Consider the following 122,672-nt stretch of genomic DNA (forward strand, 5'->3'; position numbering starts at 1 on the left):
GGCCTAGAGAGGTGTCTCAGAAGCTAAAAGCGTCTACTGTTCTTGCAGAAGACCTGAGTTTGATACTGAGCACTGATCTGATATGCAACCATCCATAACTCCAGCTCCAGATGCCTCTGGCCTCTGTGGGTACCTGCACTCATGTGCACAAACCCTCTCCAACATACACATTAAAATCATAGAAATAAATCTTTAAAATTTATTTTCCTGCCGGGCGGTGGTGGCGCACGCCTTTAATCCCAGCACTTGGGAGGCAGAGGCAGGCAGATCTCTGTGAGTTCGAGACCAGCCTGGTCTACAAGAGCTAGCTCCAGGACAGGCTCTAAAGCTGCAGAGAAACCCTGTCTCGAAAAACAAACAAAACAAAACAAAACAAAACAAAACAAAAAAATTTATTTTCCTCTCATTTTTATAAGTGTTTTTACTGCATGTGTGTTTGTATACCATGTGCAGGCAAGTGCCAATGGAGGTCAGAAGAGGGTGGGAGCTCCCTAGGAATGGAGCTACAGATGGTGTGAACCACTGTGTAGGTGCTGGGAATTGAACCCAGGTCCTATAGAAGATCAGCCAGTGAGTGATCTTAACCACTGAGCAAACTTACTCTGTAGACCAGGCTGGCCTCAAACTCAGAGACCTCCCTGCCTCTGCCTCCCATCTGGTTAAAATAAATCTTACAAAGAGACCTACCCTATACATTAGGGAATGTTTTGTCAGCTGTTCAATCGTGTTTAAAGCAAATGCACATACAGAGAGATTTAGGAGTTTTATTTAGACCAGCTGGTGAATGAGACTGGACCCCTTTAAACTATTATTAAAATCAATTGAACTTATAAACAGAATAAAAAGTGTGATTTTTAAGATAGGAGCTCAAAACATGAACTCCTCCTGCCTCAGCTTCTGAGCACTTGTGTTTGTACTACCTCATCTGCATAAATTAGTCGCATGTACGCGCGTGTATGTGTGTGTGTGGCGTGTTCACACGCGTGTGGGAGGCTGTGTGTATTCTCACAGCGTCTACAAGAGAGGTTTGGTGTCCTCCTCTAGCACCTTAACTTATTCTTGTGCAAAGTCTCTCCCTGAACTTGGGGTTTGGGTTTTCTTTGGTGGACTGGATGTCGTCAAGCCCCATCAATCCTCCTGCCTCCACTCACCATAGCTGGGGTCACTGGCATGAAGGGGGACACCTAACTTATCACGTGGGTGCTAGGATCTGAACTTTTGTCCTCATGATTGTTCAGCAAGCGTTCCTAAATGCTCATCTACCTCTCTGAGCCTCTTTATAAATTGTGTTTTTGAGACAGGGCCTCCCTACACAGCCCTGGCTGTCCTGGAACTCACTATACCAGGCTGGCCTCCAACTCAGAGGTCTTCCTGTTTCTGCCTCCCAGTGCTGAGACTCACCACTCATGGCCCTTCATGAGTTTTTTTTTTTAATATTTATTTATTATGTATACAATATTCTGTCTGTGTGTATGTCTGCAGGCCAGAAAAGGGTACCAGAGCTCATTACAGATGGTTGTGAGCCACCATGTGGTTGCTGGGAATTGAACTCAGGACCTTTGGAAGAGCAGGCAATGCTCTTAACCACTGAGCCATCTCTCCAGCCCCCCTTTCATGAGTTTTTAAAATGGAACTTGAAATGCTTGAGGAAACACTACACGTAAAACTTGACTGTATCAGCCAGGCAGTGGTGGTGCACGCCTTTAATCCCAGCACTTGGGAAGTAGAGGCAGGCAACTCTCTGTGAGTTAGAGGTCCAGCCTGGGCTACAGAGTGAGGTTCTAGAATAGCCAGGGCTACAAAGAGGAGCCTTGTCTCAAGAAAACCAAAACTTTAATGTGTCATGTATATACATTTAAAAACCAAGTAGACACTTAACGTGCACAAAAGTCACTCCCGAATGTCCCACCACAGCTTGGCCATGCTGTTGGTATGGAGTGATGGAGAGGGGCTAAGCAGGGACGAGTGTGGCTCCGGGGTGGATCTGGGTAGTCTTCCCGTTCTGACTCCCCAGGGAGGGGAATGCTCATGGTACAGCCGTCTAAGATGGTGTTATTGGACTAGGGCTGTGATGTTGGGTTTACGGGGCTGTGAGCAGCAAGTTCTTGTTTGGTTGTTTGAGACAGGGTGTCTCTGTGTAGCCCAGGCTGTCCTGGAACTCTTTATAGACCAGGCTGGCCTCCAGCTCACAGAGCTCTGCTTGTCTCTGTCTCCCCAGTGCTGGGATTAAAGGCGTGCATCACCACAGCCCTGCTCAGGAGGTATTTTTTTTAATGGAGTAAAACTATAGTCGTTAGGCAGAATACACACTTAAAAACCTGCAGAGGGCCCACTGGTGTGGGAGTCTCACATTTGTGAGTGTGTATTGAATCACAGGATAAATGTGTATCTTGCTAAGTGTTGGAGTAAATAGTCAGAAACCACTGTCCTAGTTGGACGAGAGTACCTGTAAGACCACGCATCATGTACCTGTCGGGTCACAGTGCCCAGGAATACCAAGAACTGCTACTCCCCCCATCTTTGTTCCTTTCCACAAAGTCTTTCTGGAAAGAATTATGAGCCTTCTTTTAATGGTCACTGTCCTATTTTTAGAAAATGTCCTGTTTCTCTTCCTCCCTTCTAAGCCCTGCTTTCTGAATTTCTCGTGAGCAAAATACTGACCAGATAAGACAGTGAGTCAAACACAGACACCTCAACCTATGACCACTAGGTGGCGAGACCTGGCTGCGATCTCTGGAGTGTTTGGATTGTAGCTAACCCGGCTGAAGGGCACGCAGCAGCCAGGAGAGGGCGCTTCCCTGCGATTCTCTTTCAAAGAAGGCGTGTCCTTTATCACCCTATTCTGTGGGTAGCAGTAAAGAAGCCCTTCTGGGCTGGAGTGTGGGATCAGGGGATGAATTCCACCAGGGTAGTTCCTCCGGTAAATTTGATGTTGCATTTTTGTGACATGGGGTGCAAACTGGGGGACGCTGGCTCTGGGGCCCAGCACGTGTTAGTCTGGATAGCTGCATGATGGAATGGATTTCAGAAGCTTTGGTTGGTTTTGACCCCCAGCTATGCAACCCGTGGTGAGGCTTAGGAGGCGGCCTTTGCAAAAAGAACTGAACATTCTGGATGCTCTCCTCCCTACACCCACTGCAACTAGCGTGTGCTATTGTGATCCAACTTGGAGTGACCTGTGATTTGTGGCCCAAATGGAGACTACGGGGAAGGACACTACTTTCTTTTTTAGTTTTTTTTTTTTAATTATCTTCTGTGTTTTGCCTGCATGTATGTCTGTGTAGTTTATGCATGCTTGGTGCCCACAGAGGTCAGAGGAGGGCATCTGATTCCTGTTGGATGCCAAGAACCAAACCTGCAACCTCTGCAAGAGCAACAAGTGTTCTTAACTGTTGAGCCATTTCTCCAGCCCCCTATTGGTGTAGGAGGTCCTTCTGTTTGTGTGTTGCTTTCATTGGTTAATGAATAAGAAACTGCCTTGGCCTAGTTGATAGGGCGGAACTTAGGTAGGCAGAGAAAACAGAACTGAATGCTGGGAGGAAGAAGGGCAGAGTCAGAGAAGCCATGGATCTTCTGCCTGAGATGGACGCCGGTTAGAAGCTCTGGTAAGGCCCTGGCATATGGCGATACACAGATTAATGGAGATGAGTTAAACTAATATGTAAGAGTTAGCCAATAATAAGTTAGAGCTAACAGCCAAGCAGTGTTTTAATTAATACAGTTTCGGGTGTAAGCTAGCCAGGTGGCCGGGACAAACAAGGGGCCCTCTCCTTGTAACACCCTATGCCACTATAACTAATTACAGCAGGGTACCAGGCCTTGTTGTGACTGTCCAGGTAACCGGGTTGGGAGTCACAAGTCTGCCTCACCCCTGTCACTGAGATGACTACACTGAAAGTGAAACCCTATCTAAAAAAAAATACAAGTAAGTTTCAGCACAGGGTACATACCTCCAAGTTCTCCAGTTAGGCCCTTCTCCCGCCAGACTCATGTGTCTATAGAATTCAAACAGCACTGCTTTGAACCATCGAGGGGACCCTGGAGACCCCATCAAGCAACAGACTGCACAGGGAGTAGACCCCAGCATGTCAGAATGACCCCACTGGTTTAGGCGTTGCCCCCTTTCTATACTAACTATATTGACAAATGGTCCAACTTTGACAATGTACTAAAGTCAAGGAAACTGTGCACTTTAAGGCTTCTGTATCTGCATATATTCACATGAAAATGGAAAAAGCAGCAGCAGGAGGTTGAGATTGACAGGGGTTCTACTGATTTTGCAACTTCCTTTGTTGATGTTCATAAAAACAATGGATCAGTGGGGATGGAGAGATAGCTCACTGGTTAAGAGCACTTGCTGATCTTTCAGAGGACCAGAGGGTTCAGTTACCAGGACCCACATGGCAGCTCACAACCATCTATAATTGCAGTTCCAGAATATTTCATTTCCTTAGGCATCAGGCAGGCATATGATGCGCGCGCGCACACACACACATACACACACACACACACACACACACACACAGTGGCATTTCATTTGTACTTTAATAAAAAGCTTGCCTGAAGATCAGAAAAGTAAAACAGCCACAGTGTCCAGCCTTACAGATCAGGCAGCAAAGACACACCTATAATCCCAGTAGCCACACTAGTTTGTCATAGAAAGCAGAAGGTAGTGGTGCACATCCTTAATTCCAGAACTAGAGAGGATTATAAAATGGGAGGAGACAGCTCTCAGTCTCAGTCTCATTCTGATGTTTCCTGGAGGCAGGATCACCATTTTCGGACTGAGGTTGAGGTAAGAGCCAGTGGCTGGCTGCTTTGCTTTTCTAGTCTTCAGGTTGAATCCCAATATCTGTCATGCTTAATTTGGAAACCAAAGTTAGAAATTCACAGAAAAGCTGTTTGCCTGAGGCTTTTTAGCCACCAGCCCAGGCCAGAGCTGGGATTGGAATTCCAGCTGTAGGAACTGGAACTCAAACCTAGCTACTTGGGTTCGGGAGAAGCACTAGAGCTCCCAGCTCCCAGCTCCCCTCTGCCCTGGCTTAGCTTCCTCCCCTGCTGCATCTGTCCTTGCTACCACCCCACAGGTCCCCAAATGCATGCAGCTCCCACATGACAACCCTGACTCCTGAGACTCGTGTACACCTGTTGCACGACTGCCCTGAGAGGCGGCTCTTTAACAAAATTCCGTTCCATTTGGTTTTGAGTTCTGCTTAGAAAACTAACAGGTTTTTCTGGCCTACATCAATATTATACCTCAAAAGTTTCAACTAAACCAAGATTTTAACAGAGGTGTTATCTACTAACTATAATAATATTTTTTAAAGATTTATTTATTTGTTATATATACAGCATGTTTGCCTGCACACCCAGAAGAGGGCATCAGATCTCATTACAGATGGTTTGTGAGACACCATGTGGTCTCTGGGAATTGAACTCAGGACCTCCAGAAAAGCAGTCAATGCTCTTAATCTCTGAGCCATCTCTCCAGCTCCTATAATTATTATTTTTTTGCAATTTGTAAGCCACTCCTAAGATAATGGCAGATAATATCCCCATCCAGGAATTTAATAACCTTTTTGTTTCTATTATGGATGGAATTCTAAGAGATATATATGACCTACCTGGAATGCATACATTCTTAGCCATAGCTGCTATCAGTTTGATAATTATTATATCTTTAAAGAAATGGTTTACTAGCATTCATACCATTAAAAATGATAACCATAATTTGACAGACAAAACTCACTCCATGTCAATGGGTTATGAAACCTTATAGAATGGTACTGAGAGATTACCTGAAAGGATTCACATTGTTGAAATTGACAATCAAAATCTGTTAAAAAGTTATGACAAGCTAGCAGATAAAACATCAGTCCTGGAAGGCTATCTACATCATCCAAATAATCTCTGAGGATAAGAAGGTATCATTAATGGAAAAAATTAAAAACTTGGAATCATATGTACATGATGAGAACCAGAAAGTAATTGATTTGATGAAATCATTAGAAATAGTCACAGGTCAAGAAATTAAAACTCCACAAAAGACAGTGATAAAAAGATGTGAATACTGAAGAATTTGTCAGAACTGATAAGCAAGGAGATGAGGCACAGACAAAAGACAATAGTAAAGACTTAACATCGCCAGTACCTCTCAGAGTCACAGATGACTTAGCAAGAGTTTTAGCTACTTATCCTATTACTGCTTCAGAAAAGCCAGCACATATTACATACCCAAAGAATATACAGAATGTAAATGGGAACCTATATGTATAAAAGATCTAAAAGATATCAAGGAGGCAGAAGTATATTATGGCATATATTCACCACATGTGAGGTGGTTATGAAAAGCATGGGCTTCAAGAAACAAGATCACTTCACATGACTGGCTTCAATTAGTCCAGCTGTACCATGGTCCACACCTTCAGTGGAAGAGTTAGTGGAGAGAGGAAGCTAAGGCCCTTGAACATCAAGGATCAAGGTAGAGTCAGAGTTTTTTTTTTTTTTTTTTTTTTTTGGTTTTTCGAGACAGGGTTTCTCTGTAGCTTTGGAGCCTGTCCTGGAACTAGCTCTTGTAGACCAGGCTGGTCTCGAACTCACAGAGATCCGCCTGCCTCTGCCTCCCGAGTGCTGGGATTAAAGGCGTGCACCACCACTGCCCGGCAAGTCAGAGGTTTTGAGGCCTCCCAAGATCAAATTCTTGGTGAGGACCATTATGCTGATCTGAATAGTCAAGCTATATACAATGAACACATATTGTTCCTATACTGTATAACAGTCTTGAATGCTTGGGACAAAAGTGAGAGAATTTAACTTATAAAGAGAACTAATTGGATCCTCTCTTGCATTGTACAGGTCACACCAATAACTGCATCCCCTACAGTCTATACTTATGCAAATACATCAGGAAAGGCAGGTTACAAAGCAGAACACTTAAGTGGAACAAAGCCCTTAAGATTCTGTCCAAAATACAGAATTATATGTTATTCTCATTTAACTAAGGGATTTTAAAGAACCTCTCAACATTGTTACCAGTTCACAACACACAGAAAGAGTTGTTTTGCGTATTGAAACTAATTAATTTATACCAGATAGTACAGAATTGACTTTATTATAGGCATCATCCCATATACACAATGATCCCATACAGCTCTGCCAGGTCCTCTAGCACAAGGTAATGCAAAAATCAATTGATTATTGATTTGAAATATGAAAGACCTCAGAATTTTATAAAAAGTTAATAGCAAAGGTTTAAAAAAAGGACTTTTTCATTACATGGCAACAAGCCAAGGAGATTATAAAGAGATATCCTAATTGTTCGTTATACAACTAAACACCACTACCTATAGGAAGTAACCCAAAGGGTACTCAAAGGAATGAAATCTGGCAGATGCATGTATTCCATTTTGTAGAATTTGGAAAACTAAAATATGTATACCACATCATTGATACCTATTCAGGTTTTCAATGGGCAACTGCTTTGAGTTTGCAAAAAGCTGACTCAGTAATTACACATTTACTAGAAGTTATGGCCGTCATGGGTATATCTGCATAAATAAAGGCAGACAATGGTCCAGCATATGTCTCTGAGAAAATGAAATAATTTTTTGCTTATTATAATATAAAACATATTACAAGTATACCACACAATCCTACAGGTAAGACAGTTATAACTAGATCCAATCAAACTTGAAGAATATGTTAAAGAAACAGAAAGGGATGATAAAGACCCCCGGAAATAGATTACATATGCTTTATTAACTTTGAATTTTTATAAATGCTAATGAGAAAGGAACAATAGGTACAGAGAGACATTTGACAATAGAAAAAAACTTCTGAATTAAATTAGCCGTTGTACTTCAAGGATGTGTTGACCTCACAATGGAAGCCGGGAGATGTGCTATATTGGGGAAGGGGCTTTTCTCTTGTTTCCACAGGAGAAGAGAAGCTATGGATACCATCAAAATTAAACAAGATTTGGTTTGAAAAGGAGAAACCTTTTGAGAAAGAAAAGACAGCTCATCCACTAAGGTGACAATCCTACAAGCTATAAGGAAACCTCATAAAGGTTGGGGCAGGGTTCTGTTCTGTTCTTTGCAGTAAAATAGAAAATTCCCATCTTTAAGAAGTCAAAGACCTTGGGCATCTAGATGCCTAAAGAGGAAAAAGATAACTATCCATAAAGAATCACCAAGTAAAGAAAAATATGATTTATGATATCAATATCCTCTGCATGGTAAAATCTCACTACTTAAACATACATATCTCCTTACTTCTCAATATAATGGCATTCCTAACTGACTTAAAAATCAAAGCTGGCTTTGGAGTTGGACTGTGGCTCTATCCTTCTTTAAATCCAAGCATGTTGTTAAGAGCTCAGAGTTTCTGTCTCATATCGGGAGAGCCACCTGGTATGGGATAGAAGAAAAATAAAAATTTTAGGACTAAGATTATTAACAAAACTCTGTGTTCAAAAACTCTACTTCTTCCCATACCTGTTTCTATCTCTATAGTACCTTTCTTTGTATATGTGTCTATTGAAATCCAAACTTTTCATTTTGATATAAATAATATTTAAGGTTTCCACAGTGAATAATAAATTTTCTGTAGTAATCTTTGAAGTCTCCAAGAAGAAGATGGGGCCCCAGAACAATGATTTCACCTGGTTCATATGATGTCATTCAGCTGAAAGCATCACTTAAAGATAGGCTTTGGACTACAAACTTCTCAGAACATGAGGTAGCTAGCTGAGATGATCCAGCCTCATAGACTGCTCTAGCCAGGACTTGAGACAAGTCCTGTATTTTTCCATGATGCAGAGACTGAACAACAAAAGATACAGCTGCCTCTCCCAGGACTTGACAATTAATCCAAATTTTTCTTTCAGGGTCACCTAAAGATACCATTGCCCCCAGACAGCTTGAAATAAATTTAAGAATATGACGCCCACATTCCAAGAGGTGGGGTGGCTGATTTTTGGTTGTTCAATGGATTATGGATATTATAGATAAGATAAAAGGGTAGATTAATGAATATACTCTGAAAAGAAAAAGGGAGGATAAAATAAAAAGGTAGATTATTGAATCTACTTTTAAAAAGCAACTACTAGTTTTAAATGTTTTACAGTGGATTGGACTTTTGTATATTGTATAAAATTTTGTATATTGACACAAATTGAGATTAACTTTGTTGCCGGGCGGTGGTGGCGCACGCCTTTAATCCCAGCACTTGGGAGGCAGAGGCAGGTGGATCTCTGTGAGTTCGAGGCCAGCCTGGTCTACAAGAGCTAGCTCCAGGCCAGGCTCTAAAAAAAGCTGCAGAGAAACCCTGTCTCGAAAAACCAAAAAAAAAGAAAAAAGAGATTAACTTTGTTAAAATACACTGTACATACATTTCTAATCTTTTTCAAGGTATTGTACCTATAGAGCTCATTTAACAATGTAATGCAAATCTCTAATCCTTGAAAATTTTATTACCAACTGCTTAGGACAATAAGGAAATGCAAGTTAGTAATTAGTCACCAATTATAATAAAACTTGTAGTCACATTAGGTATGTTTTCAAGGTATATTTTAGTTTAGACAGATCATCTTCAAACACCTAGATATCTATAGAATATGGCATTTAAGATGTTTTAATAATATAGGCTCTTTTTTATGACAATGAGATATGTCTGCTCCTGGCAGAACCATCTACTTCAGAGAAGATAATGAGCACTGAAGGAACTCCACATGGAGTTTACTTTCTTTGTGGCAAAAGTAAGCCACTGGGCAATAAAATGTCCATTTTGATTGCTGACAGTGTTCTGTCCTAATTGGACAAGCAGGACACAAAAGAAAGTGACTGCCAAACATTGTCAAAACAAGGAGGGACAGCCCTTCAGAATATCCTGCTTCACAGAAAAGTCTATTGGATATTCTAGCTCTGTAGGCCAAAGATGGATGCCCCAACATTGCAGAGGAACTTTGGGTGACTGTCCAGGCAGCCAACTGTTACTGTCATTACATCTTTTGGAAGTCTGTTGCTTGTACATCCTGATTATTCAGTTAATATTGTTTCTACCTTGGGTCTCTGAGGGAATTGAAGACTAGATAGTTATAGTTTTCCTTGTTTACCTGACACAGAAAACAAGTTATGATAGAAAGTATATTAGGTACAAGACTTTGGACTCACCAAGATAGTATAGATAATGGAGTATTTTCTCTAAATTTGTCAAATAAAAATGGACTAGACATTGTTGATGTATTTATTGCCTGAATATATTGTATATAGTTATTGTACTTATTGCATATAGTTTTCTTATATTAGTTATAACCTTTTTTATTTTAGACAAAAGGGGGACATACAGTGGCATTTCATTTGTATTTTAATAAATAAAACTTGCCTGAAGATAAGAAAAGTAAAACAGCCACACTAGCCAGCCTTACAGACCAGGCAGCAATGACACACACCTTTAATCCCAGTAGCCACACTCGTTTGGCCACACTAGTTTGCCATAGAGACCAGACAGTAGTGGTGCACGCCCTTAATCCCAGAACTAGAGAGGATTATAAAACGGGAGGAGACAGCTCTCAGTCTCAGTCTCATTCTGAAGTTTCCTGGAGGCGGGATCACCATCTTCAAGACTGAGGCTGAGGTAAGCGCTGCTTTTCTGTTCTTCAGGTTGAACCCCAGTATCTGTCTTTGAGTTTTTATTAATCATGCTTCATGCACACACACACACACACACACACACACACACACACACAATTGTTAGGATTTTCTGGGCACCACACTAGCTCTAGATTTCTTGAGACCATCTGTCAAAGAAATAAGTGTGGTAGAACAGGACACCTTTGATTTCCATAGATGTGCACCACCCTACACATGAGTATATACACACATGTATTCACCACATATACATGTATATACGCATGAGTATATACACATATGTATATAAATACTCATGCCCCATTTTTTTTCTTTTTGGAGACAGGGTTTTTCTGTATAACAGCCCTAACTGCCCTGGAACTAGCTCTGTAGATCAGACTGGCCTCGGACTCACAGAGAGCCACCTGTCTCTGCCTCTTGAGTGCTGGGAATGAAGGCATGTACCACCACTGCCTAGCTCATACCCACATCTTTTTCTTTTCTTTCTTTTTTTTTTTTTTTTTGGTTTTTCGAGACAGGGTTTCTCTGTAACTTTGGAGCTTGTCCTGCCTGTCCTGGAGCTAGCTCTTGTAGACCAGGCTGGCCTCAAACTCACAGAGATCCACCTGCCTCTGCCTCCTGAGTGCTGGGATTAAAGGTGTGTTCTACCACCACCTGGCTGTGTGCCACCACCAACTGGCACACATCTTTTAAGAAAAAATTAGAAAGCACCCAATTTAAAACTCATACAAAATAAAATCAAAGTGTTAAAACACACACACACACACACACACATACACACACACACATACACACACACAAAACCAGGCCCCTGCACACCCCATGCCTCCCTCTTATCCCTAGGATTTTCCCAACCCTGGAGATCAGATGCCAGGACTTTGTCCTGGCCTCTGCATAGAACCATGATAAACCCACTGTTAGGAAAAATAATGGGAATGGACTGGGAAAAGGAGGGAGGCCACTTGATGTAGGCTCAGAGGTGCTGTGCATAAGGCTTCGGATGTCGCTAAGGTGGGGCATGTCCCAGGAGGATGCCTCTCCTCTTCCTAGTCCCTGTGGGACTTGAGGATCATCAAGGATAAATGACTCTTGTCCCTGGACCTTTGACATACTGCTGCAGTCTGGGTGTCCAAACAATGCAGGGTGGCCCTCCCAGGGCTGAGGGACAGTGTCCAGCTAGAGAGCCACTTACGCCTGGTGGTTGGTTGTTTGGTTGGGGGAGAGTAGACATCTCTCAAGAAATTGCTGCTGCAGGATTCCTTCTAGCAAGCGTGGCGAGGGCAGTTTCATCCTCCCACAGGAAATGTAAACACCAGTCTATTTATGCAAGGCCTCAAGATACCCAAGACTTCTTTAGCCTTTGGGAAACAAGCCTGTCATCTGACCTAATGTCGGTCTGATGGCTAGACTTTCTGGGGTGTATGTTTCATTTAACCTCCTTGCTTTGACACGGCAGACCCTGACTGCCTAGGCTTCTCAGTAAGCAGGGGATGCTGTCTCCATTGGAAGATTGGAAGAATTCTGAATCTCCCAGCCTGCTTAACTCCCCTCCTCTGAGACGGGGTCTCACTACATAGCTGAAGTTGACCTGGAGCTTACTATGTAGATCAGGCTGTCCTTGAACTCACAGAGATCCATCTGTTTCAGTTCCATCTTCAGGGACTGAAGGGGTGCACCACCATATCCCCTCTGGGTCTCTTAACACATTCCCTGACTACGCTGATTGACAGACACCTTTACCCTGACTGCAAAAGTTGTTAAAAATCCTTCTTTGGAATCTGTGCTCCTGGATTGTGTCAGTTGGGTTAAAAAGATATATATATATATATATATATATATATATATATATATATATATATTAAATATTTATTTATTTGTTTATTTATTATGTATACAATATTCTGTCTGTGTGTATGCCTGAAGGCCGGCACCAGACCCCATTACAGATGGTTGTGAGCCACCATGTAGTTGCTGGGAATTGAACTCAGGACCTTTGGAAGAGCAGGCAGTGCTCTTAACCTCTGAGCCATCTCTCCAGCCCAAAGATATATTTTTTAAAACCATGTGTGTGTATGCATGTGTACACACGCATGTGAGTGTGCATGTGCCATTTGGGTAAAAGGATAATTTGTGGCAGTCAGTTCTCACTTTCTGCCAGGTAGATTTCCAGATTGAAGTCTGTCAGGCTTGGTGGCGAGTGTCTTTACTCGCTGAGGCATCTTGTTGGCCCAGATTTTAAATTACTCTCTTTCCTGTGGAGAGCAGTAACATCAGGAGTCACTTCCATGGATCTGCTTAGCAGCTCTGTCCTTCCCCCATACCCCATCACACACTCTCCTATTCCTTCTCCTGGATATCACAGTTGGGTTCAGGATGGTGTTCAAGTGAGCTAGGCTATGCTATTGACTGGAGGGCAGTGTTTACTTGTTCTGCAGGTGATGCCCACAGCTGTCCACCCTGGCACGCCTGTTGTCAGACTCCTCGGTGGTGCCGCGGTATTTCCCATGTTCAGTAGAGTGGCCTGTGTGTGCATCCCAGAAGCACACATGGTTGGCCTCAGATGCCATTGAGGTGGCTGCTCATTCCCCAGGCACAGTGTTCCCTCTCTGTGTTTAGATGTGCTGAGGCCCCAGGTTCCTGCTGCAGGAAGAGGTCTGGAGAGCAGAGAGGTTCCTTGGTATTAGGCCAAAGTTTCCAGAAGGCGTCCAAGGCCTCCTAGCACAGCCACACCTAACGAACCAGGGAGTCAGGGAAAGGCACCCCTGGAATATGGTGGGATGTTTGTTGCTGGTATATGCATAAAGCACACAGACTTCCCTGAGTGTCAAGGAGGAGACTACATTACACTGGGCAGATAGTCAAAATATGGGATTTAGAAAGAGGGAGGCTCCTGGCACAGTCCACTCCACCACCCATGTCATCTGTGACAAAGACAGTACTTATGCTGTGTTCTTACCTTCCATTGCACATCTGTCTGTGTCTGGAATACATGAAGACACCAGTGTGGAGGCTCAAAAATGTGAGCCTAGTTCCACCTTGACTGAAGGTCAGAGAATTGGAACTTATTCTATTCCTTCAAGGCTATTGTCTGATTCGACCTCAAAGGTCCCACCTAGATTTATACCAGAGAATTCTGCTCTCTCAAGTTATTGTCTACAGGTGTGGCTAACATCCAGACCTTGTATTTCAGGAATAGAGAAGTAGATGTGTTTCTACTCCAAACAAAAGTCTAAGGATCCAACTAAGTTCTTCAAGGAGAAGGAGATAACAATAGACTCCACTCAGGGAGTGGTTTGCCTACAGAATGTTTTGGTCTAGGACGTGAGTGTGACTTGTCTTATTCTAGTAACAACGCTACTAGTAACAACTAAGAACGTAGCCTGGTAGCCTGCAATGTTTAGTCTGTCATTTCTTTGTATCATGTTAATGCAGTTTTTTTTTTTTAATTTTACTCCTACTATTAGGAAAAAATCCTAAGACGAACCACTCCGCTGACGGAAAGAAGCCCAATTAGGTCAAATCAGACCGAATTAAAATGACCATGTTTTATTAAATGCACCACTCTCAGGTGGTCAAGAGCATGGCAGGAGAGACAGAAAACAGGGGAGCACATGCAAAACCCGGGACCACGTGTTCATCCTCTGGGCCCCCACTCCCTGTGGAAGTGGTCCTAACCCCCTCCCCCCGAGGGTCATGCTGGGATTTAGAGTCCAGACCAATGCAACTCCCAGGCCAGGGTGGGCTGGTATAGATGCCAGGGACTGGGGTGATGCTCCCAACTTAACACCCACCTTTTGGGATCAGGGATATTTTAAGCAGTTGGAAATTAAATGCGGGTAATTTCAGTACTCACTGGAACTCCCTCCTGGTACCACCTCTGTTTATTGTTTTCCTATTTTCACTCGCGTCTTCACGCTATGCACTAACTTTTCTAATCCCAAGCTCCTACCCCGGTAAGTGGTGTTTTTGTCGAAGCTGGTCCCCGACACACCCGGGTCCTGCTTTATCACTCTCTACCCTGCTGCCTTGAAATACGGGCTCTCACTGAAGTTCTTCATTTAGGTTGGGCTGGGCGACTGGCTGTTCCAAGCAGTCAGCTGTCTCTGCCTCAGCACTGGGGTCCCAGACACACACAACCATGCTCAGTCCTTATAGATACTGGGGATTTGAGTTCAGGGCCTCACTCTTTTTGCATCTGTGGGTACAAAATGCACGTCTCATTGGTAGCAGCTGCCTAGCTGCAACCCCGTGTCATGTGTTGATGGCTTGCAGGCCCAGCCCAGTTCAGAAGCTGGCATTCCTGTGGCATGTTGCCTTCACTCGGAACTTCACTTGCCCGCCACCAACTGGCCTCACTTGGGCTCCCATCCAGATGGCCAACCTCTCCACACAGAAGGGCTCTGTGAGACAGTTTTCTGCATGTTGCAGGCAAGAACAAACTTAAACGGTTGAGAATTCATAAATATGCACCAGGCCTGGCATCACACACCTATCGGGGTCAATGCTGAAGATCAGAGAAGCAGAAGGCCAGACACCCGAGAGAGTTCTTACCTCTACCAATGCTCAGACCGAAGGGGCGGTCCTGTCCTCAGACTGCATCTCCCAACTGCGTCTGTCTCCACCAAACAGACTGCAGTGAGCTCCTGTCTCCTCCTGCCTTACATACCTCTCTCTACCCAGCCATGTCACTCCTGTCTCCACCTCCCAGTCCTGGGATTAAAGGCGTGTGACTCCCGAGTGCTGGGATCACCTTTGTGTGAGTTCTGTTTCTCCTTTCAGACGAGATCGGGCGCGTTCAGGGTGGTATGGCCGTAGACCAAACTGACAAATGAGATTGACCATGACAGCACTCATCACTGTCTACAGGTTTCCGCATGCCCCCAACGATGGGGTATTTTCAAACTATAAACACCGACTCTGCCATTCCACTTATGTACTGCATACACTCTTGGGTCCTTTAGGAGCCAGCCAGCTGTGCAGGTGTGGCTGGGTGCTTCAGCCCAGTTTCTCCACACCACTGTCCAGACATCCTGCAGGTCCTTTCATGAGTATAGACTGTACGTGGATGCTGTAGGTGAGTGTGCTCCTTTTTTGAGTGTATAGCGGACAATTTTAAGGTACATTTTACTCTAGCGCCCAACTCAGCATGCATGCTGGCACGAGATTCTCTGTGTGATCCCCTGACTTGTCCAGAGTCCCCATTCCTGGTCCCCAAGCCTGCTTCTAAACACCAATGACTTGCACCCAGCACAGGCTCCATGCTGTGGATTCAGGGAACCCAGATTAGAAGGGCCAGGCCCTCTAGAGAGCAGAAGGGCAGGGTTTCAGGAACAGCCTGCCATGTGCCTCTGCTGCGCTGTGAAGTCTACTTTGTTGGTGTTGAGGGAAGGCTATGAGGGTGAGCCTTGGTCTTCTATACAGGTGCAGTTGGCGTGCCAAGTGGATTAAGGCGGGTTTGCAGGGTGAAGCCTGTGTCTTTATGGTGGGGATTCCAGTTTCATCAATAAATGACCGCCGCAGCAATAGTAATAAGAGTGACCGAGGATGGTTGGCTTTTATCAGTAGTTTTTGAAGACCCACAAACAAGAAACCCTTAAGCCAGACACCTGCCAATTCAAGACATTCTATGGCCACATGCAAACCTTCCTGCTGCAGGAAGGGTCTTCCCTTCCTCCCACAGTATGCGGCAGCTACTGACGAAAATCAGCCCCGGTATCACCCATAACTTCAAGTGACGTGTTATCTCTTCAGTTCGCTCAGGTGACCACAAAACCCGTTAAAAAATGCTGCTCACACCATTCCCGACACCAAGCATGGGTGTTTCCACACCAACTCCTCACACACAGATGAGGCAAGAGCTGTTATTTAATTCTGACACTGGGCACTGAGATTGCTGAGCTCACAAACGGGACCCAGTCCCACACAGCATTGCCTCCAGTTCAGAACCAGCGGTCAACCGGAGCCTCCTACACATCCATAAATACACTCGCAAGGCTCATGTGACTCAGGGCTGCACTCCTCATGCAGTTACCTGCTTATCACAGAGGAGACAGATGAACAGATGGGGAGGTGCACAGGGTTACACCTGGGAGGGTCCTTAATGCAGGGGATTCAGTCCCATCTACCTTCCTACATCAGCCCAAAAGCTCTCCAAACCCCTTTGGATAAGATGTTTATGGATGTCCTATTACACAGCCTTAATTAATAAGTCAGTGGCCACTGACATGGCTCAGCCCCCAGCCCTCTGACCACCCTGAGCTGCAACATGGGGCTGGGATGCCCAACCTTCTGTTCATAGATTGTCCTTGAGCAACCAGCCCCTCTCCACTCAGGCAAGGCGGGAAGGCAAGCCGAAGTGTGGATGAAGGGGAGTGACGCTTTGAACACAGCCTTCTGGACCCTGCACTTAGCAGCTTCAAGGGCTTTGCCTCTCTTGGGAACCAGGAGAAGCTCAGCTATAAGTTCCTTTCACTTGTCTGTTTATGCACTTCAGCTACAGTTGGGTTTCAGGAACTCTGCCGTCTACCCCTTCCTTACAGGGCACTAACAACAAACTAAAGGATTCAAAGTTCAGCTTGGGGAACCAATGAGTTCCTTTGGTCCATTTACAGAGCCTAGGTGAGGGGCTACTTAGAGTGTGGGTGACCCTAAAGCCACCCCAGCATGGATGGCAGTTTCCCCATAGATGTGTACATGGAGTCCCCCTGCTTTCTGTTAACCTTCACACTATAGACTCAAGCACCTCCTAAGCCCACAGGTCATGAGCAGTTATACACATTCGGCTGAGTGGTGCGGGAGAGGGTGGCTGGAACCAGCAGGCTAGATCCTGGGACCTTGGTCAGTGGTCCCTGGGGCAGCTGAAGATGGTGGCTCTGATGCTCAGGGGTGGAAACTGGGGAACCTGTCTAGGAGCCCTTTTGGATGCTCCTTTGGTCATGGTGGTGAGCCCACAAATGTCGGTTCCTTGGAAAATGTGCTCAGTGCCTCCTAAACTCCAGCTTCCAGACCCCTCCGAGGCAAAGAGCCCCAGATAAGTATTCTTCTATCACGATATTATTCTTGTTAGCTTACATACTAAAACAAAACTTGGCTTTCACTCTATAGTGTTCCTGGTAGACTATTCCTCAAATTAGACTCCTGTAAATTCTTGTTACATTTTTTTATTTCTTAAGACAAAAACTGTCATTTTGTGCCGGATAATGCCAACATCACAGATTTGGGGTGATTGTGCCATCTGGGGTTTCTTTGCCTGTTTTGTGACATTTGAGGCTGTAAATTGCTCTGCGTTCCTTCAGAAGTTATCTGCAGGAAGCTAACGAACCTGGATGGAGCGCGAATGTCTCAGGGAATGTTTAGTTACTTATTTTTCGTGTTAGTTTCTACTTTTCCTATTTGCTGCCCCAGAATGCCTTGTAAGACCTCTCTTTTTTGGAAATCTCTGTATGTGGAGGATGTTCCCGCTCAGCGTATCGAAAAGCACGTTCCTCTGGCGGACCACTTCAATTTCCCCAGAGTGCAAGGCAGCCAAGGCAGCTGTGTTGCAGGAGGCAGAAGGGAGTTGAGTTCACTCAGGGAAACAATGCCAGAGCTGGGGCCCAGCCCTGTTCCTCAGCAGCCAGTGAGTGGCCAGAAGTGCAAGGGGTCTCAGAAGGTGAAGATAGGTTCTGCCTGGGGCTACCCAGGTTCTGCTTGCTGTTGGTGAATTCTCATTTCCCCAGAGTGACACACTTGTATGGATGCAAGTTACCGGGTCCCATCAGTCTTAGGGCTAGGCGAGGAGTCTCTACCAGGGGCTCAGTGGGCGAGGCTGTATGGTTTACAGTGTGCAGAGTTCAGGCAGAAGAGACCACGGTGAGCGATCACAACGCCCAAGAGGGAATTGAGAACCTCTCTGACAGGCTTCTCCTTCATCTGCCCTTGAGCACGGGGTCCTCCCAGGCTGGGGGGCCAGCGGTTGGGAGCGGCGTGACCTTGAGTGGGCACGTCTGCGTCTGGAATGCTGCGGAAATCCGTGTCTTTCTTGGGTTGGCCAGGAAGAGATCAGGTTACCTTCTGGTCTGTCAACGGAGGGGCTCCCCGTCGGGATAGCCAGCCTAGGGCTGACTGAGGGGCCCCAGCTGGTCTTCGGGCGGGGAGTGGGAGGGAAGCCGAGCAGGGCTGGGAAGCTCCGGGGGATCCACGGGAGAGAGGAGGCCCGGAGGAGGGGCTGGTGGGCCAGGCTGTAGCCGGGACAGCGAGCGGTGGTGGAGAGCGGAGCCGCGAGGCTGGGGCTGAGGCGAAGAGACACGCGGGACCGAGACCCGTGACACTCGGCTGCGGCGGGGCGGCGGGTGAGTCTCTCCTCTAGGGCGCCACGGGGACGTGCGCGCGCCCTCGGCCTCGCGCCCCGCCCTCTCGTCCTCCCCGCGCCGCCTCCCAGCGCCATTCTCGGAGTCCCCTCGTCCGGCCATGGAGGGTCTGGTGCTGCACCCGGCCAAGTGCTACCGGGTGGTGCTGCTCGGTAGCGTGGCGGTGGGCAAGACGGCGCTGGCCACGCAGTTCGCGTGCGGCCGCTTCCCTGAGCGCTGCGAGCCGTCGGTGGAGGAGCTGTTCAGCAAGGTGATCGAGGTGAACCGTGTTCCCGCGCTGCTGGAGATCGTGGACACGGTGGGTGCCGAGCACCTGGTCACCCTCAAGGACCTGTACATTAGGAACAGCGACGGCTTCGTGGTGCTCTACAGCGTGTGCAGCGAGGCCTCGTTCCAGGCTGTGCGGCCGCTGCGCGAGCGCATGGGCCGGCTGCGGGGCTCGCGCGCCGTCCCGCTGGTGCTGGTGGGCACCAAGGCCGACCTGGACGCCGAGCGCCAGGTGCTGACGGCGCAGGGCCGCGCGCTGGCCCGAGAGTGGCGATGTCCCTTCCTGGAGGTCACGGCCAAGAGCAAGATGATGGTGGACCGCGTGTTCACGCAGGTGGTACGCGAGATGGAGGCCCTGGCCCCGCCGGTGCAGGAGGCTCCCCGCATCCCTAACGTCCTGGAGATCTGGCCGGCGGAGAGGTTCATTGGCTAGCGCGTTGTGATCGGCCGGTTCAGAGCCTTTTCCAAGAAAGTTTCCGAAACCATAAACAAGTGGCTGCTTCTATATTTCATCCCAAAAGGTGCTTCAATCTGCCTACGTGTCTTTCTTCAATGTTTGGCAAAAAACTTTGCAACCCCCCTCCGTTGACCTCCGACTGTGCTATAAGAAGAAACCAAAAATTGCATTTTTCTGTAAAGAGAATTTAGAGCTCTGTTCTTCAATCAGCTTGTTTCTGAACTCCCCCTCCACCCCAGTCTAATTTTTGTAAATATCAACTTGTGAGCTTTGGATTGGCTGGGAGTCTGCACTAAAGACAGGTTTTCTTCAGTTGCAGGAGGGGTTTCACTCTCCTTTTTACAGCCTTGAATCCAACAGTAAGGTTTTCCTCAACATGAATTCCTAAATATAGTTATGACTTATGCCGGGTTGGCTTGAAAGGGGACACTGTATGGGGGACAACTGTGCCCACACACAAAGATCGCTCAGCCCTGCCTTGTAATTGACATTTAGTTGGTTTCCACATCCCTGCATTGGAAATAAAATTAGAAGTTGGTAATTTTTAACATGTGTCTTTCTAGCTTCTGTGTAAACCTATAATACAAAAAGCTGTAATTTTTAGCGTTTTATTTTTATTGTATGTGTGTGATGCTGGTACATATGTGTGTGGGCACATGTGTGGAAGGGGACAACCAGGTTTTGGTCCTCACGTTGCCCCTTGTTTGAAACAGGGTGTCTGTTTTTTGTTCTCTGTCTCCTGGGCACATCTTGTGAAAGGAGTACCGAGATTACAGTACAGGCTGGGATTTGAACTCAGGTCCTCAGGCTTGGACAACAAGTGATTTCCCTATTGAGCCATCGCCCCAGTCTTTAATTCCTAAAATGTTCACATACCTTGTCTTTGAGTTATTGTCCAGGAAACAAAAGTTTGCAAGGAGGAGGGAGCAGCGACCCTTCTGGTGTATTTCTGCGGAAGTGCTGCCAGGAGCCAAGGGCTTGTTTATGTGGGTTTTTTTTCTTGTTTTCTAGATTCATACTTTTTTGACTGCATACCTGAATAGCTGGACGTGGGTGGCCATGGGAGGGTCTTCCGGTGTCATTTTCCTGTGACAGGAGCTCTTTAACACATCAGTTTAGTAGTGTGGAGCAGTCAAAATCTGCCCTCTGGAATGTGTGTCTGCACAGGTGAAGGAGTTCCCCCTACTTGCAGCCTAGGTTCAGCTCTAGGGGCCCCACCCATTTGAATATGCTTCTAAAACAAACCAACAAGCTTTAGCCTTCCTGTGACCTGAAAGACTTAACCCTGTGGAAGAAAATAGGTGGACGAGTGATGTGACAGGATCGGTTCACTTCTGTTTATATGATATGTGATACTTAATAGAAGGTTAGAGTTCTTCCCTTTAATGTAAAGAGCATGTTTGGGAACCCAGCTACAGATTCGCCTAGAGAGAGCCAGCTGGCTAGGCTGTCCTGCCTTCTCTCTTCCTCCCCGTCCCAGACAGGTTGACTCAGGAGCCTCACTTTGCAACCCATCACACACACACACACACACACACACACACACACACACACACACAGACACACACAGACACACACCCTTGCTGGCCCTCCTGCCGTTTCAGGGATGAGGCGGAGTATGGAGGAACAATGGGGAGTGCTTTCCTGGCCTCAGCACAGGTCAAAGCCAGCCTCCTCCTGGAGCAGAAGGCATCTAAGATTCTCCATGCACTGAACAGGGGCTCTGCAGAGAACACAGTCCCCAGTCTGGGGGACTGGCCATAGGACTAGAAGCTGGGTGGCCCCTTCCAGCTCTCCATCAGCTTTTGCTGAGGCCTTCAAAATCGCCTGTATATCCCTGCATCCCAGTCTTTATAAATATCAGGCCTTGAGCCAATAAAACGTTCCCAGCCAGCCTTTTCTGCTGTTGGACTTCGGGGATGACCTCAGATACCCCCAGTCAGATCCAAGTTTCCAGTTGAGAGTCCAGGGCTCTTCCTGGCTGGCCGGTGGACCAAATGAAGGAGCAGGGTGTGAGGCCAACTCCTCCGCCCTCAGGAGTGTGTTCAGGAGTGCGGAGGAAGCAACTTTCTAGGACACACACACACACACACACACACACTTAAAGGCATATATACAAGATTATACACACACAGTTAAAGATACACACAGGATTTTACTTCATATATTTCTAACATCTGTATGTCAGGCATAAGTGGCCTCTGTCTCTTCAGTGGCAGGCAGCTAACTGACTAACCGACTCCAAAGTGAATTTGCAAGGGGTCATCAGGGTGCTTAGCTCTTGCAGGTGCAGTTCTCAGGCCAGGCATCTTGGGCTGGGATGAAATGACCTTCCCAGGGCTTGATCCTGTTGCTCTGCCATGTGCAACTAAAGAGTATGTCCCCTAAGTGGCAAGGCATCAATTGGAGGAGGAGTGGAAAGTGGGAAAGAGGAAGGCACTGAGTGCTGCTTCCCCTCTGGGATCAGGCGGAGCTGCTTCTGGCCAGCACACTGCAGCTTCTCTGTGTGCGATTAGGGCTGCTGTGGTGTAGGGAATTCATTTGGGGGTTTAAAATGACATTACTCTCCCCCTTTCCAGTGTGACAGTGCATATATAGTTGGCCTGGTAGCCACCTCATGGTAGCACTATGTCATCTTGCAGCGGCAGTCTGAGATACCCCAGTGACACCCTCTTCCTAGTATTTTTTTCCTGTGGTGACCTCGGTCTCAAGGCTGGGCTGCCCTGTTAGAGCTCTTTATTTCAGAAACAGAGAATGACCCGAGTGATGGGATGCCACTTTCAAAACCACATCACAAAAGGGTCAACCTGTGCCCTGCTTGCCCCCTTGAAAACACACACGTGCTATGACAGGCTCTGTGGACACAGCAAGGAGCTGATGTCTCAGGCCAGCAGCAACCTCCCAGACTGGACTGAAAATGGGCCCTTCCCAGTCACCATGAAGATGATGGTGTCCTGATGACACCCCCAGAGGCACAATCACATAAGACCCAGCTCAGTACTCCAGGCTTCCAATTCCCAGAACACTGAGAATCCACACTTAACTGTTCCCAACCCTGAGATCGAGACAGTTTTGTTTTGATGTTTGTATCAGTAGTTACCCCTGCATCAGTAGGTACGCAATATAGCTATGAGGCTAGATGGGGTTGTAACTGAAGGTTTCCCTCCTTTCCGCCAGTCCCTGAATAACCACTCTGAGGCTTAATATTAATTACAAACTGTTTGGCATATTATCTCAGGCTTATTATTAACTAGCTCTTACAACTTAACCCATTTCTATTATTCTATATATTTGCCACGAGGCTTGTGATTGTTACCGCACATCTTGCTTCCCCTGTGGCTACTGGCATCTTCCCGACTCTGCCCTTTTTTTCCCTGTATCTCTGTTTGGAGTTCCCATCTGTCTCTGCTCTGCCTGGCCATTGGTCAGATCAACTTCTTTATTAACCAATGATAATGAAACATATTCACAGCATGCAGAAAGAGCCATCAGGGGTTGCTGGTAGCAAACCTCTGAAAATGTAGACACTGTGCACTCTGAGGAGTGTGGTAGCCAAAGGTGAAAGCTCTCCAGACAGAGGCACTTTGAGAATGCCAGGTGTGGGAGAGGGCTCAGAAGGAAGTGAACGATTTGTTATTGAGAATTGCAGAATAACGTATAGTTTAGCTCTGTTGTGCCCAGTGGGAAGCTGAAAGGGGCCCACTGCAGCCCATGGCCTGGCGAGGTTTCCCAGCGGAAAGCTGAAGGTGTTGCTTGCTTTATTTATTTTGCTGTGAAGAAAGAGAGAAACAAGAAGACAGCTACACAAAGGGACAGGCTCTCCAAGGTGTCCTGCTGACCTCCCCATGGATAGCTCATGCACTTCTGTATGACCTCAGCAGCCCGAAGGCTCACTCAACGTGTCTCCTTCCTTTAGTCCACGCTGGTTACGTCCATGCTGATGATTCTTCAAGAACCTTCGCGGACCTCTGTGATTTGGGGTCAACCCATTAGAGAAAAGACACCCTTTAAAGTCTTTGAGAATAGCCCTTCTCTACTTTGGTATGTCAGGGACCAATGCCCCCGGTTTCCTACAGGTCCTATTGGTTGGGTATGCCAACTTCCTTAAGGACCTTTACATTTTAAAAAATATTCATTAAAATATTTTTAAGATTATTTTATTTTATGAGTACAGATGTTTTGCCTGCTTGTATGTCTGTTCTCTAAATAAGTGCATTACTCTTGGAGGCCAGAATGATGCATCCATTACCTAGGACTGTGAGCCACCATGTGGAGGCTGGGAATCAAACTTGGGTCCTCTGCAAGAGCAGCCAGCACTATTAACTCTGCCACACCTCTCCCCCCATTTTTAACATTTATTTGTTTTTTTTCGAGACAAGTTTCTCTGTAGCTTTGGAGCCTGTCATAACACTTGCTCTGTAGACCAGGCTGGCCTCAAACTCACAGAGATCTGCCTATCTTCTGCCTCCGAGCACTGGGATTAAAGGCGTGCGCCACCACCGCCAGGCCTAAACATTTATTCGTATATGTATCTGACATAGTACGCATGTGGAGGTTGGAGGACAGTTTACAGGAGTTGGTCCTCTCTTTCCACCATAAGAGCACCAGGGACTGAACTCAGGCTTGGCGGCAGACATAACCTTCTGTGTGACCGAGAACTGCTGAGGCCGGAGCTCCAGTCTGGCCACTGTGTGGAGCTGGATGTGGGGAGAACCAGGTAAGCTATCTCCGAGTTTCATGGAGCTGCAGACCACAGGATACTGCACGGGAGATCCTGCGTGCTTGGGGAACCATACTTCCGGTGTGCCTCTTGCCAATATTTCATATAATTACGTGGGCTAAAGCTTGGGGTTTTGTTTTCAGACCACAACTCATTCAGCTAGCACTGTCTTGGTTTATGGAATGATGAATATGGTCCAGAATTGATACCATAGCTCAGGAATGGCTGCAGAGAGAACCTAGCTTCTCTCTCTGCCATAGAAGAGAACAAGAACAAGAATAAGTTCAACTGAAGAAAAACTGGTTTCTCTGTGGAAGCAGCACACTCATTCAGTTATGTGAAGAAGCGGATTTACAGATGCTCAGTGCAAGGGTGGATGGTGCTTGCTCAATCCTCCACCGCACAGCTGCTCCTGGGGGTTGGATTAAAGGTAGAACCGCTGGATCCCATGGGCATGAAGATGGACTTCACTTCCTTTACCATGAAATCAACTTCCTGACCAGAGATGGAGAAGCCTGAGGTTAAACACACCTTCTCCAAAGCACTTCCCCAAGCCAGGAGGCTAAGTGAGCTTTTGATGAGAGTGAAATTCAGGTTTTTCGAGGAAGCAGGGTGGGCAGGCTGCAAAACGACAAAGAGCCAGCTGCATGGAGTCTTTGTCTATTGAGGCAGACATGAAAAATGCATTTTGTCCAGGGTAATGTGAGCTCTGGCATGAAAACCAAGCCCTGCTACCTCAGGCCAGCTGAAGAAGGCCTGGCCTTTCATCATTTTTTTGAAATACTATGTAGATCAGGCCTCCCATGTTCTGGGATTAAAGGTATGCACCACCATGCCCTGCCTCCAGTGTGCCACCATGCCCTGCCTCCAGTGTGCCACCATGCCCTGCCTCCAGTGTGCCACCATGCCCTGCCTCCAGTGTGCCACCATGCCCTGCCTCCAGTGTGCCACCATGCCCTGCCTCCAGTGTGCCACCTTGCCCAGTCTCCAGTATATCATCATGCCCAGCCTCCAGTGTGCCACCTTGCCCAGCCTCCACTGTACCACAGTGTCCAGTCTCCATCTTCTTCATTGAGTAAAGTGCTCACAATTAACTTTTCATATATGGCCTTTGTTATGTCAAAGTAGCTTTCTTATAGCCCCCATTTGTTGAATGTTGAATGTTTATTATGAGGTGGTGTTCAATTTTGTCTAGTGGTTCCTAATTTTCTTAAGATTTATGTGTGTGTGTGTACACACATATGTGTGTGCATGTGTGCATGCATGCACATGCAGGTGGTCTGTCATGTGTGTGCAGGTTCTGATGGAGATCAGTAGAGGGCATTAGATTTACTGGAGCTGGAGCTACAGTCACAACAATGTAGGTGCTTGGAACTAAATGTCCGTGCTCTAAGGAGCAGCAAGGACTCTTAACTGTTGAGTTATCTTTCAAGCCCTGTTTCTTCGGTATTTTTGTTTGTGTTTTTGTGATGTGGTTTCTCTATGTAGCCCTGGCTCTCATATGTGCACCAGGCTAGCCTCAGACTTACAGAGATCCACCTGCCTCTGCTTGCCAAGTCCTGAGGTAAAAGGCGTGTGATGCCATGCCCGGCCTTCAGCACCTGCTTCTGTTTCGGTTGAGATGAGTGTTCTTGTCCCCTTCATCCTGCCTTTTATTACCGTGCTTCAATTCAGCAGTCTGGTAAAGGCTGCCCTGTGTGGTCCCAGCTCAGGATGGATGTTTGAGATAGGATGGCAGCTAAATGAACATACGATGTCACGTCTAGCTTTTGTTAGCGTTGACCCAGGCACAGCTGACTATATTGACTGCCATCAGTTTACCCTTGAGCTCTGGGAGCAGTGTGGGGCCCAAGCTGCTCTTTTGGCTCACTTAATTACACAGCAACATGCACATGAGGTTGCTTGGCCAAAGCTGAGTGCGCTTAGAGAGTTCTCAGCTCTCTGCAATAGTTCATTGGGATTGTAAAAGAAACGTCTCGGACATTAGTGAAGCAGACATTTGGGAATGTCCACGAGAGGACTGACTGAGGGGAGAAGCCCCACTCTAAAGTGAGTGGTATCATTTCATGGGGCTGGAGCAGGCAGAATGAAACAGGGCCAACGAGTGCAAGAATCTACCTGTTTTCTAATCCGTGTGGATATGAGCATCCTCGGACTCCTGCGGTCATGCCTTCCCCGCCATGAAGAGCTCCCCTCCCTGTCTGTTAGTCCAAAGCTTCCCTCCTTCAAGTTGCTTTCTGTCAGGGGTTTTGCCACGGATGAGGAAACAATCTAATACACAGCATCTTTGAGAATTTGCCTTCCTTTCACTTCCCTAATGGCTTATGTTTTGGAACAGCACCATGAAGGCTCCTGAGGTAGGGATGAGTCTGTGGATGCTGACAATGGCAGAAGCATCACAGGCAGGGAAGACAAATCTGTACACAGAATAAACACCACCCCACCCATGGGAACAATTAATGTTCTTGCCGTGACAAGAGGCAAAAGGGCCAGCTTCTCACCAAGGAGCTAGCTGGCTGTTACTTGAACCGTATAGGGGCTCAGCATTACTGACTGCTTTTGGCAGTAAACACTCAACAGTGCAGACAAACAGCCAGGCTTGGTGAGTCTAGGCTAAGCCCACTGCCTGTCTGACTGGCTCCTACACACAGGCCCTTGATGGCTGGGCACAGACAGATTGTACAGGAAGGACTGTCCTCTCCCACCCTGTTATTGACATCCTCCTTCTGCAGTAGATGCCCCTGGGATGGTCTTGTGACCAATGATGGTACTGGCTAAACAGTAACAAAGAATTTCAACCTCCAACTCACTTCTCTGGGATACCTCATCAATCTTCCAGTTTTGTTTCCAAGTCTTAGCAACTATTCACGAGCCTATAAAGTCCATTTTGAAGCTACTTTCGGCGTAGATAAAGTGTCTGATGTCCAGCTTTGGGTTATGGACTCATCCATCCCTTAGAGCTAACCTTCTAATCAAGACTGGTGGGCTTTTGGTCTCTATTTCTAGACTGTTTAGCATTGGCCTCAATGGCAGCTGGGCACAGAGGCCTCCCGTGAGGTCACAGGTTAGATTATGGGGGGGAGAGGTCACAGCAAGAGTGGGTGAGATAATCGTCAACTGGTTGTACCTGCTGCAACACCACCCCTAGGACAGCAGCCTTTCCAAGCCTTTGGACACAGTAGAATCACAATGCTCCCTAGTCTGAACACAGCCTGTCTGCCTGGACAGGAGCTGTTTGACATCCTGAGCTAGCCCGGCTTCCTCAGCAAGACTCTGGTGCTCTCCTGGTAAACACAGATGATATAGTTCACCACTCTAACCCACAGAGGAGGACAAGAGCCGGGTCCCACTGCAATATTTGTCTGCACAGAGATGAGCAGGAATAACCATTGCCCAGTCCCACAGAGGACCCACACCCAGTGGCGGCGGCAGCCTCCTCTCACCACCATCCCTGCCCCGCTCTTCTAGTGATGATTCATAATAACCATTGTCATTATCCTCCCTCAGCATCCTATCAAGTCCTGAAGGCACAGGGGACCCCCAGGATCTGAGAGCACCTTGGGGAGGGCCAGTTGGGCATAGAGGAAAGCACAGAGAAGGTCAGGGCTTCTGCTTCTGTCTCTCCCTAACCCCCACCAGAGTGACCATGGTGCCTACAGGCTCAAAGGATGCACCAGGGTCAGGTGGTGTGTTTTCTCAAATCAGGGTTACATGTTCTGAGAGGCTGGGGTCTTGGAACCTAGGGTGATATTATCCAGCTTTTATACGAAGTTCCCTGGTCAGCCCAAGGCCTCCAAGAGAACATTAGGGGTGGGGACAGCTCTGGAAAGAATTCTTATGTTAAAGGGGCAGGTGTGTCTCTCCCCAGGTCTGCTGATGACCAGCAGAGTCCTGTGTGCCCTGTGTGTCATATGTGCCCCGTGTGTCCTGTGTCTCCTGTGTGCCCCATGTGTCCTGTGTGCCCTGTGTACCATGTGTCCTGTGTGCCCTGTGTGACCTGTGTGCCTGTGTACCATGTGTCCTGTGTGCCATGTGTGTCCTGTGTGCCCTGTGTACCGTGTGTCCTGTGTGCCCTGTGTACCATGTGTCCTGTGTGCCCTGTGTGTCCTGTGTGTCCCGTGTGTCCTGTGTGCCCTGCGTATCCTGTGTGCCCTGTGTACCATGTTTCCTGTGTGCCCCGTGTGTCCCGTGTGCCCTGTGTGCCCTGTGTGCCCTGTGTGCCCTGTGTGTCCTGTGTGCCTTGTGTACCATGTGTCCTGTGTGTCCTGTGTGCCCCTTGTGCCCTGTGTGTCCCGTGTGTCCTGTGTGCCCTGCGTGTCCTGTGTGCCCTATGTACTATGTGTCCTGTGTGCCCCTTGTACCCTGTATGCCCCTTGTGTCCCGCGTGTCCTGTGTGCCCTGTGTGCCCTGTGTGTCCTGTGTGCCTTGTGTACCATGTGTCCTGTGTGTCCTGTGTGCCCCTTGTGCCCTGTGTGTCCCGTGTGTCCTGTGTGCCCTGCGTGTCCTGTGTGCCCTATGTACTATGTGTCCTGTGTGCCCCTTGTACCCTGTATGCCCCTTGTGTCCCGCGTGTCCTGTGTGCCCTGTGTGTCCTATGTGTCCCGCGTGCCCTGTGTGCCTTGTGAGCCCTGTGTATCCTGTGTGCTCCATGAGCCTCATGTGTCCTGTGTACCCTGTGTGTCCTGTGTGTCCCTTGTGCCCAGAGTGTCCCATGTGCCCTGTGTGCCCTGTGAGCTCTGTGTGCCCTGGGTGCAAAGGCCCTTAGGGACAGTAGAGTGGAGCAACACCACCTTCACTGTCCCTTCTGGTTGTTAGCTGGAAGTCCTTACACAAGGTATAGGGGCCCCGACCAGGGGGTGAAGGGAGTGGGAGGTGGGTGCTGGGCCTCCATTCCTGCCTGGTGCCAAGGATTCAGATCTTTGCTTTTGTTTGAGGAGTGGGGCGGCTGGCGCCATCCCCCTCTTGTCACCACGAGTTCATGTGTGCGCGTGTTTTCCCTGCATGTGTCTGAGCACCACACTGTGTCCCAGTGTCTGGGGAGGCTTAAGGGGTGTCCGATCCCCTGGAACTGGAGTTTCGGAAGGATGTTAGCCATCATGGGGGTCCTCTAGAGGAGCAGCTGGTGCTCTTGACTGCTGATCTGTCTCTCTCTAGAGATTGGGTGTGTCAGAATAGGATGGTGAGCTCGGGTGGGTGCTCCTCTATCCTGGGCCAAGTCCAGATGATTAAAGCTAGGTCTGGCTGAGGGGAAGACCAACACAAAGGAGCCTGTTTGATGTTTTGTTTTTTGAGACAGTCTCACTATGTAGCTCTGGCTGTCCTGGAACTCACTATGTAGACCAGGCCAGCCTAGAGTTAGCATAGATCTGCCTGTCTCTGCCTCCTCCTGAGTGCTGGGATTGAGGACATGTGCCACCACAACTGGCTGGGAAATCTTTTTGAAATGAGCCAAATATAACTGCTTTCCCAAGCTTACAGAAAGGGAGGTTTTCAGGAAAGGGTTCCCATAGACCCCAGGAAAAGACTGTAAAGGGTACTGTGTGTTGAACATTCTTTTTCTGACTAGATTCTGATCACTTTTCAAATATTCAAAAATTCAGACAAAATAGTTTGTGGATGAATGCTAAGCAATGACAAGAAGCTCTTAACTGCATTTGTAAGAATCAGGGTAGCCGGGCGGTGGTGGCGCACGCCTTTAATCCCAGCACTCGGGAGGCAGAGGCAGGCGGATCTCTGTGAGTTCGAGGCCAGCCTGGTCTACAAGAGCTAGTTCCAGGACAGGCTCTAAAAAAGCTGCAGAGAAACCCTGTCTCGAAAAACTAGAAAAAGAAAAAAGAAAAAAAAAAAAAAAAAGAATCAGGGTGTGATGCCTCAAGCCTGTAAATTAGCAAGCTCTCGGGAGGCTGAGGTAGGATTGCCTCAAGTTTGAGGCCAGCCTGGATAAGAGCCTATCTTAAAAAAAATACCAGTAGCAATAAAATACTATTTTAAAATACCAATAGCAATAAAATACTATGTAAAATAAAATACTACTTAAAAATACCAATAGCAAGGCCGGGCGGTGGTGGCGCACGCCTTTAATTCCAGCACTTGGGAGGCAGAGGCAGGCGGATCTCTGAGTTCGAGGCCAGCTTGGTCTACTAGAGCTAGTTCCAGGACAGGCTCTAGAAACTACAGGGAAACCCTGTCTTGAAAAACCAAAAAAAAAAAATACCAATAGCAATAAAATACTATTTTAAAATACCAATAGCAATAAAATACTATTTTAAAATATCAATACCAATCAAAATAAAATGCATTTGCAGGACTGAGTGCATTTTCCCCCTTTCTTTGTGGAGTTAGCCCCTATCCTGAACTGACTTGCTTTTTTTTGAGATCGGGTTTTTCTGTGTCACCCTGGAACTCCCTCTGTAGACCAGGTTAACCTCACACTCAGAGATTCTCTTGTTTCTGCCTCCCAAGTTTAAAGGCATGGGCCACCATTGCCTGGCTTGAACTGACTTTCTTTTTAACATTTTTTGGGGTTTATTTATTTTGTGCATGAGTGTTTTGCCTGTGTCTGTCTATGTGTATGCACCATCTGTGTACCTGGTGTCCCAGAAGTCAAAAGGGAGCTTCAGTCTGGTCCCTTGCAACCGCAGTTGCAGATGGTTGGAACTATCGTGTAGATGCTAGAAGTTAAACCCGAGGTCCTCTGGAAGAGCAGTCAGTGCTCGTAACCTGCTGAGCAGTCTCTCCAGCCCTGAACTGACTTCCAACGCCTGGGTTGTAGCTCAGTTGGTAGAGGGCTTGCCTAGCATGCTCAAAGCCCTAGGTTTGAGCCACAGCTCTGAACAACCTGGGCAGGGCAGTGCATGCTGCAAGCCTAACACTTGGGAGCTGGAAGCAGAAAGCTCAAAAGCTCAAGGTTATCCTTGGGTACACAGTAAGTTTGTGAGCTTGAAGCTAGCTTGGGATCCCAAGAAAGAAAAGCTGAAGAGTAGTTGCTGCGGCCTGAAATGACTCTAGCTAACACGCTTTATAACAGTGTGTGCGACAGTTGTAAAGTCACTTTGCGTGTGCTGGATTTTCTGATGCTGACATCTGTGGAAACTGAAAGCAGAAGACCAGCAGTACAGTTCCTGGATCAGGGCGGCAGGACTGGGGCCCCTTCTCCAGCATTCCCGGGCTGACCAGAACTATATTTAGAACTTTGTAGCACGCTGGCTGCAGCAGCTCAGGGTTGCAAGGAGGCTTTGCTGTGTGGGAAGCCTTGTAGAATTGCCTTGCAAGTTGGTTCTTCAGTGACGGTCCAGTGATAACCCTAAATGTTGCCCCCAGAACAAGCGCAGAGTCGTGTGAGTGTACACCAGCCAGGAGGCCAAATCCTTCCAGGATGATAGACCGCCCAAGGGGAAAGAATTTCTCTAAGTGTGAACACACCATAAAGTCTGCAAAGAAGTCACCGTGGGTGGAGGCTCAACGATTTTGCTTTCATATGGACACATTAAATAGGCAATTCTTAATACCTGAGCAATTATTTTATTGTTGTAAGTATAAAGCATGGTTAATAAAACCAGGAAAGCATCAAACATAACTTTTTAGTCCTGGTTGTCCTGGAATTTGCTATGTAGACCAGGCAGGCCTTGAACTCACAGAGATCCACCTGCCTCTGTCTCAAGGGCTGGTATTAAAGGCATGGCCCATCATACTTTCTAGTTTCTTAATGACTATAAGAAAAAGGTAGTTTCAAACACGTGGCCTCCTCATTTTAGGACGGTTATAACTTGAAAAATGAAACCTTACTTTATTCAGGTTTGCACTGATATCTGGTCACAGACATACTATGAAATGATTACAGTCACGCTAACAATCATAATCCTGTCACTGGGGAGCACAGAATCCTTTTACATGGTCCCTTTTATAGATTTTCAGTTCTTCTCCCAGATGAAAGAATTTAAGAACATACTCAGAAGAAAAGTCTAGGACGGATGCACGAGTTTGAGAGGAAAAGAAAGGAGGGGGACAAGCTGGAGATCTTGGGAGCTGCCAGGAGGAGGGAGATGGGTAGGAGAAAACCATGCTTCTCCAGTTAGAGGTCCGGAGAGCAGGCAGGACTCAGTAATGGAAGTCTGAGAGGTAAAGGGACAGACCAAAGATTGCCCGTGAGGTTGGGGACATAGCCTCTTCTGCTTCTGCTGTTTACCGCGCTCTAATCTCAAAGATTTTGAGGTTGGGCCTCCATCTTTTCCAGAGCAAAGGCTCCAGGAGGCCTTGGAACCTCCTGCTCCACCACCGCCCCAAAACTCCAGATTTGCTGAGTTCCAGGAGGTGATTGGGCAGGAGTGACTTTGCCTGAAGGGAGGCCTTTATGCTCCCCCCAGAGGTCTCCACTGTGGGAGGCTGGTTCCTCTAGGGGCCCACGGGGAATCCTTATTTCTGGTTTAAAAGTTACTACAGGCACAGGGCATGGAGACTCAGGGCAGCCTTGTGTGTCCTGGAAACTGGGGTATTATCTGGAGCTTGTGTGGTTTCACCAGGGAGGACAGCTGTCATTTATATGCCTGTGAAGCCAAGAGTAGAAGAAGAGAGTTTGGGGGGAGCAGTGAGATTAGCATATGAAAGAAACCAGTGACAAGAAAAAGACTGAGCAACACTGCCACCACAAGGGCTACTGCCACCAGACAGGCAGCTCCCAGAAAAAAGTGTGTGATATGCAAATGACTCATAAAAGGGTCACCCATTTTTAAGCTTGAGGTTACTGAGCTTCTGTACTGTAATCAGAGGTTTCCCTCCTACCCACCAGTTCTCGATTAACCTCTCCGAGGCTTATATTAAGTATAAATGGTTGGCCAATGGCTCAGGCTTATTATTAACTAGCTCATATTTAAATTAACTCATTTCTTTTAATCTATGTATCCCCACATGGCCCATGGCTTACCAGTGGTGCTCTGGTATGTTGCTCCTTGGGCAGCTGCTGGCTTTTCTCAGACTCCACCTTTCTGTATTGCTGCTTGGATTTCCTGCCTGGCTCTATTCTGCCTGACTATTGGCCAAATCAGCTTCTTTGTAAACCAATGGTAATAAAACATATTCACAGCATACAGAGGGACATCCCACATCACTGCCTTTCTCCCCAGTTCTGGTCCACCCCCCTCTTGGAGGTGCTCTTTCCCTTATTAATTATGCATGCCTTTACCACTGTCCTACATGTCCTTACCAATTCTTTTGCTCCAGGACACAGAACCTTTTTTTCCATGTTTAAGCCTCAGTTATCAGCTAACTTCTGCTGTCTAGGAACAGGCAGATACTTGAAGAACTGCCTATCTCTGTCCCAACCACTCAGCTCCATTCTTAGGGCGTGAGAGCTACTACGCACATAATACACATAGATGAACAGGCTGTGTTAGGAAACGCTTTGTTTATATAGCAGATAAGGGCTACGCTTGGCCCCAGGCTGTAGCTGCCTTAGTCCTGGCCTGGGCGTGAACATTATTACATGAAAACTTTAGAGAGCGTCTATTTAGACTCTTCTCGGTGCTTTTGTATATCTGTGCACACACATGGAGTAGTGATGAGTGCACATGCGTGTTGTTGAAAAAGAGCAATTTCAATTTCAGTATCAAAGGAACATGTGAACATGAAAGCAATCTAGCTGGACAATTTCCTTTTTATAAAAAAGAGTGCATGTGCCAGTCTAGCAGTATGCATGTGCCAGGATGGTCTCTGTCCCTTTATCCCAACATTGGTGAGAACGGTGTCATCATCCCATTGGTGGGAGCTCAACTTCGCAATCAGTTGGGTAATCAGTGGGGTAGGGTTTGGAGGGCAGTTCAGGGAATGTGGGCCCTTGTTGAGCTTAGATACCCTTAATAGAAAAAAATCATTCTCACATATGTGCTGATGCCGGTAAGAAGGCCAGAAAGACAGCATCAAAGTCACCGGAGCATGTGGGTCACCCGAACTGACTCTGGAGGAACAGCAAGTGCTGCTAACAACAGAGGCATCTCTCGAGCCCCTCCGCCTTACTTATGAGGCAGGACCTCTTCACTGAACCTAGTGCTCACCCTGTTAGCTAGCTTCTCCCAGCACTGCTTTTACTTTTCTTGGGTAAATACCTTAACGCTTCAATTGTACAGGCCAAGAATAAGTTCCTGGCAGGCCTCCCAAGTGCAGAGTTTACAGACATGAACCGCCGTACCAGACTGCAATATACTCCACCCCCAGCTAGGAGTCTTTAGTCATTCCTGTTACCAATTACTTCTACAAAGCCAAAGTACTTCAGCAAAATTATCTGCTGTGCACACACATTCTCAGACTGGCTCCAGCAAGGTGGCTTCCCTTAGCCTGTTCTGTGAACCCATGAGCCCGACTGTTCCCACGAATCAGACAGGAGCTGCCATTGGTCTTTGTCCCTCAGTTACCCAGGTGACATCTAGCTTCCATTTCTATTTCTTCTTTGAGTCTTTGTCCCTTTACAAAAGTGGGCGAGTTAATACGCTCTCACGGGAACGGGACTTAGCGAGAGCAGGAATGACGGGAGTTGAGCATGCTTTCTGTAACTTATACCAAGGAACAATGGGGAGTTGATTGCCAGGGCCCTCTCTCTCTCTCTCTCTCTCTCTCTCTCTCTCTCTCTCTCTCTCTCTCTCTCTCTCTCTCTCTCTGTGTGTGTGTGTGTGGTGTGTGTGTGTGTGTGTATGTGAAGCTGGAGGCCACTCCCACTAAGGGAATTCAGGGCTTGTGGGCAGCTTCTAGAAGAAGTCCAGGGGCTACTGCCATGAACATCACCAAGCATAGGACCCTTTCTGCTTGTAGGGCTCTCTTATCCTGGGCTCTGCTGTAGGAAACTGGAGTTCAGGCCACTGTTGAACCTGCTGCTGGCTCTCCTGACCTTAGACTCAGGAAGCATAGTTTTCTCTCTGTCCTTGCCTGCATCCCAGGACAGCCTGTGAGCAGAGATATTCCTGAAAATGGCCCAGCTTTTAACAGATGCTTCGCGCACAAGCAGAAATCCCTGTGTTTGACAGGAGACCTGGACAGACCGGGATGGGTCAAGTGGTTAGCTGTGCATCCTCAGATGAGACACCAGCTGGATCCGAGAACTTCTGTCTGCCCCAGTGGGCTGTGAGACTTCCCAGTGTTCTTGGAGCTCTACTGCATGTTCCCTCTTTCTGTCTAGATTTCAGAAGCTGTTAACTAAGCAAGCTGGTTCTGACTCCCTGTAACTGGCTTCTCCAGCTTACTGTCCCAGTGACCAGATGAGCAGAAGCCCAGGGCCCATTCTCCATGCTCTCCAAGGATCTCCAACAGTGTTGGAGTAGGATAGGAAGGCTAGGAACTCAAGAAGGAATTCACAGCAAAAGGCCCCCAGCCTATGGGGTCTAGTTTACCTTCTCTGCTAACAAGAATCAAGAAACTTCAAGGCATGGCTAGCAAGAGAGTAAAGTGGTCTGGCATCCATTTCCTCTGATTCATGTGAGACAGCTACTGTGTAGTGTGGACATGCAGTCCCCGCGGGAGGTGATGGGAGGCTGCTGCTGTGGAGTGTTGGCATGCAATCCCTGCAGGAGGTGATGGGGACTGCTGCTGTGGAGTGTGGGTATGCAGTCCCTGTGGGAGGTGATGGGAGGCTGCTGTGGGAGTGTGGACATGCAGTCCCCACGGGAGGTGATGAGAGGCTGCTGTGGGAATGTGAACATGCATGCAGTCCCCGCGGGAGGTGATGGGAGACCCGAGACACAGGAAGATCCTGGGGCTTGTGGGCAAGCCAGTCTGGCCTAATTGGTGAGCAACAGGCTAATGATAAACCTTGTCTTTAAAAGGAGGTAGACAGGGGTTGGAGAGGTTGCTCAGTGGTTAAGAGTGTATAATTCACTTGTAGAGCATCTTGGTTTGATTCTCGGCATCCACATCAGACAGCTCACAATTGCCTGGAACTCTAGCAACAGGGATCTGGTGTGTTCTTACGGTTTTGGCCACTGCACTCACACACAGTTTAAAAATTTTAAAAGAGGGTCTGGAGAGATGGCTCTTCCAAAGGTCCTGAATTCAATTCCCAGCAACCACATGGTGGCTCACAACCATCTGTAATGGGGTCTGGTGCCCTCTTCTGGCCTGCAGGCATCAACACAGACAGAATATTGTATACATAATAAATATTTTTTAAAAAATTTAAAAAGAAAAAAATTTAAGGAGGTAGATAACATTCCTGAGGATGACACCTGTCTTAGTTAGGAGTTGCTAATGCTGTGCTGAAACACCATGAACTAAAATCAGCTTGGGGAGGAAAGGGTTTGTTGGCTTATACTTTATCACTGTTCATCATCAAAGAAAGGCAAGAAAGGAACTCACACAGGGCAGGAACCTGGAGGCAAGCACCAGTGCAGAGGCCGTGAAGGGATGCAGCTTACTGATTTGCTCAGTCTGCTTTCTTTTTTTTTAATTGATTCTTATCGAGCTCTACATTTTTCTCTGCTCCCCTCCCTGCCTCTCCTCCCCCCTCTTCCACTCTCCCCCAAGGTCCTCATGATCCCAACTTACTCAGGGAATCTTGTCTTTTTCTACTTTCTACTTCCCATGTAGATTAAATCTATGTAAGTCTCTCTTAGTGTCCTCATTGTTGTCTAAGTTCTCTGGGATTGTGGTTTGTAGGCTGGCTTTCTTTGCTTTATGTTTAAAAACCACCTATGAGTGAGTACATGTGATAATTGTCTCTCTGTGTCTAGGTTACCTCACTCAAAATAATGTTTTCTAGCTCCATCCATTTTTCTGCAAAATTCAAGATGTCATTATTTTTTTTCTGCTGTGTAGTACCCCATTGTGTAAATGTACCACATTTTCCTTATCCATTCTTTGATCGAGGGGCATTTAGGTTGTTTCCAGGATCTGGCTATGACAAACAAAGCTGCTATGAACATAGTTGAGCACATGTCCTTGTGGCACGATTGAACATCCTTTGGATATATACCCAAAAGTGGTATTACTGGGTCTTGAGGAAGGTTGTTTCCTAATTTTCTGAGAATCGCCACACTGACATCCAAAGGGATTGTACCAGCTTGCATTCAGCAATGCAGAAGTGTTCCCTTTTCCCCATAACCTCTCCAGCATAAGTTGTCATCAGTGTTTTTGATCTTGGCCATTCTTACAGGTGTAAGATGGAATCTCAGAGTTGTTTTGCTTTGCATTTCTCTGATGACTAAGGATGTTGAACATTTCCTTAAGTGTCTTTCAGCCATTTTAGATTCCTCTGTTGAGAGTTCTTTGTTTAGGTCTGTACTCCATTTTTTTATTGGATTATATGATCTTTTTGTGTTCAATTTTTTTGAGTTCTTTGTATATTTTGGAGATCAGACCTCTGTCTGATATGGGATTAATAAAGATGTTTTCCATTCTGTAGGCTGTCGTTTTGTCTTGTTGACCGTGTCCTTTGTTTTACAGAAGCTTTTCAGTTTCAGGAGGTCCCATTTATTAATTGTTTCTCTCAGTGTCTGTGCTGCTAGGGTTATATTTAGGAAGTGGTTTCCTGTGCCAATGCGTTCAAGTGTACTTCCCACTTTTTCTTCTATGAGGTTCAGTGTGGCTGGCTTTATGTTGAGGTCTTTGATCCATTTGGACTTGAGTTTTATACATGGTGATAGATATGGGTCTATATTCATTTTTCTACATGTTGATATCCAGTTATGCCAACCACTTGTTAAATATACTTTCTTTTTTCTGCTTGATATTTTTTGCTTCTTTATCAAAGATCAGGTGTTCGAAGATGTGTGGATTGATGTTTGGGTCTTCTATTTAGTTCCATTGGTCCTCCTGTCTGTTCTTATGCCAGTGCCAGGCTGTTTTCAGTACTGTAGCTCTGTAGTAAAGTTTAAAGTCAGGGATTGTGATGCCTCCAGAAGTTCCTTTATTGTACAGGATGTTTCGGCTATCCTGAGTTTTTTGCTTTTCCATACGAAGTTGAGTACCGTTCTTTCAAGGTCTTTGAAGAATTTTGCTGGGATTCATTCTGCTTTCTTATAGAAGTTAGAACTGCCACTCGAGGGATGGCAACACCCACAATATTGGGTCATCCCCCATCAATCACTAATTAAGAAAACGCCCTACAGACTTGCAATCATTTTCTTAGTTGAGGTTCTCTCTCCTATAGCTTAAGCTTGTGTCAAGTGGTCATAAAGCTATCCAGCACAAGACTCTAGGTTGTCTTCTAGACTAGCCATACACACACACACACACACACACACACACTCAGAGAGAGAGAGAGAGAGAGAGAGAGAGAGAGAGAGAGAGAGAGAGAGAGAGAGAGAGAGAGAGAGAGAGAGAGAGAGAGAATAGACAGACAGAAACACATATAGAGAAAAACACACATACATACACACACAGTGGGGGAGTACACACACACAGAAACACAGAGAGAAGTGCACTTGTATGCATGTGTACACACACAGAGAGTGGGAAGGGAGGGAAAGAGAAACACACACAAAGAAAAACACACACAGAGAAAAGCACACAAAGAGAAAAGTACACACAGAAATGTACACACAGTGAAACACACACACACACACATAAAGAATAAAAGAAAAAGTTGGGACATGCAGAAAGCCAGCATTGCCCACAGCAACAACGCATGATCTTAAGACATCTCCAGCAAGGATATGAGAAACAAAGTGTGCTTCCTTAGGTCACGACAATAAGAACTTTGACTTTCACTGCCGATACCAGCACCCCACCCTCCCCTCAATCTAATAGTGCATCTTCAGACCAGGGTTTGACTCCCAGCATCCACACCAGGCAGCTTACCAGTCTGTAGCCCTGCTCCAGGGGGATCTGGGCTACAGAACCCACTTGAGACAGAAGGAGAGTAGTGATCTGACCTCCCCAGGAACAACAGGTCACACATGAGCCCACACTCACACACACACTGCAAAGCCAGCAGGAAAATTCCTTAAGAAAATAAGTAAACCAGTTCCTATATTTTTACTTAACTTTAAAACTTAAATGCAATTTAGTTTTTCTTAATCTTTATTGTTGTTTGTTTTGAGACAGACTGGCCTCGAATTTACTAGGTGTGGAGGTGACTTTGGACCTTTTATCCTCTTGCCTCTGTTTCTGCATGTTAAATTTATAGGCATGTGCCACTAAGCCACATCTTTAGCCTTGTAAATGATACCTTAGAGAGACACATTTTAGAGAGGATCGTAGTTGTAGTCAGTGTGAAGACGTCAGAGCTCAGGAGACACCCACAGGCTCTCTCACTATGTCGGGATTGTGCACTGCCTTTTCCTACAAACTGCCTGTCTAAAGATTTCATGAATTTGTTAATTTTGCTTCACCCTAGTGCATTCTAAAAGTCTTTTTCTGTGGTGTAGTTAAGGATAAAGCTTTAAGTATAGGTCCCCATGGATTATGGGAAATCCTCAGCTAGTGGCTACACTGGGCTGTGTTTCCCTGGCAACACTAACACTGTCAACCTGCACTAGTTGTCTTGCAACGTGGACATTGTATTAGTTGCTGTGATGAAGCACCACGACTAAAGGCAACACAAGGAAGAAAGAGTTTATTTTGGCATATGGTTCCAGAATGGAAAGAGCCCATTATGGTGGGACAGGCATGCTCTAGCCAGGGCAGGAGGAGTGGCGCGGAGGTGGAGTATGGCTATAACCTCCCAAAGCTCCATCCCCCATGACATACTTTCTCCAGTAATTCTATACCCCTAGAGGTTCCATAACCTCCCCAAAGAGCACAACCAACTGGGGACCACCTATTCAAACACACGAGCTACAAGGGACAGTTCTCATCCAGCCACAACAGATACAGATTCTGGTGTCCCAAGAGTAAGCAGAAGCTATTGCCAAGCCTAAGTAGATTACACCTAAGCCCTCTCTGCAGCCCTTTGCCTCCTGCTCTTTATCCCTTTCTCCTCTGGAAATGAGCCTTTTGAAGTTTACATGCAGTTGGTTTCCATTCAGCCCCCACCCCCGTTGGACTGACTTCCTCTCTATGCCCAGTGACTTTCTGCAAGGCGTGTTGATGTAGATGTGGAACTCCCTAACTGAAAAGTCATTTTTGAAGGACCCAGTGACCCAGGAAACCAATCAGTCCCACTTTCCTCTGAGCCAGAGTGGCACAGGGCAGGCTGTCACCAGAAATGGACATCCAGAGAGATGACTCTGTCCCTCAGCTCTGTCCCACAGAACCCTCAGAGCCAGCCTCCTCAGTGGCCTGTGCATTCACAAATCCCACAGTTTCATAACTTGAGTTGATCTCTTTCCAGGGCCTTGGAGCCTCCTTGCTTGTCATCCGTACAGCGGACTCGTTCCACTGCAATGGACAGACCTCTCTGGATCGCCGAATCCTACTGGATCTCTCCACCGACAGGTAGCAGACAGTCTCTGAGGTTTGGCAGTGAAAGACAGGCCCAGAGAAATGATCTTGCATGTATACCATTCTTCCTGTGGCGTGGGGCACGTGTGTGTGTGTGTGGGGGGGGGGGGGGGGGGGGGGGTTCTGGGCTCCATTAGCCTGTCAATCTGATACAAATGTGGCCCAACCAGAATTTTCCACAATTGCCTATTTAGCCTGGCCCTCACCTACAAGGCAGGGCTCTCTCATCTCTGGGAAATGAGAGGTCAGCATGTCACTGCTTTGAAGTTTCGGTCTGAAGCTCTCAGTGATGTGGGAGTCTCTGATCCTTGACCCCCCTCTCGCAGGGCCTGCCTTGCATGCCGATGGCTAGGGAGAACCTTCCCTGGTTCTCAGCACATCTCTCCCTCTGCATTCGTTCACACACGCCAAGAGGGGCGCAGCTGTAACGGGCACGTCTATTTAATCTGGTACAATGTCACTTTGACCCTTAAACATTTTCCTCTGGCTTGGGGGGGTGTAGTTTCAGGCTTGGGGCACCAGTGGAGTTAGTAAATACAAAGTCAGGCTCTGCTTTTGACAACGTGCTGGAGGGTTTCACTCCCCAGGAAGACTGAGCTGCCCTGCTCTAAAGCATCGTTCTAACTCAATCTTCTGATTTTCAAAAGCGCGTGTTTAAGCGGTTTCCTTTTTTCCTTCCGTGTCTGTCTTACCCTTTCGCAGTGTCCCAGAGACCACAAGCATTCTTGTTATGCGTGGTTTCTCTTGGCTCCAGGCCTTTGTCAGCCGTGATGTGCTCTGCATGCAAATTGCCAGACTGGCTCCATTATCCCACATCGGTGCCCAGTAACTCCCTGTGCTCTTGATTCCACGGGAGCTTTGATCATCCTGCTTGCTCAGACAGAGCTCTCAGGATGGCAGGCCAGGCCAGGCCCTCCGCGTGTCAGTTACCTGAACACAAACAGCTGCCTTCATCCATACTCACTCCGTCTTCAGACTGAGCCACTCACTGCCAGCTTCCAAAAGTAAGACAGGAAAACCCCAGAAACAAAGAGCCCCCATGTTTCAAGCTGCTCCAGCGTTCTGAACGTTGTGATGAAATCTCCCACTCTCTGGCTCCATCCCACCTGAAACGTGACAGGGCCCCTCTAGCTACACTGCGAGGGCCCCAGGTCCACTGAAGGAGAAAGGCAAGAATAAAGACAGTCCCAGGGGTGTAGGACATGCATAGCTCTATGAGACGTATGGTGGCTGACTTCGGTCATCCCAGCATGCAGTAGATTGAGGCAGGAGAGTTGCCAGGAGTGCAAATTTGACCTGGAAGAGTTTCAGCCTAGCCTGGGCTACAGAATGAGACCCTATCTCAAAAATCCAAAGGCTATAATCCCAGCATGTGGGAGATGAGTTTTTAAAGCCAGTATAGTCTACATGAGACCCTTTCTCAGAACACTAAGAAACAAAAGGCAACAAAAAGGCCAATGCTTCCAATAGTTTAGAAATTACGTTCTTTGCAGTGACTTAAACTTACACTTAGAATGCGTATATTCTCATTAAAAATTGGGGGTAGAGCTAGATAGATGTGGCTTCTCACTCTTATAATCCAAGTACTCAGGCGAGGCCCTTAGCAAAAAGTGCGTGAGGTCCAGGCTTCGCACAAGCCCCATATCCTAGTCTCTCCTTGAGCTGGGTCCCTGATGGGTACCCAGAGCCTGGGAGAGGACCGGAGTTTGCCACTAGGGGGCGAAACCAGCCCAGTGAATGAAAAGCTGAGCCTGCCTGTGGTTTTCTACTCAGGTGGCTGGGAGCCTTGGCTTCCTCTTCCTCAAAGGTTCCAGGAATCCTGGAGACTCTAGAGTTACTGCAGGTTCAGGGCCATTCCCGAGGCACCAAGGGTCCCCCACAGTAGTGCAGTCCCCTGGGCTTACAGAGGCTCTTGGATCCGAGAAACCTATCCCAGGTCCAGCAATCTGAGGCACAGTCTCTTAACAGAAGGAGCCTAGATACACGTTGTGAGGATAGCATCCAGAAGGGGCCCCACAGTCATAAGCAGGGGCTTGCGGGACCTGCCATTGGCCATCAAGGACTCTGCTGGGTCATCCTACTTCTGAAGCAGGCTTACAGATTTTCCTCTAACAGCGAAGGAAACAGGGATTGTACCGCCGTGGTGACTCCCCGGTGACTCAGCTTCTGCTCTGCGCTGTCCTGGGCGCAGTCCCTTCCTGCCAGAGCAGAATGGGAGTGGATGGTCCCCGACCCGCCACCTCGCTGCTCGCTGATATCCTGGGGCAGATGTGGCCCCAGGGTGTCAACCCCTCTTGCCATTAGGTTTTTCCTTTTGACTGATGCCCCATTTCTTCTGGAACCCAAGCGTTGGTTTAAAAACCAGCAACAACAAAAGAAGTTTGTAACTGGACGTTTCTCTCCTGCTCGCCTGTTTCCAAATACCTGGCAGCTGCTTCCCAAAATTACCACACAGAGGCTTATATTAATTATAAATGTATATTTATTTAGGTGTGTGTGTGTGTGTGTGTGTGTGTGTGTGTGTATGTGTGTGCATTCACACACTGTGAAGGGTAGAGGACAGCTTGCCAGACTTGAATCTCTCTCCTCCCACCATGTAGGTTCCTAGGATCAAACTCAGATTGTCAGTTTGGGCAACAAAGTGATTTTACACACTGAGCCTTTTAATTTTTTTAAAGTCAATCTAGAAATCCACAGGGCTGCACAGCCCTTACTAAAGGACTCTGGAACACTTCTTGGGTCACTCTGATGGTCCCTTAGATCCTGTTCTTCCAGGTGGGATGGCCTGAATGGAGTTTACAGTCTTTCCAGCAGACTTAGGGCCACAGGAAGCTGTTCAGTGGCCCTTTCCTCTCCAGTCCTCTAGGTTAGTGAGGAGGCAGAACCCTTGGCCCCTAAAACCTAGACTTGTGAAGACCCTGAGGGATCCCACATACCTTGGGGCTCTGGAGCACAGTTGGGCAGGGAGTGGAGCTGGAGTCACAGACACCAGAGGGCAGGGAGGACACACAAGCCAGTTCCGAGACCTTTCCCTCAAAGTCCTGGACACTGACTAAGGCTGTGAATTGGCTGCCCTCGGGCCTAGGAGCCTGTCTGCCGACCATCCCGTCCTTGGAGTCCTCCCTTCAGGCTGCTCTGCCCCGACCTCAGGCAAACTGCTGGGTCCCCAGAGTGTGACAGTGGAATTTTCCTGGTGGGTGGAGGCATGGGAAAGCAGAGTCAGATCAAGAGGACCTGAGGCAAGGGTGCCAGGTCTGACCAGAGGGGCCCTTGGGTGAGCTCTACCTCAGTCCCTTCGGCTTTCTGGGGTGCGGATTTGTTGTGAATGACCCATTGTATTCTGTGGTCTCATTGTTGGTCCTTCCCCTTTACTGGGTGTTTTGGGAGTTCCCAGTTTTCCCTACAATGGACATCTTTATGTGTGTGATGACACAGATGTTCTATTCTTCCTGCTAACACACATTTCCTGTAAGAAAAGCCTGTTCAAGGTGAGACCTTGTGATAGAAGATGTTTCACCGAGAGGAAGGCCATCTTGTCTGAGAAGCTCCTATCTTCATTCAGCTGCCTAGAATCTCAAAAGCCCTGGCAACAGCAGTCCCGTCAGGAAAGGCAGCCTGGCAGATCTCTCAGTCTGGTTGTTTTGGGAGCCATAGTAATGGATTCTTGAGTCTATTGAGTTAGCAGCTTTATTGCCAAGAAATTAGCAAATCCAGAGCGGCTATGGATTTCACGTGACTGAGTTTTCTTAGGGAGACAAGACTCATGATCTTGTAACGCCATGATGGGACAGCTCACCCAATCAGATGCTTCCACTGAGGTTTGGAACTCAGAATGATATCACTCTCAGATTAGTTCAGGGGGAAAAAAGGTACGTTAATGTTAAAGCCCTAGATTGCTTCTCTTCTCTTTTGAAACAGGGTCTCTCTGTGTAGCCGTGGCTGACCAGGAACTCACTGTGTAGACCAGACTGGTCTTGAATTCACAGAGATCCACCTGCATCTGCCTCCTGAAGGCTGAGATGAAAGTCACGCACTATAATTTTTAAGGCCAGACTCTGGAAAATCATAAGTTGACTTTTGAAGCAAAATAAAGCACCTGTGGACCTCGATTTTGCTGAGACAGAAAAGAGAAATCATGTTTTAACAACAGCTTAGTGGGCTGGAGAGATGGCTCAGTGGTTAAGAGCTTTGCCTGCTCTTTCAGAGGTCCTGAGTTCAAGTCCCAGCAACCACATGTGCTCACAACCATCTGTAATGAGATTTGGTGCCCTCTTCTGGCCTGCAGAAATACATGCAGACAGAACACTGAATGCATAATAAATTAAAAAAAAAGCGAACAACAGCTCAGTAAGGAATGTTTATAATTCTATAATTTTTATCCCATGAAGGATCAAAAAACTTTAAAAATTTCTCATTCTTTGTGTGTGTGTACGGATGCATGCATGCACATGTGTGCAGATGTGTGGAGGCTGACTACTTGTGGTGAAAGAGTAAATTAGCACAGACCTTTTGAAACAGAAATGTAGATGGAACGGCGGGGCTGTGTCCCACCACCCGGCTAGCTTTACCCAAAATAATTACACGGAAACTGTATTCATTTAAATACTGCCTGGCCCATTAATTTCAGCCTCTTACTCACATCTTGATTAACCCATATTTAGTAATCCGTGTAGCACCACGAGGTGGATCGCTTACCAGGAGAGATCTTAACCTGCGTCCATCTCGGAGAGGAGAAGCATGGCAACTGCCTATGGCGACTGCCTGAAGCATCTGCCCTTCTCTTTCCCAGAATTCTGTTCTGTTTACTCCGCCTACCTAATTTTCTGTTTCTTAAAGGGCCAAGGCAGTTTCTTTATTAATAATGAAAGTAACACATAGACACTCCTCCATCACAGAAATTTACATTATACATATGCATTTACTTGTGTGTGTGAGGATGCCTGTACCATGGTGGTCACGTGGAGACCACATCGACATCTCCAGGAGTCAGTTCTACCTTCCACTTTTGGAACAGGGATCTATTGCGTCTTCACACTTGTATGGGGAGAGATTTCACCAGTAAGTCTTCTTGCTGGCCAAAGAGTAGATTTTAAAATAATTTAAAAATGTATTTATTTAGCTAGACAATAGTGGCGCACACCTTTAATCCCAGCACTTGGGAGCCAGAGGCAGGAGGATTTCTGTGAGTTTGAGGCCAGCCTGGACTACAGAGTGAGTTTCAGGACAGATTCCAAAGCTACAGAGAAACCCTGTCTCGAAAAATCAAAAAACTAATGTAATTCATGTAATTTATATGGGTGTTATGCCTGCTTATGCCTCTGTTCACCAGAAGAGGGCATCATATCCCATTGTATTACAGCTATAGATGGTTGTCAGTTGCCATGTGCTGGGAATTGAACTCAGGACTTCTGGAAGAGCAGCCTGTGCTCTTAACCTCTGAGCCATCTCTCCAGGCTCTAAAAAGGACTTTTAAAAGACTTACTTTAGTTGTAATTATGTCTGTGGACGGGTGCGTGCAGGTGCTAGACACGGAAGAAGGCGTTGGACCCTCCGGAGCTGGTCCTAGCAGCTGTGAGCTGTCCGACATGGGTGCTGGGAACCAAACGCAGCCCCCCACCTTTGAGTCAGAGTCTTTCTATGTAATCCAGGCTGGCCTCAGACTCAGAGATCCACCTGCATCTGTCTTGATAGCACTGCGATTAAAGGTGTGTGCTCTCATGCCTGACCAGTCTGCACTCTTAACTGCTAAACCATCTTAAATCATCTCTCCAGCCCCTGAATGAATGTAATTATAAAAATTAGCTTCAAAATGTCTATGGCAATCACTCTTCTGTCATAGACACTTGGTTTCCTTACAACTTAGCCAGAACAGAAGCAATTAGATTTATTTTTTTCTGTGTTTCTTTAAATCACATTCATTCATTTATTCACTTTGTATGTATGTTTGAGGTGGAGGCCGCATGCTCATGCCACTGCACACATATGCATGTGTGTCTGAGATGGGGGCCATGTGCTCATGCCACTGCACACATATGTATGTGTGTTTGAGGTGGAGTCTTTGTATTTTACAGTGGGGAAACTGTCAGGCATAGGCTCCCTGTCTCGGTGCTTAGAGGATATCATTTTTTTATTACTATTTAATTGAAATGTTACATACCAATCCCAGTTCCCACTTCCTCTGACCTCCCGTTCCCTTCACCTTCTCCCCACCCCACTCCCATCCACTCCTCAGAGAGGGTAAGGCTTCCCATGGGGAGTCAACAGAGTCTAGCACATTGCTTTGAGGCAGGACCAAGGCCCTCCGCACTCTATCTAGGCTGAGCAAGGCTATCATTTTTTACAGCTCCCGAGGGCAGGGGTTTAGCTGGGAGCCACCAGCTATGTCTTTCTAAGACTTACTTCATCTGATCCATGCTCGAGTAATTAGGCAAATAACCCAGGCACCAGATCAGTCAGTTTCACTGTTGCAGCAAAACTCAGGAAATTCCCAAAGTGCCCTCCGTGGGCAGCAGGGGACTAGTCAGAGTGTGCCCAACAACAGAGGCTTATGAAGTTGTGAGGACAGGATGGATGATCCATTTTCCTAGGCAGGAACAATGCAAGAACTTTGACCTTATCCTTCATCTTCCATGGTGCCACAGCCTGCCCAGCAGGAGAGGCTTCCTTGATTGGCCATCAGTGAGGATGCTGAGCCCTTTTCTCTACTCTTTTAGTAAGAGTGTTCTAATGGTCCCCTTCTTCTGTTGCCAGGGCAGGCACCAGTGCAGATATGCAGGCAGGCATGACTATCCGGTGGGGGCCCAATGCCTGCCACGGAGGCAGTGTTCTTCACACTGTCTTCCTCAGTCATGATGGTCACGTTTTCATCCTTGCTGTCTGCACTTCGCCGGGTGTGTCTGTCTAGGTGGGCCATCTGCACCTCCCAACAAAGAGTGTGCTTCTACATTGACAGTTTCTGCACGTTTTATACGTGCTTTCTATTAGGTGTGTGTGTCACAGTGAATGTAGATTTGCTAAGGGAAAGTGAGAAAAAAAAGTCCAGGTCGGAGAGTCTTCCATGGAGGACACAGAGTGTTTTACACATGTTACATGATGCACATATGAATCCACCACTCACCTCCACGTGATAAGAGGGTTCACACAGAAAATCAGAGGGCAAACTAAACCGTTCTTGAAATAAGTAATCCAGTCTGATAATATCACCAGGTATAAGGCAAATGGACTAGATTTACTGCATTTAGCCCACAGCAGAAGGCCTGCTGAGGTGGTGGCGGGTGGAGGAGGATTTGGCACGGGGATGTGGGGGCCGAGAAGGACTTGGGCATACTTCTGAGGGCACTGTGCTGTGATCCAGTCAAAGGGGTGGTGTCATTCTACCAACACCACTTGCAGGCACTTGGTGTCAGTGGACTAGAAGTTGATGCGTACATCTGGCTCGTGAACCTTCATCCATCCGGGGAAGTGCTGGTGCCTTCACCTCTGCTCTTTGGCCCCAGGAAGCCATGAGCTCTCTGACAGGGATTAGCATTGGTCTTGTGCCTGGGAAGTCCCTCTCCCTTAGCCAGGATCTTCCACGCTCACCCATCTCTTCTGCTTCCAGAATAGGGACTTAGAGGCTACTCTTAGACCTGAAGATGCCCAGTGGGCGTAATGAAAGCTTGGCATCTCTGCCTTCATTTCGCCTCTGTCTCTTTTTCTGCTTTATGACAACTGAGGTCCAACTCCTGTTCAGCTCAGCTCTGCCTCATAGCTGTGGTCAGGCACCTGTTCAGCTTAGTTTGTGGCAAATCCATCTTTTAATGAAGGCTCATTTTAAACTGGCCATCTTTCCCTTCAGGGATGAACACACAAAGAAAAGAATAACTCAGCCATTTGCAAGGCTTGTCGGGACATCATAACCCACAGACAGTCAGCTGCCAGGTTTTAGAGTGCCAGACCTCCGTAGTGTGCCTGGAGTCCTCCAGTCACTGCCTGTACCTGCTAGGAGTAGCAGTCTCTCTGCCTACGAGCCCGCAGCCAGCCAGCACAGCCTGGGAGTGAGGGACCTGAGTGAAGAATGAGGTCCCTAGGTGACAATGCAGGTGTGAGCTCAGGTAGTCTTGGGAGAGCCTGTCTGAGCTTTGTGCCCTGGTGTCTCATTTTTCCATCCTTCCTCTGACCACATTCCTGGATCGTTAGGAGTCGATTTTCCCACAGCAAACAATACTGGAACCGAGAAGGGGCCGAGGATGTAGATAAGTATGGGGACACTTGTTTGGCTCATGCAAGACTGAGTTCAATGCCTGGCATTGGGGCAGGAATGGGGATGCCAGTCATTTCCAAGCAGCAGACTCGCCAGCTCAGTCTGCAGGAGTTGGACGTGAAAACCCCTGCAGCTGCCGTCTGGGGTAGCACATTTCCTTGACCTCGGCCCTCCTTTTGCAGCCGTGGCCTAAACTATTCACCATTTTTCTGTATTTGTTTCAAGGTTCTGTTTGCTTTTACCTGGCAGGGACAACAGTGCACTGCCCCATGCTGCCTCTGGACAATGTCTATCCCCCTACTCTCTGCTACAATATACAGAAATCTTCTCTTCCCTTTCTACTTTAATAACTTCATTGTTTATAGCTTAGGTTCCTTTTTTTTCAAAGGTGATATAAATTTCAGACATGAGCCATCCGGGAATTAAGTAAAGGCCCTGGTCCTGAGGTGTAACATCAGCCAATACCTGTGTATGTGTCAGTTGATGCACTGTGCTTCTAGAAGTCAAGACTCTGCTACACTGTTTTCCCAAAGTGGCCAAATAAAAATACAATTTGTTTTTGTTGTTGCTTTGAGATAGAGTTGCACTTTGTAGTTGTCAGGCTTTTTTTAAAAACCAGTTCTTTGTTATTCTTTTTCAAAATTATCTCTTATTTATGTTTTAAATTTATTTTTGGGTGTATTTGTGTCTGTGCGCCATGTGTGTGCCCGGTACGCACAGAGTCCAGAAAAGGGTGTTGCGTTCACCTGGGACTGCAGTTACAGGCAGTTGTGAGCAACCTAATGTGGAGACTGGGAAGCAAGCCCTGGTCTTCTAAAAGAAGCCACCTCTCCAGCTCCCAGTCAGCTCTTTCCTTGGAGAAATCCCCTTGCTTCCCACATGCTATGGGTGCATGTCTGACTAATTGTGCCAGGCACAGGAGATTTATTCTAATCTGTAATTTTGTTGCCAACCCAAAGTAGCAGTAGGGAGAGCAGCTGACTTGGGAATGGGCAGAGGATTGCAACCTGGGTGTGTATACTATGACAGATCATCAGAGTATCTGGGTGGGTTGAGGCAAGGGAGATGTTTAGAAGTATATGAAAATTATTTTGAAAGAGCTCATCAGTCACAGTGGTTTGTCACAGGCAGTGATGTGTGCTTGCTGCTGTTATATCTTCAGTACCCAAAACTGAATGCAAGGCAGTGGGCTCAAAGGCCCTTGCAAACTTGCGGTAGGTTGGGCTGCCTAGCACTGTCCTTGTAGAAGGGGCCTTTGCTATGAGATTGTGATTTCAGCAGTCTTATAAGACATTCTTGGTGTCAGGCATGAAGGTAACTTTGCAGCTATCTTGAAGGTTCTCCACTCATTACCTCTGCTCTACTTTATCAGGGTCAGATGCGTCTCCCATTTTGATTCAGGCAATTTAAAAATATTTTTCTTCTTTTTTAAAATATAATATTTTAGTGCTTTTTGAGAATTCCATGTATGCACGAGTGTATTTTTAAGATATTCATTCCCTCTTTCCCCTAACTCTTTCCAAATCCACCCCTTCCAGCCTCCTCCTTTTTTGTCTTCTTGGTTTGAGTCTAGTCTTTAATGGCTGAGCCACATCTCCAGCCATCCCCTCCTTTTTTAAATTTGAGACAAGGTCTCATTTTACAGCCAAAGATGACCTTGAAGTCCCAACAATCCTCCTGCCTCAGTTTCATGGAACAATGGGATTACAGATATGAAAGTTCATACCAACTTTTTTCTGTCTTTCCTTTCTTTTTGAGACAGTTTCACATGTAGCTCTGCCTAGCCCAGAATGCACTATGTAGACTAGACTGGCTTCAAACTCAGCAGAGATCATCTACCTCTGCCTCTTGAGAGATGGGATTAAAGGTGAACAACACCACACCTAGATCTTTCTCTCCTCCCCGCCCCCATTTTTAAGACAGGGTTTCTCCATATAGTCCTGGCTGTCCTGGCACTCACTCTGTAGACCAGGCTGGCCTCAAACTTCTTAGAGATCCACCTGCCTCTGCCTCCCCAGTTTCGGGATTAAAGATCAGCAACATTACCACTGGGTTTCGTTTTTGATTTTAATTTACAATAAAACACACATACAGCTTCCCATTTTTACCCTTTTTCAGTGTGTCTATTTGTTTGTTTTTGTTTGTTTGTGTGTGTGTGTGTGTGTGTGTGTGTGTGTGTGTGAGTGAGTGCTTTGTGTGCATGTATATCTGTGAACCACATGCATGCCTGGTGCCAGTGAAAGCCAGAAGAAGTATATTCCCTGAGACTAGAGTAACAGATGATTGTGAGCTGATATGTGGGTGCTGGGAACCAAGGTGGTATCCTCTGCGAAAGCAGTGTGTGTTCTCAACCACTGAACCATCACTCCAGCCCACCCTGGCCCTGTTCGTTATGTGCACAGTGCAGGGGAGTTCAGTCCATTTGCAGTGCTTTAGAAACCAAAGTCACCATCTGCTTCCAGAACCTTTATCCTCTGATTCCAAATTCTGTATCCCTTAACTTGCGAGTTGGTATTAATCCAAATTCTATATCCAATAACCTGCTAGTAGGGATTAATCCACTCTTCACCCACTTCTTTCTTTTGCTTGTGCCTCTAAGAACTGACCTTATCTGAGCATTCCAAGGACACCACAGGAGCTCGCCACATTGATGCCGCTTCCTGATTGGATCTGATTAGCCGGAAGTGTTGTGACAGCCTGTTGCCATCTGTGGCTCCATCTTGCTTTGTGCCTGTTCCTTTTTCCCTTCCAGGATATGGCTTTGGTCCGCATTCCTGAGTCTCTTACTGTCAAGATAAGACTAGGAGGTCACTAGGCAAGCATCACTTCCGGCCAGTGTCAAAACACCAGACATTCCCGTTCAAACTCCAGGGAAAACCACCTTCTGCACTCAGCCCCAACCTGATCCTCTCAGGTCATTAGTGATTCCTCAGTCAGTATTGGGAGCAGTGGGTGTGGGCATTAGTCTACCTCCTTTCTAGATGACTGGCATCCTTAATAAAATCTGTCCTTCTCCTCTGGTTTCTGGAACATTGATTTTTACAGATGACAACACTCTTATCCATCGATCTAAAGGACAAAGTTCCATGGGGCTCAGTGCAAAAGGCCTGGGCTTGCTGTAACAGAGCACCACGAATGTGCGGCTTCAGTGACAGGGTTTATCGTCTCATAGTTCTGGAGGCTAGAAGCCTAGGATAATGCATGCATGCATGCACATGAACACACATGTGCGTGCACACACATGTCTGACATTGTGAAGGAGATACATTCCACACTCCTCTTGGCTTTGGGTGGGTTACCAATAGTCTTTGAACTTCGTGGGACTGTAGAGACCTCCTCCTGTCTGCCGCCAGCTTCCTGTGCTGTTGTCTTTCTGTCCACACCTCTCCTTTTTCTCAGGGCACTGGTCACTGAAAGAGGGCTCACCCTACTGAGCTCATCCTAGGCAACTGCTATGTCCAAATAAGGTCACATTCTGAAGGGCCAAGAGTCAGACCATCAAAGTGAATGTGGAAACACAATTCCCCAGATAGTCCAGTGTTTCCGCAGAACCACGTTTGCTTTGGTGATCTGATGAAACCTATGCCTTGGCTCAGTGCCGTGGGATGAGTATCCCAGACTGATCTGGTTTGGCAGGAACTAGTACATGGCCCCTGATGGCACCATTTCCATAAGGCAGCTAGTTACATATGTCAGACCACGCCCATTGGAAGAGCAACCATATCCTCTCCTTGAGCAGACACATGTTGGGAATGGATTGGCCTTCCCTGCGCATAATGCTTTTGCTGACCCCTGGGTTTGCAGATTCACCAAATAGCAAGTTACTCTCTTGCTGTTCCATGGACCATTGCTTTTGACTAAGGAATTCATTCCACTGTGAAGCAGGTACAGCAGGGGCTGCTGACCTGCGGTTCACTGTCTCACTACCTGCCCCTCACCCAGGAGCACATGGACTCACTGGAAGGTTGAGTGACTCTGAGGATGGGGCCACTCAGGCAGCACACCCAGGAAGGGTGGGGCCCCACTTTATAGGATTTCACACATGCCTTGGAGCAGCGATCATTGCAGTTGAATTTCCACACCCAAAAATGCAGTAGGCAAGGGATAGGGGTGAGGTGGGACCACAACCCCCACACCAAACCCTCATGCCTCCCTGCCCTCACTGTTCCTACACCCTCAATATCCCCATACCCGCCACCGCCCCCACACCCCCACCGCCCCATACTCCCTACCGCCCCCACACCCTCACCATCCCCACACCCCCTACCGCCCTCACACCTTCACCATCCCCACACCCCCTACTGCCCCCACACCCTCACCATCCCCACACCCCCTACTGCCCCCACACCTTCACAGCGCCAACACCCCCACCGCCCCCACACCCCTCGTCCCACCCCCTGCCCTCATACCCCCCATCTCCTTGTGCCCCCCCACATCCCCATGCCCCCCATACCTGTGGGCAGGATGTTGACTTCTTGTCAGAGAGCCTTGAATTTTGCCACTTTGAAGGGGTACACTTCAACTATGAGCACAAGTCAGCCCCATTCAGTTGAGGGATGACATTACCACACGGCTGTTGAGGGCTCATGATGCCACTGAACCAAGAATCTAGAATGAGATGGCCCTACTGGCTTGAAATGTTTCTGCGAAAACTGCCAGTCAAGATGAATTTGCTATCAACCCTAACAAAATCCAAGAGGTGACAAGGGAAGGGTTCCCACAGGCATTTGCCGGGGTAAGATCCTAAAAGTCTCAAACGAAGGTCACCAAATCCTGAGACAAGGACACTTCTGCAAGAACATCTGCCCAGTGACCCCGGCTGATGTCACTTTCATGCTAATCCTTGTGCTAAAGATAATTATTTCAAAATATCTTGTTTTGCCTTCTTTTAACACTTCGTGTTGGAGCCGGCAAGATGATTTAGTAGGTTAAGGGGCTTGCACCAAGCCTCATGACCTTCCTGAGTTTGAACTCTGGAACCTACATGTCAGATGTAGAGAAAAGTCATGCTTAGTGGCCCACCCTGAGAGAGAGAGAGGGAGAGGGGGGGAGAGGGGAAGAGAGAGAGAGAGAGAGAGAGAGAGAGAGAGAGAGAGGGAGGGAGGGAGGGAGGAAGGGAGGGGGGGAGGGAGGGAGGGAGGGAGGGAGGAAGAGAGGGAGGGAGGAGACTAACCCTAGTTTGTCCTGGACCTCCATACATGCACATGCCATGCTACACACACACACGTGCATGTGCACGCACACACACACACACACACACACACACACACACACACACAGAAATAAAGCATTTTTTTAAATACTCCACAGTTCTTGACTGCCCCAAACAGTTCCTTTGCCTCAGGCTTCTGAAAATGCCTGTAGTTTACTAGGATTCATGAAATTGTGGTGTTGCCACTAAATAAGACTTGATTGTTTCCATTTTACTTCCTTGCGTCTTACTCCACGAACCAGTTTTGGGGAGCCAGGCACGAGACATCACTAAGGAAAAGTGAGGTGCCTCTTCCTAATCTGGCTACATTTGGAGGAAGGATGTACAGCTTGTGTCGCGATACTAAGACAGGTCACAGCTGGGTTGCAAGGGTGCTCGCCCCTGAGCTGATCCCCAGCACCACACAAACGGGGAGTGGCGGTCACACCTGTGATCCCAGCACTTAGGAGGCTGACAGGAAGATAGGGAGTTCAAGGTCATCCTGGGCTACACAGAGGGCTTGGTGCCATCTGGGGCATTAGAAGATACGATAATAAAAAACGAAATGTTGGCTGAGAGCGAAAGGACGCAGAGGGAGCCCGCTGCCTCTCAGCTCTGCTCCCTCAAGGTTCTGGGACTCGGCCCTTGCTAATTGGTGGTATTCAGCTGCAGTAGAGGGCGCTGGAAGGACTATGAAGAAGAAAGAGGGTTTTTGTTGTTTTTTTGTTGTTTTGTTGTAACTGGGATGCGGACTATTCAGGGCATGGCTTACCTCTGCTTCTGTCAGGACTTTGCAACAAGCTTCTGAGCCCAGCCACCGCCTGTGCGGGACTCAAGCAGGAGCCGGAGGAGTGCAACAGGCTTGACGGAGTTGAAGGACTAACTTCTTCCCTGGGGCTGCAGCTCAGCCTCCCTGTGGTTGGTGGTCATTGCCTAACTCTGCTATTCCTGGGGTTTATTTATTTATTTTGGTAGCTCTCTCTTAAATTTAATTAATTTATATATTTATTTTTGAGACAGAGTCTCATCACATAGCCCTGGCTGACCTGGAAATCACTATGTATACCAGAATTGCCTTGAACTCACAGAGCTCTGCCTGTCCCTGACTCTCGAGTGTAAGCACTAAAGGTGTGTGCCACAGTACCCACATATTTAGAGATACCTTTATTCTTCAGTAGCCAACGCCTTGTTTCTAACCCGTGTCAGAACCTTATGTTAGATGTCCCCTGTCAGACCACTGTCCTCTCTGTGAGTTCGAGGCCAACCTGGTCTACAAAGGGAGTTCCAGGACAGTCAGTACTGTTACATAGAGAAACCCTGCCTCCAAAAAACCAAAAATCCAAAGAGGGGGATGCAGAAGAGTATCTTGAGTTCCAGGCCAGCCAGGGCAGGCAGTGAATCTCGGTGTTAAAATACTGTCTTCAAAAGGGTGTAGGAGCATAGCTCAGTGATATAACGGGTGTAGGTGTGTCTTTAAAAGGGGTGATAGTGGCACAGAGGACTGAGGCCCTGCTCTCCAACCCAGCAACGAGCAGATGGAAGGGCTACCTCACTAATGGAGCCGTACTGAGACTCAGCACTCAGTCCCAAGGAGAACACAGGGTTGTTGATGGCAGCCGTGATCCCTACTGCAGGGAACTTTGGGGAACTAGGCAGGGGGAGACATTTTGTTCCTGAAAGGAATGTGCACAGCTGTAGTCAAGATGGACTGTGATAAGCCAGCAGAGGGACATCTGTGAGCACTCCGACGCCTCCCCTCAGATACCAGTCCATTTCTCCAGCTCCTGCGTATGGGCTTGACGTCAACTAATGTGGCTCAGGCAGGAAGTAGAAGCGTGCAATAAGCTTGCTCTTTCTTGCCGTGAATAAAACTGGCCTGCTGTCACGTGACCAGGCTAGGCCAGAACATATGGTCAGCTCTAGGACCCTCGGAGGCACCCGACGACAGGAGGCTGTGAGCCCAGCCTCTGGTCCTCTAGTGGGGGTCCTGACTGCCAAGGCCCCTCCTCCTCCTGAGACTAGACTCTACAGTCACAGCTGCTGGCATCTAGAACTATGGCCCCGACTCATCTAGTCTTTGGCACAGGTTTAGTGTCTGCACCCCATCCCAAGCTCAGACTCAGGGAACCGGGACCTCCGATATTCATCATTCTCAGGGGAGACTCCAGAGTAGACCAAGACTAGTCTTGCTGATAAACTGAGAACTAGCCCCTTGCCTCAGGTCAGAGAAGGCCTTCTTGAGGTCCGCGCCCACCCACTCACTCTGTGATGTCGCTCTGAATTTGGGCTGCTGTCATCCATTCCTGTCTCTCTGGGCCTCAACCTGGGTTCTCCAAGGGCAGCATCTGATGCCCCCATCAGCACCCATGTGATGCTGACCAGTTCCTTGAGTTCTCAGCTCCCAGTGACGTCAGCCACACTGCTGGGTGACACCCCAGCCCTGTCCTCGTCTGTACCTATAACAGTTCCAGCCTCCACCACGAGGGCCCTCTGTGACACAGGAGTCCCATCTCTGCCCCTCCTTACTCCCATGACCGACTCCTCCACCTTCTGGGACTCTTTCCTTCCACAGGGCAGTGTGTCAGAGCTCCTTACCCCTTCATGTATGCCCCATTCCCCCTGCCAGCTGAGAACCTGCGGTTTCTCGGCGAGATCTTCTACCCAACAAGCCCCTCGTGCCTCCCCTGCATTCGCTCTCTGCTAGGAGCCCAAATGTCACTCCTGGTCTGCACTTGAGTGCTGAGGAACTATGAGGAACTCACACTGTGCTGTGCCTGCTCCCACCAGAAGCTGCATCTAGACCATCCTACACTGGGAAGGTCGCGGCTCCTTTCCATTCCTGAGTCTCCAGCAATACCTGCCTTCTGTCCCTCAGCTGAGTGTGTAAGTATAAAACACTAATATCTACACGTGGCTCCGTCATGAAATCACCACAGCTACGCTCAGAAGCAGATTCAAATGTTCATTCACGTTCCATTTGCATTTATTTAAAGGGAGGATATGATGCGTTGTATATACTGTGCTCTCCTGTAACATTATATGATCTGAATTTTCTAGTCAGCACAGAGAGACCTTTCTGTCTTTCTTTACAGCCTCACAGGCATCCATTGTTGGGTGTGCTGAGATTATTCCCAGCTGCCCACTGATGGGCACTTTGGGAGTTTCCAGTATTTTGCTGGGACAATGGAAGTGACTGGCTCAATATCCCCATCACTTTGCATAATTGCTGAATTACAGATCAGATAAAGTACCGGAAAGGGCATAACTGGCTCCCAGTTATGAGATCTGCTAGTCTCACAGCCGCCTCCCCAGGGCTGTGCACAGATGTCCTCAGAATGGGTGCCTGACCACCTTACCCAGGATGCTGTCATTTCTCTACAGACCTTTCAAACTGAGCTTAGCTCAGTTCCTCCCCAAGTCCCCCAGACTCCCAGCCCTCCAGTTCCACCACGCCTTCCTCACCTCTGGGAGTAGTGTATCTGACCACAGGATGATGAATTGCTTTTTAGCACAGAGCTAACCCATCCCTGTCTACTGTCAGTGCCCTCCCTACCCCACTTCTCTCCCCTGGGAAACTCAATGGGTCTTCTCTGTCTCCCATTCTCAAAACAGCAGCCTTTGAAACTCTCTACCAGCTGGAATGAACTCGGCCTGGCCTGTCTCTCATTGCTTTCTGGCCTCTTCTGACCTCCTCCTGGGCCTGCTTTTACCCCCCACCTTCTCCCTACAGCCCGACTCGCCCCAGCTCCCGTCTGCCGGCTTTTGTCCAAGTGTGCTTAGTCTAGGTCTGTGCTGGGGCGCCTCAAATCTGGGACCTCAGCCAGCTGTCTTCTCTTTTAGCCAGTTCCCCATAAAACCACAGCTAGAGTGGCCCCCTTGGTCCCTCCTGCGTCACCTCCACGGCACCCTGCTGCATTTAGCTCTCATCTACTTTCATACCTGGTGTTTGTGGGGCCTCTGAAAACAGTGGGCATCAAGGAAATGAGCCCTCCGGTGCAAACCCTGGTGGATGAGTAACTCTGCTTGCAGTGGCAGAGATGACATCAGGTAGTGACCTCTCCCCTGTGTCAGAGTTCTGGAGCCTGTTGGCCTACTGGCCTGCTGTACAGAGCTTCTGCCCCCAAGCCCAGTGACTCACTTCCCCTCTCTGGGACAAATCCTGCTTTTTGTGAGATTTTCCTGGAGCAGTGACTGGGGTAGGACTCAGGTGGCAGTTAGGTTGGTAACAAGGTAGGTCTTATCCTCACCAAGCGCCAGGGACCACTGTGGTCATGCAGGCGCTGTTATCCTCCACTCGGCACCCTGGCACTTCAGGGCTTAGTGTCCTCTGTGGGACCCTCTGACCCAGTTAATGTCCCCTTATCTTCGTCCTAGCGGAGAAGTCCCAGGTAAGATAGCAATGTCCTGAACCCAATTCCCTGGGCTCTGTGAAGGAGACTCAAACCAGCACAAGATGGCAGCCAGTGGCAAGCAGTGAGGGGTCCTGCCCCAGCTTTCCTGTCCTTTGGGTCTCCTGCCAGCCTGTGTGCCCACTTTATGGTGGGATTCATCCCATCCTCATCCCATGAAATTCTGCAGCAACACATGTGCATGCATGCACGCACGCACGCACGCACGCACGCACGCACGCCCCTCTAAGGGGGGCACCAACTCATCACTACCCTCTAAATAGTTCCTGAACTTTGTGGAGTGGATTTGTTATGCCCTCTTTTTTTCCCCCTAGAGACTCAGCTCTGCCCCAAATCCTAGATCAGAACTGGGGTGCAGAGGAGGGGGACATCATGCCCTTCCGGCTGTGCACAAACCAGGACCTTCTTGTTCACTCGGATCCAAGCATGGAGCTAACAGGATGGCAGCTCACACCTCACCTTCCCAATGACCCTCCATACCTCCCATCCTCAAGGTGACCAGTTCCAACTTATCGGCGAAGAGACAGGGAGTGGTGAAGGGCTAGGCCTGGCTTCATGCAAGGGTGCAGGCATTCTCCAGGTTGGACACGAGAGCTGGGAAGCCAGGATTGTAACTATGAACCAGAACTAGAGAAGAGAGGGTTTGCAGCTAACAGGAGGGTGAAGAAGCTACTAGAGCCACCCCAACCCCTCCCCCAACTTTGCAATTCTCCAAATAAACCACTCTACAGTCACTTTTGAAAACAGTTTTATATCAAGCTATATAAAAAACAACCACCCTAAATTCTGTCCTGAGTACATGCATACAAAACCAATACTATAAATATAATATTAAAAATAGTAATGTCATCAAACAAGCTAACATCTACAAAAATATGAAGGCCTTTGTGCATTGCTTATACCAGCCAGTTTCTGGCCAGTTTCATAAGGCAAGTACCTGGGAAAGGGGACTTCAAATCCTAGCCTTAAACCATGAGGGATAATCAAGGCTGGCTCAGTGCTGAGAAGGGCTTTCATGGCCAGAGAGGAGAAGGGTCTATGGAGTAACAGGTGCTTGATGGGAAACGGAGTTTCTGGTTTCCAGGAGTCAACCCTGTAGGACCCACAGGTCCCCAAAGCCAATGACTATTGGATGAAATGGCAAACAGGAATTAAATTTGCAGCTGGACCCAAGGCTGCTATAAGTCTCCAGGCAGATTCAGTGCAATCACGGGGTCCTAAAAACAGCAGGATTGGAAGCAGGAGACACCACAGTGGCATGAAGGACATAGTAACTGCTCCTGGCTCTGAGGGTACAGGGTCTCAGATAAGAGATGTGGGTAGCCTCTAAAACCTGGGAAAGCCCAGGAAATGATTCTTCTCTGGATCCTCTAGAAGCAATGGGCCCTTACCACACTTAGATTACAATCCGGTGTCACACCTCATTGTTTGCAGAATTGGTTCAAACCCACTCTATGTGTGAAAATGTGGCACAGCATCAACAGGAAGCTAATCAAGCACTTGTAGACCCCGTGTTCCTGTCCAGACTTTAGAGGGCGGGCCTACAGAGGTACTTGTTACTACGTGGGGGACGGCACAACCTGAGAGAACTCCGGAGGTCCTGGGCTCTACCAAGACCATCTGGGTCACTCCCCAAACATATACACACACACAAGGGCAGCCTATGCGGAGTGAAGAAGGGGGTCCTCCCGGCTGAGTGGCACCAGGAACTACTTGCAGGGTCAGGGGCCACTATGGAAGTGGTTCTGATGCTGGCTCTGCCATGGCATTTCACGCGTCTCCTTCCAGGCCCCCGATGCAGAGATTATCTTTTCCTTTTTCCTGTGTTTTCAGCTCTATATCATTGCAGCCCACGGGCTGAAGGAAGCAGGATGAGGCTTTATCACTGGTCCTAGGGAGCTGGAGGGGGCTACTCGAAGCCACCCGAGGGGGAGCATTAGGAGACAGACTGTAATATAGAAGGCAAGGGGCACTCTGCCCAAGATGAACCATCATTTACGAGAAATTTCTTGTGTGCTCACAGGTCAATTTCCCACAGCGGGTTCTGGGCCCCACTGGACAGGGGTCTGCTCAATCCTGGCTGCCAGGTCTTGTTCCAGAGTCAGGGATAGGCAGGAGCAGCAGAAGAACATGGGAGGTCAGTGGTGGGTCACAGTGCCGGTGCCGTGGATCATCCCCAACTGGGGTGGTGCCAGATGTTCGCTGTGTGCTCGTTAGCACATCAGACATTTGGGAAAACTAACCAACTTTTATAAGTGAAAACAGGGGCCTAGAAGGCTCCTGCACCTCTGTGTTGATATCCAGTATATTCCGGATGCTCTTGACTTCGCTGCTTAGTAGATTTCCTTTGATGGCCAGGATGGCATTCAGGTGGCCTTTGCTGGCAAAGAGAGTACCCTGTCAGCCCCACAGGTCATAACCGACCCTGCTCACAGTCCATGCTGGCCCTCCAACTCCAGGCCCTGAGACAGAACCTGCAGTCAGTCACTCTGCCCAGTAGGTGATCTGTCCTCTCTATCTCCTCCACTCTCCAGCCCATCAGACCTTTGTATCTCTCCGCACACCCTTCAGGTGGCTGACTTCTTCCCATCTAAAGTTTCAACTAAACGTTACCTCTCTAGATGGCTTTGTCCTCTCTGATCAGCACCCCCCTGTAATTCAAGACAATTCAACTCTACAACCTGGAATTTTCTCTTCTTGCCTCATTACCATACCATGGTTAACCCTCGCCAGACTGTAAGCTATAGGAAGAGGACTGAGACCCAGCTCGCCTTGTGCTTCGCTGTGTTCCAGAGCAAGGCACAACATAGAGTCCAGTGTCTGGAATAGTGATAAATGACTGTAGTTGGGATCCCGGGAGAGAAAGATGGGTGATGGGGTCAGTGCACAGCTGGGTTGGTGAGGAAGTAGAAGGATGAAGGTTGGATGTATGACAGGTGGATGGGTCGGTGAACAAACAGACAGATGGGTCAACAAAAGAGTGGAGAGGCAGGTTAGCATAAGCACAGAAAATGACTACACGGGGAAGGTGGGTAGACAGATGAATAGATATGTGACGGACAGAAGAGTGAGTAAATACAAAGAGTAGGTGGGTCAGTAGAGGTGGATGGGGTTCATATGTATATAGGTCAAAATATGTAGATAGATGATTGAATAGGTGGAGTGGATCAGCCACAGACTAGACTAGGCTAAGCTACGTCAACCCCAGTCAAGACCAATTCAAACTTTCCCCTTAGAGGACACAGCCTAGGAAGGAACACTGTCCACGGTTGACTGCGTTCTCAGATAAGTCCTTAACAGGAACAAGAGGGTGCAAGACACAAGCTCATGCTCCTAAGTCATCCCCAGACCGAGCGTCAGACATTACGATCCCACCTTGGTGGAACCTTAGCAGTTGAGGGGGTCATGAGGGGGACCCTCATCCCAGCATGCTCAGAGCATAGTGGGACCTGGCAGGGACAAACCAGCTACTCAGTTCCCGAAGCCTAGGGCTCACCTGAAGTCAGGGTACAAGGTGGCATACGTGGCCACCTCAATCTTAATGGCGTTGGGATCTTGCAGGTGAATAATCTCAGCGATCTTAGGGAGGGCCTGGTGCAGCCAGGTTGCGGTGGAGCCCTGGAGGCAGAGGAATGGGTGGAGGATGATAGCTGTCCCTTTCCCCCAGGGCTACTAAGAAAGCAGTAGCTGGCCAGGCTTGGGGAGGCTGCGGGGCCATTCGGGGACCTCAGGGTGGGGGTGAGATGTGCTCACATTCTGAGTGCAGAAATGCTGGATGGCGTCAGCGTTGGCCAGGATGTGCCTTGCCAGCTGCTGCTGCTGCTCCTCAGTCTTGAGGACCAGGCGCCGTTTGCTGAGCCGGATGATGTACTCCTTCACCAGGTGCAGGTGCACGGCCTCCATGAGCTCCTGCGCAGGCAGAAGCCAGGGGAGATGAGCCGTCCCCTGGCACCCACCCATAGGGCCAAAGCTTCCAAGGCAAAACCACCCAGGAATGCATAGAGACAAAAGTGTGAGCATGGGTGCCTGCCTTTCCCATGTGCATGTGTAAACACAAGTGTGTGTGGGGTGTAAACACTGCTAGTTGGTGTGGTGTCCAGACCTGCACCAATCCCCAGGTCCATTCCTGAGGATTTCCTCACCTCCCGGAAACAGTCCTTCAGTTCTGAGAACTCAGGCAGCCTGACGCCCACAGCAGTGATGATTTCCTCCAGGGTCTCAACCGGCGTTGCCCAGCGGGTCTGTGTGAACTTCTTGAACAGTGGCTGGGGCAGGCAAGGGGCAGGATGTCTGGTCACGCACAGAAAGGAAGGGCGGCCAGGCACAGACACCCTCACATAGACACTCATGACCACAGGGTCCCAAGGGCTTTCCAGGAGCTGGCTAACTTTGAGGTTCCTGCTCCAGATCGGAAGTAGAGGTAGTCTGTGTGTACCTTCCTTCCAAGGTCATGCAGCTGTGACTAGGGAGAGCCAGGACAGCCTGTCTGCAGCCCTGCGCTCTTTTCCACTGCCTCTCTCTTAAACAAATTCCTGCATAAACAAGGCTTTGTGCTTCGCAGAGCTGACCTCTGTGCCAGGTCATCCAGGGTCACCACATGGACTTTCCATACCCACTGGCTGCCCTTTATACCTTCAGTCCTGAAGTTGAGCAGGGAACCTCTCCCCTGCTTTCTGAGGGGCACCCAGGGCATGGAGTTTAGTTATCAAGGGTCCTGAGCCCCAGGAACTGGGAGCCAGGAATGGTGGGGGTGGGAGTAGAAGATGAATCTTCTCTAGATGTTCTTAGCTCTGTGGCCCTTCCAGGCCAAGGCAAAGCCAGGATGCGTGGTGGGCCAGCTGGAGAGCATGTTAGGGCCCCACCACTTGGACATCTCCAGAAACACTGAACATACCCATCTGTACCGCCCACAGGGCTGAGGTGGGGTCTTCTACTACCTCTTCCCTGATTTCCCTCCTGTCCCGGGCTTCAGGATGTGCCCCAGATTGAACCTCCTGATACCTTCAGGTCTAAAAACAGGCTCTGGAGCAGGGTGTCGAAGCCATGAGCCTTAAGATCTTTCAAGGGCTCCATCAGGTACCTCAGGGAATCTTGAGGTATCTGCCACGTCTGCTCCATAGATGTCCTGGAGAGTGAACGGAAGGGGGTCATGACAGCCTGCCCAGCCTCCAATACCGTGATCCTTGGCCTCGTTTTCCCGAATTAGGTCCTTGCTCTAGAGCCCTCAGTAGCTCTCCACTCCCTGTGGGATCTAGCTCAAGCTTTCCCATGTGTGCCTCATGCCCCAGGCACATCACTTCCACCTTTGGCAAGTCTCTAGCTCTCCAGCCTTAGTCTGTCCTCTGCTGCATCCTGCTGACTCCACCCCTCAGCTGTGGCTGTTCCAGGCCCTGTCATTTCCTCACAGCCTTGTGACCCTTAATTCCCCTTCTGGGCTCCACCTCCCATCTGCCCTCTTTCCATCAGGCATATCTGCCCAATACTCTCACCAGAAGGACGGGCAGTTGTTGATGTTGGCGATGATGTTGGCCCTATAATTTCTCAATAGTTTGCTTTTCTCTAAAAATTCATCAAAGGTGCGCTGGTAGCTGACAAAACCAGAAGGGGTACATTTAGGACCAGTTCAAACACTGGGACAATAGAAGCCACTCCTCTCAGTCTGTGGGTTGCTGATATCCCCAGGATCAAGGGAGGGACCATAAGCTCCTAAACATCATATTATAAGCTGTAAAAACTGAGGCTAGAGGGGCAGAGCCCCATTTGGGCTCCAGAGAAAATGCTGCCTGTCTCTGGGGTCCCCATTCTTTCCCCAGATCCCTCCTCTTTCCCAGCTCCCTCTGTAATTGGGACACCTAAGGGTGGGGAAGAAATGAAGTTAATTCAGAGGATGTCATGGGAAGGAGCAGCAGGCTCTCCATGCCTCATGGCGTATCTTCTTCTAAGCCACAAACTGCTCTGTTAGGGAGCTCTGTTGATGACAAAGTCAGGGAGCCCACCCGAGGTTCTCGGTGCTCTGGATAGGGGCAGGGCAGAAGACCTGGGCTATAGCTGACATCCTAAGCACACAGAGAGCCGTGGCTTCCAGCAGTGCTGGGGTCCTGTGTGCTGCACACACACACACACACACACACACACACACACACACACACACGCACGCACACACACACATGTACCTCCTCAGCAGGGCAGCCAGCTCCACCAGTAGCAACTGCTTTATCTGTAGACCCACATCGGAGGTGATGTTCTCAGCCTTGACCTGGCTTTGTGAGATGATCTGCAGGGAGCAGCGGGTAGGTAGGTATAGAGGTGCCCTCTGGACTGGGATGGGGGCAGAGCACGGGAGGGGCCCATCAGAGGTGAGCTGTGGCTGTTCAGTGGGTCTGAGGGGCAGTTAGGGGTACCTGGATGATGTCAATTGCCAGCTCACTGTGGTAGTGGCCATCCAGGCTCTGGGGAGCCACATCCCGGGCCCAGCGATGAGACTCTAGCTCTAGAGCTCGGGTCATCAGTAACTTCACATTGGTCTAGGAGAAAAGACGCAGGTCACAGTGGCACTAAAACTGCCACTAAGCTGCCCTCTCAGGCCCCGCCTCCAGCATTTGAACTCACCACCTCATTGGACAGGAACATAGCCTCCAACAACCTGATCTGCTTAGGGGGCAGGAGGCTCCCAAGCCTGATATCTTGTAGCTCCTTTGCCAACTTAGGGCTGTTCAGAATATCACTGTAGGCAGAGAGACACCGGCATGAGGAGTGGGACAGTGGCAGCCTCGCAGCTTAGTCCACCGACTCTGCAGCCACAGACATTGTTGCATCTTCTGCCCCTCCCCCTCCCCATGTCAGACCACACTCACTTGAGTTCAGGCTGGAGTCATCCTGCCTCTCCTTACCACCCCCAGCCACTCCTCCTGCCCCAAACCAGTTCCCCAGTCCTCCTGCCCTGAACCCCGCCTCCTCTCTTGCCCAGCTCACTGAAGATCTTCCTTTCCCCTGCTTCTGCCCTGGTCACCAAAAGTGTCTTCACCCCCAGAGCCAGCTCTCAAGTCTGGTGTGTCTCCCTGGCTTCCCCGCTTGCACAGATTCCACACAGCTTCTGGCCCCCTTGCCTGTCAAGCCAGCCCAGCACTCCCATCAGGTCAGCCTTGTGGCTGAACAGGAAGGGCTGCCCTGGAACTACTCTATAGAACTCTCTTGATGCCTCAAGTGGCTGCAGAGTTTCCAGGGGACCTGCTCAGCCCTGGCATCGCCTAAGGCCCTTTGCTTGCCTGGAACATTAAGAATGACCCTCTGTGTGCTTCACCTAGTTTGCATGCACGTGAGTCGCACTTTGGTTAGGGTTAGGCCTCAACATGCCTCCCTTGGGCTCCATGTTCAGGCTAGCCTTAGCTTCCTGCCTTGTGGCTAGCTGTGCCCAAGTCAGGAGACCCCAAAGTATCACAGGGCAGGAAGGTGACCAGGCAGGGGGTGTGAGGGCCTGGCATTTCCTGGTGAGTCAGGACAAACCAGCAGGAACTAGATCAGGGCCCAGCTGTCTGTGGAAGTCTCTGCCTGTTTTCCCCATATCCTGCTGGCTCTTCACCTACCACCCTGCTGTGCCCTTTCTCTGGCCCTCCCACAGGAGGCTGGCTCAGCACCTGGCAAGCTGTTCACACAATGCTCACACTGTCAGAACCCCCAGTCTACCCTCTGGTAGACTTTACACTCAGGTCTGAGGAGACAGTACAAATCCCTGGTCTCTAGTTCTACGGACATTTCCACCCTATAACACAAGTCTCTGCCGTAGCTGGTGTGATTGACAGGCACATTCCGGGCCAATGAAAGGATGCTGAGGCTGGCCCAGCTGAGTACCAATTGCCTGCCTTGGCACAGTCAGCCTCTCATCTGAGGTGCTCCAGATCTCAATGGCCTCCCATTGAGATCTCTCTTTATCTGACAGAGAGTCCCCAAGAGGGACACCTAGTGCCACTCCACTGAAGCTAGCTCTCTTGCTTGGGGTTGTTAAGACACAACAGCTCGGTTCCCAGAATGTCACTTCTCTTGCCTGGAAAACCACCCTCCCTACCACTTCTTCTTTGTATGTTCTGTCCCCACCCTGCCTGACAGTACATCCATTAAAGTGTGAACTGACTCAATACATAAGACTCCTCGACTCCCCCAGGTCTGGTCTCCTCTCAAGCCTTGTGCTCTGGCCTCCTTCGTGTCCAGCTGCATCTGCCACAGCCCCTCCCTGTTTCATTCCTGTTCAGATCGGGAACCTCCTTGAGAACGAATGGCCAAGTCCCCTTTTCTGTGCTTCCCTTTCCCTGATTGCAGAAGTGGCAAAGGTCCAGGAAACTGAAGTGCAAAGCCGCTGGGTACAAGTCCCAACTCTCTCCCTTCACTCCAACACTGGCTTTCCCATCAACAGTGTCTTTCTCTGGTGTCTCAGCACCCCTTCCACAGAGGAGACCCATCCCATCCACTGGCAAAGCTCACTTGGGGTATAAGTTCTGCACCCAGAGCAGCAGCAAGTAGGTGTCCCTGTCACACAGCTCGAATTGCGCCAAGGTGCACAGGTGGGCCGCGAAATGCTCGTGGTAGCTCTTGGCATAGGTGTGCACAACGTTGAACTCAGCGGGGAACAGCGGTTTCAGACGCTCCACCACCACCTCTAGGTCCTCCTTCATGGTGCGGCCCATGTGCAGGAACCTATTCTCGGCCTCCGAGCGGCCCTCGGGCACCACGGCTGGCTGCGCGTCCAAACGCTCCGCCGCTACCTCCGCCACGCCACCCCTCCACAGTTGCAGCCAGCGCCGTGGGCGCGTAGCCGCCAGCACCGCCACCGCGGGTGCCGTGGCCGCCCGAAGGTCCTCCAGCTCCTGCTGTGATACCACCTCCAGTGCCTGGTGCAGCCGCTCGGGTGGCGCCTCCAGTGGCCGCCGCAGCACCCCGAGCACCTGGTCACGCAACAGCAAGTACAGCGCCTCCACCTTGCTCTGCTGGCGCACCAGCTCCTCGTCGCTTGTGCCACCGGCAGTTGCCTCAGCCTCCAGCTCCCGCTCCAATGCCAGCACCCGCCACGCGGTCTCCAGCCGCCCACTCTCCAGGGCCTCCTTGACCTCCTCCACTGCAGTGTAAAAACCCGCGTTTAGGACGACAAACCCACCGGAGACAAGAGGAGGCTGAGATCCCAGGGAGGAGGTCAAGGTACCCCACAAAACCGGGTCAGAGAACCCAAACTCCTAGACTGGTGACTCACTGGCCGAGTGGCTTATGACCCCCTCCCCTCCCAAATCTGCACCAGCTCTTTCGTGCTACTGCAGCCCCAGCTACCCCCACAGCCTACCTGTCGGCGGTGGACCATCTAGCTCGGGCCTGGACTTGGGCTGGACTTCAGGATCCGATAATCTGGGCTGGCTCTTTTTCTTCTTCTTCCCTTTGGTGAAGACACTGAACATGTTGGCCAGCCCTTTGGACTTCTTCTCCTTCTTTGCAGACTCTTCTTCCTCCCCATCCGGAGCCATCCCAGTATTCTGGGATGGCATCAGGTCCTCAGAGGAAGCTTCTGACATGGAGGCCTCTGATTCTGCCTCAGATGTGGAGCGTGACTTTTGGGGGCTTCCAGGGAAGTCCAGGGTCCCAGGCACAGACTTTTGGCCAGGAAGCCCTTGGAAGAAAGTCACCATCTTCAGCATTGCCCTGGCTCAGGCCTGCAGATTGGAAAACAAAGCCTTCAGTGACGACGGTGAATGATCCCCGGGCCCGAATGCACGGCCAGTTCACAGCCTGGACAATGCTCCATCCATTTCACCTGTACAGCCACCAGGAGTCCTGCTTCCTCCTTGGCTGTGGTGCTATAGTGCCCACAGCTTGTCTCCCCAGGCAAGGAGAATGCTAGAGGCCCCAGACCTCCCAGACTGAGGGGGCAGTCTCTGTACTGGGGAAAATCCTTCCTTGACAGTGCTGCTGCTTGGAGGGAAAGGGGACATGAGAAGTGAGTACCTTTCTGACTCCACCAGACTCTGGTGAGGAGCCAGGGCACAGGTTGCTATTCCTTGGGACAGCAAGAATGGGTCTAAAAATTTCACAGCCACACCGCGGGCACCCTTCCTACTGAGACCAGCCTCCACCTCCTCCCTGTGTCTCCTTGCACAGTTCTTATCTAGCTTTGGGGTCACAGATACATACCGCAAGCAAAATCACAGCTGTTGTACTGGGACCACAAGAATAGAGCCTGTCCCCTATCCTTGCTTAGGATTGGAGACTTCAGACCCTAGGCAGCCTTTTACATGTCAGTAAGGCACAGGGATGCCAGGGGAGGGGAATGTCACAGCAACTTGAGTTTGGGACCCACACAGCCGGTTTCCACCTTACATTGCTTGTTTCTAAGTGTGTTGACACAGTCTTCACAAAGGCTTGTTTCTATGCCCGCCCTTCCTGGGTGCCCATCCTGTCTCTTCTCTCCTCAGCAAGGGTGTAATTTAGCTTAGAATAACCTTGTGGTCGATAGCTTGAGCTTGCAAGCCGCAGCATCTGGCTCAATGACCGGCTTTTCCCAGGTCTCCACATCCCCTACTGTATCTGGGTTGTCGGAGCAAGGAAGACCACCAGAAGAAGCATGGCTAGCTCAGAGAGAGAAGCAGACAGGAGCAGGGCCTCTGTGGTAATGGTGTGGCCCATTACCAGAGGTGGCCTGCCTGCCCCATCCCCAAGAATACACAACCCAAGCTGTAGCTTCAATTCACCAAAATGACCTGGAGTGGCCCTGAAACAGCCACAAACAGCAAATGGGAAGATCCACCATCACAAAGAAGCGGCAGAAGTTGTCAATAGGAGGTGCTTGCCCCAAGCACCGCCAGGTCTACAGGCTCAGATAAGGCCACTTTCCCAGTCTCTCTGCCTCCACCAGCTCAACTGCCCGGCCCATTTCCTGAGGGGCTTGTCCCATAACTGGGGCATGGGTAGAAGCACCCTGATTAGACAGGAAGCCTGGGCTCCTCCACCCCAGATCTTGCCATCCTTCACTAGGTGGCCTAAACAGAGAGACCCCACTTTTTTAAACCTCATAAGGCCTGACAGTTCCACTTAGGACCACGCAGTGTTTAAGGCCTGTGCCACCCTATTTGCCTATCTGCATGGCAAACACCCCCCCACAAAAAAAAGCTGGTTTAGGTGGTGGAGCTACCCAGCAGCAACCTAAGTATCTGGATGCACTTGCCCTTCAGTGCAGGGTTAGTCTGTGGGTACAGGAAGAAGGACCAGCTGTGGGCTCAGCCATACCGTATCTCGCCAGTGTTAGGGCTGAACAACCCCCTTCCTCAGTCGGCCTCGGCGTTGCCATTTGTGAAATGGGGATGAGCCCGGCTACTCACAGTACTGCTCAGAAGATGTGGCAAAATCTCAGGCCAGGAATTTGGCACCAGATGGACCTCATAGAGTGAGAGTGCCCTGTGTCCCTGTGACCTCAGGCTCCCCAGGGAGCAGGAGGAGTAATGAGGTGATGGCTCCAGCTAGACCCACTGAGACAGGAAGGGGCCTGCTCAGAGGAACGTGGAATGGCTGCAGCTGGTCTCACCTACCTTCATTCTAGATGCCCTGATCCACAGAGAGCCTCACATGCAACCTACTGTCTCTTTCACCGGGTGACAGGAGAGCGTGCCCATGTCTCACTAGAGACTACCCAGGCAGAGAATCCCGCGGGTGCTGGAATCTTCTCATTATGAACCTGAGACTCCCTAGCTTTTGTCCCCGTCCCTGCACCCTGCCTCTCTCTGGAGAGAGTCCTGTGCTGCATGCTGGGGAACCCGGTCCCTGGCTCAAGAGGTTCAGAGTAAAAACTTCTAAGGCCCTACCAGTGAGTATGCTGGAGGTCACGGGACCTCGGAATATCCCGCGTCTTCTTGGCCACTCAAGGCCATTCCCTCGGGGGAGTCCTGCCGGAGATTCTGGGTCAGAACCCGAGAGGAAGCTACACAGAGCAGTAGGGACAGGGGCACGCCGGTGGAGGTCACTTACTGTGTCCGGGACAGGACGCCTTAGTCCTGGCCCTTGCCAGAGCACAGCCTGAAATAATCTCAGACTCCGCCCGGGCTCCGCCTGCCCTATGAACCGCAACCGCGGAAAATCCGCGGGCGGAGGCCAAGGACCCCAGCAAGTCCAGAGCTGGGGGCGGGGCCAGGACGGCAGAGAGAGGGGCGGGGTCGCTTCGTTGTTCCCAACAGCCTTGAAAAGCGTGGCAGAGCTGGCTGAGCGTTGCCCGAGTGTGTGCGCGCAGGGAAGGGCATCAGGGGGACCCCAAGTTCCGTCAAGCGCGGGGCCATTGTCCCACGACGGTCTCTGATTGGCTGCCGAGCAGAGGCGCACGCCCAGAGTCGCTGTTCCGCGTCACACAGTCAGCACCTACTTAGGTCTGGGGAGCGCCCTGTATCACTCAACACCTCGGCCACGTGCTGTTACCCCTATGAGCATCACTGAGTCCATGGAAGCCTGGAAGACAAGCTTCCTGAAGGAGGCGTCCTAAAGCAGCGGGGCACACCGATCGTACTGGGACCTCTCAAGACATCTCCTTACCAAACCTTGAGTATTAGGGGAGGCTTCATCTTTACCAAGAGGTCACACAGGCAGAGATGACAGACACCCCTCACTGAGCCTCCTGCGGGGCTCCCACTGGCAAGCTTTCTCAGGCTGGGTTTGGGCCAGATCCTTAGAATTCCCTCCTGCAGGCTTTTTCTCAGGATCTGCCTGGGGAGGGTGGGGTTGTAGGCCAGTGTAGGAAGGGGGGGTGCTTCACCCCTTAGGAATTTCTGCCCCCTGGAAGATGGGCTCACTCAGGAATTTCCCCCTGCTAGACACCAGTTTCTTTTTTTGCCTCTACTTAAGAGTTCGGCTCCTCCCCGACTTTTGTTTGGGCCCTCTCTTCCCCCCCCCCCACCCCGACAGCCTAAGCTGGACTTTGAAGGGAGAAGAAGGGCAGCTGAGTAGGGGTTATGTTTAGGGGTTGTCCCTGGACACTCAGAACTTCCTCTTCCTCCTAGGAGCAGTGGCCAAGTGCCAGGTTTAAGTCTCTCATCCATCCTATCCCTGTGCAGATTGTAGAAGGCAAGTAGAGAAAGTTGCTGGGCATGGTGGTGCACACCTTTAATCACGGCCCTAGGGAGGCAGAGCAAACAGACTATGAGTTTGAGGTCAGCCAGGTCTACATAGCAAGTTCCAGGTAGGCAAGACTACACAGTGAGACCCTGTCTCAAAAAACAAACATAAGGGGCTGGAGAGATCCCTCAGTGGTTGAGAGCATTGGCTGTTCTTCCAGAGGTCCTGAGTTCAACTCCCAGCACCCACATGGTGGCTCACAGCCATCTGTAATGAGATCTTGTACCCTCTTCTGGTCTGTAGCTATATATGCAGACAGAACACTGTATACATAATAAATAAATAAATCTTTTTTAAAAAAAATATAAAAGTCAGGTGCCACCTCTTCTCCCAAGGTCCTAATGGGTGACATTTTCAAATTAGCTCACAGAGCTCAAACTGGGGTTTATTGCCTCTGCTCCACAGGGCACCCAAAGGAGACCAAGAACTTGGGGTTTCACCACACTTATCCAAAGACAAAAGAGGACAGAAAACCAGGTGTCCTAGGTGCAACCTCACGAGAGTCTCCCCAGCCTCTGCTGTATCCATCCAATTCCTAATTTCAAACAGGTTAGGGAATGGCTGGGAAACTCCACAGGTAGGGTTGAGAGAGGGAAGCCAGGCCTTCAAACACCGGCATCTGCTCGGAGCCTCTGGGCTCTGTGGGATGGATGTTGGACTGACAGTTTTGTCCCAAGATTGCCTGCAGTAACTTCCTCAGAGCACAGCCAAGGTTGGCAGGAGACAGTGCCACCCATCTTGTGTGGGCACACTTCGCGCTTCTCTGTCTGAGTTCAGGGTGAGGGCCAAAGGTCCTATGTGGAATTTTCAACAGAAAAGAAATGTGGAAATTGGGCTATGTGGGTAGCCAAGGGCCACAAATCATGTGGTCCTCAGGGACCTAGATAGTTTAACATCTCTCCATAGTCCACCAAAGGTCAGCCGAGATGGATCCCACAGGAGAGAAGCAGCTGGAACAATTTGCTTGAAAATCTGCTGTCCCAGCTCCAATTCCTGGCAGCTTGAGAGTCAGAGCAACGAAGTCTCCTAGTCCTGCACAGAAGTCCTGCAGGCCAGTGCCTGGCTGGGAGCTGTGGCAAACTACCTGCACACAGCCTAGGTTTCCTTCTCATTGTTTGCTTGTTTATTTGAGGCAAGAGCTTTATAGCCCAGGCTGGCCTGGAGCTCAGAATCTCTCTATTCTATATCCTAGGCACTGGGATAACAGGCTAGCACCATCATGGACTCTCCCTTTTATGTGTTTAATTATAATATATATATATAACACAAAATGTACCATTTTAACAGTGCTGGGCATTCTATCTATCAGCATTCATTCAGTGCAGTGTGTGTGCGTTTCTAACTCAGCATTGAGTGCAGTGTGTGTGCTTTTCTAACTATCAGCATTCAGTGCAGTGTGTGTGTGTTTCTGTGAGTAAGTACACGTGTGAGTGCAGATGCTCAGTGGTACAGAGAGGGCATCAGGTCCCCGGAGCTGGAGTTACAGGCAGTTGTGCGGCTGCTTACTATGGGTGCTGGGAACTAAACCTGGGTGCTCCTCAAGAGCAGCAGGTGCTCTTAACAACTGAACCATGGTCCCCATTATACAACAACTGCCCATTCCCTTCTATCCCCTCAGGTCCTGGCAACTCCATTCTATGGCTGTGTGTGCCGCATGGATCCCATGAGTGGATGAATACGGCCCTTGTCCTTTTGAGATTGTGTGGTGAACTGCATGAAGGGAAAAAGACTAACTCTTGCCTTTACCCAAGAGTGGACCTGATGTATCCAGGAGTCTGGGTATCTCCTATTCTAGGAGTCCAATCTAGAACAGGTCCAGTCTAAAAGAAGTCCAAATTACAAGTCCTAATCTAAAAAGAGAGTCCTGAATCGATGTTGTTCTTGCTATATACTGAACAACACAGCAAATGTAACAAACAGGAATGAGCAAGCTTGGTCCTAATCTTTTGCAGGAATATTATAAAGGAGAAAAGAAATTTTTCCTGGCCCTACCTACTCAGACTAGCATACAAAACCACAACGAGGTATTATTAAACTGTAACCACAAGTTGCTTCCAACATATTTTGTAGGGGGTGGGTAGGCTTGGTGGAGGGGTAGGGCATTGTTTACAATGCCTTGCTGCTTCTGGCACGTGATCCTAGACCTGGTCACCATAACCGGTGCACACACGTCTTGAGTCAAGGGCATGCATGGATTTGTTGTGCAGCAGTTTCCTCAATATTAAAAACTTCAGCTGTGGAGTGAAGCCCCAAGGACAGCCATACTGCGTTTCCAGGGAGGTAAACAACAAGGTGGTCTACGAGGAGATGAAACACCCCACTTAGCAGCAAAGTTGATTAAGATGGGAAGTAAAATAGCTCAGAATAGTTTCAGGAAGTCCCAGAAACTGACCAGATTCACTAGGTCTCTCTTTTTTGTTTGTTGTTTGTTTTTTGAGACAAGGTTTCTCCATGTAACAGCCCTGACTGTCCTGGATCTAGCTCTTGTAGACCAGAATGACCTCAAACCCACAGAGATCCACCTGCCTCTGCCTCCCAAGTGCTGAGATTAAAGGCGTGCGCCGACACCACCACCCGGCTGGCTTCTCCTTCTTTAAGCATGTATATTAGCTGTGAGAACTGCTAATTGAGGCTCTCAGATAAGGTGAGCAACCTAGAAGATGCCTACAGCTGGGCCTCTTGGGGAAATCAGACCAGTCAAACGGCCTGGAAGAAACACATCAGCCAGACCTGCTTCAAAGCGTCTCAGACCACCCGAGCTCTCTGTAAATGACCCTCTCCAGCCTTTAGTGACCTGCCTGTAAGATGCTCAGTAAGAGCTCCAGGTTCCACTGTTATGAACCATCAGCCATGCTGGTGATGGCTTCTGGTGATAAGGGCTACCTGAGTCATTTTTCCTCCTCCAAGTAACCCTTCACCCATACACCTGTATGTAACCCCAATAAAACTCATTGGTTCACCAAGTTGGACTTAACGTGTACTTTGGTCTGTTCACTGGTAGAGCGGGTGGACATCTGTCCCCAGGAATCGTGTCCTGCAGCAGTCACAAAGGAGAAGTAGGATAGGAAAGATAGTACAGCTAAAGCTGCACATTCAGCTGAGCTTGCAAGACTTAGTTACATTGGCAGTCCAAAGTATAGTAAGATAGACTGTAGGATTTTTCCTAGAGGCCTGTGAATCCTGAGCAGGTTGGATGTGCAGTGTGGAAGCAGGAAGGGTACAATGTAGCAACGGTCTCCAAGCACAGCGTAACTTGGTTACGGGTTGGGTGAGACTCTGACCTGTAAAGGCGAACTCCAAACTGCATTTCTCCAAGAAGCCGCTCACAGAATTGTATTAGTAAACATGATGTACTAGAGGCCTAGCAACGTGCTGAGAGGGTTGGGATTTCCTGCCTGTTCAGGTCCTAATTACATTCGGTCCTATGGATGGACCATATTTTGTTGTCCTCAATGGCACATTGGCCGCTGTGTATAGTGATGCAGGGACGCTGAACTCAAAGGCTCCATCTGGGTCCCAGCTTCTGGTTCATGTGGCTGAACGGTTGACTTTCTGACCTCTAGAGCTGCTAGGCCAGGCTCTGAGTGTTTTGTGGTCGATAAATTTCATCACAACCATACGAATTAGGTGCTGTCTAACATTCCTTTGCACGGGGAAACTGAGGCACAGATGTGTGCCCTGCCATCTGTCAGGATGGAGCGGCCCTCTGCTGTCCTGCTCCTCCAGGGCTACTCCGTATTTGAAATACAGCACAGGAAAGCCAAGAGTTTCCATGGGGAAACAGGAGGCACTGCCGTTCATTCTGTCACGGGGTGGGGGGGACACCCCTCAATTCCCTTATTCAGTCAACTGATTAAACTATCATGGGTGGCACAAGGGGCCAGGCCAGCTCTGGACAGAGGATAATAAAGGTGGTACATTGTTGACTTTCTCTCTATTCATTCCCTGGTTGGCTGAGAAAGTAGCTGGAGGAAGCTCTCAAAAGGAGAAGCTAAAAGCAGAAGGGCCAGTATTGTGGGGCAGAGTTCAGCAGGTACAAATGCCAGGTAGGGGGGTCAGGTAGGTGTAGAAAACCTGGCCAAGGGGAGAGGCTGCACCAGCTGGTGTGGCTGGCCACCTTGATCACAAGGGCCGTGCTGGTGTGGAGTGCACTCTCTGGGAGGAAGACTAAGGCATTCCAGGGTGTCTTCCTGTCCTCCCCTGTCACTGGACCCACTTCCTCCTCCGTGATGACTTGCATTTCCCACTGGCCTGACCTTGGCTGTCAGGACAATGGTTTCTCCTTTCACTAGCCAGGCCTTCAACCGACCTAGGACCTTGGTTGTACTCTCTTGTTTCCTAGAGATACCCCGTGCATTCATGACACTGACCACCACATTTCTTGTGGACAGATGAGGAAAGTTAAGTCTCAGAGAAGAGCACCAAGATGGGGGTCACTATTGCCACCTCTCTTCTCCTGGCCTTCTCAGGAGAGGAAGTGACTTGCTCAGGACATCAGCTGCAAGGGACTGGGGTCTGCTGACATCCTCGGGATTATAGGGTGACCAGAACAGGCCATTCAAGAAGCCACCATAATGACATGCCCAATCACCAAAGGCCACTCATCAGCTGGCAGCGCCCCACCCTAATTCTGCTAGAAATCGCTCACAGTTGCTGCGTCCCCCTCCCCTTCCCAAGACATGATGGTGGTGGTGGTCTTGTGAGAAAGCAGGGCTTATGGCTAGGAGGTCTCCAGAGCAGTGCGGAGCCACCTCCTGGAAGCACTAGCCCTGCCTGTAGGCAAGGATGCTCCCTTCCCAAGCCCAGCTGTTGCATTGAAGACTGGCCAGCCTTTCTCAACAGCTCTCAGGCAGTGATGTAAGCAAAGTTTCCATCCCTTCGAGTCCTCCCTGCCATGGGCCTTCTCTGAAGCGGCATGACTTACAGGAATTAGCTAGGGGTGTGCTCCACTCAAGTTTCTCTCAGAAGCACAGGCGGGCCACATGGCAGGAGCTCTCCTGGCAATCCCAGGCTTTACAAAGATGGCTAGGATGCTGAAGTCTGTGAATAATCTGGGCCCTAGGGAGCTCCATCACCCACATCTGTGGCTTATTAGTGACCTTTAGTGGTCCTGGGAATGGAGCTACTCTGCTCAGAAAACTGGCAGTGTGGATTGAAGGAGACATTGTAGAGAAATGACTGCTGCTGCCCGGAAACTGTTTCCAATGGGCCACGCCCTCCTCAGCAGCACTCTCCCTGCGCTTTCTTTGTGAAGCTCTCAGTTTTACAGGCAAAGACTGAACCCAGAGTCACACCGATAGGCAGGTCTTCCCCATGCTATCTGCATCCCGAGTCAGATTTAACCACGAAGTGATTCCATGGGGAGCAACCAGGCCATATCACGGCACAAGTGAGCACCCCCAAAACAACACCCACTTGCTCTTTTCTCTTCCCAGAATTCCAGCTTTGTTTTCTGGTGACTTCCATCCCTCAGAAAGCCTGGGTCTTCAAGGCTTGATGTTTGGATCATCTTAGCCTCCAACTCAGTCGCCCTAAGCAGAATCAGGGTTCTCAGCGATGACGGATATGTCACCTCTCATAAGCATCACTTTTGTGAGCCTCCAGGGATTGTGAGTTGTTGTTTCAGGCAGGATGTCATATTCCAGGCTAGCCAGGAACTCTCTCCCAAGGATGACCTACCTGATTTTCTCTTGATCCTCTTCCTTGAGTACTCAGATTACAGGCATGTGCCACCACATCTGATTTATGGGGTGTTGAGGACTGCATCCAGGGCTTTATGGATGTTAGCCAAGTGCTCTCCCAGTGAGCTACATTCCCAGCCCTGATATTAGACTTCTAAATCTTGTGTCTTTTACCTACATTTTCAATTTGGGCCTAGGGGAATATGTTGCTACCCGTAACGTTGCTAAAACTAAAAATGAAAACCCCTGTGGGCATGGTGACACACACCTTTATTCCCAGCACTTGGAAAGTAGAGGTAGGCAGATCTCTGTGAGATTAAGGTCAGCCTTCAGCCTGTCCTACATACAGTTCCAGGTCATCTGGGGCTATATAGTGAGAGCCTGTCTCAAAAAAAAAAAAAAAGCAAAAGCAAACTAGACACGATAAGTGTTTTTTGTTTGTTTTTTTAATTTTTCGAGACAGGGTTTCTCTCTATAACAATTCTGACTGTCATGGAACTTGCTTTGTATTGGCTGGCTTTGAACTCACAGAGATCCTCCTTCCTCTGCCTCCCAAGTGCTGGGATTAAAGGTGGGCGCCACCACCGCACGGCAATGATAAATGTTTTGAGCGGTGGGTAGATGGTGAGTTTATCTGCATACAGACAAAAGGATCTTGCCCGGTCCAGGCTTCACAGGTCCAGGAGTGATGTAGGATACGTAGACTGGGATGGGAGTGGTGTGTGCATTTCAGTTCTCATCACGAGTTGGGACACAGAAGTCTGGGCTAAGCCTCTGGCCATTCTTACACAGGGGTGCTTGCCTCCCACCCAGACACTTTAGCCACTACAAAGACAGGCTACCCTTGGAGCACTGTGGAATCTGCTATCAGCACCTGCAGTCCCTTTGCTTTATCTCAGTGGCCAGGCTCCTGCTCAGATTGACAATGTCACAAGGCAGGCCAGCCTTGCCCCTCCCTGTGACTAATGATGGATGGTGGGAGACTCTGGTGGCCTGCTGCAGTTCCCAAGGGTTTTTTGTTTTTGTGGTTTTTCTTTTCTTCTCTGTGTGTGTATGTGTGTGTGCGGTAGCAAAGGAAGGAAATGAGAATGGGAATAGAGTATAGTGCTGCCTCCTGCCCCCACCCCCTGCAGCCTGGTTAGTGATGAGAAGCTCTGCAGGAAACACCTCAAAGTCGCTGAGGGTGTTCCCCCATGAATGTGGCTTGCTGAGGTCTGGGGAGAGGAAGGAAGGAGCCAGGACTAGCAGGCAAGGAAGGAAGAGGGGGAGGCTGGGAAAGCACGAAGGTGACAGGCTGATTACCACCTACAGTACCCACAAACCAGGACCTCTGTGGACAGCTTGACTTGTCCCTATGACTCCCTATGAGCCACTCCATTCTATGGGACTAAGCCTCAGAAAGGAAAGGAACCGCCGGGCGGTGGTGGCGCACGCCTTTAATCCTAGCACTCGGGAGGCAGAGGCAGGCGGATCTCTGTGAGTTCGAGGCCAGCCTGGTCTACAAGAGCTAGTTCCAGGACAGGCACCAAAAGCCACAGAGAAACCCTGTCTCGAAAAACCAAAAAAAAAAAAAAAAAAAAAAAAAAAAAAAAAAAAAAAAGAAAGGAAAGGAACCGGAGGTTGCTAGCTGCAGAGGAAAGGTTTGTGTCAACTGGTCCGTGTCCCCAGTCTTGTGGTTCTTTCAGCCTGGCACACTGAGCACGTGTCCCAGAGGACAAGCAGAGGGATCATCACAGAAGGCCTTGTGAGAAATCAGCTGAGTTCTAAGGAGAGAAGAGAGGGCTAGGTAGCGGCTGGGGACCAAAGGATAGCTGACAGGAGGAGGTTGAGGGGTAATGAGGTGGTTCCAGGCTCCCCTGCATGTGAGAAGAGCAAAGAGGCTGGGGACAGGCTCCATCCTGTGGGACAGGTTGGCTGTGCTGACAGGGGCTAACAGATCCCATAAACACACACACACACACACACACACACACACACAAACACACACACACACACACACACACAAAACTTACCAGCCAGACAATCAGTGAGTCCCAAGATAGCTTTGAGAGAGAGTTCATGTACCCTCAAGCTTGGCCTGGATAGCAGGATGACCAAGAAGATGCTCTAAGGAGTCTCTCTGGGTAGTAGAGGTAGGAGGTTCCCAAATCACACCACTCTTAGGACTGAAGAGCCACCAGCCAGAACCAGCAGAGTCTCTCATTGTTCCCCTTGTCCTCAGTCTCCCTGACTCTACCCTTTGGTCTCTGGCCACCCATGACTGAGACTTAGGAAGGTGGCTTCAGGCCCTAGTCACTGCCAGGCTCATAGGAAAACAGGACGAAGTTCCTTGCACAAGGTACACTTCCAGTCAGGAAACCCAGATTCCCTGTTTCCAGGTCTAGGGACCCTCAGGAAGACAGGCGTTAAGAAGACTTTAAGGCTCTAAGAATAAGGCTCTAAGAAGGACTAGGCCCAAGTTTTTCCCTGTGCCATGGGAAGCTGCTCAGCCTTGGGCACACCCTCCGAATCTGTCTCTCCTAACCAGACATGCCCACCAACCTCTTGCTCTATTAAACAAACACTCAAGGTTCCATCCTGCTTCCACCTGGCCCCTCAGGATCATCTTCCAACATTGTCTCGCAGATTATAGCCTAGCTGGGTCATGGAGTCATAGGGAGGCCAGGGGCCTGGCTTTATGGTTATCTTCTGTTTCACCCTCCTCAGCTAGCTCCGTGTTAGCTCCCCTGACTGGAAGGTACTGACAGCATGCCTGTTTCACGGCTGGAAATCTTGAGGCACAAACATGTACAGAGACTTGCCTATGGTCAGGTGGGTTAGGACAACCAGGATGGGCCCCTGCTGGACCTGGAGAGGAAGGGGCCTGGGACTCACAAGTAGGGTGTGGGGAGGTCGAGGGCTCTCTGGGGAGAGCTCATCTAAGATCAGGTTTTTTTTAAAGATTTATTTATTTATTATATATACAACATTCTGCCTCCATTTATGCCCGCACTACCAGAGGGCACCAGATCTCATTACAGATGGTTGTGAGCCACCATGTGGTTGCTGGGAATTGAACTCAGGACCTCAGGAAGAGCACTCTGTGTTCTTAACCACTGAGTCATCTCTCCAGCCCCTAAGATCAGGTTTTCTATTACCCCAGAACCCTGTCTGCACTGCCAGCAGGACTCTGATGGTCACCGAGGGGTATGTGTAGCAGCAAGCAGGGTCTCCTGGCCAGTGAATCACTCATTTCCCCTCTGTGACAGAGGTGCCTCTCACACCCTGAACTTTAGGTTGTGAGGTTTCAAGGCCACTTATTCTCCACTGGCCTCAGTTTCCCTACTAGTAGGAAGGACGGCTTATCAAGTGTCAACAGTTCCAGGCCTTCACCTCAGGCTTTGGAGCCTGGGAACCTCAGCAACTTCACTTCCTCATTCCTGCCCTGCCTACCCTTCTCCACAGAGGTCTGGATCTCCCCCGCTGGGCTGACCTGCCCCTGGCTTCCAGCCCTGATACACGTGTGGTGGTGGTGGGGGGTCATAATGCCCCACACCTGCTCCAGGAAGGAGCTAAGAATTCTGGATCTCCACCCCAGGACTCCCAGCAGACTCAGATGTGCTCTGTGCTTAAATCCCAGCACAGGGAAGGGCCAGATTGTCCTGGGCATTAAGTACCCTCTGGCTGTTTACAGCACAGGGAGAGGGGTCTGGGAGAACAGGGAAGATGTGTTGCCCGCCCACCTCATTCTGCAGTGTTTTAGGGCCCTGGTCTTACACTTGAGGAAGGAAACCACTAGGTTTTGGGGACCCCAGGCCATCGGCAGGTACCTGACCCCACACAAGGCCCAGAGCTGCGGGGGGGGGGGGGGGGAGGGAAGCCTGCCGGGAACAGAAGGGTTAAGAAAACCATCCCAGCCTATGCTATCAAGTCCCTGTCGATCCCTGGAAATTGGAGCCATCAATGCAAATAGGTCCCAGCCTTGCCCCTCAGACTACAAATTTCAGCAGTTATCTAGATAGAGCGCACCTGCAGTGTCTCCCGGAATTGTACCCACGGCTGAATCTGAATGGTTACCTTCCCACCCATTCACCACCACCACCACCCATGCGTGCACAGTAATCTGGCAACTTTTATCACTGGAAAGTCCCTCCTATGTGAAACCAGAATTCCTCAAGCCACAGAACCGGTGGTCACAAGGGCTCAGGTTGCCTAGAATGGGGCAGAGTACTGACCACCCCTTCTGGGCAAGACCAGCTTGGTATCTGAGGTTATTGGACCCAGGGTCCTGGTGAAGGTCTGGCTTTGTTAATTTATTTGTTTTTAGTTTATATACAGGTGTTTTACCCACATGTATGTCTGTGCACCACACACGCGAATGCTCGCGAGGCCAGAAGAATGCACTGGATCCTCTGGAATTGGAGCAAATGATTGCTTACTATCATGTGGGTGCTGGGGACCTAACCAGGGTCCTCCAGAGAGGGAACTGAGCCATCTCTCCAGCCCCTACAAGCCTGTATCCGCAGCTACAGGCAGGGGCTTTTCTAGCTCAGGACTTGCCTTGGTCATCCAGTTCATTCAGTGGTCAGCAAAGGGCTGACCTACCAGCTAGTCACCACAGTCTGCCAGCACCAACCAGATAGTCACCACAGTCTGCAGTCTGCCAGCACCATGCCTCCCAATCAGCTAGTCACCACAGTCTGCCAGCACCACGCCTACCGACCAGCTTAGTTTACCCAGCTGTAGGTACTATTTTAATTCACATTTATTTTTAGAATACTCAGCTACTTACTATAGTGGGGATACACCGGGCAGTTAGAAAAGGAAACCCTCCTGGCCTGAAGTCCTGGAAGGATCCTCAGCCACCCCAAAAGACTCCTCCACAAATGCTTGGAATGCCTCCACTCTTGACTCCCCCTAACTGAGACCAAAAATTCCATGGCTTCAGGCTTCAGAGCTGCGGGTAGGGCCAGAGTGACTCACTGGGCTTCCTTCTTGGGGTCAGTCACAGGAAGGGTGACAGACCCTCCGCCTACCCGTCTTCTGCCTGCCCTTCAGCCCTAGATGCATGTGATCAGCACGTCCACAGAGGTGGGCACTTCGATCTCTTCAAAGAGTACACGGCGTGGGGAGGGCCTGATCTCAGGCGCTGCCCTCAGCAAGTCTTGGGTGTGTTGCAACAGATTATGATTCCTACGGCGACCGAGTCTGCGCAGCGCCAGAATAGCCAGTACGTGGTCCCGCCTGTAGAGATATGGGGGTCCTACTGCAGAGCGGTGACCCTGGTACCCTCCAGCCCCACCCGCCCCTAGAGAGGACAGGAACCAGGCTTGGGAGGAAGTATGAGTCAGCCAGCATTCCTGGAGCTGGGTCAAAGAGGCTGAAAGGCTGGGACCATCCGAGGCCTGGACGGGATGAGCGCTCTAAAAGGAGGCGGGATTGTAAAGCTAGGGGTGCACAGCAACTGAACCTAGAAGCACACAGGCATGAGACAGGGGAGGGAGCACACACACAGTCGAAAGAAGCTTTGCAGAGGCAAAGCAAGGAATCTGACCTAGGGAAGGTTCCAGAAACTGACAGAGAGCTAGGGAGGTGGAGGTGGAGGCCAGGGGAATGTCCTCGCAGTGTGCAAGACAAAGCAGCGGCAGAGGTGGGGGATGGGGAGACTGGAGAGGGACGGTGAGTGGGGGAGAGGAAGGTACAAAGTGGCACACTGAACCACTGTTCCCTACTGGTTCCCCACAGCCGTCCAGGGCTTGGAGCTAGGCAGGGAGGGCCAAGCCCAGGCTGGGGAACCCCCAAAGAGCGGTAGGGAAACTGAAAACTTAGATCGGATCGTCAGCCTGATCCAAAATCTGGCAGAGCAAACCAGCTGCCCGCAGCCACAGCCGGGTGCTAGGGAAGGGGTTGGACCAGGCCTTTCAGCGGCTTTCCATCCCGGAATCTCTGAGCACACTGGAAAGAGCTGAACCGGGATTCCTATGGGTTCCGATGACTCAGTACCCGGCACGGGTCCGGGTCCGAGTCTCCTTCCTGTCGAAGCCTTAGAGGGATTCCAGAAAGGGTTTGCGAATGGGGGGTGGGGTGGGAGTCGCGTTGTCCATGGGTGATAGAGAACACAGGGAGAGATGGCCCTTTTGCCTACGGTCCCTGTGCCCTTCCCTCGTGCACGTGGGCACACAGGTTTGCTCCGCTGAGGCATTGAGTTCTCTCAGCTGGGATAAACTGGCCCTTCCCTGTCCTATTCTTCCGCATTTACAGCCAACAGGACTTTGCTTAAGGCGCGAGTGCTAGGTCCCAGTTACTCCTGACTCCTGGTCAGAAGCTAGTGGGGGAGGAGGGCCTGCACACCTGATGTCTGGGTAGCTGCGTATAAGTGTCTCCAGGTGCCGCTGGATGTCGTCTTTGTAGGTCTCACCCAGGATCTCAGCCACGCACAGGATGGCTTGGTCCAACCACTTGGCTTCAGAGCCCTGAGGAGACAGGGAGAGAGGTGTGCTACCGGTCCACTTCCCCATGGAGCTCCTTACGTACAACTCCTCCTTTAGTTCCCTGCTACACCCATCCCATGTATCTCCCGCTGGTGGTTTGCCCATAATAAGATGCCACGGGGGCAAGGGACAGAGGGAGCATCTGCAAAGATTCTGTAGAGATGGCTTCTTGTCTGCACAGATGGGAAATCCTCGCCCTGACCTGGGACGAGCAGCATGGAGCCTGCCAACAGTAGGAGACCAGCAGCCCAGATAAGGGATTTGGGTATGGCTCAGAGTGTCCCGGATCCAAGTGGGGAGAGACCTCCCACAGATCTTGCTCATCATAACCCTCATCCATTCTTCACCTTCATCCACAACTGTGCGCAAATATGAAGTGACATCCCTACCTGGGCCTGTACCTCTTGAGTACAGCCTCCCCCACCCCATCTTTCCAGTGTAGTCTGAAGAACTAATTCCTATGCAAGCTCTCTTCTCCAAGACCAGTTCCTACACCCACTCTGGGTTTTGTTTTTTTACAGGATGAGAATAGGAAGTGCCTGACTGGCCAGAGACTGAGCCTGCTTGACATTCAGATGTTGCTCCTACCAAGCCCTGGAAAGTGCTGCTAATGGCCTGAGCATCCAGGCTCATCTTATGGGAGCCGTTTGCACGATCCAGGCCGCTGAACCTCTCGCGGGGCCTCAGCACCTGCCCCAGGTACTCGCGGACCACAAAACGGTGAACCTCCTGCAGAGTCTCCTGGAAGAGTGAGGGTTTAGGGTCAGGATAAAAAGCATGAGCCCTGCACGCCCATGCCAGCCACCCCACTTCCTGGTACCTGTGCCAGTAGTGGGGTCACATGCTCAAGATGATGTGCAAAGTCCACCACCTTGTCCATGAGGGGACACAGTGTGTCCTGTGTGAGCCAGCTCTTGGTATACAGCATCTTGAATAGTGGCTGGGGACAGAGGGACATGGGAGTGAGCTCCATTCGCCATTCCTAACCCCCTTCACCGCTGGGTTCCCTTGTGCCATCCTCTTTCCTGGGCACAGATTTTATCACTGTGCCTTTCCCAGAATGCCTCCTTCGGTGGACATGGTTTGTGTTTAGTGTCTTGTGAGGCCCTGCTGAGGGTGTGTGCTGGAGAATACTGGGTCTTATTTCCTGGCCCAGCATCCCAGAGCTGGGGTGTTGGTCACAGAGAGGAAGGGATTACAGTGGGGTGGTAGGTGCTTCCCACTGCCCTTGCTCAGCTGGGAACTCACTTAGGGCGAAGGAAATGCTGGGAACCTAGGCCTGGAACTTCAGGGAACGGAGGGCACCGCTGGGCATGGAAAACCTCCAATTCACCTGTATGTCTTTTTTTTTTTTTTTTTGGTTTTTCGAGACAGGGTTTCTCTGTGGCTTTGGAGCCTGTCCTGGAGCTAGCTCTTGTAGACCAGGCTGGTCTCGAACTCACAGAGATCCGCCTGCCTCTGCCTCCCGAGTGCTGGGATTAAAGGCGTGCGCCACCACCGCCCGGCTCACCTGTATGTCTTGCTGTGCCATCTGTAGCAGGTGCTTCTGGAAGCTATTGGTGGCAGCCACGAGGGGTTTCTCCAGTTCCTTTACAGTTCCGGGGAACCTGGCCAGAAGGCTGGTTCTGGGGAGGGGCCAAGACAAGTAATAAACTGGGCAGGGGGAAGCAGGTTGGGGAATAAGACCCAGCTAGCATAACCCTTCACCCATTTACCAGTGGTTCTCAATCTTCCTAATGCTGCAACCCTTTAATAGAATTCCTCATGTTGTGGTGACCCTAACCATAAGATTATTTTCATTGCTTCTTCATAACTGTAAGAATTTTTGCTACTGTTATAAATTGTAATGTGAATATCTGATATGCAAGACATCTGACATGAACTTCTGTTGAAAGGGTTGTTCGATCAACCCACAGGTTGAGAACCGCTGATTCAGACTGCTGTGAAGGGCAGCCATGGGAACAGAACTGAATGAGGGGACAATTTTAAAGTCACGGGAGCCAGTCAAACTCTGGCAGCAGAATGGAAGCTCAACTCCATGACAGAGGTCCCATCTGGCAGCTTTGAGACAGACCTCCACGCCTCTTGGGGATGGGACTGTCACCCAGCCATGTCTGGCACAAGCTCCCCACTGAGCTTCATCACTGCCTCTGAGGATGACAATATCCCACTTCACTGTTGAGAAAACGGAGGACCAGGCTATAACCAGTGCACAGTGCTATCTATCAAGATGGAGAACGCTTCCTGGGGTTGAGTGGTCGTGTAGTCCGTGTGTCTCCCCCTCCCCCCTCGCCTTTTCCCCTCCCCCCCTCACCATTCCCCACCCCCACTGCTGAAGACTAGCCTGGTACCATTAGCCAAGAGCATACTGGGAAGCAGAGCATCAGTGTGGCCACCCTTGGAACACAGGCAAAGCTGGTTTAAGTTCTAGCTACGTGACTTCCTGGTTGTACCAGTATCCACTTGTCCATCTGTATCTCGGTACCCTGGCCTTGGGATGATGTGGATGAAGCAGGCACATGGTGCCTGGTGTATTGCAAGCGCTCATAAAGAGCTCAAATGGATTGAGTGCCCACAGTCTGAGGAAGCAGGCTCTGGCTTTGTTAGAAGACAAGAGGCACAGAGATGAAGTGATGTTCCAGGGCACACAGCCAACAATTGGCAACGCTGGAATTCGAACCAACCAGAAAACTCAGATCTCTGTTAATGGCTGCATTCCCCAGACTAGCATATCTGTGGGGAAGAGCGCACCCAGTGTGGCTGGGGTCAGGGCAAGGTAGCAGTCTCTCCAAAACAGAAAGGGAGGGCCTTGCATTCTGAGAGTAGAGGCGCTCGAGATTGTCCAGGATGGGGTTCAAGGAGGGAGCTTCTCCGAGGAGGAGGTAAAAAAAAAAAAAAAAAAAAAAAAAAAAAAGAACGGAATGGGATGGAGGAAATAATGGAATGAAGGAAATAAGCGGGGAGCCCTGGGATCAGGGGATCCCGATCTCCTCAGCCTCTCTGGTCAGCCTTGAAGCTCCACATTCCCCAATCGTTCCATGGCCCTAGCTCTGTTGAACACATTAGGGCCAGGACGGAGAGGGGACAATCCGGGAAGGCCTCGAGGGAACACACAAGAATCCACACTCAGGAGGTACTACCCCAACCTCTCCCCCACCCTCCCAACTCCCAGTCTCTGCATCCCCCCCCACCACCCCCGCCTGCCCCAGCCTCCGCTGCTTCGATCTTTTTTTCCTGTGCTCGCGCGCCTCCTGCTGGCAGTGCTCAGCAACGCCCTGGAGCTGGAGCGACCTACCTCATCTCCACGCAAGCGTTAATGTAAGCGCCCAGGTAGCACGCGCTCACCGCCTTCGACGCCAGAAATGCCTTTTCAAACCTGGGGATTGAAAAGGATGATTCTTCTGACCTCGGGTCTCCGCCCTTTTAGGTCCTCACCAGTCATGAGGGTCTCACACTCAGACCGGTGGACCCCGCCCACTCCTGGCCGAGTCATCTCTCCCACCCTTCCCGGGCTGAGAATGCCACCCGCACCTGGGCACAAAGAGGCAGAGCGCACGTGCGCAGATCTGCAGGGTGGTGGCCTCCAGCTCCGAGGAGATAGCGCCGGCCGCCTTCACGTGCTCAGCCACGAGCTGTCAGGGACGCCACACGCTGAGCGCAGTAGAGTCTCGAACCCAGCCCACCTCTGTCTGCAGTTTTCAGTTGCCCCAATGTGAGGGTCACCCCCACCCCAATCCCAGAGTCCACCGGCAGACCTGAGAGCTGTAACCTAGACTGGCCATATGCTTCAGGGGCCTAGATCACCCCCACAGGTTCCCCTCTCAGTATAACTTAGCTCTGAGGGATCTCCGCCACGTGTCTGAGGCCAGAACCAAGCCCCTCCTCAGCCCTCTCCCTTGCGCACCATGTGCACATCGATGGACAGGGGCGTATGGTAGAGGCCCTGTAGAACTTCCAGCTCCTCGCCGGCTTCCCAGCGACTCTGCTCCAGCTGCAAGATGCTATCAAAACAGCTTGTGATCTTTGTCTGTGGGATTAGGAGTGGGCTGCGATTAGAAGCCATCCACGAGGAAGGTAAGAGCGCCCCCTGCCTTCCAAGCCCCACTTTGCGCCTTGAAGGACTAGCGTCACTGGACCCCACCCACAGACCACGCCTACAGGTACCTCCGGCACAACCCCAATTCTGGGAGTCAAGCCTCCGGTCCCAGTCTCTGGAGCCCGGAGCCTCCCCAGCCTCACCTCTAGGAAGTTAGTGTAGTCACTTTCCAGTCGGGCCCAAAAAGCAGGCTCTAGGAGTGGGGGCAGCGGTTCGGTGGGCAGTGCCAAATCTGGGGCGCCTAGGAAGTCAGGACTGAAAAGCAAGATGGGGTGGGAGAGTTGTTGAGGACCCGGGAGGATGCCCCACCAGCTGCCTCCTCTCCCTAACCAGGTTCGAAGTCCAAAGTCATCATTAGGTCCCTGAACTCCACTTCTGTTGACACATTCCATTCCTCTACCCTCTAGAGGTCTATGCCATCACTTCCCTTCCCTCCCTTCCCGGAAGCCACTGCCGGCTGCGTTGGACTTCTTGGCACTCAAGCATCCAGCTGGGCCTGCTCAGAATGCTTAAGGAGCTGTTCAAATGGATCTCTGCCAGACTGCCTCAGTGTGACCTCTACCCTCGTGGTTAGCTACATTAAAGACTGAGCTCTAAGCAACACCCCCCCAACATCACCATGTAACCCAAATCAGGGTGCCCGAGAATGATGGCCTGACCACAGCAATGTAAAGAGGATAGGATTTGGGAAGCCTTCTCCCTTGCGTATTCTTCTCCCTTTGGCCTGTGGCAAAGTTGGGGCCCATTCATCTGGGAAATTAAAGCACCCTTGTTACACAACACCCTTCTTGTTACACAGTACCAGGGATGGAAGCCCTTAGCAGGCTGCACTCTGCATATGGATGCTCATCCAGAGGGAAAGAAGGCTGAACCCACACTCCGAGTGGTGCCCTGCCTGGAAAGACGCTCTTTTCTAATGCATTTGCAGTCGCTTTAGGGACTAGCAGGGCTCTCTGGGGCTCCTGGCTCTGGTGTGAGGCGCACATGAAAGACTCTCTAGCTTTGGGAGCCTGTAGTTGCCTGGCCCTTTAGGAAAACCTGGGATGGGAGCACACAGCCTAGCACAAAAGAAAGAGTGACAAAATCCCCAGTCTTCCTGGCGCCCCATCGCTTTGCTGCGAAGGAATGGGGAAGAAAGGTGCCCTCTGTTTTCGCAGCTGTTTCCCAAGGTCTCCTGGTGGGTAATGGTCCCCGCTTCTGCCCTAAATACTGTTATTTCAGGTCTCACCTGCCGTACACATTAGCGGCCCAGTCTAACAGCACATAGAGCTGCTCACAGCCGCGGGCGTCTCGCGCCAGCTCCTGCAAACGCTGGGCCACCGCGCTGTGAAAGGCACGCAAGTAGGTCTCCCACACCGGGAAATCGGTGGCTTCGTAAGCGGGCTGTATCTCTAATCGCACCTTCTGCAGGTCACGGCGAACCACGCTACCGAGTTCAGCCAGAAGCTGGGCTAGGTCGGAAGAGCCCTCCGCAGCCCCTGGGGTGACTTTGACGCCAGCCTGCTGCACGCGCTCCTGGGCGCTGCGCTGCACCGCGTCCTTCCAGTGCCGACGCCAGTGGCGGGGCGTACTCAAGAAGTCACCGTCGGCTTGGGGGGCCTGATGGGCCTCCTCTTCCAAGTTCACCACCTGGGCCAGTTCGGCTAGAGCCTCTCTATCCACGCCTTCGGAACCCAGCGCCTCGCGCACAATGGCTCCGATCTCCGCCGCTATTCCGTCGTAATGTAGGCAAACATCCATAGCGCGCCGTGCATAGGCGGTGGGGTCCTGCGCAAAGGTGCGTGAGGTTTTGTCTGCTACTAGCCGCGTCTCCAGGTACCGCAACTGTTCGAAGGCCTTCACTAATTGCCTCTCAGTGATGAGGTCTGTCACGGATTTGCTTTCTGCAAGCACGGGTGAGAAAGGGGGTCAATGGAGGGACGAGCACAGGGTCTTGGTACCAACTTAGACATCTAGGCTGCACTTAGAGTCTTGGGCTGGGCTGCCTGGCCATTACCCAGATGTTCTGTGAGCAATTGAACTGCTCCACCTGCCAGAAGACCTTGCTTAGTTAGAATCACGTTTGTGGTAGCAGAACCAGGATCCCAATCCCGGCTGAAAACAACAATTTGGGTCATCTCCTGACTGCACGGCTATATGGGGCTCGGTACCTTTTATCTCGCACCACCCCCTCCTCCCTCCCATCTCTGCTGAACTGGTCCCGGTGTTCTCATGTGTGGCTGTAATTGCAGGTCTAATAGGTTCAGAGCTCAACTGGGTGTGTCCTGTCCTAATGTCCAGAGTCAGCCTTTCTGCTGGGCTGCTCTTTGCCTGCCCCTTGTTCGAGGAGTTTCTTTACTTCTGATGTATGCCTTGCTGAGAGTTCAAGTCCACTGTGTGCTCACCTGAGCAGTCCCTTAGCTGCCTCTCCAAGTGACAGTGGCCCTATGATTCTCTGGGACCCTGTGATCTGAGAGAATCAGTACCTAATAATTAGGATGAGTTTGCTCAAGGGGCCAAGTGGTGAAAAGCCATGCAGATCTGGGTTCAAATCCCACTTCTCTTATAGTTAGCTGTAAGACACCAAGTGAGTCACTCAGCTGAGCCTGATCTGGGTTCAAATCCCACTTCTCTTATAGTTAGCTGTAAGGCACCAAGCGAGTCACTCAGCTGAGCCTGATCTGGGTTCAAATCCCACTTCTCATAGTTAGCTGTAAGGCACCAAGCAAGTTACTTAGCTGAGCCCAATTTTTCTGTTTGCCCAGTGGGTATATTGGATTTCCCTTTCTAGATACTGGAAGAATTGGTGCAGAAGGCAGGATTTGGGTGTGTCCTCAGTTTCCTCTCACACTGTTGTATGAGACCCTACCTTCCTGGAGTTCCAGATCCTCAGGTCCCATCCCCATGGATGCCTGCCGACTGACCCCATCAGTGACACTGGAAGGCTTCTCTGTCACTGCAGGAACTTGAGGGTGCCCAGCAGCTAGGCCTTCATCCAGGGCCCGTCTCAAGGACCGGATCAGGCGGGAACTTCGCCTGATTAGGCCCTGGTCCTCCTTAGGTTTGTGGGTGGAAGCTGGCAGGCTGGTCCGGAAGAGGGTCCGCTTCAGGGTGCTCAGGCTGGGTTTCAGAGTGTCCCCGTGGTGAATGCTTGGCTCTTTCATACTGTTGGACTTCCGGGTGCCCTGAGCTAGGGTCTGTGGCTTCCCAGGCTCCTTGGTGCTTTGGAGCTCTGGCCCAGTGGTCACTGTCCATGGCAATGGCATCTTGGCAGCAGAAAAGCTGGGGGCGGGGTGTGAGAAAGCAGCTCAAGAGGCCTGGAGGCTGCCCAGCCCAGGAAGAAGACACAGAACCCCGGGGAAGCTCTCTGGGGCTCAGTAGGACCCAGGAGTGCAGGAAGGCTTGATTTCTTCCGTGGAAAAGGAAATGTCTGTCAGCTAGCTACAGGGCTGGCCAGAGCCTTCTGCATGCCGGAGTGCAGCTGGAGCTAAGATGCAAGCAGCCACCGCCTCCCTGGTGCCACCCCCAAAAGCTCTCTCCCAGGAGTCCACCTTTACTGAGCCCGAGCGATTCTCATTAAATTAGGAATGTTGACCACTCCTTCTGGGAAACCCACAACCCACAACCACAAGGGCAGGGTCCAGTACCCACATCCCAAACATCTAGGATTTTAGATTCTAAGGCCAAAAACTCTCCCCATCCCTTCCTCCCCCAGCCCCACTTTAGCCCCTCCGGAGACGTGGGCTCACCTCTGTCAGCACAAGATGCAGGATCACTTCTGCTCAAACAGGAACCTCCTTAAGAAGCATTCCCTTCCGAGACCGCAGAGCTGGAGGAGGGTACGATGGTGCCCTAGGGCCCTAGCCGCAGGCACCCAACCACTTATCTTCACCACACAGCCTGCAGGGAAGGTTGTGGGAGGGGCCTCAGGTCTATATTTAACCTGGAGCTGAGGAATCCCAATATATTTCCTACCTGCTGCTCTTCCCCTTCTTGCAAACCCCCCAATCTTCACCACACGAGTGAGTAGTGGGCTCCAAGAGCATGGGAGACACACTGCTCAGGCTGCTGGCAGGCACCACCACCATATTCTCTTCCAGCTTGCAAATCCTAACTGTTTGCTTTCTGAGTGTGTGTTTAGCTAGGGGTGGGAGAGAAGAGACAGCCTTCCTGGCCACTGGAACCTTCTGCCCACCACATTGTGCAAGCTAGACATGGGTGGGGGATGGTATTGGGCCAGTAAACTCCCCGTATGCCTTTGGAGAAAATGAACCAAAAGAGGGCTGGACTGGGCTGAAAAGATGGCCCATGGTTTAGAGTATTAGTTCCCCTTACAGAGGACCCAGGTTAATTTCCAGCACCCATATAGTGGCTCACAACCATCTGTAGCTCCAGTTCCAGGGTAACCAGTGTGCTCTTCTGACCTCCAAGGGCACCGGGCATGCACATGGTATGCAGATACACATGCAAGCAAAACACACACACATAATATAAAGCAAATAAATCTTTAAGAAAGGAAAGAAGGAAGGAAGGAAAGAAGGAAGGAAGAAGAAGAAAGGCTAGCCCGAGCAGAAACATGGCTCCCAGCCCTCTTCAGGACTCCCCACCATACCAGGACAAATCCAAGTAGGAGCTAGAGCCAGATCCCTGGGTGAGTCAGGAAGGAACTACGCTTTCCTGGGACTTAAGGCATGCTGGACAGGGGCCAGCCCCTATGCTCGAGCCCTCCAGCAAGGTATCTGACAGAGTCAGCTGAGGCCTACATTTCTGGAGCTCCAGAGGCCACCAGTAGCTTCAAGGAAGGAGAGAGGCTCAAGTGATTGGCTCTGGCCTTATCAGCCCCACCCTGGTCACAGGTCATTATCCTGCCCTGGCACCCAGTTCAGGGACCCAGCTCCACACAGACGTGACCCATACACAGCAAACTCTGGCTCCTTCCTCAATGGAGCCCTTCAGCACCTAGTGTGGGAGACAGCACCCACCCCTGTTGTATTCTCCCAGGGGTACTGGGAAAGGACAAGGTGGGTCCTGCCTTGACTGGGGAGAGTTCCCCTTTGTTTACTAAGCCCCACCTGTGTGTTCACTTCAGTGCTGACAAAGGTCTGATCCCCACGACAACAAAGTTGGGGAGTTTTACCTGCCCCATTTGAGAAACCAGTGCTTAGAGAGGGAAGGGTCTAGCCTCAAGCCATTCAGCCTGGCCCAACCAGGTCTCCCAGAAGCTAGGGACAAAGGGTGATTAGTGTGTGTTCATGAGCACTAGAGGGCTGGGAGCTACTGAAAGAGCTCTTTTCCCTGTGAGAACCCCAAGGCAGGAGTCGGACTTGGACAGGGGAGTCTGGGGACAGATTCTGGACAAGGAAGGACAGCTGGAACACGTGAATTTCATGGCGGGTTATAAGGAGTCTTTGGACTCACTCAGGCTGCTCAATCACCCTCATATAAAACCAGGTCTGCACTAAAGGGCCACCAAGGCCGTCAATCAGCCTCTCTGGCTTCAATCAGCCTCTGGCCGTGATCAGCTTCTCTGGCTGCGGTCAGCTTCTCTGGCTGCCATCAGCCTCTCTGGCAGCGGTCAGCCTCTCTGGCCGCGGTCAGCCTCTCTGGCTGTGGTCAGCCTCTCTGGCCGTGATTAGCCTCTCTGGTCGTGGTCAGCCTCTCTGGCTGCAATCAGCCTCTGGCCATGGTCAGCCTCTCTGGCTGCTGTCATGCCACTTTTGGCTCTGCAGCTCTCAGCAGCTATCCGAACCATCCTTGACCTCCCCCAAATGGGTCACTCCCCGTTTTAAAACCTTCTCTGATTCCCTGGTACCCTCAAGCCATCCTGGGCCCCCATAGCTGGGTGTTCAAATTCCCCCCACCTTCTGGACTGATCTTGCTTTGCCTCACTCCTGGTCTGCACGTTAGCCCATGGGACCCCTCCATCCTGCTGAATGTGCAGTTTTCAACCCCCCCAAGCTGTGTCCCCTCCTGATCCCCTTTCTCTTTGGTCTCCAAATTGGAGCCGGCTATCAGGACCCAGCGAGTCCCCTGCCTCCAAGTAATTCTCAGCTTTGTGCCATCTGCTCAGTGGCCTCTCAGGACTGTCCCTATCCCTACTGTGATGTAGTTTCATCCAGGCTTGAGAGTCTGTCTGTCTGTCTGTCTCCCTTCTCTTTCATCCCAGAGCACAGTTCAGAAGTATGGACTATGCATTGTGAGTGGGTGCCCAACATGAGGCTGGCCTGGCTAGGTGCCATTCTGGTGCCCGCTGGGCTGATCTGTGGACTTCACCACCATGCCTTCCCTCTGTTGGCCACAAGGCCCATCCCTGGCTCTCTATCTCCTCTCTCTACTGTGGCCACTCCCTGACTGAAGCTTGGTACTCAGCTCCAGGATCCTGCAGATGCAGGCCAGTCCCGGCCCTGAACTCATCTCTTTCCAGGTCAAGCCACAGTCCCAACTGCAGGGCCAGTGGCAGGGGCAGGGAAAATCACCATGGGCAACTCCAGCTATGACCATGAGGCTAGGTCTAGACTCCCCAATTTCCCAGACTTGCTTCTACCCTTTGCTACCCTAGTAGGGCTGTACCAGCCCCTAATGTCTCAGTTTTTCTCCAGAACAGACCACATCCTTCCTCCCCACTTGCTAGGACTGGGTCATCCCCTATCCATCAAAGCCCCAGGAATAACGATGGCTGGGAGGTTGTGACGCTCTTACCTTGAAATGGTCCCTGCAAGCTAGGGGGCCTTTCCTGAAAGCATGGGACAGGATGAGAATAGATGGTTTCGGTCGTCCTTGGTGTCACCCACGGGATCCGGTTAAGCCAACAAGACAAGTCTGCAAATGTCCGAGAGAAACAGCTCAGGTTGCTTTTTTAGTTGTTTATATCTGTCTGACTAGAAATCCCGAGGTTGGCTATTATGGGTTAACAAAAGAGTTTGGTAGATTTCATATGTTGATTTTGCAAACACAACCAGTAGCTATCTTATATGCCAGCCAAACTTTTTTAAAAAATATGCAGGCTCCCCTCATAACTGCCAAAATATAAACACCCCTAGGTTGCCGCTGCTCACAGAAGTGCAGACTTCTTACCTTGGCCCACAAGGCCCTTTCTCAGGTTTGTCATGGGATTACCCACCACGCTGTCACTCTCTTGCCCTTCTGTCCACTCAGAATCACCCCTCCTCCACGCTTCTGTGTGAGTTGCCCTTGCTTCTAGCAGTGACCTGAGCTCTTCCAGCTGCCTCAGGGCCCGTCCTCTGAGAAGCCTCCCCTCACCAGCTGTCTCAGCCCACAGCAATCCTTTTCTGGGTCTAACTCTGGCCCTAGATAATTATGTGGTCTGAGATGTCTCAGCCACTTGGCCAAGGGTCCCAGGGAGCGTGGAATGAGCCTGGCTCAGATCCATGAAGGGCCGTTAAATGTCAGCTGGGCCAAGGAAGACGAAGTGGCTCTGACGTGGTTGTGAACCTGTAGTACATCCACACGTAGGTGAGCTTCCATTTTGCACATCTTCATGCTTGCCTGAGTGTCTGTGTGGTATATGTGTGTGTGTGCGCGTGTATGATTATTCTGTAATATGTGTGTTTGTGTGTGTGTCCTGTGTCTGTGTGCATATCTGCATGCCTCATGCGTGGCTCTGCTTTCTGTAATCACGTGTGGCTGTCTACACACTCGGATATGTTCATACCTCCTGTGACTGAGCTAACACTGTGGTTCAGCTGGCCTGGGCTTGGAACCCAGACCCCTAGCCAGAGAGGCCTCTGACAGAGCCAGAGCAGTCTCCACCCATTGCCCAAACACCCTCTACCCTCCTGCCCCACCTGAGTGGGTCATACCTGGTATGTGAGCCGATAACTAACTGCCCAGGCAGAAGAGGTCCTGGGGAAGGCAGCCACGCAGGATCCTGAGACCAGGTCTCAGCGGAAGGCCTTCAGAACAGCCCATTTGATTACCAACAGCTGGGACTTCCCAGCCACAGGACCGCCCACGCCCACTTTCTACTCAGACCCCACGCTTTCGTTTTCAGAAAAGTCCCACCCCTTCCATTCCAGAGGCAACCACTCCAACCTTTGCTCTGGAGCCAGCCTGAGCCGGACCCTGAGCTCCGGGAGAGGTTAGGGACGCTACGGAGGTGGAGATTAGTGAAGGAGAGGTCAGGGAGGTGAAAGTTAAGGGAGGGTGGCTCTCTGTCGCAGTAGTGGGAGCAGGAGTTGTTGGGGACCGCTGAGGACTGCCAGACCCTCCCACTGCCAGAGGCAACCTAGCTGGGTGGCTGGGTTGGGGAACACTCAGCCCCCTAGTGCCCAGAAACATTCCTCTGTCCGACTCCAGTCTAGGAAGTTCACACCAATCCCACCTATGTTTGCCAGAGCTACGAGGGCATTTAGCAAGACCTGTTGGGGAAGTTTCCGGTCACGCCTGGAGGATCAGGTACAAGCCATATACTGTTCCGGAGTACTAGGGGAGGGCCCTAGGGTCCCAGAGGGTCACACTCAGGAGTGAGAAGCACCTTCTAGACAGAGGCAGTACAAGCAGTCACAGCGTCTGGGAGAGGCCAGTTGTGATAACTTTTGAACTCAGGGGAAATCCAAGGACACATTCAGTCCTGTCCCATCCTGCGCTGGCTGTAGTATGGATGCTCCAGAGTTACAGTATTGGGTGTTGAGGACACAGCACCACACAGTCTGGAGCCTGAGGGCTGAGGTCTTGATTCTTTTGAGGCTTTTCTTCCTGGTCTGCAGGTTATTTTTTTCCTTCCTTTTTTTGATCAGGTCTCGCTGCATCCCTTAATGGCCTATAGTTCACTGTGTAGGCAAGGCTGGCTTTGAATTCACAGAAATTGGATTAAAAGCATGCACCATCACAGCTGGCCCTTCCTGGCTTTGTGTGTTCCTCTGTATGTGTGTATTTGTCTGTATATTGCATGTGAGGCCACCTAGTAAGTCCAGGCTGCCTCAAACTCAGAGATCTGTCTGTCTCTGCCTCCTGAGTGCTAGGATTAAAGACTTTCTTTTTCTCTTTTCTTTTCTTTTCTTTCTTTCTTTTTTTTTGTGAGACAGGATCTTATGTAGCTGGGACTACGTAGCTTAAGATGACCTTGAATTTTTCCTCCTCCAGCCTCCATTTCCCAGTTCTGGGGTTATTTGCCTGAGCCTCCTCAGTGCTGGGGTTACCTTTGTGAGCCTCCTCAGTGCTGGGGTTACCTTTGTGAGCCTCCTCAGTGCTGGGGTTACCTGTGTGAACCTCCTCAGTGCTGAGGTTACCTGTGTGAACCTCCTCAGTGCTGGGGTTACCTTTGTGAACCTCCTCAGTGCTGGGGTTACCTGTGTGAGCCTCCTCAGTGCTGGAGTTACCTGTGTGAGCCTCCTCAGTGCTGGGGTTACCTGTGTGAGCCTCCTTGGATCTGGGGTTACGTTGCGAGCCTCCTCAGTGCTGGGGTTACCTGTGTGAGCCTCCTTGGATCTGGGGTTACGTGTGTGAGCCTTCTCAGTGCTGGGGTTACCTATGTGAGCCTCCTCAGTGCTGGGGTTACCTGTGTGAGCCTCCTTGGATCTGGGGTTACTTGTGCGAGCCTCCTCATATCTGGGGATCCAATCAAGGGCTGTAAGAATACTAGGTAAGCTTTCTCTCTACCTGAGGCAAGGTAGAAGGATGGGAAAAATTGTGGGACATGAGAAATAAAAGGAGCTCCTGACCCAGGAATCTGGTGGAAGCGTCGCACCAACAGAGAGGCAGAGATCCTGGCATGATCAACACGTCTTTAAGGGCTTTCTCCCCTCCTAGTTATCAACCTTTGATTTTCTAAGGATTTCACCAGAAACTTCACTTACAGAGAAAGGACATATACTAAACTCCTCGAGAAACCTCCTCAAATTATAGTTCCATATAAGACATCTCTATCATTACCACTCATCTACCAGAAGAGAGAGGAGGGAGGGGAGAGCATTCTTAGTAATATCTGAGATGTAAATTGAGAGTCGCCAAAATGGTATATATGGCTAATAGCTCAGGCAGCTCACTGTGGAGTCCCTGGAGGAGGCTACACCCTCACTCAGGCATGTCTTGTTTCTGCTTTCCCTTCATGTCCTCACTTACGTAAGACCTGCTCTCTCTGGATCCTCATGTGTAATCCTATATTAGAGTACCTTTAGTAAAAATGCCCAGCTTTTCTTCAGACTGGCTAGTCCTGAAATTCTCTTCCTCGTTAAAGCCACAAATCTCAGTTTGGCATACTGACCTGATTTTAACTATCTTCTCAAAGACTCCAATAAGGTCACATTCTCAGGTTCTGGGGCTAAGAGGTCAACATATGAGTAACAGATCCGAAGATACCAGGCATGCTACGGCACCCCATGCTGTCTGGAGACAGACCAAGCCTGACAGAAGCCATTGGCACCTCCTCCGGGATGTCTTTGGGTTAATCACTCCTTAAGTAATGAGAAGCCCTAGGCTCCTAGGCGGATGGTGTTATAGAATATTAGTTTAGGATGTGTTACATTTGTTTATGCTGTGGAATGTAGGGGGACTTTTCTGTCCTTCCTGTCAGTTCCCAAATAACCACATGAAGACTTCTTATTAATTATGAAAGCGTGGCTGATTGCTTGGGCTTGTTTCTAACCAGCTCCTATAACTTAATAAACCCATTTCCATTCATTTACTTTCTGCCTCATGGCTTTATTACTTTACTCTGCCCATGTTGTTTTCCTGCTTCCTCTGTGTCTGGCTGGCAACTCTTCACGACTCTGTCCTTCTTCCCAGTGTTCTCTCTGCCCTGAAAATCCTGCCTAGCTATAGGCTGTTTGGTTTTTTACTAAACCAATCACAGTGAAATATCATCACACAGTGTAAAGGAATATTCCACAATAGTGGAATATTTGTTTAATGATATAAAGATGTGTTATATTCTTTTATGCTGCATTTGTTTAACTCTGTGAAACTTTGTTACTTCGCCTGGCCAAAACACCTGATTAGTCTAATAAAGAACTGAACATCCAATAGCAAGACAGGAGAGAAACAGATGGGCTGGCAGGCAGAGAGAATAAATAGAAGAAGACCATGAAAAGAGGAGAAGGAGAGGAGGATGCTAGGGGCCAGCCACCCAGTCACCCAGCCACCCACCCAGCCACCCACCTAGCCACCCACCCAATCATGCAGTAAGAAGTAAAGTATATAGAATAGAGCAAGATAAAAGCCCAGAGGTAAAAGGTAAACAGGATAATTTAAGAAAAGTTGTCTAGAAACAAGCCAAGCTAAGACTGGGAATTTATAAGAAAGAATAAGTATCTGTGTATTTATTTGGGAGCAGGGTGGTGGGCCCCCAGAATGGGGCAGTGGAAATCCTAGCCCGAGGCCAAGAGTTGCCCAGTCAGCCACACCTTTCCTCCCAGCTCAGCTTGGTCTGCCTATTGGCTCCCTGTAAGGCCCTAGGCTCAGGGACCTACAGACCACCAGAGATCAGGACTGTGTCCAAGTCACATGAAAGTCCTGGGACCTCCAAGTTCAAATTACCTGAAGATGTCTGAGCAGCCAGATTCTGGCTTTTTTCCCCTTCTGTCTCTTTGTACAACCTCAAAATCTAATACCCAGGACCAGGAAGATTGTTCTTGCGCCCCCTCCAAAGTCTCACTGAACCCCAGACTTTCCATCCCCACTTTTTAGTATGAGGCTGTGATGTTTTTTCTTTGATTTTGTTGTTGTTGGTGGTTAGTTGGTTGGTATTTTTGTTTTTTAAACATTCTTTTCAAGAAAGTAGAATTTTAAATGTTTATTTTTAAAAAATTTATTAGACATATTTATTTTATGTGCGTGGTTTGACTGCAGAGGTCAGAAGAGGGAACAGATCCTCTGGAACTGGAGCTAAGGATGGTTGTGAACCATCATGTGCGTGCTGGGAATGGAACCCAGGACTCTGCAAGAGCAGCCAGTGCTCTTAACTGGCTGAGCTGCCTCTCCAGCCCCAACCTGTTTGCTTTCTATGTATACGGGTGTTCTGCCTACATGTATGTCTGCGCATTCCTGATGCCATATCCTCTGGAACAGGCATTAAGATCGAGAGTCACCATGTGGGTGCTGGTGACCAGGCTGAGTCCTCTGGAGGAGCAGAGCCACATCTTGGTTTTATGAAGCAAGGTCTCAGATAACCCAGTTTGATGGGTACTTGAGGATGACCTTGAATTCCTACCCCTGTTTTCACCTCTCCAGTGCTGAGATTACAGGATGTGCCATCACACCAAGACGCGTGTGACGTTTCCTTTACTTTTCCACGCTGCTTTCCCCTGGAAAAGTTAGTAAAATCCCAGTGGAAAAGTCCCAGCCTAGTCTCAGAGAAGCTCTGGGCAGTCAAACTGAGGTCAGAAGAAGGTCGTGGAGGGGGCAGTCGGGAGGGAGAGAGAGGCACAGCTAGGACACTAACCAAAATTCAACCCAGCTCACAATGGCCTTGGGAGAGACACCTCTGTGCTTGAGCCTTAATTTACTCTTTGGTAAAATGGGATTATTGTTGGGATGAAGTGAATTCTAGGTAGGTAAGAACAGGAAGTCACCCCCCCCCCCCAGATGTTTGCTTGTCTCTGGGTCAGTTTTGCCCAGAATGCAAAGGGGCCCAGATTGGAGACAAAGATTAGGGAGGCGGAGTTCACCTTTTGCCCCTGATATGGCGAGGGCGGGGATGGAGGATGGACTGTACCACACTCTCTCTGAGGCCAATTAGAGACCACTGTGCCCAGTGCTGCGGCGCCGGCGATGTGAATGCACCAGAAGGTGGCGACTGCTGTTTCCATAGTGACCCCGGCGGGCGCTAGGGGGAGCTCCAGGACGATTTCACGCCTCCAACGAGCTGAGGAGGGGGGCTGGACTGGGCTTCTGAGTGGGTGTGGCGTCCGCTCTGGCCCCACCCAGGCTCTTTCCCACAGTTTGGGGAGGGTTGGTCGGAGACCCGACCCTCCATGCCACCTCTAGCTCTGGAACCTTCGGAACGGGTCATCAGTACTCAGGCACTACCCTGGTAGATCGCGGAGACAGCTTGGGCCGGGATCTCAGGAGACCCTCTCTAAGGGCTCCGGACTTGTCTTCTGTGGGACCCTGTTTAATTGGGCATACTCCTCCCCTGGAGAGAGGTGGCATCATCCCATTGCTCCATTCTACTCTGCTTCCCGAAGTGGGCAGCACTTCCTCCCAAAGGTCAGCAAACCCTGACTGTCCCCACACTCCCTCCCTATTTCCTATCTCATTGCCCTTGCTCAAAACTGGCTCTGAGACCCACAGGAAAAGCTGGAGACAGAAAGGTACTAGAACAGCCACACTTCTAAACTGTGAAGCTGGGTAGGGCCCAAGGAGACACCCCGGGCACCGGACCCAGAGCGCCCACGGTTTTAAAATTAAAGCAGACTCCCAGGCAGACTTCCACACCTCCCCTCCCACCTCGGGCGTTTGGGGGCCAGGCTATATTTAGAAGGAAGGCGGGCTGGAGGTTAGCAAGAAGGCCGGGAGAGAACAGAAGGCCTATGTCTTCTGCAGCCCTTCAGTTCACTCAGGGTGAGGCCTGGGCCTGGGGGCTTTGTTAAGCTAACATTTATGGAAACTTCCTAGTGGCTTGGCCAAGGAAGGGCAACACACTCAATGAGGGGGCCGTAGGCCTGGACAGCTTTCTGCTCACCAAGCCAGCCCTGACTAGGTACCATAGATCCCCTCCTGCAGTGAGACAGCCAAGATAGTCTGTCCATGTAAGGTTGTGCATGGCCATCCTTCAAGGCAGGAGGAGGTGCTTGCCCACCAAAGGTCCCACATGGGTACTATGCATGGCCAGCTTGGTGAATTACCAGCCTGAGGGTCCCTATATAGCCCTTGCCAAAACTAGTCCATGGCACCTCATTTTCCTAAATTTCCTCACCTTTTTTTTTTTTTTTTTTTTTTTTTTTTGCTGGAATTCATGAGGTCCAGACTGGAAGACCTCACACCCTAGAGACCATCCTTGTGCCCTAATGCACCAGGACGAAGGGCACAAGAGGGTGTCTAGCCCCCAGGAAATCTCCAGCAGGGCTAGGAGGCCACCAGGAAGAGTGGCCATAGGCAGTCTAGCTGAGGAAGAAGAGAGAGAGGCAGTAGAAGAGCCTACTCTGCAATCCTGAAGCGACCACCCTGGAGCCTCTGGCTCTCTCCGCTCAGCCTGCCATTCCCCCTCCCAGACCAAGAGCCAAGCACTTACCCACCCAACACTCCGACTTGCTCAGCCAAGGATCTTAGAGAGGTTAGAATGCGACTGGTTAAACCAAAATTGTCCTCAGCACCTCACGTACCCACCAAGGGCACCCATGGCCACCAGGAAGGGTGCCTTTATTTCTGTTTCAAGCCACTGAACAAAGAGGGGTGTACTCCAGATCTGGGCCGTGGGGCACAAAGACAGGGGCTGAGGTCCTGGCCACACCTAGCCAGACAGGAAGCTTGGTGAGCTGGGTGTCTTGATGGGTCGAGCCTTTCTGGGAATCAGTTGTCCTGAGATCGAGGGCCTCTCGGTGGTCAGCGAGCAGAGCCTGCCATGCCCTTATCTGTTACTGGACCAGGGACTGCCTGGTGCCCAGAACTGGCACCCTCGCCCTCGATGCCATCATGATCCGCTGTCTTCCCTGGTGCTCCTGGTGGACTCGAAGAAGGAACTGCAATATATATATAATATATATATATATATATTATATATGTGTGTGTGTGTATATATATACATATATATATGTGTGTTTGTGTGTGTGTGAGTGTGTGTGTGTGTGTGTGTATCACACATACAGGCCTCTATATTGGTGATGAGCTGCAGCTGGATTGGTCCTAGGGATATAAGGTAAGCCTTTGGCAGACATCTGGGTGGGGCAGTCCCTTCTTCCCAAGGGCTGATGGGAAGGAAGGGGCAATGATACACTTGTTTTAGAGAGAGAGAAGAGGATGAAGCCCAGCTCTGGGAGCAGAAGCGACCCTACCCCTGGAAGTACAGGGCAGGGTATGGCCAAGAGAAGGGTGGTAGATCCAGGGCCTCTCCAGAGCCCAAGCCTCAGTGGTCATCTATGGACCAGTGCCTGCTGCCACTATCTCTGACGCTGGTCTGACAGAGGGTGAAGGAGCTTTGCGTAAAAGTGGGGGCTGTGGGCACGGACCCTTTCAGGGCCCAAGCTACTTAGGCGCTACTGTGATGGTTACTCCCAGGGACTAAGGCCTGGGGAGAGGAGGACTGTTTGTGGGGTCTGAGCACCCTTCAGGGGAGCTGAGCTCACTCCCTCACAGGAGATCCTGCAGAGGCTTCCAGACATAACCATTACCAGGGTACAGCTTAGCCACATGCCCGCAGCTTTCAGTGGCCTACGAGCCACTCCAGAGGCCTCCAGCTTGCTGGCCCTGAGGACTTACCCCCTCTTGTTCTGCCTTCCTCTAGAAGCTCTAGGCTTTCACCAGGGCCCCTGCTGCCAAGACATGAGGAACAAATCCATGTTCCCAAATGTGCCCCTTTACCCTGGCCCCTCGGGGTCCCTGTGGGCGATGTGGGCTGTTCCAAAGGTCTTGAATCAAGAGGGAAGGAAGAACAGAAAGCAGCCCGGATGATAGGAGAGGGTGTGCCTCTCAGGTGATGGAGCCACAGGCATGCACAGGGGACAGACACAGAGAGGAGGAGGCACGGTAACGGGAGGAGCAGGTGAAGACAAAGCAGTGCTCTGGCGCTGGGCGGACGATGATGGGGTGTGAGCCAGGGCAGGGGTCCCACACCTATGGGACACAGACAGCAAGTGGGTGTGGTTTCTGAGACAAGTCAAATGTCCTCTTACTCACCAGCAGCAGCCTGGATCTGAGGGGTACCTTTCTGGGTACCATCAGGTGGCCAACGCAGCTCCCCACTTTCCACAGCACCCACTTCAGTGGGTTCCACCACAATAGAGGGCAGTCGCTGGCAGAGCCGAGGGCCCTTCTCCCGGACACCTACTGCAGCCTAGAGGGAGAGTGGGGAAGGCTCAGGGCAATACTGGGCCATGAACTCCTGGCTCCCTGCCTCTTCTGCCCTGCACCCTGCCCTAAGAGAAAGGCCAAGAACAGGCAGGGTGAATAGCCCCTCTTCCCACCCCTAGGGAATAGGCACCCAGCGAACACCACTGCACTCACCTGGGCTCAGACCCAGAGAAGCCCATTTCACAGACAGACCCTAAGACCACAGAAACCAAGTCACTTAGGAGGGAGCTTGGGACTGAGCACCCCAGCTGCTTCCAGTACCTGGAACCCAGCACAACTCTTTTTCTGGGGGCTTCCTGCTGGGTCCTTGGCCTCCTCCCTCCACATGGCAGGCTGAGGAGCTAGGAAGATGGTTACCATGGCAATCAGAGCTGGCTTTAGTTCATTGTTCAATGCCCACACGCCCTCTGGGTGCCCCCAGCACCTCCACACCCTCCACACCCTATTCAAGGCGTTTCAAGGTTGAGGCTGTCTCACACAGCTCCATCCCTTGGTGCCCCAAGGTCCTTATTCTCCCACCCCCATTGTCCCACCTCTGTGCCTTCCTGGAGTTCTGGCAAAGACAGCCACCTGGTGTATGTGCAACTTCCCACAGAGGCATGCTGGCCTCCAGGAAGGCAGGCACGGAGCAGGCAGGCTGTTACACTGCCCCCAGATGGCTGCTTAGAGTCACTGGACACTGGTTTCTCCCCAAACTTCCATGCTGTCTCCCCAGGGCCCTTTTAGCAAAGTACAGCAGGTGACCCTGAGGTCTGAGAACAGGTGTCACCAGGCTGGGTCATGTGAGGAACGGAAGAACAAAAGGCTTCAGATGATGGCAGAGCAGGGACCCTTTCCTGAGCCCACTGCTGGACCCTCCTGGAACTGCCCCTAAGCCGCCATAGCCTCCTTCACCATCCTGGATGCCTCCTCATGTGCCGTTTTACTTCCTGCCCCTTAGTCAGGGGTTCTGACTGAAGGGTAGCCACTATGGGAAGGTGGCCAGGCCATTTGGACCTTCAGGGTAGCTGAGCCCAGAGTCTAGGATGCTTCTCCCTCACTGGCTCCACTGACCTAAGTCAGCTCTGGAACAGAAAATCCAGTTGCTTCTTTGTGCAGGGATTAGATTCCCATTTTATTTTACTTCTGAAACAGGCTATCACAGCCCAGACCAGCCTGAAACCCACTAAGTAGCCAAGGCTGGTCTCGATCTTTTTTACTTACTCTCTGGACCACTAGGATTACAGGGGTGCATCAGTGCACCCCAGTATAGACTTAAACATTTTGCTGCATCAACATCCCTGAAAAAAAACTAGATCTGAGGGCACCCTAAAATGGTGTCTATCATACCGTGTGGTGGTGGTTCACGCCTTTAAATCTAACTCTTGGTCGGCAGAGACAGGAGGATCTCTGCAAGTTCAAAGCCAGCCTGATCTACAGAATGAGTTCCAGAACATCCTAAGCTATTACACAGAGAAACCCTGTTTCAAAACAAAACAAGCAATCAAGCAAACAAAAAGCTACATCACCCTGCAGAGAGCAAAGTGTGGTCATGTGCTGGGGGGAATAAGTCTTGGTATCCCCAGGTCCAGAAGGGGTGCTAAGTAAGCCAGGGTATCTTGCTTTCAATGGCTTTACCCTCCAATTTTCTATAAAGATAGCAGTGACCTCCCCACATGGAAGGGTAAACTGATACTGGCAGAGATGGAAGACATTCCTAATGTCATAGGCTAGAGCGTGAGGCTGCTCCCTCTGGTCTCCTGCCCCTGTCCCCACTTACCGTCCCTGCTGGGCCTCCTCCGGTACCCTCCATGGGACTCTCTGGTGCAGCTGGCTGTGGAATGCTCATACTGTGCCGGCACTGGGTGACACAAAGAACAGAAACGAGGTGTCCACTGCCGTCAGTGTGAGATGTCCTCCTCCAGGAACCTACCCCACCTCAACCTTGTCTGGCCCAATACTCAAGGCATATGCCAGATCTTTGGTATGCTGTTCCCTTTGCTCCCTCATAGGATGAGCACCAGACAGTTACCGTCCAGTGCCCAGGCTGTGGAGAAATACGGCAAGAGTGGGAGAGACTGACCGAGCCTTGGGAGCCAGGAAGGCTTCCCGGAGGCAGAGCAGCTGGCCCAAGGCCTCCCTAAGGGATGAACAGCAGGCAGGGCAGCAGAAGGCGATATCTGTGTGGTAAGGAGCAGCAGAGAACACAGCAGACGGGGAGACCCAAACGGGTTAGAGTCAGAAGGCTGGGAACACCTGCAACTGAGTCTGAGCCAGTCGGAGGCCAAGCTGCCCAGTCCTCTCCAAGAACACCCCTTCACCCACAGACCCCTGGGCCATGCCCTGAGGGTCTACCACCAGAGGGAAGTGGACATCTTGCCTGAACATGGCCGTGCCTACCTAGGTCAGGCACAGCTTGGGGAGGCTGGGTCTGAGCCTCCACACGGAGGACTTTGGAGAGAGTCCCTGCCAGAAATCACAGGCCCACCCTCAGAACCCCCCTCCGTTTCCCGTACACACACACACACACACACACACACACACACACACACACACACACACACACTGCAGTAGGTTCTTGGGGCCCAGCCTAGGCCAGAGGAAGAAATAGGGGTGGGGTCTAACAGGCATTGGTCAGATTTTGGACGGGCAGCACAGGGCCACAGGCAAGAGGCCTGGGAGCTGGAAGGAGACTGGGCCAAGGCAAAAGAGTGACCAGCAGGATGGAAAGGTTGAGACACCCTGCCGGGAGGCAGGTACTTCAGGTGGGGGTGGGGCGCTCTAGCAAGGTCAGCTGCTAGTCTGGAAAATGAGGTCCCTTTTACCAAACATCCATCTCAGTCAGCTCAAGTTCCACGGAGTTCTAGAGAAGTCTGGAAGGGGGCTATACGCCTATGACGGGCATCCCTGGGCAGTAAGCAGCCACGTAATAGCCACTGGTGCCTCTGCCCAGCGCCCCATGGGATGTCCCGAGGGCTGCTGCTTTCAGCTCTGAGACACCTCCCTCCCCCTTAGGATCCGGCATACCTCCGAGTTCTGGGAACCTCGGCTAATCCCAGAACAGAGACCCAAGGATATCTCAGATACATTCGAAAAGAGGGAGGGAGAGTGGCCATAGAGGCTATGCAGAGGGGGTAGAGCTGAAGAGTGAGAGGAGAAAGAGGCAGAAAGAAAGAAGATAGTTCCAGGAAAAAACCTGGTGGAGTCAACACAGCAGCAAGGGTGGATCTACAATGGGGCGGCAAGCGGAGGGCAAGTGCCCACAGACTGACTGCCTTGCTCTGCCCCAGTGCCCTGGTTTGTCCGAAGCTACAGCTGCTAGTGCCCGCCCACACCTCCATCCACTTCTGGGGTGCAGGAGGGCCAGGTGTGGTGGACCGCTGGCAATAGAGGGCCTTTTGATCCAGAGTCCCGCGTTAGGTTGCCAGGGGACGGTGGGACCCACGCCCGTCCCTTCCCTGGGGCGCTCCCACTAACTCCTTACTGTTACTCGCCCTCCTCCCCCACGCCCCACCTGCCCCTGACTGCCAAGGTGCACTTGGACGGAACCCGGAGGGTGAGGGTGGGGAGGGGCGTTGCGCCTCCCGCACACTCACCGACACTCGCCGCTGGCGCTTGCGGGGCCTCCACGTTGGCTAGGGAGCTCGCCTCCCTCGATCCTCCTCCGAGTTCTCCGCCCACACACGCGCTCACAGCCCTCCCCTCATTCCACACTCCCGCCCTCTGCTCTGCAGGGCTACCGGAAGGGACCTGGCCTCCACCTCCCTAGACAACACCCTATCGCCAGAACCGGGTCCTGGCCACTTCAGATCTCCTCCCCCAATCTCCAGATTCGAATGTGAGGTGTAGCGTCATGTGGAGCCAGATAGGTAAGGAGAGGCTTTTCTCCAACCGTGCACCTGAAGAGGAAATGAAAAGGAAAGGAAGTGGGGCAGCTTGGGATTGTTTCCCATTCCCTCTCACATATTCATCCCATTCCCATTTCCCCAAAAGGTTCTAAGAGCCGGGACAATTGGTCTGGTGAGCGACCTCTGCCCTGCAAGGCTATAGTGCCTTGTAATCCACAAAATTCCCCTTCTAGGATCCACTGTGGACTCTAACGTCCCAGTTCTCTCAGAGATCCTACAACCAACATCCACTTCTTGCTTAGCCAATCACCTCTGCCTACCATCAACAGCCCAGCATCCGTTCTATGGTCAAGCCACCATTCCCTTTCAACTCCCACCCGTCCTTTCTCCATCCATAGCCCAATCGCCACTTAGCAGCTGACATCCACTCACTGCTACCTACCACACAGCTCTTCGGCTCCATCCCTCACTCGCTCATCCTACTCCTGCGTTCACCATCCCTCCCTCACTAGTCACCCAACCACCTAGTCATCCATCCATCTTCTTTCCATGTAATTATTCATCCACTATTATCATCAACCACTACCTATTAACTATGAACACCCCGTCATCACCACACACCATCCAACGACTGTACACATGCAATTTACTAACCATCAGCATACCATGAAATACCCATCTAACAGGACATTTCACTTACCACCACTTGTTATCTCTCCAGAATTGTTCAGTGTCACAGGTTTCCATCAGATAGCTTCATGCTTCCATGTACCACTTCCAAGCTTCAGACGTTCGTCTGTTTCGTGCTTCCTATCCATGTATCCTGAGCTTTCTGCTAGCTTCTATCCAGTCCGTCACAATTCGTCATCATAATCAGTCATCAGCTATCATCCATATTTATAGGAACTGCATTCATCTCATCCGTCCAGCCACTGACCTTATCCTCCTCGATCGCGCGTCTACCTGGTCAATGTCCATCTCACACTATCCACCCCTCCGTTATCTGCCATAGTTCACTCTCAATCCCAAATCTACCTGAGTATCATTGGCCGTCTATCCACTCTTATTTGAGTTCCGCTTCTGTGTCAAGCATTGTTCTGCCCTCTGAGGACATACTAGAGAAGCACCCTACCATTGCTCCTCCCAACTAACCATCTAGACACTGCCCACTCATCTCTCATCTAGCCAGGTTTCCCTATCACTTCACATTTATCTTCAGGGATCTCTCATGATCCACTTCCACCAACCCACTTGCTACATACCGCTTGCTGCCTTCCAGTCAGCCACCACCTCCTCACTGTCTACCCATCCACCATTCGGGTTTCATGAATCAGCTTTTCCAGGATGTAGTCATCAACTGCTTACCTTTCTCCATCTGCCACACGGCCACCATTCTGCCTCCCCCTAAGTCCACCCATTCATTATTCCCACTCTCCATCGTCCGCCTGCACTCCGCCTGGCATCCTTCAGCTAGCAAACCATGTATTTGCCGTTTACGGTGGTTGCTCTTGGCTGTGGACTCAACAGGCTCTGGAATCAACCAAGAGGCAAGTTTCTGGGCATGACTGTGGGGGTTTTTCTTGATTAGGTTGAAAGACCCACCCTAAGTGTAGGCAGTTAGTTTTTGGTGGAGGCCCCAACTATAAGGAGGTTTTGGGGGGCAGCTTAGCCTGGTTGTCTTCACAGCCCCACTGGTGAACTCATCTACTTTGTTGCTGCTACTGCCACAGTTGTTGCTGTTTTCACCAAATCAGCCACCCGGCTTCCTTAGCCTCCCAGAGTGGACTGAAGCCATTGGCTCTGCAGGAATTCCCTAGGTCTTCAGAACCAGATTAGGACTGCTGGGGCATTGCAGCCTCAGGGAGTTAGCAGCCACAGACAGTTTTCTGCCTCTCTTCTGTGAAAAGGACCAGGGCTGGACTTCCCAGGCTGTGCCAGGTAAGCTATTATCGGACAAATCCCTCTGTAATTATCTATCCATTCTCCTGTCTGCTCCTCTAGAGAGCTCTCATCCACCTCCATGGCCCACCTATCTTCTGTCTGACATGCTCTTGCCCATCACTCATGATCCCTCCACCGAATCCTGTGGCCATCAGCTTTTCCACTTAACTTTATTTGAACAGACCCCAACATAACCAACTTACTAACTGTCCACCTTGCATCTGTGCTTTATGCTTTATCTACCAGATGTCCGCCATTCACCATCTGTCACCTACAGCCCCACCTACTATCTATACATTCATCCACTCTCTTACCGGTCGACTCTTCATCTATATCCAACCGATCTTCTATCAATCTACAATTTATCTGGTCATCACCACTCAGCCGTCTACCTTATATAGATACTTCTTCCCTCTTTCCATGCATCCACCATGGTAGTACAACCAAAGACCTTGTTTCCCGTGGCCTACTTAACCCCTATGCATACATCCGCTTGCATCGTTTCTACCATTGTGTGCAGCATGCGTCCCTCAATAGCCTTCCAGCCACATAGAAATTCATCCTCCCCAGCACACTTCCATTCTAGTCATCTATGATCCTGACACGTCGGGGGTCCGTAGCCCGCGACCATAAATTATTTCTCTGACCAGACCCCAACATAAACTATCTCTCTCTGGACAGGCGTGGAGGTGCAGGAATAAAGACACAACTCACATGACTTTATCGCGAGGAGATTCTCCATGATCCCTCATGAAATCCTGAGCTTACATCCTGAAGAATTTCTCTCGATTATTTTCCAAACAGCTTTTATACCAAAAACCATAAACTGAGTGGGAAGTACACCAGCATTCTGTCTCCTAGGAGAACCAGGTGAATGGTGTTTGTTCACGTTTGCATCTACCTGTCAGCTGTGTATGCTAGCTGTCACGTCGGCTTGAATTAGCATTTTTATTCAGGCATTACTCCAAATTATAAGAAAGGAACAACAACATCCTGACCTATGGTTAGGGCAGTGACAGCCTGTCTGCAGAGCTATGTGACCACCTCAGGTGGAGCCTATGGCTTCAGAGCCTGGCTGCCATACCATATATGAAATATGGGCCTTACACTGACATCCTTGATTAATGTATATCAGTCAACTATTTTCATCTCTTCTTTTAGACCTATTTCCATAATTTATCTTTTTGCTTACCATTCTTTTCCTCACTCAGTCATAAACCAAGCATTAACTTATTGATAAGTATTAAATTGTTGTGTAGGAATGACTGGAGAGATGGCTCAGCAACTAAGACCATTTTGTTGCTCTTGCAGAGAATCTGTGTTCAATTTCCAGCACCTGAGGATTGCCAGGCATACACATGGTACACAGACTGTATGAAATTGCTGCAGGTCCAGAGCAGGTTGCTGCAGGGGTCCCGGTGGCAGGCAGTGGGTCCCAGGCAGCGAGAGTGTGGGCAGGCAGCGGGTGGGAGGCCACAGGAACAGTGTACAGAATAGAATAAATATTTATTAGGTGGGGTTATGGACGGGAGGGGGAAAAGGAGGAAAAGGGGGTGAGGGAGGGAGAAAGAGGAGAGAGAGAGAAAGAAAAGAGGAGAAGAGGACAGATGAGAGAGGGAAGAAGGAAAAGGGGAGAGGGAAGGAACAGAGAGAGGCCAAGATGACGAGGGAGGGAGGGGCTTCTGCAGGGAGTGGGCGTGGCCTGTCTCTTAAAGTGATGAACAATCATAACACATACATTCAAGCAAAACACTCATACATATAAAATAAAACAAATCAATCTCTAGAAAAATTCAATATAATTATTAATAAGCATTCATGTTCAGCACTGGGTTCTGAAATCATCAAGACATATAAGAAACAATCTAAATTCATGGTCCAATGATCCATAAAGAGCCAACAAGCCAGTGAGTGTTGGCATCAAAACATGCATTTAGGGGCTGGAGATATGGCTCAGTGGAAGCATCTACTGCTCTTGCAAAGGACCCCACTTCTGGTACCAAAACCCACATCAGGTGGCTATGGCCACTTGTATTTCCAGCTCCAGGGGATCTGAACACCTTCTTCTGACCTCCAAGGAAACACACACTCATGTGCACACTGCCACACCTTCATACATGTAATTAAAAATAAAAATAAATCTTTAAAAATGTGCTTTGCCCTGAAATTTCAGTGCCTCCATCTCTTGGGTATGGGGCAGATGAAGCTTGTTGCCCAAGTTCCCAGGGAGGAGGAGTGGGAGAAAAGAGTCACAACGGGGCTGTGCCTGTGGCTGCAGCCTGAGAGACCTGGTGGTGTGATTCAGAAGCGTGAGACTGGATAATATGGGGCTGAGTGGATCAGCCTCCGATTTGGGGACAATGAAGAGCGCCAACAGGACTTTAGGGGGGCATGTTCTTAGAAAGGACCACCTACATACATATACCCCTCCACTCTGGGCACAAAAGCCCAAAGGTCAGACCAAAGCATCACATGCTGGTTGATCAGATGCCAGGGCCACTGCCCATTGTGGCTTCAGATGAACCATAACCTTACAGCAGGAAGTGCTTCTGTGCGGACTACCCCTCCCTCTGCTCCATCCTCTCCTGCTTCCTTTCTTCCTACCGCGCAGGAATTGCTTGCCTTACTTATTAGTGCAGGTGTTAACTGCCTTCTGAAGTGTTAGCTGGCATTCAAGGTGTTAGCTAAGGAGAGGCCCCAGCGCAAGGGTTTGGTCCCGGATTAGAGCTCTCTGAAGTGCTGTGCTGTAACGGATGGGGGTAGGGAGTGTCTGTAAAGAGAGGGCGGCCCCAGAGCTTCCTACAAAGTCAGTTTGGGGCCTCACTTTGCTTTCGTCTCAATTTCTAGGTCTTTCCCACCTTCATGCCCCCACTTGGGGGCTTATTCACAGAAAAGGGCCAAAGTTGATAGCAGGAGCTTTGTGTCTGATCAATCTGGGTGGGGATCACTCCCTGGGGCTCCCCATCAGTGCCAACAGAGTGAGGGATGGCGGACTGAATGAAGGTAAAAACTGAATACCTCTGATGTAGGAAGACAGCTGCGGACAGGTGCCGACTTTGGGCCTGATCGTTTGCTCTTTGTTGCCCTCTGGTGGCTGCTCGAAGCATTGGTAAGTCTCAGCATGAATGTTTTTTACAGGACGCTTATAAACTCTACAGTCCAGCATTTTGTCCTCATGTACTGGTCATCTGTGAGAAGACAAGTTCAAAACTGACCATTGTTCTTGATGGGCTTGTAGGCAGACTTTAAAAATATATTTAAAGAATTTATTGTTTTAAAAACGTATGCAGATGTTTTGCCCTGCTTTTATGTCTGTGCACTTCTCGGGCATGCCTAATACCTGAAGAGGCCAGAAGAGGGTGTCAGATTCCCTGGGATTGGAATTATAAATGGTTTTGAGCTGCTACATGGTTGCTGAGGATTGAACCTGGGTCTTCTGGAAGAGCAACCAGTGTTCTTATCTGCTGAGCCATTTCTCCAGCGAGTATGCATGAGTCAGAAGAGGGTGTTGGACCCCTTAGAGCTGGAGTTATAACGTGTTTGCAGGACTTGTTAGACATATGCTGGGATTTGAACTCTGGTTCCCGTGGTCGTGCTTCAGATGCTTTTAACCACCGAGTGGTCTTTCCAGTCCCACAGTGCTTTCTGAGGACTCTGCCTTGGGCACTGGCTGCCAGCCTGCAGCTGGGAAGCTCCCCATGAGTGCCCTACTCCTGTTCCTACTAAATGGCAGCTCATGTCCACAACGGTGAAGACAGCCCTTCTCCAGGGCCCATTGCTAAATAAATGGACAGTAATCATCATGAGAACGTGGGTAACACAGTTTGAAATGTATGTTTGTATAACATGGGAATATTCTGGAAAGATACTCTGAAGTTCTGGCCAACCAAGCAACACTTCCTGTGTGCAGGCTTTGTCTGTAACTAAAATCTGCAAATAGTTTTCCCTTAATCACGAAACCCCGGGGTGATGATGACATGATACCCCAGGTATCATGAAAAGAAATTAAGCCCCAGAGAGGTTGAGAAAGCTGTGTGGGGTCCCAGAGCTGAATGAGACGGTGGAGCTTGGATCGGATGTGAGCGAATGTCTTGCTCCGTTAGGCTTGAGGCTGTCTGTAAAGATCGGGGCATTCACATCCTTTTCAGTTAATTGGAAGTTGTCCAGTCACACTGCAGTGGAGGTGGGAGGACCCCTCCTCCTCCCAGCAGTGCTAGGCAAGGAGCTCTTAACTCTCTGAGAGGGTGAGTGGTTTGCCTCAGGGTTGAACAGCTAGGAACTGTGAACTTGAATTTTCCAGGCCTTTTCTGCCTATCAAGGACCAGGAGAACTAAGACATTCTCCCTTTCTATGAGTCAAAGCAGACATCAGCCACCTGCCCACCATCACAGCCTGGAAGCCTAACAGATTCTTCAGTTGACAGTCTGCGCTATAAAAGCCCCCATTGAAATTCCCCTGCATACCTAGAGGCAGAGACTGTGACCAAAGCCAGTCAGGGTAGGGAAGGAGTACTGCCACTCCCTGCTCCAGCAGGGACTGCAGGTGGGAACAGTGTAAGGTTCAAAAACCACTTCTGCCTTGGTCTTGCTTCATGCCAAGGGGTAGGGCCCTCAGGCCCCTGCACCCCAAGGCAGCATGAAGAGTGGGTGCCCACTATATGGTTGCCATGACTACCTGAATATGCTCTGCAGAGGCCTGGGCAACATATTCCCCAACAAGCCAGCCCCCCCAAGCCCTGCCTACCTGAGGTGATCCAAGTAGTACAGGCCAGCATCTCTCCCGTAGTACATTCTGGAACGCACTTGCAGCACCACTGGATAGCCACCCCAACATAGCATCTACCCCAGGCGTGGGCATCTGGGCAGGTTGAGGGTGAAGAAAGGACCCAGAGGCAAGGGTGGGAGGGCAGCCTGCTCAGTCTCAGACTCCCCATGGTGGGAAAATGAAGAGGTGGCTGCCTGCATAGCCCTAAAGGACTGGTTTAGGGAACTGGTCTTCTGAGCCCTACCGAATGAGAGTCACTCTGGTGGTAATAATAATGTTGACGTGGATGTGGCCACCACGCCCACTCCGTCATCTCATTTCTCTTCAAGCATGCTGACATGTCCTAGTTAGTTTTGTTGTCAACTTGATACACCTGGAAAGAGAGAACCTCAATTGAAGGACGGCTTCTCCTGGACCGGTGTGTGGGCATGTCTGTGGGGGCATTTGCTTTCTCTCTCCCTGTGTAGCCCTGGCTGCCATGGAGCCTCAAACTCATAGAGATCCATCTGCCTTTGCCTCTTGGTTGCTGGGATTAAAGATATGGACTACCGTGTCTGGCCCCTATAGGGCATTTTCTTGACCTGTGATTAATATGGGAGGGCCCGACCCACTGGGCAAGTGGTTATAGGTTGTATGTGTAAGCAAACTGAGCAGCCAGTAAGCAGCGTGCTTCCGTTCCTGCCCTGACTTCCCTCAGTGAGAAACCGTGGCCTGGGAGTTGTAAGATGAAGAAAACCCTTTCCGCTCCTAAGTGGGTTTTAGTCGGTATTTCTTTTTTCTTTTTAGACTATTTTTACTTTATGTGTATGAGTGTTTACCTGCATGTGTATCTGTGTATTACACACCTGCCTGGTACACACTTAAGGCACCAGAGGGTGTCAAATCCCTTAGAACGCAAGTTTAATTATAGAGTGTTGTGAACTTCCTTGTGGGTGCTAGGAATCAAACCCGGGTCCTCTGAAAGAAAAGCAAATGCTTCTTATTGCTGAGCATCTCTCCAGCCCTTGGTCAATGTTTTATACAGCAACATAGAAAATAAACTAGGGCAGATGGCGACTGTCCCACTCGCCAGCAGATGAGGGACAACCTGCCGATCCTCTCCCGTGTGGAACAATGTCCAGGCTAGCCGGTCCCTGAGATGCTCACTCTCTCCATTCTCACTTCGGACTGGAGCGCTGCTATGGTTAAAATCTGGGAGCTGTTAGGGGTGTGCTTTCAAAGAAGATATAGGCTTCTGGCCCCTTCCTGTCACTCTCTTTGATACTTGGATCCCTTGAAGTGAGGATGTCTCCTCTCCTCCTCTCCTGTGTGTCACATACCACCACCGTGATACATTGTGCAGCCTCGGGCCCTAAATCCGTTAGCACCAAGTAAGCCTGACTGAGCCTCTGAAGTCGGGAGCTAAGATGAAACTCTCCCCCTCTGGAATCAACTGTCTCAGGTACACCAAGACCATCCAATGAACACAGGTAGGAAAGTGGAGAAAGGCCTGTGTTCACAGGCCAGTGATAGAGCTCTGGAGAGAAGCCCCCACCAGAGCCTGTTGGCTCTCAGGCAATAAGCCAGAGGTCAAGGCATGTTCTCAGCCCGAATCTGCAGCAGGATCCCTAACCTTCCTGTAGAGTTCTGGGTTAGTAGGTTTAGAGTCTAACAAGTTCCCAGTATTGCTGATGGTCCCATTGGAGAACACACTGAGAACTATGAGTTGTGGATAGTCAGAAGATGATTGATGCTCTCATCCTGCCAGTCCCGGGCCTCATCGGTCCACATCTCAGGTGTACGAGCCAGCCTTGTAGGCCCTCTGGGGACTTCCAGGCCTCCGCTAGCCATAAGACTTAGAAAAAGGTCCTACCCCCCCCTCTGGTTATGTATTTCTAGGGGGCCTCTTGCCCATCTAAGCATATTGTGGAGAAGCTGTGTATCAATCAGAGAGAGATGATGAGGCCAGAGATTAGCCTCATTGGGAAGGAACCACCTGCCGCTTGGGGGACGGCGGAATAGTATCATGGGCCAGGATTCCTGGGCTCCAGACTGGTAGTGGCTTCCCCTCTCCAAATGTCATCTTGCTCTTCTGATGGTGATGCAGGTGCTCTCTCTTGTCCCTTTCCTGCAGAGCACTGAGCACACAATGTTTGTAGCCAGGAAGAGAAATCCTTGACCTAAATGTCAGCCTCGGAACTCCCATCATCCCTGAGAGAGCAGGAGCTGTGGAAGGATCCAGAGCAAAGTTGGGGTGCAGTCATTGCCAACTTTCCTGAAGATGCCTCTGATGGTCAGTGGGAGGTGGCCCAGGCTGCCAGGAAGGAGTGTGCGTGCAGTCAGAGCCTTGCACAGATTTGTTGGCCAGCATCTCTTGTCCCGGCCCTTTTCTTGCAACTGTCACCAGCAACCCTGTGTGACTCCAGGATTATCTGTGAGGACTGTGCCCACTGTGACTACAAACTGAACCTATGAATTCCCAACAACTTCACACACCATAGCAGAGTCCTCTTCCCCCGGTGAATGAGGAGCTGGGGCCTCAGGAAGCCCTTGTGCTGTTGGCATCCTGGGCTGGCAGCTGCTAGCAATGCTGGGCTTGTGCTGTTAGATGCCAGAAGCATCTGCTGGCTGTAGTGTGCTTTCCCAGGCCTGAGAGAGGGGCTAGGAAGGGCAGAGCTGTGTGCAGTCTAAACCAGTGTGACCAGACACAAGTGGTGGTGTATTCACCGGGGACAGCGTAGGTCCCTAGGTGTCCAACCACTGAGACCACCCTCAACTGGAAGGAAGAGGTGAAGGCAGCAGAAGTCGGGCTCCAGAATGGAGAGGAGCACCTCCCCTCTGCTTCCTGAAGAGGGGAGTAACATTTGGTCAGGATAGTGTCAGGGGCCAATGGCAAGGAAGAAGCCTTGAAGATAAATGACCCTCTTGTCTCCTCCTTCCCCCTAGATGTCCATCCAACTCATTACCTGAAGCCAGGGGCCAGATAGCTGGCCCGGATATGATGGCACCCACACAGGCACCTTCAAAGATGTAGCAGCTAGAGAGGGTAAGGTGAACCTGGGGCCTGGATATGAGAACTGTGCCAACACCAGCTTCTTCCCGCACCATCCTTGTGGTCCCTCCCTCTTTCCCTCTGTCGTAGGGCTCTTTGTAAACACGGCTTTCTAAAATGATCCTCACCTGATGGTGCCAGTTGTTCCCTCCTGGGCCCCTGCCTGGCAGGGATGTCCAGTGCTCTGTGAAGGCTCACTGGCAAACTCTCCAGAGGCTGTCCCCTGCTTGGCCCCCTTACCCCAGCAGACTGGTGGGGGTTCCCACATAGACTTCTTCCTTTGTGGTCTATGTGTTTGGTCCTAGCTACTTTGGCCTTCATGCCAGTAGCTCCCTGGTTCCACTCTCTCAGCTCCTCTGCCCATACCACATTGCTGAACAAAGAGGAGGTGTTCAGAGGTCCCCATTTCTCAACTTGACATGCCAAGCAACATCATAGGTTCTCCGGAGCATCCCTCCCGCAGCTCCCTCCATCTTTCCTTCACATTATTGTTTTTGGGCATTTCTTTGTGTCTGATCACAGCAAGGCCTGTGATCCTAAACTTCACAGTCTTCAGTGTGGTCAGCAGGGGTGTTGAGTAGGAGAACATGCACCTTTGGGAAGAACTGTGATCCAGAGAGTCTGGCTAAAGGATGCTTGGGAGTCATTGCCAGGATCTCAGGAGTTTTGGGACCCAGCAGGTATAGGAGGAGGGAAGGGGTCCTTCTCGTTAGGAAATGGCTATCTGTGCTTGTCAGGCCTTTAAGGGTTGGCCTGCCCACTCTGTCATTCACACTTCTGCATGTGCCCTGTGTGGGGTTCTTTTACATCTCCCTTAAAGTGTCACTGTAGGAGAAAGTCCTCCCTCCTCTGTTTGCAAGGCACACCGATGCGTGTCCCCAGGCCCACCGTCCACTTACACCGATGTGTGTCCCCAGGCCCACCGTCTACTTCCTGCAGAATTGGCACTACCTTGGATCCACCATCTTTACTTCTTTATGCCCTGGTCTGTGGTCTGGTCCCATGGTTGGAATGAACCTTATATCCAGAAAGAATTTCAAGGAGCTGATGGTTTATACCCTTGGTTTGGTTGAAAGAATTATTTTGCACTGTTTTTAGGGACTACATAGAATTCCACTGTCTGGTGTGGTGTGTGTATGTGCTTTGTTATTCGTTCATTCATTTTTATTTTCTGAGTCAGACGGTTTTGTTGTTTTGTTTTTGTTTTCTCTCTCTCTCTCTCTCTCTCTCTCTCTCTCTCTCTCTCTCTCTCTCTCTCTCTCTCTCTCTCTCTCTCTAAGACAGGGTTTCGCGTGTGTAGCCCTAGCTGTCCTGGAACCAGTCTGACCTTGAACTCACAGAGATCCGCCAGCCTCTGCCTTCTGAGTGCTGGTATTAAAGACATGAGCCACCAACGCCCAACTTTGCAGACAGTATTTTGTAACCCAGGCTGTTCTGGAACTTGCTACATAGCCAAGAATGACCACAAACTTCTGATGCTCCTACTTCTGCCTCCCAGACTGAATTAGCTATTTTTTTTTTCTTTTTTTGCTGCTGGGATAAAACACCATGACCAAGGCAACTTATAGAAGAAAGAGTTTATTTGGGCTTAAGGCTCCAGAAAGTTAAGAGTCAACCAGGGGACTTATATGGCATGGTGGGGCCCTCAAAACATACTTCCTCCGGCAAGGCCACAAACTCCTAACTAAGCCTCCCCATCAACAGTGCCACCATCTGGGGACAAAGCATTCAAATGCCCAAGACTATGGGGGGCATTTCTCATCCAAACCAGCACAACAGTGCTGGGATTACAGGTGTGTTCACCAGGTCTGGCTGACACACCTTCGAGTGTCCCAGACTTGCCCATTCTCCTGCCTGTATAGACATTTAGGCTTCCATTTTTCCACAGGTGGTAACATACTATGACTGTCACTGTACAAGTGGCTGGATCAGCCTGGCAGAGATCACAGCCTGCAGGAGAATTGAGGAGGCCTTACAAGTGACCTGTTTACCAGGGTGCAGGCAGGGTTTGGTCAGGAAGAAAGGGATGGACCAACTGTTGTGTCCTGCTACAGGTCTCATGGGGTGGCTGGAAGGAGGAGCATCACAATCTGAGAGCAGGGGTGGGGGAGGCCCAAGGAAGGGCCTAGATGGGAGCTGTGCTGTCAGCGATGGGGTAAAAATCATCCCTTATGCTCTTACTAGACACCCACTGCCTCCAGAGTCTCCCTGGACAGCCCACTCTGGGGTACAGAGTAAGATGGGATTTCAGATCTGTAGAAGTAACACAAACCTCTTAGACCTGTGCCTCTCAGCTTTCAGCCTTGTCCTTAACCCAAAGGCCACAGAACTTCAGTCTCTGGTGACCATGACTAGGGCTGCATCTATCAGAAGTCTAAGACTTGGCATCACCCTCAGTCTTGGCGGAGGGTGCCTTGAGTGGGTGGAACTGCCCAGCAGGAAGAAATCTTCCAGTCCCATGCCATGGCTCTCTTCCTCAGCCCTGGAGATACGGCTGGAACTTTAGTTCATTCTGGGCCTAACTCCCCTCAGGGCCCTTTTCTAGTGTGTTCTCTTCCTTTTCTGCAGTAAGAGATGTTAACAAGAAGTATTGAGTGAAAGAATAAAATTCATAGGTTCTGTTCAACATCCCCTGCCTCACCAGCAGACCCGCTCCCAGTCCCCCTGGTGGTTGAGGCTGAGCATCTTAGGTTTGGTGGGGTGGGGCAGGCAGGGCTGGTGGAGGAGGGCAGCCCTCAGCAGAAACCCTGCAATCCATCTGAACTGTGACGCTCTGTGACTGTGTTTCCTGAAGGAAGCATTCCTTTCTTGGAAGTTTGCCCAAGGTCACAGGAAGGAAAGCAGAATTCCTGTGTGAGCTGGTGTTAGGCGGGAGGGCCTCCTCTGCGGCTTCGTTCCTGGACTCATCATCACGTGCTGTAACGGGGCATGGCACCACACAGAGCCTGCTGGGGAAGGACTGCTACCACACCCTCCAGGGTGGGCCTGACGGTGAGGCACGAGGTAGTCAGGGGATTTCATGGCCATGAGCTCTCTACCAAACTTCCTTCTCCATAAAATGAATCCTACAGTTCTCGGTGATGTTGTTTGAGTTGCTATGGTGATGGATAAATAAAGCATTCTCAAAGCCCAAAAATGGTGGTGCTGGTAGAAGGGCTGTGGCTGGGAAAGCCAGCCCTCACCCACTGCGATGGGAGGAGTGTCATGTCGGTAACTGGGGTGCCACCAGATGAACAGCCCAGCATGGGTCCCTGTTGATGGAGTTTGGGCTGTGTGCCCTGTCGGTCTGGGTTGGGGGAGTCTGTGGCCTCCATCCCCCCCCTCTCTTTTGTCAGTTGTACCTGGGTCCTTTGAACAAGCACTGTGACAGGGAATGAGAGACAGCTGATATCTTCAGAAGGGTCTCCCTGCTTGTATGAATTCGGAGAGCCTCCTCCCCACGGAACCTTTCTTGGTGAATCTTCATTCTCACAGGCTGGCATGTTATGCCTAACCTGAGAACTATATCCAAATTGCCACCTCTGCCAGGGGTGTACCTTTCAAAGCCTCTGATTGGCTGAATAACACATTAGTCATGATTCAACGAGGAGTTTTGCCTTCTGGGAGAATTTCTCTTCAATGTTGTCTCATAGGCACTTTCCTCACTGGGTCCAACCACTACTGACTGAAGCCATCACCCCCTGGAGAGCAGCCCCATTATGTATTGACTGACCCTGAGGCCGCAGCTGTGGGGTACAGTAGGTGTGAGTACCATGGGCACCATGCTACCTACTCAAGATGCTCCCTCACTTCTCCCAGATATATCTGGGTCTGGTGTCATTTTACAACGGAATGCTGTTGTGTATACCTGGTTTTGTGGTATCGTGGATAACATCGACTTTTTGATGGGCAGATAAATTGGGTTGAATAGTTTCTTGGTATCCATGGCTAAGCAGTTAGTCACCCTTACGAAGCCAGTACTAACCCAGCAGCAAGCCAGTAGGAACCTTTGAAATGGAGAACAGTCACTGGAAGAAGAAATGGATTTACTCCACAGCCTGGGTGTCTAGTGTAATGGTTCTTCTACCAGGACCGACTCTGCAGGCCTCTGACTGCCCTGTATGCACGCGTGAGCTTGCACGTGGAAGCCAGAGGAAACCTGCGTCCTTGAGTGTCATTCCTCGGGAACCATCCACTGTGTTCTCTAAAGACACAGTCTGTCGCTGGCCTGGAACCCACAGAGTTGGTTGGTTATAGACTCTGCCTCCCCACCTTTGTTGCCACTCTTGCTGATGTGAGTTCTGGGAACCAAATACATGTCTTTGTGTTTGTGGGCACTTTACTAACTGAGCTTTCTGCATAATCTCACATTTTCAAAACTTGCTGGGTCATGAGGCAGAAGAGGCAGGCAGCCTTCATGAAGCTTGCGCCTGGCCACCCACCTGGGGTTGTTCTGGTTTCCACCCAAAACTAGCAGTCTTCAAGGGTGCCCAGCAAATGAATCAGAGAAGACCATGCAAGGCAGTGATCGTTACCTAGGAAATTCCAACATGCACAGCCCCAAGCCGAAGGTTCTTCATCTCTCTTTTTCATAATGGGTTTTCATCTTTTTGAAAAGATGTTTTAGTTGAGTATAAAATTTTAGGTCAGAATTTTTTTCCGTTTTGATACTTCAACGTGGTGCTGCAAAATGAGACATTTGCTGTCATCCCTTTTTCTTTGTATTTGTCCCTAAAAAGATTTTTATTAGTGTATGAGTACGTGCGTGCGTGCGTGTGTGCATGTGTGCATGCGTGTGTGTATGTGTGTGTAAGGGTGTCTGAGGAGACCAGAAGAGGGTATCAGATCTCTCCAGGAGTGAAAGATGGTTGTGAGCTGCCACATGGGGTCTAGGAAGCAAACCGATCCTCTGCACTCTCTGGCCCTCAAATGATGCCCTTCTCTCTAGCTGTTTTCTTTTCTTTTCCCTTTATCATTGGTTAGGAGCAATTCATGACATGTCTTGGCGCAGCAGTCACAGCGCCTGGTTCTGTGTTTCCTGTGTTTGTGTATCGCTAAGTGTCTTCAATTCGTGGTTTATCGTTTTTGACAAATTTGGAAATTACTGTCATTTCTTTCTTAAAAGTTATTCCTTTGGTCAGCTGTGTTGGTGCACGCCTTTAATCCCAGCA

General features: G+C 50.1%; 4 protein-coding genes across 8 annotated transcripts; 1 reads left to right on the forward strand and 3 right to left on the reverse strand.

Moving 5' to 3' along the window:
* The first annotated feature begins 19,095 nt into the window (after positions 1-19,095).
* Positions 19,096-20,269, forward strand: LOC119819946 (ras-related protein Rap-2a-like). The gene has a single exon (XM_038338156.1). The coding sequence runs from the start codon at positions 19,098-19,100 to the stop codon at positions 19,695-19,697; it is 600 nt and encodes a 199-aa protein (XP_038194084.1). The 5' UTR covers positions 19,096-19,097; the 3' UTR covers positions 19,698-20,269.
* A 39,104-nt stretch (positions 20,270-59,373) lies between these two features.
* On the reverse strand, positions 59,374-70,838 carry Tnfaip2 (TNF alpha induced protein 2). Of its 4 annotated transcripts, XM_038337835.1 has the most exons (13): positions 70,637-70,837; positions 70,474-70,554; positions 67,968-68,331; positions 67,118-67,748; positions 65,252-65,366; positions 65,044-65,166; positions 64,816-64,916; positions 64,132-64,230; positions 63,644-63,767; positions 62,785-62,907; positions 62,396-62,551; positions 62,139-62,260; positions 59,374-61,022 (listed from the first exon to the last, which is right to left on the reverse strand). In XM_038337835.1, the coding sequence occupies exons 3-13, from the start codon at positions 68,314-68,316 to the stop codon at positions 60,881-60,883; spliced, it is 2,085 nt and encodes a 694-aa protein (XP_038193763.1). In that variant the 5' UTR covers positions 68,317-68,331; positions 70,474-70,554; positions 70,637-70,837; the 3' UTR covers positions 59,374-60,880. The 4 variants fall into 4 exon arrangements, with proteins under 4 accessions (XP_038193763.1, XP_038193764.1, XP_041911409.1 ...); XM_038337836.1 differs by lacking the exon at positions 70,474-70,554 and having other exon boundaries at positions 70,637-70,838; XM_042055475.1 differs by having other exon boundaries at positions 70,474-70,836.
* An 11,339-nt stretch (positions 70,839-82,177) lies between these two features.
* Exoc3l4 (exocyst complex component 3 like 4) lies at positions 82,178-96,172 on the reverse strand. Of its 2 annotated transcripts, XM_038336666.1 has the most exons (14): positions 95,817-96,172; positions 94,696-94,815; positions 91,746-91,896; positions 90,866-91,278; positions 89,246-89,900; positions 88,161-88,272; positions 87,826-87,948; positions 87,453-87,553; positions 87,217-87,297; positions 85,432-85,546; positions 84,742-84,861; positions 84,510-84,662; positions 83,782-83,903; positions 82,178-82,674 (listed from the first exon to the last, which is right to left on the reverse strand). In XM_038336666.1, exons 4-14 carry the CDS (start codon positions 91,260-91,262, stop codon positions 82,491-82,493), a joined length of 2,163 nt encoding a protein of 720 aa, XP_038192594.1. In that variant the 5' UTR covers positions 91,263-91,278; positions 91,746-91,896; positions 94,696-94,815; positions 95,817-96,172; the 3' UTR covers positions 82,178-82,490. The 2 variants fall into 2 exon arrangements, with proteins under 2 accessions (XP_038192594.1, XP_038192595.1); XM_038336667.2 differs by lacking the exons at positions 94,696-94,815; positions 95,817-96,172 and adding an exon at positions 92,609-92,742.
* A 6,273-nt stretch (positions 96,173-102,445) lies between these two features.
* On the reverse strand, positions 102,446-107,592 carry Lbhd2 (LBH domain containing 2). The gene is made up of 4 exons (XM_038335659.1): positions 107,535-107,592; positions 105,719-105,799; positions 103,786-103,942; positions 102,446-102,632 (listed from the first exon to the last, which is right to left on the reverse strand). Exons 2-4 carry the CDS (start codon positions 105,785-105,787, stop codon positions 102,496-102,498), a joined length of 363 nt encoding a protein of 120 aa, XP_038191587.1. The 5' UTR covers positions 105,788-105,799; positions 107,535-107,592; the 3' UTR covers positions 102,446-102,495.
* Between the last annotated feature and the right edge of the window lie 15,080 nt (positions 107,593-122,672).

The sequence above is a fragment of the Arvicola amphibius genome, chromosome 7 (assembly GCF_903992535.2).
Source record: "Arvicola amphibius chromosome 7, mArvAmp1.2, whole genome shotgun sequence".
NCBI lineage: Eukaryota > Metazoa > Chordata > Mammalia > Rodentia > Cricetidae > Arvicola > Arvicola amphibius.

What these genes read in the sequence shown, in the direction of transcription:
- LOC119819946 (XM_038338156.1), top strand. Translation starts at nt 19,098, where the DNA reads ATGGAGGGTCTGGTGCTGCACCCGGCCAAGTGCTACCGGGTGGTGCTG.
- Tnfaip2 (XM_038337836.1), bottom strand. Translation starts at nt 68,316, where the DNA reads ATGCTGAAGATGGTGACTTTCTTCCAAGGGCTTCCTGGCCAAAAGTCT. An exon ending in CTGGCTGCCCTGCTGAGGAG is followed by an intron (nt 64,231 to 64,815) that starts GTACATGTGTGT and finishes TGGTTTTGTCAG; the next exon opens with CTACCAGCGCACCTTTGATG. An exon ending in GCCTGTTTTTAGACCTGAAG is followed by an intron (nt 62,908 to 63,643) that starts GTATCAGGAGGT and finishes TGCCTGCCCCAG; the next exon opens with CCACTGTTCAAGAAGTTCAC.
- Exoc3l4 (XM_038336666.1), bottom strand. Translation starts at nt 91,262, where the DNA reads ATGCCATTGCCATGGACAGTGACCACTGGGCCAGAGCTCCAAAGCACC. An exon ending in ACTACACTAACTTCCTAGAG is followed by an intron (nt 87,949 to 88,160) that starts GTGAGGCTGGGG and finishes CTAATCCCACAG; the next exon opens with ACAAAGATCACAAGCTGTTT. An exon ending in TGGCACAGCAAGACATACAG is followed by an intron (nt 84,862 to 85,431) that starts GTGAGCCGGGCG and finishes CTCTGTCCCCAG; the next exon opens with CCACTATTCAAGATGCTGTA.
- Lbhd2 (XM_038335659.1), bottom strand. Translation starts at nt 105,787, where the DNA reads ATGAGCATTCCACAGCCAGCTGCACCAGAGAGTCCCATGGAGGGTACC. An exon ending in GAGGAGGCCCAGCAGGGACG is followed by an intron (nt 103,943 to 105,718) that starts GTAAGTGGGGAC and finishes CTCTCCCTCTAG; the next exon opens with GCTGCAGTAGGTGTCCGGGA. An exon ending in TCAGATCCAGGCTGCTGCTG is followed by an intron (nt 102,633 to 103,785) that starts GTGAGTAAGAGG and finishes TATATATTGCAG; the next exon opens with TTCCTTCTTCGAGTCCACCA.